This window comes from Dipteris shenzhenensis, chromosome 5 (assembly GCF_047967505.1).
Source record: "Dipteris shenzhenensis isolate YYH24624 ecotype China chromosome 5, Dip_SZ_1.0, whole genome shotgun sequence".
In the NCBI taxonomy this organism is placed as follows: Eukaryota; Viridiplantae; Streptophyta; class Polypodiopsida; order Gleicheniales; family Dipteridaceae; genus Dipteris; species Dipteris shenzhenensis.
Window position 1 is genome coordinate 56,119,880 of NC_141600.1, and position 144,179 is coordinate 56,264,058.

Genomic DNA, 144,179 nt, shown 5'->3' on the forward strand with positions numbered 1-144,179 from the left:
TCTTCATATTTTGTCATGGTATCAGAGCTCCCTTGTCTTCCGTTGAGACATTGAGTTTCTTGAGAGTGTGAGAGAGATTGTGAGATTGAGAGTTCTCTTGAGTGATTGTGAGATCTTTCCCTTCACTTCCGTTTGAGAGAAATTTCCGTCCATGAGAGGTATTCTCTTTGAGTTTCTAAATTTCCTTCTTCTGTGAGAGAGTGATCTTCTTTGAGAGATCTTCTTTGAGAGATCTTGTTCTTCATTTTGCGAGTGATTCTTACAACTTCTCAAGCCTTATCAACAAAGAGATACTTCAAAGAAAGGTCCATAGACCACGGGCAGCAAGCTAAGGCTCACAACGCCTTCAACGAAAGCACCAAACGGCTCTCCACAGCCTCCATCTTCAGTGATAGCAAAGCTCCAAGCCCCATCGCTGGCCTGCGCTCCATCAACAACGAACAACAGCTCCTACGCGCCTCCAAACGACCAGCTTCGAAAGTTCGCCTCCTTCAGCGACGCCAACGACTGCCACTAGCTCCAGCCCCGACTAGCTCCAGTGCCAACAACTGCCACTAGCTCAACGCCAACGCGGTCGGGAGGAGCTGAGCTCCTGCTCAACGCCAACAACTATTGCTGCTGTCCACAGTAGCTACGGCATCTAGACCTCCAAGCTCCTTGAGCAGCTCCTGTCGCGTCCAGCCTCGCTCCTCGCAATCAACACCTCCGAGAGCCGAGAGCCGACCCACAAGTCTAAGCCACGGGCTCACTCCACAACTACCTGGACCAACGGACTCCGAGCCGCCGCCAACAACAAGCACCGACGGCTCCATCGCCAACGCCATCTCCATAGTCCACCGACGGCTCCATCGCCAGTGCCATCTCCATAGTCCACCGACCGCTCCATCGCCAGCGCCATCTCCATAGTCCACCGACCCTTTCATGTTCTACAGTGCTGGTGAAAGGGCACTCTCTATATAAGAGGCCTATCATGTATGGTTGAATATAGCTCATTAGAATAGATTGAGTGTTTCATACTTCCTGTCTCTCTTCCCATGGCTTTCCGTATTTGGTTTGATCCTCCATGATCTTTATGCTCATTAAGTGATAGATTAGGCTAGTACGATCCACACTTTGTCATGGTATCAGAGCGTGTTCTCTTGAAACCCTTACCTTTCCACCTTTGTCCGGACTGATGCTTTCCGTATTTGGTTTGATCCTCCATGATCTTTATGCTCATTAAGTGATAGATTAGGCTAGTACGATCCACACTTTGTCATGGTATCAGAGCATAGGTTTAGCTCTCCTAGTTTAGCTCATTAGTAGTTTACTAGGATTGCTTCCATTCCTAGATTAGTTGTAGGCATATCTTAGGAGCTCATGTTTTTCTCCTAGGTTAGTTTTTTGTTCTAGATTGAGGGAGAGTTCCGTCCATCTGAGATTGAAAGGTTTCCGTTCATCTTCTTCTCCAAGAGAAAGAGAGGGAGATACTCTGAAGGCTACGAGTCATGAGCTGCCACACGTAGCACCTACAAGCTTCATCGCGCCACCCCTCGACTCGGATGGACACCTTGAGCAACGACTCAAATGAGAGCTCGACAATGCAAGTAGCACTCATCTCTAAAGGATGACTGAACAACAGGCTCCGCGCAGTGTGGCTTCTCTCCATTTTCTGAAGCTCTGGAAGTGAGAATTATCTACAAGGATGCAATGCGGAAAGCTGGCTCCGAGAAAGCATAGAAACTACAGTTCTTCTATAGGCCAAGACTTCATCTACGTCCACCCCCAACGAGCCGATGCCTCATCGTCCAGAAGCTCTTCTCCACCGTCCAACGGCGACCTTCAACCACTATTGACTATAGAAGCTAGAGTGAGTGGGGTAGCAGCTGCACGTCCGACCTGAGTATCCCGGGCGGCTCCAACGAGCAATCGGCTCCAGCCTCGACCTTATGCTCTAGAGAGCCATAGCCGCACGGCTTAGTGGCCTGCAGTCAGCCGACAACCAAAATGGCCTCTGCATCTCCATATTCGACTTGCTAGCAGCAAACAAGGCCAGCTCCATCACCAACGACTCATGGGAAAGTCCAGCAGAATTCCATGCAATCCAACGCGATGCTCCAGCGCAGCAGCCATCTCTTGCAACAATAGCCATCTCCGAACAGCCAACCAACCTTCACGTTTGCCTCTGCAAGGAGCTACAAACGAACAAGAGGAAGCGAGCTGATAGAAAAGCCTCAACGAATGGCCGACAGCCCTCCTGCTAGCCTCGAGCTCCTACATGACCTCGACACACAGCTGAAATCCTCCATACCACAACTCCACTTCTCCAAACGAGGCGACGGATCCGTGATCCTCCATCGCCGTCCGCGTCACCGGCAGCTAGAGATGCTTGAAAGCTATTCTCTGTTTTCTCCCTAAGGTTAGAGGTTAGAAAAATGACACGTGGCAGATAGCCTCTAACTAGGGTTAGGTGAAGTTAACCTGTGGTTCATAGGCTTGGTCAATTTCTTGCCATGTGGTAGATAGGTTCTAACCCTGGTTAGCATAGTGGTTAAGTTTATGGTTAGTTAAGTTTTCTTAGACCTGGGTTAACTGAATCTGGTTAGAAAATTGCCACATGGCATAGTGCCACCCATGCACAGTCCCTTTGTAAGCACAGTTTGAATTCTGCATGTAAATCCCTGTGCCACATCATCAAAGGCCTTCTTCTTCACAAAACTTTGACAAGCCGTAACTTCCAATCCAGGATGAATTTGTACACGCTCCAAAAAAGAAAAATGATCGTTTTTTCGAGCTCTACGCGCCTGTCATGTCAGAATCATTGTATGCAATTAGACACTGCCAATATTGAAAGAAATCAATTGGTAAGACCTTTGCAACCATTGGAAAAGCAAAGCATGAATGCAAACATCGATGTAAAAAGCAAGCCGAAAGCACAAGTGTATGAGATGACCATAGCCCGAAGCATGGCATCCACACAAAGCATCAAGGCACATGGAAGAACAAAGCATCATGCATCAAGCAAAGAAGCAAACGAGTCGTCATCAAGCCATGAGCCAAAAGGTGACATCAATGGAATGTATTGAAAAGCAAAAACCTTGCCAACCTTGCCTATTATGTTTTGTAATCAAACCTGACCACCTGAGAGTAGCTATGAAAGCACCCAGGGGAGGTATTGACATTTAAAAACCACACTTGACCACCTTAAGTAGCATGCATGCACTAAGGGGAGGTGATGGATTTGTAACTCACATCTGACCACCTTGCAGTAGCCAAAGGATTATGGCACCAAGGGGAGGTGTTGAGAGTTGTGGTGCCATGAGCACATAGATTAAAGGGCAAAGGTATGTGATAAGGAAAGAATTAAAGTAGCCACCCTAGGTTGTGGACTACATGATGTGGAGATGTGGATTGAGGATATCCACAAGGAGAGATGTGGATGAGAGGATCACAGATGTGTTGACTATTCAAAGGGCACTCTCTATATAAGAGGCCTATCATGTATGGTTGAATATAGCTCATTAGAATAGATTGAGTGTTTCATACTTCCTGTCTCTCTTCCCATGGCTTTCCGTATTTGGTTTGATCCTCCATGATCTTTATGCTCATTAAGTGATAGATTAGGCTAGTACGATCCACACTTTGTCATGGTATCAGAGCGTGTTCTCTTGAAACCCTTACCTTTCCACCTTTGTCCGGACTGATGCTTTCCTTTAACACCATAGACATGATCTGGAGTAAAGCTGCCACTTGATCTCGACAGATGTGCAGCCTCGCTCTTATCTTCTCCATCAACTAGTGTCTCCTGTGGTTGTTGACTGCCATGCTCATCAGGAGAATGTGCTGCAGGAGCTTTCCAGTTCTCGTCATCACTTTCTTTTAGACCTTTTGTATCTCCCTTGAAAACAAACTTTGCAGACTTTGCTTCCGGAGAAAGAAAGAGCCCTGAAACACATCTTTGCAACCAAGAAAGTCGGCTTGGAGTTCCCAAGGATTTTTCAGGAGTCGTGTTGCTATTGACTATGTTGCGACTTGAGAAGGAAGCTTTCACCAGCACTGTAGAACATGAAAGGGGTGAATGGTTTGCTTCAGTAGAAAAGGAGAGAGAGGACCTTTTGAGGGACCTAGATGTTAAGAGGCGAGATTTGGAGAGAACTATAGAGAAGCGAAAAGAGGAAATGGAAAAGCAGCTCAAGGAAATGGAATTGAGGATGAAAAAGGATGCAGAGAGGGAAAAGGAAAAATTAGGAACACTAAGAAACCAGGCTGAAAAGAAAGTAGAGGAAGCAAACCAAGAGAGGCTCAAGATTGAGAAAGAACGGCAAGAACTCATGAAACTCCGTGAAGAGTCTGAGAGAGAGTGGGTGGAAATTAGGAAAGATATTGAGGAATTGCAGGTACAGAGAGAGAAGCTGAAAGAGCAGAGGGAAGGCTTGATCAAAGAAAGGGAGGAGACCCTGCAGGAGGCTGATAAGTTGAGAAAATTGAGGCAAGATCTAAAGGTTGGAGATGATAGCACCAGATCGGAGCAGCAAATACTACAAAGGAACGATGTTGAAGGCTTGATATCAACTGCCGACCAGCAGCATTTGCCTCTCGTACAGGAATCAACTCTTGAGAAAGGCATTTGTAATGAAGGAACGAGATCGGGTTGAAGCTTTTGAGAGAGCATTGAAACTGAAAGAGGAAGCATTGCCGGAACAGCAAAGGGATCTGATTGAATTGCAAAGGGCAGTGGATCAGCAGAAAGCAGAGCTGGATGCTAAGAAGGCAGAGTGTGAAGTGGCCCTGGCAGAGCTGGAAAGGCAACGGAAATCCTTCTCAGAAGAAAGAGAGGAGCTTGATCGGAAAAGGGACACAGTTCAAGATTTAGAAAGTGAAATTCACCGCAAAGAGGAGAAATTGGCAAAAAGAGAGCAACAGCTGGAAAAGAAGTCTGAGAAGCAGAAAGAGAAGGATAAGGAAATAGATTTGAAATCAAAGGCACTTGTAGAGCAAAGGTATGAGCAAAGGGTAAGCTGCCACATGGCATGGAGGAGATATCCCACATGTGAGCAAGCAAAATGGATGTAAGTACCCTCACCTATAAAAGGGAGGTTCATTTGAAGGAATATCAATCAAGCACTTTGCACTATCTCAAGATTCTCTTTATGAGTCCAAGCTAATCTATCTTGGAACCTAATTGACTTGAGATACATGTCATGAGCACTCTCTTCATCATGTTTCCACACAGGTTCCATCCACCTTAGAGTGTTCCATAGATCCTGAGGCACGCACCCAGGTGCAGTTAGGAAAGGATGAGTTGATCCACGTGGCATCTTATCTTGCCACGTCAGCAGACCTTATCTGCCACGTCACCATCGGAGCCACGTCATCAGCACCACGTAAGCAGTCCACGTCAGCTGCCACGTCATCACCGACTGCCACGTCAGCACCGACTGCCACGTCATCACAGACTGCCACGTCATCACCGACTGCCACATCATCAGTGACACGTCATCTGGCCACATCATCTGCCACGTCATCTGGCCACGTCATTAGGCCACGTCATCTGCCACGTCATTTGGCCACGTCATCTGCCACGTCATCTGGCCACGTCATCAGGCCACGTCATCTGCCACGTCATCTGCCACATCACTTGAGCCACGTCATCTGTGCCACGTCATCATTGCCACGTCATCATTGCTGACATCATCAGTGCCACCTCAGCAGTCCAGTCAGCACTGAACCTTGCAGGCACAGTCCCTTGCCAGGCACACTGTGCACACACAGCATGTGCACACTCCTGCCACCTCAGCACAGAGCTTCACTAGCACACCTCTTGCTAAGCACAGTGCCACATCATCACTGCATGTGACTCACAGTGACACATCATCATTGAGCACCATTTGCACTCCTTTTGCCCCTCCACCTAGATCAAGTCATATCTCTTGATCCAGGAAGAATTTGAGGGTGCTCCAAAAAGGAAAGTCGCTCGATTTTTCGTGCTCTACGCGCTCGTTACATCACGCGCACATTTCGGCGCAAGTTACACTCACATTTGAGCTTCGCCGACAAAACCACTTCCTTCACGCACATTTGCCTCTACATCGACGCATCTGACCCAGCACTTAAAAAGAACAAAGGAAAAGGAATTATTTGCTGCTCTTTCATCGATCGACGGTTGGTTTAGATCTAGATCAGAGTAGACTAGATCGCCATAGAGGGGACGCTTTGAATTCCCCAAGTTGCCAATCTAAGCCATGCCCGAAATTCCCGACTAGTACCTACTCGGAGTCAGTCCATACGCTCACATCCGATTTCACATCATTACATTACCTGAAATCTTACGTTCATCAGTTCAGTGAGCAGACTTCAGAGTTCAGAGGCATTGCAGATTGATTCAGTGGGCAGATAGCACTTGATTTCACACACACATGCCACCATTGTAAAGCCTATTTGGCTATCTCACGGCATAGTGCACATCATTTTTCAGCCTTGTAAAGCCTCTTGGCTATTCCCGGCATCATTGCCACAAGCCTTGTAATACAGGTCAGATCTTATTTACTGCAGTTCTATCTTCACCGACGGTACAGAGATTTCACTTGGCATCTTCAGTGTATTTGCAGTTGATTCATACAGAGTTTTCCAGGACACTTTTTGAGTACATTGTTTGCACCATGTCGACTAGCAACCTCAATCTGGAGGCATCTGCTAAGTTAGACAACTCCAATTACGGTACATGGAAATACCGAATGGAGACCATTCTTGTGCTTCAGGACAAATGGGAGTATGTTGATGGATCCATACCTAGACCATTGGCCGATCCAGCCACCAGTAGCTCTACTCCATCTGATGTCACAGCACCAGCAACGGGATCTACATCGGGATCTACATCTACACAAACAGTTTCCGCACCAGTAGCAGATCCTGCCATTGCCCGAGCTCAAGCAGAATGGGATAAGAAAGACAAGTATGCCTATCACCTGATCAAGCAGAATGTGCAAGATGTCATGCTAGCACAACTCAACACAGTCAAGACATCAAAAGAAGCATGGGATATGTTCGCAGCTCTCTACGAGTCCAAGAACACATCCAGGATTCTCACCTTGAGAAACCAGATCAACCAGAGTTTCCGCAACAGCAATGAAACTGGTCATGCTTATGTACTCCGCATCAAAGACTACAACAATCAACTTGCAGCAGCAGGAGAGCCTATGAATCCTGCAGAAATGGTTCAAGTAATCCTGAATGGACTAGGAGAGGGATATGAGAATCTAGTCCAGAGTATTGCCATCCAACGGCAAATTCCAACACTGGAAGAACTTCAGTCAGTTCTACTTGGTGAAGAACTCAGGACTCAGGCCATTCAAGCACGTAAAGGTCATTCTAATGATCAGGCATTCACAGCTTCAGACAGAAGCAGAGGAAAAGGCAGAAACAGAGGTAGATCATATCAGAAAAGTGGTCAAAATCAAAGTCAGAATCAGCATCAGCATCAGCAGCATCCTCAGCAACATCAAAATCAGCAAAGAGGAAATCATTCCAACAGAGGAAAATTCCAAGGACGAGGGAATGCATCCACCAATGTGTCAAACATTCAATGCAACTATTGTCACAAGTTTGGACACTATGAAAGAGATTGCCGCAAGAAGCAGTATGACCAAGGCGGTCAATCCAGCAGTAATCGAGGGAATTCTCGAGGAAGAGGAAATCATCGTGGTGGACATTCTAGTCACAGTCATTTTGCAAATGAACATGGCAATATGTTTCTTGCAAGTGAGGAATTGCATCAGACTGATATAATGCACCAAGACACTGATTTCAATCCCAAAGAGGATTTCAGCTATCAAGTCGACCAAGTGGAACAGGATCCTTGGTACATCGACAGCGGTGCATCATCTCATATGACAAATCATCAGGAATGGTTCACAGAAATGAAGCCATTAGAAGGTCAAAAGAATGTCATCTACACAGCAGACAATACACCGAATCCGGTTCAAGGGACAGGTTTTATCCCTATGAACAATTTCACTGGTACAAAAGGATTAGTCAAAGATGTGCTCTATGTTCCGAAGCTCAGCAAGAACCTCTTGTCAGTAGGTCAAATGACGGAACACAACTACAAAGTCATCTTCGACGGTGATGAATGCACTATTAGAGACAAATCCAAAAGAGGTCAGCTAGTAGCAAAAGGTGTCAAGGAAGGACGCTTATATAGGATGCTAGCTACAGTACCAGATCAACATGCCATGTCAGCCCAAATGCAACAGATGCCACTATCTGCAAAATGGCACAAGAGATATGGTCATGTCAACTTCAAGTACTTGTTAGATCTAAGGAATCAAAATATGGCAATTGGGATTCCGAAGCTACAGTTTCTTGGAAAGGTTTGTGAAGCATGCTGCTTCGGCAAACAAAAGCGAACCAACTTTGTCAGAAGTACCTCTCGTGCACGAGGTATTCTTGATTTGATTCATACAGATGTATGGGGTTATGCCCAGACCCGCAGCATCAATGGTTCACTTTATTACTTGACCTTCATCGACGACTACAGCAGATATTGTTGGGTCTACTTTCTGAAAGAGAAATCTGAAGTGTTTGCCAGATTTCAAGAATTTAAAGCCATGGTAGAGAACCAAACAGGCAGAAAGATCAAGGTCATGAGATCAGACAGAGGAGGTGAATACATGTCTTCAGCCTTCATGAACTTTTGCAAAACTCACGGCATTCGAAGACAATTCACATGTGCAGATACTCCTCAGCAAAATGCAATAGCTGAAAGGAAGAATGGGACTTTAGCAGACAGTGCTAGAGCAATGCTTAGTGAAAAGCATCTTCCAAATCAGTATTGGGCAGAAGCAATAGCTACAGCTAACTACTTGCTTAATCGGCTTCCTACCGAACCGATACAAGGTATGACTCCTTATGAAGCATTCACTGGACACAAGCCACGCATTGGGCATCTCCGCATATTTGGTTGCATAGCATATGCCCACATACATGATGATCATCGCAGGAAATTGGATGCGAAGTCACGCAAATGCATCATGGTTGGCTACAGTGACGAGAGTAAAGCATACAAATTGTATGATCCCATCAACCGCAAAGTCATTATCTCCAGAGATGTAATCTTCGATGAGGAATCAGAATGGAAAACCTCCCCTACACAGGAGATAGAAACATCGACTTCACAGTCATCTACAGAACAGGTTGATGAAGAAGAGCAAGAATTGCCAGCAACACCCCAATCAGCGTCACAGCAGCTCAGACGGTCTACTAGGGAAAGCAGACCACCAGCCAGATTGACATATGCTCAGAAAGGCAAAGCAATTCAGGTGGAAACCACCAACTATGCTCTTATGACTACCATCATGGCTACAGAAGAGCCAGTGTACTTCGAAGACGCAGTAGAAAAGCCCGAATGGCAAACTGCAATGAATGAGGAAATGGATGCTTTGTATAAAAATAACACTTGGGTATTATGCGACCTTCCATCAGGAAAGAAGGCCATAGCCAACAAATGGGTATACAAAGTGAAGTACAATCCAGATGGCAGTATTCAGAGATACAAAGCCAGATTAGTTGCAAAAGGATTTGCACAACAATATGGCCAAGATTATGATGAGACTTATGCTCCAGTAGCAAACATGGATTCCATACGGTTCTTGATATCACTAGCAACACTCAGTAGATGGAATGTGTATCAGCTCGATGTCAAGAATGCATTTCTCAATGGTTATCTAGACGAGGAAGTCTACATGCAACAACCAGCCGGTTATGTTGAACCAGGACAGGAGAACAAGGTTTGCCATCTCAAGAAAAGTCTCTATGGCTTAAAGCAAGCCCCCAGAAGTTGGTACAGCAGAATTGACAAGTATTTTGCTGATTTGGGATACATGAAGTCCAATGCAGATCATACTCTCTACTACAAAGTTCAAGGGGAAGATATTACTATTGCCCTTTTGTACGTAGATGATCTGATTATGACAGGAAGCAAGGATAGCTTCATCAGACAACTAAAACAAGACTTATCTGCAGAGTTCGACATGAAAGATCTTGGACTTATGCACTATTGTCTTGGAATTGAGTTCTGGAGAGATTCAGATAGCACATTTATGAGTCAGCTCAAATATGTTGACAGTCTCCTGAAGAAGTTTCATATGGCAGATTGCAAGATTGCAGCCACTCCCATGGAACAGAGTTTGAAACTTACTAAAGATTCAGAAAAGCCTACAGTCAATGACAGATACTACAGGCAACTCATTGGATCTCTTATATATCTGACAATCACCCGGCCAGATATTTGTTATGCAGTAAGCTCACTAGCACAGTTTATGGCAAATCCAAAACAGTCTCACTGGAATGCAGCCAAAAGAGTCTTGAGATACATCAGAGGTACAAGACAATTTGGGATAGAATACAGAGGAAGTCATCCACGGTTGCATGGATACTGTGATAGTGACTATGCTGGAGATCATGAGACCAGGAGATCGACACAGGGATATGCATTTTTCCTTAGTCAAGGTGCTATATCATGGTTGTCAAACAAACAGCCAACTGTTTCTTTGTCTTCGACTGAAGCAGAATATAGAGCACTCACTACAGGTGCATGTGAAGCTATATGGCTCAGAAGACTATTGTCAGAAACAGATTACTTTGATGAGTCAAAGCCAACAACAATATACTGTGATAATCAATCGGCTCAAGCATTGGCCAAAAATCCAGTATATCACTCCAGAACAAAGCACATTGATGTCAGAGAGCACTTCATCAGAGAAAGAGTGTTACTTGGTGACATCACACTGCAGCATTGTGATAGCAAAGAAAATGTTGCAGACATCTTTACCAAACCACTCGGTAAAGAGCTATTCGAGAAACACCGACTAGCTCTTGGTTTGATGCAGAGGAAGGACATTCCCATTAAAGGGGTGTGATGGAATGTAATGCTCAGTCCTTCTTCGATTCCCCAGAATCATCATCTTGAGGGAAGGCCTACTTCATGATGTTGATCTTGAGGGAAGGTGTTGAGAGTTCACGCTCAACATCATGTGATCATGTGTGCATAGCACCATCACGTGATCATATGTGCATAGCACTAACCTTATAGAGTGCTATAAAGGAAAGGGTTAGCTTCCCTAACCCTAACCCTAAAAGGGTTTGTATATATTCTATTTTTTCAACTAAATCTAGTGTACAGTTAGTCATTTGTGGTGTGCTCTCTAGCTGTGCCCTCTCTCCTCATCTCCACTCTTCTCCTCTCCCCTCTTCATATTTTGTCAACATTGCCGCATTACTATGTCGATAGCATCTACTAATTTTCGAGCTGATCTGCATATCAAAACATATGACAACAGTGAATATGTGCATTGCATATCAATCTACATGTCAAGAAGTGACAACAAGTGTAGTCTATACTTACTCTAACACATTGCCATGGACGGATGTCATTGAGTTTGCAAAGAAGCACTTCTTCGCAAGGATGTCCACGACTACCAGACTCCAATGTGAGCTGCATTATCAATAAAGAATAATTACTGTGTTTGAGACAATTCTAGCAAATGCAATAGGAAAAACAAGTAGGGTTTGATGCTTACTTCTCATAATATGCTGTAAAAATAACTCGTGCGTCATTCATAGGAATGTGCTTCAACCACTTGCAAACATTCTCTATGGTTTCTTCTTTGTTGATAAGCACTTCCGAAATATGAGGATCGAGCATATATGAAACGCTTTGTATATTTTGCGGAAAATTTGCTATAACATTTCTATATTTAAAAAAAAAGTATTAGCTTCTTGGATTTAATCAAAATAAGCAAAGTATAAAGCCAAGGAAAAGGCTGCATCAAACCTGAGGATGGTTGTAATGACTTTGACATTAACCTCATTCTTAGGATTCAAGAGGATTGAAATCTCTTCTTCACCAAATTCAAAAAAATGAGGTTGTTGTCGAATTAACAACATAGCAGTGAATGAACTTCCAATCTGCTCCAATAGATTCATATTTTTATGACTCATCTTATTGAGGGAGTAGTCTACATCGTATTCTTCTTCACTTGCTATGTCCTCCACATCCTCCTTCTGCCATAAAAATATAAAAAAGTTATGCGATGTACACATCCCAAATAAAGGCTTAAACAAGCAGATAAGGTTTCATATATGCTTTCATTAGTGTAAGTCTCTCCTCTGCTTGGAGCAAAAATTAAAAAAGGTTTCATACACGCTTTCATTAGAGTGAGTCTCTCCTTCTCTTGGATGAAAAATTTAAAAAGTTATGAGATTTACACATCCCAAATAAAAATAATGGTTTAAATAATCATAGAAGTATAAAGATAGCATGCTTTCATTAGACAAGTTATGAGATTTATACATCCCAAATAAAATTAATGGTTTAAATAATTATAAAAGTATAAAGATAGTATGCTTTCATTAAACTCATTCTCTTCTCCTTTTGGAGGAAAATATAAAAAAGTTATGAGATTTATACATCCCACTTAAAGGCTGGAACAAGTATACAAGTATAAAGATAAGGTTTTATACATGCTGCAATGTAGTCATATTTTCATGTTGTTTCCCAATGGTAGTAATTAGATGCTGAATACTCTCAGCCCGAAATGCTAGCAGATCAGCTTCTGTATATGATTCCATTTTGACTGGTAACTCCAGATCAAAAATCTCTCTAAGAAACAACATGCAGTTGTAGGCGACTCTCCACCCACAACTGTGTCCATCTTTTTGCTCCACTGGCAGACGTCTTTTGAATTCTACTTGATCTTGTTGCTCCGTGGTTGTTCTGACAGCAGATACTAGCCGATATGCAGCACTGTCCAGCATGACATATGAAATATATTAATATGTCATGATCATAAGATACAAAATAAGAAAGTATCAAAAATATTAAGAGAATAATTACCTTGGCGAGTTGGCATGATAGCCTTCTATTGAATTCACAAACCATAAATGGTTGAGTTCAAGGTCCCAGAAGATCAGACTCCAATGTGAGCTACACGACCAGAATAAAAATGATTATTGTTTTACACAAACTTGCCAAAGAAATAGTAAAAATAAGGTTAGAGTTGATACTTACGCCTCATGATAAGGCATTAAGATGACTCGCACCCCATCTAAATTCAAAGGGCTTAACCAGGTACAGACATCTTCTATAGTCTTTTGAGGAGAGCTAAGAATAGAAGAAAGGAGAGCATCGAGCATGTAGACACGATGCTGCACTGTACTAGGAAGTTGAGAAATAACTACACTGCACCAAGAAATAAACAAACATTAGCTCATAGAATTGATTTGCATTCTGCACTAGGAAACTGATATATAACTGAACTGTGAATAAATAAACAAATGTTAGCTTATTGAAGTAGCAATAAATAAATAAACATTACCTGAGAATGGCCAAGATAACATTGTCATTAACCTCTTTTAAAGGATTGGAGAGGATTGAAACCTCCTCTCTACCAAAGCTTAAATACTGAGGTTCTCGTTTCAAAACGATCTTAACTTGAAATGAGCTCTCCATTTTATCTAATGCAGCTAAATTTGATTTTTCAATCAAATTTAGAGGTGGTTGCATTGTTGAAGTGGAAGGGAGTGCCTCCGTATTGACTTCATCCATTTCTTCTCCCTCTATTGCCTGTAAATAAATATGAGAGATTAGAGTCATTATCTTTAAATTTAAATCTTATTTAAAAAATTGTATTTAGTTGAGAAATAGAGAGTTCATCCCACTAAGTATTGTCGTAGTGGCCTTTTTTCATAACCCTGCGAGCCATAATTATCAAAGAGGGCATCATCATATTTGTCTTCATCCACCAACCTCTCTGTGAATGGGTCATGTAAGTCCATCTTTTCATCATTAACAACTGGGACATTATGATCTTCAAGGTAATCATCCATGTCATCGGTGTCCTTGTGGTCTATCTCTTTTTCATAGCCTGTGGTTAGATCTGCTTGAAGCTGGAAATAGGCCATGAAATGCTTATTTTCAATAATATTGGTGGAGTTGCCTTTTCTTAGGAGATCCTCAAATAAATATCCCATCCTGCACAAGGTGACCTCCCAACCTGCCGGCAGCAAATTCTCCATCATGGTAAGCAAGAGACTCCCACTTTTTGCAGGACTTCCGTAGTTGTTTTTTTGATAATGTATGGACCTGGGAATATCTTGCTCTTCTAGCATCAATCTCAAATTATTTGAATTCCCTCTTATGTTCTTTTGTAAAGAGTGATCAGGGTTGGGACTCCGCATACATAGAAAGAATGATTCAAGAGTTTGAATCGCTATGCCACATTCTCTCTTGCCTCTCTTTGCTACATAAACACCACTATAGATCTTCAAATCTGATGAATATGCTCGCTCTAGAGTAACCTGCATGGCTTCTTTGTCTTTTTTATCAACAAATATGACAATGTTACAAATCGCCACTTTGCTAATGGTGGTATATACTATTCTATCAATGAAGTTATGGATATCATTGCTAGAAACTTCATTGATAAAGAATAGTTGTGGCTTATCCCATGCTGACTCATTCTTAAAGAAGTCATCTTCTGAGACTCCCCTGAAGTTGACAAGCTTTCCAGACTCTGCCGTAACCTCTACATTGAATTGAAAGCTTTGGTGCATATCTGTTGGCATTCTTATCTTGCTGATTAATCTTTCCACATATGCAACCACCTGTTGTGGGATCTCTTTTCTCATATAAGAGGTTACTATTTCCGACCCATCTTCATCCTTTTTAATCCACCTGTTGGCCCATAGCTTTACCTTGGGTGTTGACAAAGAAGCTATATGCTTCACCACATTATAGTCAATGTTGCAATGAGTAAGTGGAATTTGTTTCTCTGACAGCAAATACTTGATGGCACTATGCACTGCATCACGCCTCACCTGTACATTGATGCATTCTTCCATGCAGTGGTCTTTGTCTTTTTTTCCAAAAAACCATTCTTTCTTTAAAATTCTTTGTGCTGCCATGGATGCATACTTATCAGGTAAGTACTTTACAGGCCTCCACATCCTTGCCGTCAACTCCTTCTTATCCATTACCTTTGACTTGCCGGAGATAAACAAAGGAGCTTCATAGGTCAGCTGTCCACGCTCACAAGCAATGCACGTTTCAAGCATCTCATTGAACACTTCAACAGGACGAAAGATGATAGAAGTATAGTCGGCATATCTGTCCCTCACCACCTTGAGGCTTGTCATACTTTCTTCCCGCTCTTGGGTTCCCCTAGGCACAACTGCACTCAAAGAAGTATAAAAGTTTGTGAGTGTGTCGGCGTCTGCTTTTGTGACCTTTCGCTTCAAATCAGGATTTGGGGAACCAAATGTTGTCCATATCACCCTTGCCTTCTGTAAGACCTCTGATGTTGAGGATATCTTACGCTTTCCATGGACATAATGATTAAGTCTTTCGGACTCAATCAAATACTTAATCTCATGCTTGAATATACAGATCGTTGCAGGATAATAATGGAATGAGCTTATCTTTACAAATTGTTCTGGAGTGAGTCTTTTGCCCTCCTTTGCTTCCCTTGCGATCTGATTACAAGCATAAGCCCAATGTTGACCATCAATGGGCTGGAATCTGCAATGAAGGAGAAATTCCTTCTTGACTTCCTTTAGCATATTCTCTCCTTGTGCCTCTTCGCCTTGTTCATGTGGAATATTTTTTAGAGTGTTTTTAAAGAATTGACTGAAGATCTCCTCGAAATGTGTAGGCCCTGTAAATGTTATTTGATCCATAAAACTATTTTTGGTTGGACAAAACATTATTGGGCGCAAGACCACATTACTTGCCACAGGTTTCTTGCCATCTCTCAAAGCCTCGTATATTTGCATTGCATAGGATATATCAAGGCTTCGGCTATTAGTAAACAGAGCTGCAGCTTCCACATCTTTGGCATTCACAAACCACGTCCTTTGACCCCAGATATATCCCACATCATCATCTGTAACTGCTTCATTAAGACGCAGATTAAGATTTTTAATTGATGTGAGTTCATCTTGATCATCTTCAGCCTCGGATTCTGAGTCTTCTTCATCTTTATCTTTTTTTGACCGTTTTTCATCCACATTATCTTTCTCTACAGTGGGACGATGTCTTTTCTTACTGCTTGGAACCGTGGCTCTTGCAGTACTAGCCTTTTGCATTTCACGTCGTGGCTTGCTAGCAAGAGCTTCTAGCATAACTGCAGTGGATCGACCTTGATCTTCTTCAATTTTTGCTAATTCCCATGCACTCAAGGCTTGTTTTTCATCATCCTTAGTTACATTCACCATTTCTGGCTCTACAAGTTTGCGCTCATGTTCTACAGGTTTGTGACAGTGTGCCTGTTCTTCTTGTCCCTGCATTGAAGTCTGAGCTTTTTGATCTCCTTCATGTGATGATTCTTGCATATGGAGAGCATATTCTGCATCCTGAAAGTATTCAAGCATTATCTTTGCATGCATCCTTTTTGCCACCACACTAGGAAATTGCTCCCAAGTATATGAAAGAGTCTCCAATGCCCTTTGCAACTCTGGAAACTTTGATGGTTGAGGAGGAGGCATCACAAAGGCCTTTGCGTCTCTCCTTGACACAATAAAATGCATACCGCCAACTTCAGGATCTGAACTCTTTGTTAAAATATCCACAAAGGTGTCTTTTCGCTGAATTATTATGCCTACTACAAGGCTTGAAGTCATATCTTTTTTGAAGAAAGTAGCATCCCATGGATCTTCAACACCATTGAACTCCCTTTTTGACATAAGTAGAAAGAGTCTCTTTTCCTTTTGATGAAGAAACCAGGCTCTTCTACCCATGTGATATCGAGTCCACCTACCAAAGCCATTGGGGCTATATTCCTTTCCTTTGAAATTCAAAGTGACATCAGAAACCCATTCTCTGATCTCAGAGTCATCTAGCATAGCCATCACATTAGCTGATTGCTCCATAATCCTACAAGAAAAGATAATGAAGAATTTAGATACATACAAGTAAAGTACAATATACAACCCTTGATACAATAAATGTGGAAAATAGCCCAAAAGGCTTTACAAGGCTTCATATGGCAATAAATGTGGGAAATAGCCTAAAAGGCTTTACAAGGCTTAAATATTTGTACAAATGTAAAAGAATTAGCCAATAAAGCTTTACAAGTAATATAAAATGTCGTCTAGTGATAAAGCTTCAATCTTCGTGAAGATTCATGTAATCTGTCCATCCATTGATATCTGAGCACTGATACCCAACTGTTGCAATCTATCCACTAAAAACTGTTCCACTGATATCCACTTATGCATCCCACATGATATCCACTTATGCATCCCACTGATACTCGTTAATTAGTGAATGGTCGGGATGGTCGGGTTTATTACAAGGCGCTTCATATGACAATAAATGTAAAAAATAGCATAAAAGGATTTACAAGGATTTTTATGACAATAAATGAGCTTAAATATTTATACAAATGCAATAAAAATAACCAATAATCATCAAGCTCCAATATGTCCCATGACATGTAATCTGTCCACTGATATATGCAATCTGTCCACTGATATCTGCTCATGCAATCTGTCCACTGATATCTGCTCATGCAATCTGCCCATTGATAAACTTCTTGGTAAATGGTAAAAGGTCTTATTTAATAGCATGTTATGAGTGTTAAACCGCATGTGAGCGAAGGGACTGACAACGAATAGGAACTAGTTAGAAAAATTTGAGCATGGCTTCAATTGGCAACTTGGAGAATTGTCTCTCCTCTAAGGCAATCTAATCTATGCTAAACTATGCTAAACCAACCGTCGAAGCGAAGAAAAGCAATAAATAATTTCTTTTTCTGTGTTCATTTTAATGTGCTGGGGTTTAAGAGGCTTAAATATGCAAAAGAAGGGGTTGTGATGTAGAGGCTAAACCTGCATGTGATATAAATAAAGAACAAGTATCTAAAGAAAAGTTAACATTTTTCAATTTAAAAGATGAATATATATAAAAACATTATCTCACTTTCAAAACAAACCATAAATTCACTCTTTTATAATTTTTTAAAATTATAATATAAAGTATGTAAATATATAAAACTCTCTTTACTTTCTCTCTCTCTCTCTCTCTCTCTCTCTCTCTACTCCTAAATCTCTTTGCAGCCATAGTCAAGACACCTCATTCTCTCTCTTAATCTCTCTCTCTCTCTCTATAACTCTTAAGTATTTTTCATTCCTCTCTCTCTCTCCCTCTCTCTCCCTCTCTCTCTTTCTCTCTCCCTCTCTCTCTTTCTCTCTCTCTCCCTCTCTCTCCCTACTCTCTCCCTCCCTCAAGGAGCCACGGTCCCCAAGAGAAGCCAAGGTCCCCAAGAGACCGGCTTCTCTCTCTTAATCTCTCTCCCTCTCTCTCCTCTCTCTTTCTTTCTCTCCCTACTCTTCTCTCTCATTTAAAAATATAATATAAAAGATGTAAATATGTAAAACTCTCTTTACTTTCTCTCTCTCTCTCTCTCTCCTCCTAAATCTCCTTGTAGTCATAGTCAAGACACCTCATTCTCTCTCTTAATCTCTCTCTCTCTCTCTTTGACAACTCTTAGGTATTTTTCTCTCTATCCTCATCCCACTTATTCTCTCTCTCCCTCTCTCTCCCTCTAGCACAGAAGTTTCATTCCTCTCTCCCTCTCTCTCTCTCTCTCTCTCTCTCTCTCCCTCTCTCTCCCTAAGTCTCCCTCTTCTCTTCTCTCTCTCTCTCTCTTTTCCTCTCTCCTCTCGCCACGTTTCATTCCCATAAACTTTCTCTCTCTCTCCCTCTCTCTCTTTCTCTCTCTCCCTCTCTCTCTTTCTCTCTCCCTCTCTCTCCCTACTCTCTCCCTCCCTCAAGTAGCCACGGCCCCCAAGAGACCCGCTTCTCTCTCTTAATCTCTCTCCCCCTCTCTCCTCTCTCTTTACCAGCTTCTCTCTCTTAATCTCTCTCCGCCTCTCTCCTCTCTCTTTCTTTCCCTCCCTACTCTTCTCTCTCTTAATCTCTCTCCACCTCTCTCCTCTCTCTTTCTTTCCCTCCCTACTCTTCTCTCTCATTTAAGGAGCCCCTCTTCTCTGTGTGAATCTCTCTCTCTCTCTCTCCCTCTCTTAAGGAGCCCCTCTTCTCTCTCTTAATTTCTCTCTTTCCCTCCCTCCCTATTCTCCCATTTCTCAAATTTACAAACTCGAATATAAATAAAAAACTAATTAAAATAGAAATCAAAAACTCAAATAAGAAACTAATTTAAAAAGAATTGTAATGCCTTCTAAAAGACCACCCTCCTCAAAAACTTTAAGAATAAACTAATTGAAAAAGAATTATAAGTAAAGAAAAAGAATTACAATACGAATTTTAAGAAATAGAACTCAAAAACCTTAACAAGAAACTAATTGAAAAGAATTGTAAGTAAAGAAATAGAATTACAAGACGAATAAAAAAGAATGCAAGTACCTGGAAAAAGTGAAAAAAGTAAGGCTCGGCTTATCCTTTCTCTTCCGCTCTTGGTTGCTTCAATGAAACGAGGAGAGAGTTAAAACTAGTCCACTCCTACACATAAATTTGAATTTTCAAAAAAGAGAGGGAAATTTGAATTCATTATAATTTTGAATTCAAATTTGTGTTCAACATTCTTCTTATACTTTCTTCTTATACGTTCCTTTTGAATTCAAATTTATGTTCAACATTCTTCTTGATACTTTCTTCAACATTCTTCTCGATTCTTGTAAGTCCTTTTCATTCTCGTAAGTCCTTTTCATGTAAGTCCTTTTCATTCTCGTATGTCCTTTTCATTCTTCTCGTAAGTCAAATCTTATTTTTCGTTCTTGCTCGTGATAGTAAGTCAAATCCTCCTCTCCCATCTCTCTCTCTCCTTCTCTCTCTCTCCTCTCTCTCCTCTCCTTCCCTCCATCCATCCCTCGACCCAATCCTCTCCTCCAACCTCCTTCCCTCCCCTCCCCTTCCTCCGCCGCCAAAACTCCTCCCTTCCCTCCGCTCTCCCTCCTTCCCCAAAATCCCTCTCCCCTCTTGCTACCCTTCCCCTCTCCCATCGCCTAACCTCTTCCTCCCCTACCCCTTTTTCCCCCTACCCCCTTTTAACCTTCCTCCCTTTTCCCCACCCCCCTTGGCGACCCCCCCAACCTTTCCACCCTCTTCCCCACTCTCCCTTTGGCCCCCCCTCCCTCCTTCCTTGGCGACCCCCCCCTCCTCTCACCCAGCTCCCCCTCCGCCCTCCCCTCTCCCTGGGGCTGGCCGCCAGCCCCCCCCTCTCCTCACTCCCTGGGCTGGCGGCCGCGGCCGCCAGCCCCCCCCCTCCTCTCACCCACCCCCCCCTTCGCAACCCACCCATCCCCCCCTTCACCCTCCCTGGCTGGCGGCTGTGGCCGCCAGCCCCCCCCGCCTCTCCTCTCTCCCCCCTCCTCTCACCCAGCCCCCCCCCCTCTCCTCTCTCCCTGGGCGCGGCCGCCAGCCCCCCCCCCTCCTCTGACCCAGCCCCTCCCCCTCTTCACCCTCCCCCCCCCTTCCCAACCCACCCATCCCGCTCCCTGGCTGGCGGCCGCGGCCGCCAACCCCCCCCTCCTCTCACCCAGTCCCCCCCCCCTTCTCCTTCCTCTCTCCCTAGGCTGGCGGCCGCGGCCGCCAGCCCCCCCCCCTCCTCTCACCCACCCCCCACCCCTCCACCCCCTTCACCCTCCCTGGCTGGCGGCCGCGGCCGCCAGCCCCCCCCCCTCTCCTCTCTCCCCCCTCCTCTCACCCAGCCCCCCCCCTCTCCTCTCTCCCTGGGCTGGCGGCCGCGACCGCCAGCCCCCCCCCTCTCACCCACCCCCCACCCCTCCCCCCCCTCCTCTTTCTTCACCCTCCCCCCCCCCTTCCCAACCCACCCCCCCCTTCATGCTCCCTGGCTGGCGGCCGCGGCCGCCAGCCCCCCCCCCCTCTCACCCAGCCCCCCCCCCTCTCCTTCCTCTCTCCCTAGGCTGGCGGCCGCGGCCGCCAGCCCCCCCCCTCCTCTCAAAAGCCCCCCCCCTCACACTCCCGCCTCCCCTTCGCAACCCACCCATCCCCCCCCGCGGCCGCCAGCCCCCCCCCCTCCTCTCAAAAACCCCCCCCCCTCACACTCCCGCCCCCCCTTCGCAACCCACCCATCCCCCCCTTGACCCTCCCTGGCTGGCGGCCGCGGCCGCCAGCCCCCTCCCCCCCTCTCACCCAGGGGGGGTCTTCACCCTCCCCCCCCCCTTCGCGACCCACCCGTCCCCCCTTCACCACCCTCCCTGGCTGGCGGCCGCGGCCGCCAGCCCCCCCCCTCCTCTCACCCAGCCCCCCCCCCTCTCCTCTCACCCAACCCCTTCGCAACCCCCTCTCCTCTCTCCCTGGGCTGGCGGCCGCGGCCGCCAGCCCCCCCCCTCCTCTCACCCAGTCCCCCTCTCTTCGCTCTCCCCCCCCTTTCGGAACCCACCCTGGCTGGCGGCCGCGGCCGCCAGCCCCCCCCCCTCCTCTCACCCAATCCCCCCCTCTTCACCCGCCCCCCCCCTTTCGCAACCCCTCCCCCACCCCCCCTTCCCCCCCTCAGCCGCTCCCCCACCCCCCCGGGCTGGCGGCCGCGGCCGCCAACCCCCCCTCTTCACCGCGCCCCCCCCCTCCCTCCCCCTCTCCCCCCTCTTCACCCGCCCCCCCCTTTCGCAACCCCTCCCCCACCCCCCCTTCCCCCCCTCAGCCGCTCCCCCACCCCCCGGGCTGGCGGCCGCGGCCGCCAGCCCCCCCTCTTCACCGCGCCCCCCCCCCTCCCTCCCCCTCTCCCCCCCTCTTCACCCGCCCCCCCCCTTTCGCAACCCCTCCCCCACCCCCCCTTCCCCCCCTCAGCCGCTCCCCCACCCCCCCGGGCTGGCGGCCGCGGCCGCCAGCCCCCCCTCTTCACCGCGCCCCCCCCCTCCCCCTCCTCCCCCCCTCCCCCCCTCCCTCCTCCCCCCCTTCAGCCGCTCCCTCACCCTCCTTGGCTGGCGGCCGCGGCCGCCAGCCCCCCCTCTTCACCCTCCCCCCCCTCCCCCCCTCAGCCGCGCCCCCCTCCCTCCCCCTCTCAGCCGCTCCCCCCTCCTCTCAGCTGCGCCCCCCCTCCCCCTCTCAGCCGCTCCCCCCTCCTCCTCTCAGCCTCCCCTCTGCACCCACCCGCTTCCCTCCCACCCGCAGCGCCAGCCTCCCCTCCCACCCTCACACCCACCTCCCTCTTCGCCCCTTCTTCCCCTCCCTTCCTCCTCCCTCCCGTCCCACCCTCTTCCTCCCCTCCCTTCCTCCTCCCTCCCCTCCCCTGAACCTTTCTCTCTCTAATTTCTCTCTCTTCAAATTTTAAAAAAGAAACTAGAAAAAAAAGTTTGCAAGTACCTGGAAACAGTTTGTAAGTTTGCTCTTTCTTGCTTTCTTGCTCTTCCTTCCTTGCTCTCTTGATCATCCTTGCTTTCTTGCTTGAATGAAATGAGGGGAGAAAGAATGAATGAAGGAAGACTATATATAAGAAAAATTAGGTTTTCCTCCTCCTCTCCTATTGGCTTTCCATTCCTCCCCTCTCTCCTATTGGCTTTTCATTTATCTCCTCTCCCATTGGCTCCCATTACTCCCCCTCTCCTATTGAACCCCCATCCCTCATCCATTAGCCCTCCTCCCATCCATCCATTTCTTCTTCCTCCCCATTGCCACCACTCCCATCCCACATTTCCACCACGTCCCATTTTCCAAAATCCCATATTTCCCCATCTCACCCTCCTCTTTTTCATCCCCTATTAACTTCCTCACTCATTTCACTCCCTTATTAGCCTACTCCCCTATTACCTTCCCCTCTCCCATTCCATTCTTCCCTCCCCACTCTCACTTCCACTTCCCATTACTCACTTGCCATTTAAAAACTATTAATATATTATTATACTATTTTTTATACTAATTATCATACACCCTTATTACTTCCCTATCCTATTCCACTCCTCCCTCCTCATTCCCACTTCCACTTCCCATTACTCACTTGCTATACACATTTGCAAACTATTAATATATTATTACATGATTTTTTATACTATTTGTAAACTTACATATGGGCAAAATCACAGGTGTCAAAGCGATCCTATTGTGGTCATACAACAACTGTGCTTTTATTCAAGGGTATATTTATCCTCATCAACAAGCTTATTTACTCAAGGTATGAAGTGCATAATTTGTGCACTAGGTGTTTACTTTGTGCCAAAATTGTTTGCCACACACACACACACATATACATATACCGAGAATTTTCTAATATTATCGCATCTACATTTCTCCAATGGGCATAAAACTTTGTACACTCCTCAACCTAGGTCTTATTGACTTGCATACAAAGTGGTGCACCCATCTCATAAGTACTTGTTCGGATAACACACCTCCTATGTATTTTATGACGATTGTGCATAACACTAGGAACAAAATGGTGTATCATGTGAGACAGACTATGCAAAGCATATCCAATGGACACAAGACTTTACACGTTCCTCAACCTAGGCAGTATTGACTTTTGTGCAAAGTGGCATCCCCATCCGATAAGTACTTGTTCGAAAAATACACCTACGATCGTGTTTTTTGACGATTATGCATGACACTAAGGCAATAATGGTGTTTTATGCTTGATCGACAATGCAAAGCATATCCGATGGGCACAATACTTTGCACACACCTTCAACTAGGTAGAATAGACTTACATGCAAAGTGGCATGCCCATCCCATAAGTGCTTGATCCTATAACATACCTAGAAACGTGTTTTTTGACGGATGTGCATGACACTAGAGTAAAAATAGTATTTAATGCTCGATAGACCATGCAAAGGATATCCGATGGGCACAAAACTTTTCGTACGCCTCAACCTAGGTGGTATTGAAATGTTCTCAATGAGGCACACCCATCCGATAAGTACTTGGTCAGATAACACACCTAATGGCGTGTTTTTTTGTGAATGTGCATGTCATTAGGAAAAAAATGATGTATAATGCGTGATCGACCATGCAAATCATATCTGATGGTGACAATACTTTGCACGCACCTCAACGTAGTTAAAACGGACTTGCGTGCAAAGTGGAGCCCCCATATGATAAATATTTATTTGAATAACACACCTATGGCCGTGTTTTTATATGGTTGTGCATGACACTAAGGCAAAAACGGTGTGTTATGCTTGATCGACAATGCAAAGCATATCCGATGGGCACGATACTTTGCACACACCTTCAACTAGGTGTAATTGACTTACATGCAAAGTGGCACGCCCATCGCATAAGTGCTTGATCAGATAACACACCTAGCAGTGTGTTTTTTTACGAATGTGCATGGCACTAAGGCAAAAATGGAATTTAATGCTCGATCGACCATGCAAAGCATATCCGATGGGCACGATACTTTGCACACACCTTCAACTAGGTGGAATTGACTTACATGCAAAGTGGCATTCCCATCGCATAAGTGCTTGATCGGATAACACACCTAGCAGCGTGTTTTTTTACGGATGTGCATGGCACTAAGGCAAAAATGGTATTTAATGCTCGATCGACCATGCAAAGCATATCCGATGGGCATAATACTTTTCCTATACCTCAACCTAATTGTTATTAAAATGTTGTCAAAGAGGCACATCCATCCGATAAGTACTTGGTCAGATAACATACCCAAGGGTGTGTTTTTTTGCGGATGTGCATACCACTAGGGAAAAAATGGTGTATAATGCGTGATCGACCATGCAAATCATATCCGATGGTGACAATACTTTGCACGCACCTCAATGTACTTAAAACGGACTTGCGTTCAAAGTGGAGCCCCCATCTGATAAGTACTTATTTGAATAACACACCTATGGCCGTGTTTTTATATGATTGTGCATGACACTAAGGCAAAAACGGTGTGTTATGCTTGATCAACCATGCAAATCATATCCGAAGGTGACAATACTTTGCACACAACTCAAACTAGTTGAAACGGACTTGCGTGCAAACTAGAGCCCCCATCCGATAAGTACTAGTTTGAATAACACATCTAGGACTGCGTTTTTTTACGAATGTGCATGACACTAAGATAAAAACGGTGTTTTATGCTTGATCGACAATGCAAATCATATCCGATGGGCACAATACTTTGCACACACCTTCAACTAGCTAGAATCAACTTACATGCAAAGTGGCATGCCCGTCCCATAAGTGCTTGATCCTATAACATACCTAGAAACGTGTTTTTTGACGGATGTGCATGACACTAGAGTAAAAATAGGATTTAATGCTCGATAGACCATGCAAAGGATATACGATGGGCACAAAACTTTTCGTACACCTCAACCTAGGTGGTATTGAAATGTTCTCAATGAGGCACACCCATCCGATAAGTACTTGGTCAGATAACACACCTAATGGCGTGTTTTTTTGTGAATGTGCATGTCATTAGGAAAAAAATGATGTATAATGCGTGATCGACCATGCAAATCATATCCGATGGTGACAATACTTTGCACGCACCTCAACGTAGTTAAAACAGACTTGCGTGCAAAGTGGAGGCCCCATCTGATAAGTATTTATTTGAATAACACACCTATGGCCGTGTTTTTATATGGTTGTGCATGACACTAAGGCAAAAACAGTGTGTTATGCTCGATCGACAATGCAAAGCATATCCGATGGGCACAATACTTTGCACATACCTTTAACTAGGTGGAATTGACTTACATGCAAAGTGGCACGCCCATCGCATAAGTGCTTGATCAGATAACACACCTAGCAGCGTGTTTTTTTACGGATATGCATGGCACTAAGGCAAAAATGGAATTTAATGCTCGATCGACCATGCAAAGCATATCCGATGGGCACGATAATTTGCACACACCTTCAACTAAGTGGAATTGACTTACATGCAAAGTGGCATTCCCATCGCATAAGTGCTTGATCAGATAACACACCTAGCAGCGTGTTTTTTTACGGATGTGCATGGCACTAAGGCAAAAATTGAATTTAATGCTCGATCGACCATGCAAAGCATATCCGATGGGCACGATACTTTGCACACACCTTCAACTAAGTGGAATTGACTTACATGCAACGTGGCATTCCCATCGCATAAGTGTTGATCGGATAACACACCTAGCAGCGTGTTTTTTTACGGATGTGCATGGCACTAAGGCAAAAATGGAATTTAATGCTCGATCGACCATGCAAAGCATATCCGATGGGCACGATACTTTGCACACACCTTCAGATAAGTGGAATTGACTTACATGCAAAGTGGCATTCCCATCGCATAAGTGCTTGATCGGATAACACACCTAGCAGCGTGTTTTTTTACGGATGTGCATGGCACTAAGGCAAAAATGGAATTTAATGCTCGATCGACCATGCAAGGCATATCCGATGGGCATAATACTTTACATATACCTCAACTTAGGTTGTATTAAAATGTTGTCAAAGAGGCACACCCATCCGATAAGTACTTGGTCAGATAACATACCTAAGGGCGTGTTTTTTTGCGAATGTGCATACCACTAGGGGAAAAACGGTGTATAATGCGTGATCGACCATGTAAATCATATCCGATGGTGACAATACTTTGCACGCACCTCAACATAGTTAAAACGGACTTGGGTGCAAAGTGGAGGCCCCATCTGATAAGTATTTATTTGAATAACACACCTATGGCCGTGTTTTTATATGGTTGTGCATGACACTAAGGCAAAAACAGTGTGTTATGCTTGATCGACAATGCAAAGCATATCCGATGGGCACAATACTTTGCACACACCTTCAACTAGGTGGAATTAACTTACATGAAAAGTGGCACGCCCATCGCATAAGTGCTTGATCAGATAACACACCTAGCAGCGTGTTTTTTTACGGATGTGCATGGCACTAAGGAAAAAATGGTATTTAATGCTTGATCCACCATGCAAAGCATATCCGATGGGCACAATACTTCGCACATACCTTTAACTAGGTGGAATTGACTTACATGCAAAGTGGCACGCCCATCGCATAAGTGCTTGATCAGATAACACACCTAGCAGCGTGTTTTTTTACGGATGTGCATGGCACTAAGGCAAAAATGGAATTTAATGCTCGATCGACCATGCAAAGCATATTCGATGGGCACGATACTTTGCACACACCTTCAACTAAGTGGAATTGACTTACATGCAAAGTGGCATTCCCATCGCATAAGTGCTTGATTGGATAACACACCTAGTAGCGTGTTTTTTTACGGATGTGCATGGCACTAAGGCAAAAATGGAATTTAATGCTCGATCGACCATGCAAAGCATATCTGATGGACATAATACTTTACCTATACCTCAACTTAGGTTGTATTAAAATGTTGTCAAAGAGGCACACCCATCTGATAAGTACTTGGTCAGATAACATACCTAAGGGCGTGTTTTTTTGCGAATGTGCATGCCACTAGGGAAAAAACGGTGTATAATGCGTGATCGACCATGTAAATCATATCCGATGGTGACAATACTTTGCACGCACCTCAACGTAGTTAAAACGGACTTGCATGCAAAGTGGAGGCCTCATCTGATAAGTATTTATTTGAATAACACACCTATGGCCGTGTTTTTATATGGTTGTGCATGACACTAAGGCAAAAACAGTGTGTTATGCTTGATCGACAATGCAAAGCATATCCGATGGGCACAATACTTTGCACACACCTTCAATAGGTGGAATTAACTTACATGCAAAGTGGCACGCCCATCGCATAAGTGCTTGATCAGATAACACACCTAGCAGCGTATTTTTTTACGGATGTGCATGGCACTAAGGCAAAAATGGTATTTAATGCTCGATCAACCATGCAAAGCATATCCGATGGGCACAATACTTTGCACATACCTTTAACTAGGTGGAATTGACTTACATGCAAAGTGGCACGCCCATCCCATAAGTGCTTGATTGGATAACATACCTATCAGCGTGTTTTTTTACGGATGTGCATGAAACTAGAGTAAAAATAGTATTTAATGGTCGATCGACCATGCAAAGCATATCCGATGGGCACAAGACTTTGCACACACCTTCAAATAGGTGGAATTGACTTACATGAAAAGTGGCACGCCCATCGCATAAGTGCTTGATCAGATAACAAACGTAGAAGTGTGTTTTTTAACGGATGTGCATGGCACTAAGGCAAAAATGGTATTTAATGCTCGATCGACCATGCAAAGCATATACGCGATTGGCACAATCCTTCAACTAGGTGGAATTGACTTACATGCAAAGTGGCATTCCCATCGCATAAGTGCTTGATCGGATAACACACCTAGCAGCGTGTTTTTTTACGGATGTGCATGGCACTAAGGCAAAAATGGTATTTAATGCTCGATCGACCATGCAAAGCATATCCAATGGGTAAAATACTTTTCCTATACTTCAACTTAGGTCGTATTAAAATGTTGTCAAAGAGGCACACCCATCCGATAAGCACTTGGTCAGATAACATACCTAAGGGCGTGTTTTTTTGCGGATGTGCATACCACTAGGGAAAAAACAGTGTATAATGCGTGATCAACCATGCAAATCATATCCGATGGTGACAATACTTTACACCTCAACCTAGTGGAAACGGACTTGCATGCAAATTGGAGCCCTTATCCGATAAGTACTAGTTTGAATAATACACCTAGGACCGTGTTTTTTCATGGTTGTGCATGACACCAAGGCAAAAACGGTGTCTTATGCTTGATCGACAATGCAAAGCATATCCGATGGGCACAATACTTTGCACACACCTTCAACTAGGTGGAATCGACTTACATGCAAAGTGGCACACCCATCCCATAAGTGCTTGATTGGATAACATACCTAGCAGCGTGTTTTTTGACGGAAGTGCATGACACTAGAGTAAAAATAGTATTTAATACTCGATTGACCATGCAAAGGATATCTGATGGGTGCAATACTTTTCACACACTTTCAACTAGGTGGAATTGACTTACATGCAAAGTGGCATTCCCATCGCATAAGTGCTTGATCGGATAACACACCTAGGAGCGTGTTTTTTTACGGATGTGCATGGCACTAAGGCAAAAATGGTATTTACTGCTCGATCGACCATGCAAAGCATATCCGATGGGCATAATACTTTTCTCATACCTCAACCTAGGTGGTATTAAAATGTTGTCAAAGAGGCACACCCATCCGATAAGTACTTGGTCAGATAACATACCTAAGGGCGTGTTTTTTTGCGGATGTGCATACCACTAGGAAAAAAACGGTGTATAATGCGTGATCAACCATGCAAATCATATCCGATGGTGACAATACTTTGCACACACCTCAACCTAGTGGAAACGGACTTGCATGCAAATTGGAGCCCTTATCCGATAAGTACTAGTTTGAATAACACATCTAGGACTACGTTTTTTTACGAATGTGCATGACACTAAGATAAAAACGGTGTTTTATGCTTGATCGACAATGCAAAGCATATCTGATGGGCACAATACTTTGCACACACCTTCAACTAGGTGGAATCGACTTACATACAAAGTGGCACGCCCATCCCATAAGTTCTTGATCGGATAACATACCTAGAAGCGTGTTTTTTGACGGATGTGCATGACACTAGAGCAAAAATAGTATTTAATGCTCGATCGACCATGCAAAGCATATCCGATGGGCACAAAACTTTTCGTATGCCTCAACCTAGGTGGTATTGAAATGTTAGCAATGAGGCACACCCATCCGATAAGTAATTGGTCAGATAACACACCTAGTAGCGTGTTTTTTTACGGATGTGCATGGCACTAAGGCAAAAATGGTATTTAATGCTCGATCCACCATGCAAAGCATATCCGATGGGCACGATACTTTGCACACACCTTCAACTAGGTGGAATAGACTTATATGCAAAGCGGCATGCGCATCCCATAAGTGCTTGATTGGATTACATACCTAGCAACGTGTTTTTTGACGGATGTGCATGACACTAGAGCAAAAATAGTATTTAATGCTCGATCGACCATGCAAAGCATATCCGATGGACACAAAACGTTTCTTACGCCTTAACCTAGGTGGTATTGAAATGTTCTCAATTAGGCACACCCATTCGATAAGTACTTGGTCAGATAACACACCTAATGGCGTGTATTTTTACGGATGTGCATATCATTAGGAAAAAAATGGTGTATAATGCGTGATCGACCATGCAAATCATATCCGATGGTGACAATACTTTGCACGCACCTCAATGTAGTTAAAACGGACTTGCGTGCAAAGTGGAGCCCCCATCTGATAAGTACTTATTTGAATAACACACCTATGGCCGTGTTTTTATATGGTTGTGCATGACACTAAGGCAAAAACGGTGTGTTATGCTTGATCGACAATGCAAAGCATATCCGATGAATACAATACTTTGCACACACCTTCAACTAGGTGTAATTGACTTACATGCAAAGTGGCACGCCCATCGCATAAGTGCTTGATCAGATAACACACCTAGCAGCGTGTTTTTTTACGGATGTGCATGGCACTAAGGCAAAAATGGTATTTAATGCTCGATCGACCATGCAAAGCATATCCGATGGGCACGATACTTTGCACACACCTTCAAATATCTAGAATCGACTTACATGCAAAGTGGCATGCCCATCCCATAAGTGCTTGATCCTATAACATACCTAGAAACGTGTTTTTTGACGGATGTGCATGACACTAGAGTAAAAATAGTATTTAATGCTCGATAGACCATGCAAAGGATATCCGATGGGCACAAAACTTTTCGTACGCCTCAACCTAGGTGGTATTGAAATGTTCTCAATGAGGCACACCCATCCGATAAGTACTTGGTCAAATAACACACCTAATGGCGTGTTTTTTTGCGGATGTGCATATCATTAGGAAAAAAATGGTGTATAATGCGTGATCGACCATGCAAATCATATTCGATGGTGACAATACGTTGCATGCACCTCAACGTAGTTGAAACGAACTTGCGTGCAAAGTGGATCCCCCATCTGATAAGTACTTATTTGAATATCACACCTATGGCCGTATTTTTATATGGTTGTGCATGACACTAAGGCAGAAACGGTGTGTTATGCTCGATCGACAATACAAAGCATATCCGATGAACACAATACTTTGCACACACCTTCAAATAGGTGTAATTGACTTACATGCAAAGTGGCACGCCCATCGCATAAGTGCTTGATCAGATAAACACCTAGCAGCGTGTTTTTTTACGGATGTGCATGGCACTAAGGCAAAAATGGTATTTAATGCTCAATCAACCATGCAAATCATATCGGATGGCCACGATAATTTGCACACATCTTCAACTAGGTGTAATTGACTCACATGCAAAGTGGCATTCCCATTGCATAAGTTCTTGATCGGATAACACACCTAGCAGCGTGTTTTTTTACGAATGTGCATGGCACTAAGGCAAAAATGGTATTTAATGCTCGATCTACCATGCAAAGCATATCCGATGGGCATAATACTTTTCTTATACCTCAACCTAGGTGGTATTAAAATGTTGTCAAAGAGGTACACCCATCCGATAAGTACTTGGTCAGATAACATACCTAAGGGCGTGTTTTTTTGCGGATGTGCATACCACTAGGGAAAAACGGTGTATAATGCGTGATCGACCATGCAAATCATATCTGATGGTGACAATACTTTGCACAAACCTCAACCTAGTTGAAACAGACTTGCGTGCAAACTGGAGCCCCCATCCGATAAGTACTAGTCTGAATAACACATCTAGGACTGCGTTTTTTGACGAATGTGCATGGCACTAAGGCAAAAATGGTATTTAATGCTCGATCGACCATGCAAAGGATATCCAATGGGCACAAAACTTTTTTTACGCCTCAACCTAGGTGGTATTGAAATGTTCTCAATGAGGCACACCCATCCGATAAGTACTTGGTCAGATAACACACCTAATGGCGTGTTTTTGTGCGAATGTGCATATCATTAGGGAAAAAATGGTGTATAATGCGTGATCGACCATGCAAATCATATCCGATGGTGACAATACTTTGTACGCACCTCAATGTAGTTAAAATGGACTTGCGTGCAAAGTGGAGCCCCCATCTGATAAGTACTTATTTGAATAACACACCTATGGCCGTGTTTTTATATGGTTGTGCATGACAGTAAGGCAGAAATAGTGTGTTATGCTTGATCGACAATGCAAAGCATATTGGATGGGCACAATACTTTGCACACACCTTCAACTACGTGGAATTGACTTACATGCAAAGTGGCATTCCCATCGCATAAGTACTTGATCGGATAACACACCTAGCAGCGTGTTTTTTTTATGGATGTGCATGATAGGAGCAAAAATAGTATTTAATGCTCGATGGACCATGCAAAGCATATCCGATGGGCACAACACTTTTTGTACACCTCAACTAGGTGGAATTGACTTACATGCAAAGTGGCACCCGCATCCCATTAGTGTGTTTGATTGGATAACGTACCTAGTAGGCTCATGTTTTTTTACGGATGTGCATGACACTAGAGCAAAAATAGTATTTAATGCTTGATTGACCATGCAAAGGATAACTTGGCATGTCCATCTGATGAGTACTTGATCGGATAACTTCTCCCACTAATACATTAAGTACTAATTAAAAATTATAATAAATAAGTAGATTATTAAAAAGAGACTAATATTTATGTAATTGTTGCCACTGCAGCTTGCTTGCGAAGGACTCTCACAAAGGAGATGGCTATAGATTTTGTTCCAGGGATGGATGTGATTTTATGTAGCAAAAGAGAAGTAGTTGCATTTGCTACAATCCATGATAGTGATCCCAATTCTCTTTGCCACTTTCGAAGACTTGGCGAAGATAAGGTAGCAATTACTGTATCAAAGATTCTTAGCGCACATGTTGAGCTAAAGTATAAATGTGGAGATATGGAAACACTTGGAGATGTTATGCCCTACAATACATCCAACAAATCATTTATAGCATGGGACAAAGATGAGACTTATGCAACAGACATTATCAAGAATACAAAGTGCACCACCTTGGATTTTACTATAGGGGACATTTTACAAATGAGATCATTTGCAAATAAGATTGTAGCAGAAGGTGAAGTATTGGGATTTGAACAAGTGGAGCAATGGTCATTTGCACAGATGAGGATTCTAAAAGTCACTGATGATGGTATGGTTGATAACATAACATCCTTATGTGATCCCTACTATGAGGTAGGCAAGAATATGAGATGGAGCATGCAATTTTTAAACATGAGAAAGAGGCACGTGGTTTTCAATGATAAAGACAACGCATACTACAATATCAAAGGACCTAAAAAGCGTGCCCATGTGCCAGGCTCTATCACTTCAAATGTGGATGATTTCAATATACTCAATTATAGAAGTGACATCTTATCTGGAGTGGATGAGTTCATTGGTTCCAAGAAACAAAATGATTTTAGAAGCGAAGCCTTATCTGGGGTGGATGAATTCTTGCACAGTGAGAAGGGCAAAGGTTTCAATAGCGATGTCTTGTCAAGTGTGGATGAGTTCATGCATATTAACAAACCTGGTGTCAATCAAGGTTGTGGATTTGTGAAAGCCATGCAAGATGTCCCAATGAGTGATGTTCTCTCAGGAGTGGAAGAGTTTCAAGGTTCTCAATACTCTCGTAGAATATTGAATTCATTGAATGGTCCTAAGAGTATGTTAAAAATGAGGATGAGATCAACAGAGGATTATTCAGTATTTAACTTTGATTGTGATATGAACAAGGATGCAACGACCAATCATGGATGCTTGGTTACAAACAAATGTGAGGAGAAGAAGTGCATAAATACAGATAACAATGTGTACGAGGAACGAAAACGGTCATACATATGCATGAAGAGAAAGAGAATCCAGGCAGATCCACAAAAGCAACCAAAGAGGAAGAGAGTAATGAAGGAGGAGAACATGTTAAATGCATTGGGATATCTATGTTGCAAGCGAAGATGTATGCGCTTCATTGATCTTGCAGACATCAGGGAATGTAGAGGACACGTGTGGCAAAGAAGGGGAAGCGAAAGAAATGAATACCTTCTCACAAGTCTCTCTTGCTTTCTTCAGAATGGCAATAAAAGGCTAAGTTCAAGACAAAAGGTAAAACCTCTCGTAAATGGAAAAAGGATTTGCAATAAGGCATATCGCAATATTACTGGATTATCCCATGGTACATATTGGGATTTAGTCACCAAGGCAAAGGGCGGCAACAAATTTAGCATTCACGGTAATAGAGGAAGGTCCAAATCAAGAATCTCAACTGTCAGAGCAGCAGCAATTTTACAAGACTTCATACATGAAAATGCTTTGCCTCAACCCCATATATCTACCAAACTCCCTAACGGTGACACGATCACTGAAATGCACCTTCCAATGGGCTTGACAAAGCTCGAAGTATTTGACTCTATTGCAGAAAAGCAAAGGCAAAGAGGGGATGCTGTAGCTTCTTCTCATACTTTGTATACTCTTTGGAAGAAGAACTTTGGATATGTTAAAATCCCAAGGAGGCAAAAAATGTCAAAGTGCAATGTCTGTGATGATTTAAAGCGAGCGATTGAGAGTGCAACATGTCCAAATCAAAGGGAATTATACAAAAAAAACCGAAAATCTCATCATGACCTTATTCGACATTCCAGACAAAAATATGCATTTTGGAAGGAGCAAGCTATTTCGCATCCTGATGACTACATGTGTCTTATTGTAGATGGCATGGATCAGAATACAACAACATTGCCTCGTTTTGTTGCCACTCCACCTAAATTACAAGGAAAGCACTTTCTAAAGACACATCTATGTGGAGTGTTAGTGCATGGAATTAAGTTCTTTGCAGATATATGGATTGATTCCTTGCATCTACATGATAGCAATCAAGTTGTAACATCTATTATGAAGGCAATTCGCAATGTACATGCAGAAAAAGGTCGCCTGCCACCGACTTTGAGAATACAAGCTGATAATTGCTGGCGAGAAAATAAGAATGTACTTATGTTTGCCTTCTGCTCCATGCTAGTTGCTCATCGAATCTTCAATGAGGTCGAATGTGGATTTTTGTATGTTGGGCATACACATGAGGATATCGATCAGGTTTTTAGCACAGTCTCAAGGGAGCTTAAATGCAAGGATGTGGAGACAATAGATGACTTGGTAAGAAGATGTGGCAGGCAAGTTGGTGGTCGTAAGGAAAGTACAGTATGTGAGAGGCTCGAAAGAATGTATGATTGGAAGAGCTTCATTCTACCTTTCATACAAACGGGTGGTGATGCATTGACAGGTCATACCAATCCACACTACTTTCGTTTTTTTTTAAAAGATGAAAAACCCGTAATGCAATGGCAACAGTATTCTCATGATACAAAATGGGAACCTGAAGAACCTTACAGTCTCTTAACTTCAATTCCCAGCAAGGAAAGGTATCCAACATGGGCTCCTATACAAGAATTTAATGAGAGGTCTAATTGTGAAATAGATGGATTAAAAGCATTTATTACATACAAAGAGGAAATGCTCCAGAGATATCCTGATTCGAAGCCTGCTTGGAGAGAACACACTACCACTGTAATTAACAAGACACGAAATTTAATAAAGGACCTTGAGAGAATGCGAGGCTCAAAGGATGTCAAGGAAGAATGCAATATGTTTTGGCCAAATGTTCAGAACGATTTGCGCCCAGCTCCAGTCTTTGAAAATGATTTTGTATCATTACTCCCACGTCCATATTGTGGACCGAAGAAGAGAGAGTTTATGCCACAAGTAGATATAGAGGTTGATTGTTTTGTTGTGGTTCGGCCATCGGATGATGAATATGAGAATGTGAAGTTTTGGGTTGCAAAAGTAGTTGATGTGCAAAGAGATGACCAAGGGAGAGCTACAACATTTACAGCGGTATGGTATGAGCCAAAGGGCAGGAAGGAGAATATGGATAACAACACATTATATACTAATTGTATAATGAAGGAGTGGGTCCCAAATGATGGAGCAGTCTCTCAAGTTTCGACAGAGACAATCATAGTGTCTTGGCATTCAAGGGCAAAGAAATCAAAGAAGCACATGGGATATGAGGTAGAAGGAAAAATAAAAATACCACAGCAAACTATTTTGCATATACACGAATTTTTAAGGATGCTCGCCATGGAGGAAGTAGAAGGAGATAGCGCAAATGAAGAATGTCCATGATTAAAGCTTTGTATTGAAGTCCATTGATTCAGAAGGATTTTATTTGGGTACTAGGCAAGGAGCCAATCCAAGACAATTATAATCAGAGTCATCACCTCGTATGTCAAATGAGAGTCAAAATATGCACTGGATGTCACCCAAGGGTCAAGGCTTGCCAAGACAATAGGGAGTTAATGCAGATGGCACCTGGCAAGGGACTATCACATTGAGCAATAAGACAATGGGGAGTCAATGCACCCAAGGGGCAAGGCTTGGCAAGATAACTTGTGGGAGTTAATGCAGATGGCACCTGTATTTTGCACTGGATGTCACCCAAGGGTCAAGGCTTGGCAAGACAACAGGGAGTTAATGCAGATGGCACCTGGCAAGGGACTATCGCATTGAGCAATAAGACAATGGGGAGTCAATGCACCCAAGGGGCAAGGCTTGGCAAGACAAGCCTAGGTCAAATTATGCAGATGGCAACTGGCAAGGGACTGTCGTGACATTGAGCAATAAGACAATGGGGTGTCAAATTATGCAGATGGCACGGATTGAGGCTCTTTAAGAGCAACAATTTAAATTGTAAACATATGTTCAATCTATATCATTTTGGATATAAAGACTGTAGCTAAGAGCAACGTCTCTCAATGTAATCATATACATAAAGCTACAATTGCTATGATCCCTCTTTGGTCTTATGGCATCATGTCTTCTTTCTATTTATTAAAAGTTTTGTTAAATTTTGTGCATATTGCCGAGTGACAATGTTATTTTCATGAAATATTTAAGTCTCCTTTCATGGATTTATAAATTTATCATGTCAATGAAAAACGTCAAGGAAAAATATTTAAAATAATTAAATTAACAAATAACTTAGATATAGCTAGAATTTCTAATATAGGATTATTTCAAATTCTTGCATGTTGGTGTAAAAGTATAGATTGAAAAAACAATATTTGTATGTGAATATGATAGAGCCACAAAGTGAACTTTTGATTTGGGAAGGAAAAACGTCAAGGAAAAATATTAAAAATAATTAAATTAACAAATAACTTAGATATAGCTAGAATTTCTAATATAGGATTATTTCAAATTCTTGCATGTTGGTGCAAAAGTATAGATTGAAAAAACAATATTTTTATGTGAATATGACAGTGCCACAAAGTGAACTTTTGATTTGGGAAGAAACTTTTTAGAAAGTAAAATTTTGATTTGGAAAGGATATTTTCATAAAGTAAAGTTTTCATTTGGGAAGGATTTTTGGGCTTCGTCCAAAAACAACACAAAAAGTCCAAAATTAATGAAATAGGTGTTAATGTGTTCTGTCTCATCCACTCCACTTCCTCTCTCATTTGTATTACCATGAACCAAATCTACATGGCATGTCTCATCACTTCCTTTCTCATGTGTGGATTCTTGCACCTTAGGTCCCTCCAATGAAGTTGAACCTTGTTGGATGACACCCTGAAAGTATTCAAGGATAATCTTTGACTGCATTTTTCTTGCTTCCTCAATGGGAAATTCCTCCCACACATGTTGAAGGATCTCCAATGCAGGAACCAATTCAGGAAATCTAGGTGCTTTTGGCGGCGGCATCACAAAGTGCATTGCATCTTTCTTAGAAAGAAGAAACGATCTGTTGCTCATTCTTGACTTTGTGTAAATCATCATTGTACTGCTGTCTTTTTTAATTTTTATTCCTACTAAGGTGCCCCCTTGAATCAAATTGCTCTTTGAGAAAGATACATTTGATGCGCACTCATCTTTCTCCAACTCTCTCTTTGTCATCACTAGAATGAGATTTCCTTTACTTAAGACCAAGGACCATGCTTTCTTTGTTGTGTCAACAACTGTCCAGTTTGTGAAGTCCTTTGGGGCATAAATTCTTCCATTGTATTTCAGTGTCATACCATTGACAAATGCTGTAGCCTCAAGATCCATCCTGTATTCAAGCACAACACAAATTTTAAGTACTTTGACAAACTACAATTACTTTGAAAAATCAAAAGTACAATGAGTCCCATTAATACACCTCAAGTTTTTATTCTTCCCAATCATATAAGTATCAATTTCATGCTTTGGGAATAGCCTAAAAGGCTTTACAAGGCTTAGAGCATAAATGCTTTGGGAATAGCCTAAAAGGCTTTACAAGGCTTAGAGCATAAATGCTTTGGGAATAGCCTAAAAGGCTTTACAAGGCTTAGAGCATAAATGTGAAAAAAAATAAGGATTTACAATGATCTCTGAATACAAATTTGAAGTCTGTCATATATAAGTACAAAATGCTCTGTCAACTCCCACAACTGATATAAGTGTAAAATGCTCTGTCAACTCCCACAACTGTAATCTGTCATGTCCACTGATACAACTTTCAATCATCTTGAAAGTTTAAAAACCTTAATCGTTGCTTAAATGGTAGGGTTGTTGTGACTGTGAAACCGAATGTGAACGAATGGACTGACTCCGATTAGGAACTAGTCGGGAAATTTTGAGCATGGCTTTGATTGGTTTTTTTGGAGTTCTCTCCTCTAAGGACAAACTAATCTATGCTAATCTAGACTACACCAACCGTCGAAGCGAAGAAAAGCAAGAAATAATTTCTTTTCCATTGTTCTTTTTAATATCCTTAGGTTGCGAATTAAAAGCAAAAAATAATCTATTTTCCATTATTCTTTTCAATACACTAAGGTTGTGAGTTTAAAAAAGATAAAATTTATATTTTATCTTTTTTAAACTCACACCCCTTTCTCTCTCTCTCTCCCCCCCTTCTCTCCCCCCCCTTCTCTCTCGCTGCCGCCCCCATCCTCCCACCCCACCTTCCCCATTCTCACTCCCACGCCCACGTCCATTCTTTCACCTTCCCCATTCCCACTCCCTCTCCCACTCCCATCCTCCCACCCCTTTCTCTCTCTCTCCCCCCCCATTCTCTCTCGCTGCCGTGGCAGCGGCCCCCCCTTCTCTCTCTCTGTCTTCTCCTTCTCATTTTAAAAAAGATAAAATTTATATTTTCAAAAACTAATTTACTTACAACTCATAAGAATTGAACATTCACATTAATAAGAAGTTAAAATCTTAATAAATTTGAATTTATATAATAAAAACTATAAAGTAGTTTAACTTAAAGTTTATGAAAAAATAACGTAAAATAAAGAAAACAAGACTTAAAATTAAAAATTTAATATTTACCTAGAAGAATATATTAATTCTCCCTAAAAAGAAATAAATTAAAGTAATAATAACGAATATTCTCCCTAAAAAGAAATAAATTAAAGTAATAATAACGAATGTAAGTTAAACTACTTTTAAAATTTTAATTTAAAATGTAATAAAATAAAAATTATACTCTTTATATTCCAAAACAAAATGCATTATAGTCTAAATTAAACTAGTAAATTAAAAATGAAAGTGAAACTCATTTTAAATTCAAAAACAAAGAAAAATTTAAAATTCAAGTTTCTACAAGTTTTGCTTTTAGCATACATTTGTCTTTTCACATCCACGCGTTTGTCTTTTGAAACACAAGGTTGTCTTTTATCACAATTTTCACATCCACGCGTTTGTCTTTTGAAACACAAGGTTGTCTTTTATCACAATTTTCAAGTTTTCACACGTTTGTCTTTTCAAACACAAGGATTCATAGTTTAAAAAAAGGCGGGAAATTTGAAATTCTAGTTTCCACACGTTTCTCTTTTCAAACACCAAGGTTTATAGTTTTGTTTGTTTAAGTTTCGACTAAATCACACACCAATCTCCTCTAATATGCCTCATTGATCGTAGCTCCCAAATTCTTCCATCAAAACATCTCTCCTTTATCTCTTCTTGATCGTCGCCCACTCATTTTTTCTCCTCATTGGTAAGATTTTTTATCTCGATCGTACTTTCTCTTGTGCCCTTCCTCTCTAAATTTTCATCAAACACCAAGGTTTATAGTTTTGTTTGTTTAAGTTTAGACTAAATCACATACCAATCTCCTCTCATATGCCTCATTGATCGTAGCTTCTTCATCTTGTCTCGATCGTCGCCCACTCATTTCTCCTCTTCATTGGTAAGATTTTCTATCTCGATCGTACTTTCTCGTGTCCTCCCTCTCTAAATTTTCATCTCTCTCACTCTTCTCTCTGTCTCTTTCCTCTCCGCTCTAGTCTACGTTTCCTCTCATCTTAGTCTACTCTCTCCACTCCTCTTCATTTCCCCTCTCTCTCTCTCTCTCCCTTTCTCCTCACCTTTTCCCTCTCTCTCACTTGCGCTCCCCACTCTCCTCCCCACTCTCTCTCTCACTTGCCGCGATCTCCCCCCCCTCCCCTCTATCTCTCTCTCTCCCCCCTCTCTCCCTCTCGCTGTCGCGGCAGCGGCCTCCCCCTCTCTCTCTCTCTCCTCCCCCCTCTCTCTCTCTCTCTCAACCCCTCCCTCTCTTTCGCTGCCGCAGCAGCGGCCCCTCCCCTCCTCTCTCTCTCTCTCCCTCCCCCTCTCTCTCGCTCTCGCATCTCCCCCCTACTCTCTCTCCCCCCCCTCCTCTCTCGCTGCCGCGGCAGTGGCCCCCCCTCTCTCTTCCCTCTCCCCACCCCTTCCCTCTCCCCCCCTCCCCCTCTCTCTCTCCCTCCCCTCTCTCTCGCTACCCCCCCTTCTCTCTCCCCCCCTCCCTCTCTCGCTGCCGCGGCAGCGGCCGCGGCCCCCCCCTTCTCTCTCTCTCCCCCTCCCCTCTCTCTCGCTGCCCCCGCCCCCTCCCCCCTTCCCTCTCCCCCCCTCCCTCTCTCTCGCTGCCGCGGCAGCGGCCGCGGCCCCCCCCCTTCTCTCTCTCCCCTGCCCTCCCCTCCCTCTCCCCCTTCTCTCTCGCCGCCCCCCCTTCTCTCTCTCCCCCCCCTCCCTCTCTCGCTGCCGCGGTAGCGGTCGCGGCCCCCCTTCTCTCTCTCTTCCCCTTCCCTCTCTCTCGCTGCCCCCGCCCCCTCCCCCCTTCCCTCTCTCCCCCCTCCCCCTCTCTCGCTGCCGTGGCAGCGGCCGCGGCCCCCCCCCTTCCCTCTCCCCCCTCTCTCGCTCCCCCCTCCCTCTCTCTCCCCCCTTCCCTCTCCCTCTCTCTCTCCCCCTTCCCTCTCCCCCCCCCTTCCCCTCTCTCGCTGCCGCGGCCCCCCCCCCTTCTCTCTCTCCCCCTCCCCTCCCCTCCCCTCCCTTTCCCCCCCCCTTCTCTCTCCCCTCCCCTCCCTCTCTCGCTGCCGTTGCCGCGGCAGCGGCCCCCCCCCTCTGTCTCTCTTCCCCCCCCCTTCCCTCTCGTTGCCCCCCCCTCCCCCCTTCCCTCTCCCCCCCTCCCCCTCTCTCGCTGCCGCTGCCGCGGCAGTGGCCCCCTCCCCTCCCTCTCCCCCCTCCCCTCCCCCTCCCCTCTCCCCCCTCCCCCTCTCTCGCTGCCGCTGCCGCGGCAGCGGCCCCCTCCCCTCCCTCTCCCCCCTCCCTCTCACCACCCCCCCTCCCTCTCTCGCCGCGGCCCCCTCCCCTCCCTCTCCCCCCTCCCTCTCACCGCCCCCCCTTCTCTCTCCCCCCCCTTGCCCCCGCCCCCCCCCCTTCCCTCTCCCCCCCTCCCCCTCTCTCGCTGCCGCGGCAGCGGTAGCGGCCCCCTCCCCTCCCTCTCCCCCCTCCCCTCCCCCCCCTCCCCCTCTCTCGCTGCCGCTGCCGCGGCAGCGGCCCCCTCCCCTCCCTCTCCCCCCTCCCTCTCACCGCCCCCCCTCCCTCTCTCGCCGCGGCCCCCACCCCTCCCTCTCCCCTCTCCCTCTCACTGCCCCCCTTCCCTCTCCCCCCCTCCCCCTCTCTCGCTGCCGTGGCAGCAGCAGCGGCCCCCTCCCCCCCCTCTCTCCCCTCGCCTCCCCCCCGCCCCCCCTCCCTCTCTCGCCGCCCCCCCTCCTTCTCCCCTCCCCTCTCCCTCCCCTCCCTCCCCCCCTCTGCGTTGCCGCGGCAGCGGCCTCCCCCTCCCCTCTCTCTCTCCCCCCCCTCGCGGCTTCCCCCCTCTCTCCCCTCTCTTCCCCCCCTCCCCCTTCTCTCCCCCCTCCCTTTCTCTCCCCTCTCTTCCCCCCCCCTTCTCTCGTCTCTCTCCCTCTCTCTTTCTCTCTCTCTTTTGTTGCCGAGGCAGCAAGACTCTCTCTCTTCTTTTCTCTCTCTAAAAATCTTTCCTTCACTTTTCTCTCTCTATAATAAAATTTCAAAGAATACAAATTTTAAAAAAAGTACCTGGAAAAAAGTTGAAATCGATGCTTGTGCTTGCTTTTGCTCTTCCTCCTCTTTTTGCTTCTCCTCTTGCTCTTCCTTGTTGAAATGAGAGAAACAATGAGAGAAGGAGAATATATATAAGAAAAACTAGGGTTTTAAGTGCTTCTCTCTCATTGGTCCTTCTATAACATTATCTCCTCTCCCATTGGCCTCTCTATTAGATTATCTTCTCTCTCTCTCCCACCCACTCCCATCCTCCCACCCCATTCCCACTCCCACCCCATTCCCACTCCCACTCCCACCCCCATCCTCCCACCCCACCTCCCCCATTCTCACTCCCACGCCCACGCCCATTCTTTCACCTTCCCCATTTCCACTCCCTCTCCCACTCCCATCCTCCCACCCCACCCCTCCCACTCCCACCCTCACTCCACCCCCACCTCCCCATTCCCACTCCCACTCCCATTCTCCCACCCACTCCCATCCTCCCACCTACACCTCTCACTCCCACTCCCATCCTCCCACCCCCACCCCTCCCCCCCCCATTCCCACTCCCACTCCCATTCTCCCACCCTTATCCTCCCACCTCACCCCTCCCACTCCCATCCTCCCACTCCCTCTCCCACTCCCACTCCCATTTTCCCACCCCCCCACCTCCCCCATTCCCACTCCCACTCCCCCCGCCTCCCCCACTCCCACTCCCTCCCCCATCCTCCCACCCCACCCCTCCCACTTCCACCCCCACCTCCCCCATTCCCACTCCCATCCTCCCACCTCACCCCTCCCACTTCCACCCCCACCTCCCCCATTCCCACTCCCTCTCCCACTCCCATCCTCCCACTCCCACTCCCCACCCCTCCCACTCCCACTCCCATCCTCCCATCCTCCCACCCTCACCCCACCCCCACCTCCCCCATTCCCACTCCCTCTCCCACCCCCACTCCCATTCTCCCACCCCTACCCCCACCTCCCCCATTCCCACTCCCTCTCCCACTCCCACTCCCATTCTCCCACCCCCACCCCCACCGCCCCCATTCCCACTCCCTCTCCCACTCTTCCTTTCTCCCACTACCACCCTCCCACACTCCCTTTCTCCACTTTCCCACTCTCCCTTTCTCCCACTACCACCCTCCCAACTATCAATTCCACTATTACTTATGAATTCTAATTAAAACTATTACTTAAATAAATGATATTACTTGAAAACACTCATAGGATTTAAGGTTTAGGATTTCGTGGTTTGGGTTTAGAATTTGGGGTTTGGTGAGTTAGGGTTTAGGGTTTAGGGTTTAGGGTTCAAGGTTTGAGGGTTAGGGTTCAGAGTTTGGTGGTTTAGGGTTTAGGGTTTGGGGGTTAGGGTTTAGGATTTAGGGTTTAGGGTTTGGGGGTTAGGGTTTAGGGTTTAGGGTTTGGGGGTAGGGTTTAGGGTCTGGGAGTTAGAGTTTAAGGTTTAGGGTTTAGGGTTTAGGGTTTGGGGTTTAGGGTTTAGGGTTTGGGAGTTAGGGTTTAGGGTTTAGGGTTTGGGAGTTAGGGTTTAGGGTTTAGGAGTTAGGGTTTAGGGTTTAGGGTTTGGGGGTTAGGGTTTAGGGTTTGGGAGTTAGAGTTTAAGGTTTAGGGATTAGTGTTTGGGATTTAGGGTTTAGGGTTTAGGGCTTGGGAGTTAGGGTTTAGGGTTTAGGATTTAGGGTTTAGGAGTTAGGGTTTAGGGTTTGGGGGTTAGGGTTTAGAGTTTAGGGTTTGGGGGTTAGGGTTAAGGGTTTAGGGTTTAGGATCTAGGGTTTAGGAGTTAGGGTTTAGAGTTTAGGGTTTGGGGGTTAGGGTTAAGGGTTTAGGGTTTAGGGTTTCGAGTTTGGGAGTTAGGGTTTAGGGTTTGGGGTTTGGGAGTTAGGGTTTAGAGTTTAGGGTTTAGGGGTTAGGGTTAAGGGTTTAGGGTTTAGGGTTTAGGATTTAGGGTTTGGGAGTTAGGGTTTAGGGTCTAGGAGTTAGGGTTTAGGGTTTGCGGTTTAGGGTTTAGGGTTTAGGAGTTAGGGTTTGGGGTTTGGGAGTTAGGGTTTAGGGTTTGGGGTTTGGGGGTTAGGGTTTAGGGTTTAGGGTTTAGGGTTTAGGGTTGTTATTTGTTAGGGTTTAGGGTTGTTTTGGTTTACGGTTTAGGGTTTAGGGTTTAGGGTTGTTATTGGTTTACGGTTGTTATTGGTTAGTGTCTAATTAAATTTTCAAACACGTTCTGGATTTTTAAATCATTAATAAAGTAGATTATTGAGAAGAGACTAATGTTCTTTATAATGGTTGTTATAGCTTGTTTGCAAAGGAAACTCACAAAGGAGATGGCTACAAAATTTATTCCGGGGATGGAGGTGATTTTATGTTGCAAAAGAGAAGTAGTTGCATTTGCTACAATCCATGAAAGTGATCCAAATTCTATTTGTCACTTTAGAAGACTTGGTGAAGATAAGGTAGCGGTTATCGTATCAAGGATTCTTAGTGCACATGTTGAGCTAAAGCATAAGTGTGGGGATATGGAAACCCTTGGAGATGTTATGCCCTATAATACTTCCAACAAAGCATTTATTGCATGGGACAGAGATGAGACTTATCCAACACATGTCATCAGGAATACAAAGTGCATATCTTTGGATTTTAGAGTGGGAGATATTTTACAAATGTTATCATTTACAAATAAGTATGTAGCAGAAGGTCAAGTCTTGGGATTTGAACAAGTTGAACACTGGACATTTGCGCAGATGAGAATTCAAAAAGTTACTGATGATGGTATAGATGATAACTCAATGTCATTGGATGGTCCCTACTATGAGGTAGGTAAGGATTTGAGATGGAGCATGCAATTTTTAAAGATTGGAAAGACTCGGCATGTGGTTTTTAATGATAAACATAATGTATACTACAACATCAAAGAATTGAAAGAATATGCCAATGTACCAAGCTCTATTCCTTCAGAGATGGATGATTCCAATGCACTCAACTATAGCACTGACGTCTTATCACAAATCGATGAGTTCATTGGTACCGAGAAAGAAAAATATTTCACAAGTGATGCCTTATCCGGGGTGGATGAGTTCATGCACATTGAGAACTTGGGCAAAGATGTGAAAAGTGTTATATCTTCAAGCATGGATGGCTTCATGGATACTGATAAAGTTCTTGGAGTCAAAGCAGGTAACTATGGAATTATGGAAATCATGCACGATAGTATAATGAGTGATGTTCTCTCTGGAGTAGAGGAGTTTCAAGACTATGGAGTTATGAAATCCATAGAAAGTGCATCAATGAGCGATGTTCTCTCAGGAATAGATGAGTTTGAAGATCATTCTAGACACTCTATCACCACTGACTATGGAGTTATGAAATCCATAGAAAGTGCATCAATGAGTGATGTTCTATCAGGAATAGATGAGTTTGAAGATCATTCGGGACACTCTAATGCCATTGTGACAAGTGGTTCTACGATTGTATCAAAAGTAGGGATGAGATCAACAAAGAACTATTCGGTGTTTGACTTTGATTGTGAACTTGTAAATGTTACAAATGGTTTGACGAATGTATCAAAAGCAAGGATGACATCAACAAAGGAATATTCAGTATTTGACTGTCAGAGTGATAAGATCAAGGATGCAACATCTCATGAAAACAACGTGACAAATAAATCTTACAAGGAGAACTACACAAATCCAAATAAGAATGAACAGAAGGTCCCAAAACGGACATACAGATGCATGAAAAGACAACGAGTGCAAGCAGATCCAGAAAAGCAACCAAAGAGAATAAGAGTAATGAATGAAGATGTTATGCTAAAAGCAATGCGATCTACATGCTGTAAGCATACATGTATGCGATCCATTAACTTACATGACATCAAGGGTTGTAGAGAACATGTCTGGCAAAGGAAAGGAAGCAGAGGAAATGAATACCTACTCACGAGATTGTCTTGCTTTCTTGTAAATGATAAGAGAAGGCAAAGTTCAGGACATCAAATAAGGCCTCTTATAAATGGAAAAAGTATATGCAATAATGCATATCGCATTATTACAGGATTATCACATGGCACATATTGGAATTTGGCTAATAAAGCAAAGTATGGAGTTAAATTTAACATTCATGGAAACATAGGAAGGCCCAAAACAAGAGCCTCAACGGTTGCGGCAACAGCAATTTTGAAAGATTACATTTATGAAAATGCTTTACCGCAACCCCACCTATCAGAAATGCATCTTCCGATAGGTTTGACCAAAAAAGAAGTATTTAACTCTATTGGAGAAACACAGAGGCAAAGAGGGCATGCACCGGCATCTTTTCATACTTTGTATACTCTTTGGAAAAAAAGCTTTGGACATGTTAAAATCCCAAAGAGGCAAAAAATGTCAAAGTGCAACGACTGTGATGATCTAAAGCGAGCACTTGAGAGTGCAACATCTCCAGAACAAAAAGAAGCTTACAAAAAAAAGAGAGAATTTCATCATGGACTGGTTCGACATTCTAGAATAAAATATGCATTTTGGAAGGAGCAAGCTATTTCTCACCCAAATGAGTACATGTGCATTATTGTAGATGGTATGGATCAAAATACAACAACATTACCTCAATTCGTTAACACTCCACCTAAGCTACAAGGCAAATACTTTTTAAAGACACATCTATGTGGAGTGTTAGTGCACGGATTTAAGTTTTTTGCAGACATATGGATTGATTCCTTGCATCTACACGATAGCAATCAAGTTGTAACATCCGTTATGAAGGCAATTCACAATGTACATGCAGAAAAAGGTCACCTACCAGCAACTTTTAGAATACAAGCAGACAATTGCGGACGAGAGAATAAGAATGTACTCTTCTTTGCATTTTGCTCAATGCTAATCGCTCATAGAATCTTCAATGAGATTGAAGTTGGGTTTTTGTTGGTTGGGCACACACATGAGGATATCGATCAGGTATTTAGCACAGTTTCAAGAGAACTAAAACACAAGGACATGGAGACAATGGATGACTTGATAAGAAAATGCGGGAGGCAAGTTGGTGGTCGTAAGGAAGGAACAATATGCTCAATGGTTGAGAGGATGTATGATTGGAAGAGCTTTATTCTACCTTTCATACAAAAAGGTGGTGATGCCCTGATTGGTCATAGCGCTCCACACTATTTTCGATTTTTCTTAAAGGATGAAAAACCAGTGATGCAATGGCAACACTATTCTCTTGATACAAAATGGGAACCTGAAGAACCTTACTCTCTCTTAACTTCAATCCCGAGCAAAGAAATGCATCCAACATGGGCTCCTATAAAAGAATTCAGCGAGAAATCCAAAGGTGAAATAGAAGGCTTAAAAGCTTTTATTGCATACAAAGAGGAAATGCTCCGGAGATTTCCTGATTGGAAGCCCTCTTGGAAGGAACACACTACTGTTGTAGTTAGCAAGACCTACCAATTGATAAAGGACCTTGCAAAAATGTGAGAAGATGATATTAAGGCAGAACGGCCTTTATTTTGGCCAAATGTTGGTAATGACTTGCGTCCAGCATGTGGTCTCTTTGAAAATGAGTTTGAATCGTTGCTCCCACGTCCATATTGTGGACCCAAGAAGAGAGAGTTTATGCCACAAATAGACATAGATGTCCATTGTTTTGTTGCAGTTCGACCATCGGATGATGAACATGAGAACGTGAAGTTTTGAGTTGCAAAAGTAGTTGACGTGAGCATGGATGACCGGGGGAGAGCTACAACATTTACAGCGGTATGGTATGAGCCAAGGGGCAGGAAGGAGAACCAAGATAACAGTACATTGTATAGTAGTTGTTTGAAAAAGGAATGGGTCCCAAACCATGAAGCAATTTCAAGACTTTCCACAGAGACAGTCATAGTATCCTGGAAATCAAGGTCAAAGAAAACAAAGAAGCACATGGGGTATGATGTAGAAGACAAAATAAAATTACCGCAACCAATTATTACGCACATTACAGAGTTCACAAAGATGCTCGCCCAGGAGGAAGTAGAAGGAGATAGCGCAAATGAAGAATGCCCATGATAACACCATTCAAATATCGAGAAAGAGTGAAGGTGGTGGTGGTTGTCAGATGAGAGTGAATGAAGATGGCACCCAAGCGACAAGTGACGACAGAAAGGACATTCTGAACAAGCAAATGTTTGGATCGCTCATTTCTGTGATCATGATAGAAAAGGACATTCAAACAAGCAAATGTTTGGATCGCCCATTTGTACTAAACTCATTGTAAAGGAAAAATTAAATTATTGAAAAGGCCACAGGAGATCCTCTGTACAAAGACTCATCCAGAGCAATATTTGTTGTAAAACTTATGACACGATAATGTAAAATTGCAAGCATAGCTATTGCTATTTTTTGGAGTACAAAAGAGGCTTCCATCATGTCTCATGTGTATATAAACCTTTTAATTTCTTGAATATTCAAGAGTGTTATAGTTTTCTGCATTGAAAGTAAAAAGAGTCTTACAGGTCTCTTATGTATACATTTTTAAAATGTTGTGAATCCTCAATAGCATGGTTTTTCATGGATTTAAACTAATAACTCGGATTTTTTATTTTAAGAATATGATTCTTATAAACAAGAAATACAAATTTAGGATTTAATAGTAGTTTTTGCATTATTTGTACAACATTGTAGAGAGATATTTTGAAATGTCTTATGTGAAAATGATAGTGCCAGAAAGTAAACTTTTGATTCTCGAATGACAGTTTCATAAAGTAAACTTTTTAGTTGGGAAGGATTTTAAGGAATAGTCCAAAAGTAGACATATGAGTCCAAAATTAATGAAATAAGTGTTAGCAGTGGAGTTACTCATGGATCGCATGGGCATTGATCATCACACTTCTAGCATCTATTACCCAGCATCCATGGGTCAAACAGAGCGGACCAATGGCCTCCTTTGTAAAACCATGGGAAAACTGGCCGCAGGGAATAGCAGCCAATGGGATCAGAAGGTCACTGAAGCCGTGTGGGCTTACAACATCACTCATAAAACTTCTACAGGTCACACCCCTTTTGAGTTGGTGTATGGTACTAAGGCAGTTTTACCACTAGAGATAGAGATTCCGGCCTTGAGATTGGCACAGGAACAGAGGATGACAGAAGATGAACATGTAGAGGCCAGATTGGTACAACTTGAGAAGTTAGATGAGACCCGACGCCTTGCACTACATCAAACAGAGATCCAAAAGAATCGACAAAAGGCCCGATTGGATGCTAATATTCGCAAGGGATGGGAAAGACACTTTGCTGAGGGGGATGTTGTGCTATGCTTTGATAATAGATTGGACCATCAAATGGATAAGAAGTTTCTGCCACTGTGGGCTGGTCCATACAAAGTCATCAAAGAACGTAGCAATGGGTCTGTACAAGTTCAGGAGCTGCATGAACCATATGGCAAGAAAGTGATCAACAAGTGTTACCTCAAGCCTTTCTTTGTGCGTGATGGTCCCAGGCATGGAAATGCTGTGCATTCCCTGCCTGGGGGGGGGGAACTGTTATGGATAAAATTGTCTAAGGAAAAAAGCATTAATATGTATGTGTGTTTGTATATGTGGCGATAGTATAATAAAATATGGTGTGCATAGGGCCCAAGGTTGAGGTGGCAGGGCATGACCATGTGCCACCCTTCCATGTAAGAGGACCCATAAGGTGTGTTGTACATAATCCATGATAGTAATATTATAAAATGCAAGGTGGCATGGCTCCTCCATGTGCCACCCCTCGACCTAGGATGCATTAAGTGAGATATGGCTCAAAGTCCATGGGAGAAGCAATATAAAATGGGTGGAGATGGCTATTATATTGAGTTATTCCCTCCATATGAGATAGGCTCATGTGGGGGAGGTATAGAAGGACAAAGAGAGCTAGTTAAATAATGGGGAAAGTAGGATGAGGTGGCAAGATTCCTTGTGCCAACCCTCCACTTGTCCTCCTAGAGGTTTGAACCTATTATAAAATTGGAAAGAGACCAAGGGAGTATCATAGACTTGAGATATGGGGCTTGATTTATGTGGAAAATTGAGGCAAAGGGTTGTCGCACACAATTGAGAATGCGTACCCACCTGGCCCACATGGGAGACTTTTCCACACACACCATGCATGTGGGAGGACACATTAATGTGGAGAGACCCCCTCTTTTGGCTATAAAAGGAAGGGGCTATTCCTTGATGAGACACGCTCATTCTTGTAAAGCCACCTAGCTAGTATTTTGATATTTTCCTCTCATCCCTTCTTTCCAATAAAGTATGGATCACTTCCCTTGATGTCTACATCTCAACATTCCTCCTCCTATCATGTTCATGCTTCTCTTCCCCCTCTCCCTTCCCCCTTGTGTCATAGTCTCCCTTTTCCTTCCCTCCCCTTCTAATTCCTTTTTCACCCCTATGTCATCCCTTCGCCCTCATGCTCTCCTCTTCTCTATGGCCTTTGAGCGTCGCCATACTTAGTCTATAGCCTCTGGTCTCGATTACATTTCCAGCTAAAAACAACCACTATTCTGGCATTTTGATTTACCATCCTCCCTTTCAATAAAGTATGCCCCTCTTTCTTTGATGTCTCTAGCTCCTTATTCCCTCTTACCATGTACATTCCTCTCATCCCCCTCCCCCTTCCCTCTTGTTCCAAATCCTCCTTCTTCATCTCCACCCCTCTTCTCTCCTTTTTTTTCCCCACTCATGCTATCATTTTCTCCCTCTGTCTCCCTATTCCCCATGGCTCTAGATCTCACCATGGTTTGCACTTGATGGCATGTGGTGATTTCTTTTTTGTCAAAAAAAAGTTGGTGTGGTCTACTGGGATCCAAATCTTTGTGGCTTTGTCCCTAGAGGATCCCCTCTCCATCAAAAACCCCTCTTTGACATGTGCAAATCTCATACAAGCCTCCTTGCTCCCCCTTATCACCCTCTTCCAATCCCTTTTTTCTCTCTCTTCTCTCTCCTCACTCTCTCTTCCCACCCCCTGTTGACTCTTTCACTCCTCACTCTACCCCCCTCTTCTCTCTCCATACTCTCTCTCTACCTCCCCTCTCCCCTCTTTCTTTTCTCTCTCTTCCACTCTCTCTCCATAGGATACTCTTTCTCTCTTCCTCCTCACTTCTCTCTCTACCCCTCTATCTCCCATTTCCCTCATACCTCCTCTCACTATCCTCTTCTCACTCTATCACCTTTTGGTCTCTCACTTTCCACTCTCTCCTCACATTCCTCCCTCTACCTCCCTCTGCCCATTCCTACCTACTTTCTTTCCATTCACATCTCTCTCTACCCACTCACCCCTCTCTCTCCTCTTTCTCCACCCCTCTCTCTTTCCTCTCCCTCCACCCATTTAGATCTTTCTCCTCCTTTGGATATTTCTTATGATAAAGAGTTTAAAGGTCTTGATGGATTGTTTGATAATGGAAGCATCGATGAGCTTGAAGTCCTGGTCGTGGGTGCCGATGACAGAGAGATGCGTGCACCTTATTCTCCCCTTGATGGAGCCTTGATGTTGTGAACCTCTTGGAACCTACTGAGATGATATGTGATGAAAGAGATCCTAAGGAGGATGTTATGATGGACATGGAAGAACAATGCAACCTCCTATGGGCTGAACTTGTTAATGAAGAAATCATGGTCCCAGATGAAGTGTCCAGAATTAAGGATGGTGTGAAGGCTGAGACACTGATTGATGCGATTCCTGTTGAGGAGGTTGTGATTGCATTTTGTGATTATTCCACAAGGTGTAATCCCTTGGTGGATGTAGAAAGGAGATTGGACCAGTTCTTACAGGATTCAATGTGGGATGATGATTTCAAAGAAATGATAGATTCTCCTCCATATGGGGGGAGGAGGTGTTGGACGTTTTTCCTTCCCAAACCATGGGGAGTGACCAACTTCTGTGTGTTTTGATGTAGCATATGGGTTTTGTGGCCCTCTTGAGCAGTGAACATTTTGTATTTATCCAGAACATGTGAATATGGCACTAGCACCATGGACTGCTTTTTATCGAGGGGTTGGATCTGTTAAATTCTAGGAGCAACAATGACCACCTCAAAGGAAGATGATCAACAATAGATATATCAAGATTTTCTTTGTTTGTGGTTGCCCCAGGCATGAGGATGCTATGCACCCTATGCCTGGGGGGGAAACTATTATAGGCAAAAAACTTTCCAATGCGAATGGTATAAATACATGTACTTGGACTTTCTCATTAATGTGGGCTAGTCTCATGTGGGGTGGTGATGTATAGTCTAAGATACATTAGTATATTACATATATAAAAATGAACATGTTCATTCTCAAATGTGTGTGTGCTTTCAACTTATGCTATCTTTCCTATGCTTAGAAGCACAAAAATCGTAGCATGCAGTTAACATGCTTCCATGGTCAATCAAATGTGTCACTTTATATCAATTTTATCTAATTAATAGTGACTATACCATATGCCCACATTGCACTAAACAAAGAATATGGCAAAGGTAGTGGATTTTCCTTGGCATATACATAAAGGTTATAAATGAATACGAATAAGAGAAATAAAGGTAGTGGATTTTCCTTGGCATACATAAAGGTTATAAATGAATATGAATAAGATAAATTGGATTATATACCTATAGATCACAACCCATGCAAATTCATCCTCCCTATCTTTCATAGTCTCCCCTCTTCAATTGGCATCTTTGAGAGCATTTCCTAACCAATAAATGCTGCATTTATTAAGTATTTATGATGATTTCAAGGGATAACTCTTATCTTTATTAGTCCTTCACCACACTTTTCTATCCTCCTCTCTTCTAGCTCTATCTTCTTCATATTGTTTCATCCATTTCTCCACGATTGTAAAGACAAAAGGTGTCCACTTTGAGTTCCTTCCCTTGTCCGATGTCTCCTACAACCCATGGATCATTTCTAGAATCCCAAATTCGAGGCATATATTTCATGAGTTGTACAAGAAACTCTGTAATGTAAAACATTGAATCGCTCTTAGCTATTTTATTGATTTCTTACCAAACAGGAAGCACAAATTCACATACATCATTAACCACAAAATCTGGTGATCTTGCACCAACCATCCTTCTACCATGCTACTACCCTCTAGTCTTGCTTTTGTTTTACATACCCTTTCAACACCTTCATAAGTTTTTCAAATCGGGGAAAAACATCCTGCATATGCCGCTTCATCTGCTACCAATTGTGCGAGTAGATGCAATTGGATGTCCATAAAACTTGTTGAAAATTCCTTTTCAAGCAAACATACGACTTTAGTCATCCATCAGTAAGTGATGGAACTAACAATGAGAAGGGAAATTACACATGCACAACAACCCCCTAACATACCTTGCAAATACATGGAGTTTGTTCATGGCATCTGATGCACTTTTAGTATTGCATCCCCACAAAGCAAGTCAAAGTACATACTTTAGTAACAATAATTGTAAGAAAATTTGAAACAAGAGATAAATTTTTTTTTGAAATTGAGTGGAAATAATATTACATGTATTGCCTATGGGTCTTTCTGCCCTCGAGGGGAATATGTCCTCATCCCTAAACTATTGCAACCTAATAGGAGTGGCTTTAGAGAGACTTAATGGGTTGATATGTGATATTATTTTTCACCCCCTTAGGCAACCTTATCGTTGAGTTTGTCTCTAGATAGGCTTAATTGACTGGAGTGTAGTTTGAGTGTACTCAGACCCCCTAATATTGCAATGAGTGTAGTGTGAGTGTACTACTCCTAATACTACGATGGGTTGGTAGCTAAAGTTCAAACTCTCATTAATGATATCGTAGGTGAGGTGGCTTAGATCCCTCTCTATGATACTGAACTCGAGGGCTATTTCTTAGCTTTAAGTGCCCATATCTCACCAAAATGGGTATCCTAATGACTACTCCTCCCCCTCCAATGGGTTTTCTCTATACTCCCTCCCCTCATTTGCTTGAGTATCCCAACCCCTGCTACCAAAAAGTTCTCATCCAGTTGCTTTCTTCTTTCCCATAACCTCTCCTCTCCCCATGGGACCCTCTCTAAACTTCCCAACCCCTCCCACCAAAAAGCTCTCATCCAGTTGCTTTCTTCTTTTCCATAACCTGTCTTCTCCTCTCCCCATAGGCTCCTCTCTGAACTTCCTCAATTTTCTCACTCCTCCATCATTCTTCTTCCCCCATCCCCCCTACTTTCTCTTATTTGATCTTGTTCCCTACTTCTTTCTTTTCCATGTCCCTCCCTTCACACCAACTTCCCTTTTTTTTTTCCCCTCCCATGTCACTCTCATGTCACTACTCATGTATGATGGCATCCACATCGGGCATCCTATGGTAAATAGCATCACCTCCTCCTCATGTCCAATTTGTGTTGTGCGCCCTTCCACTCAAGTGATATCACTTGTGTTCTAACCCCACCATGATGTTTCCAGCTGCATTCTTGATCCATGGTTTCCATTATATGGTTCAAAAGCTTGTGTTTCCTTGTGTCTCCATTAGCACCTTTCTGTAAGGCTAGCTGCATACGTATGAGTAGATATTGGGTTGGTGATTTGGGAAGCTCTTTGCGCATCCATGGTATCTATAATTATTGGTCATTCTTGATACTTAGAATCACTCATAAAAGTCATAGGTATCAATTTGCATGTTTCTATCTAGTTCCTTAACTCTATGTTTGGTATATGATCTGTTACAAAGCTAACAACAAATGCAATCATGTATATATTGATTTTTTCTTAAATTTGGTGCAGTGTTGTATAATATAATTGAATTTTGTACCCCATATTTGTGGGCCCCTTAAGTCTAACTTGTATCTGCCAATGTAGATCCATGTTGTTTGAAAGGATTTGTGCATGATACTCTCTGGCATCATGATCTATTTGTTAATATTGGTATGATTTCTTGCTCCTAAGTTTTTTTAAATGCATTTGGGTATGAACCATGTAATATTTTCACTATCATGGTGTGGTAAAATATTCCTGTCACTCATCTTGTTGAAAGGGGTTGGTCCCATGACAATGTAGTGATCTAGGCATACCATTCTTCTAAGTCCATTAGTATAATATTTCTTGCAACCAATTGAACTCACATAAACCATATTAGCATTTGAACAAAAACATAATTGTATCTTCAAATTACCACAAAGTGGTCCCACTTTCATTTGATCCATCTCATGTGTGATGACCCCTAATTTGTGCAATCACATACCAAGTCCTAACGATAACTCTATGCTAGTGTATGTCATTGTAATGTGTCTTGCAAAAATCAATGGGCTCTTAGATATAGCATAGGATCTCTTTGCTCAACATGCTTGTCTATTTAAGTATGTCTTCTGAAATGTGAGGGATGGTTAGAGGTATGCTTAAGGTAACTTGCAAATGGTTTTCTCCTACCTTTCTTGGAATAGCCCTCAAATACAACATCTATTATATCCTAATCCTAACTGCTCTATGTGCTTCTTTTAAGTGTAGCAATATTATAGTTGGTCTCGTTGGCATAAATTTGAGTGAGGTCTCTCTTTTTGAGGCATTACCATGGATGTATGGTATGTTCCTTAATCCTACTTGCAATTTGGTATACTTAACTTCAAGAGAAAGAAGAGAGCTTGTATTCCAATGTGAACATACAAGTCAATGATGTTTTTATCAAAGGTATACTTATATATTAATATGAAATCTTGGCAAAATTTTGCTAGAATATTTTTTTTAGTTTCACAATATTGATAAAATATAGTACATTTTTGTATATTTTCTTTTGAATTTTGAAGTAAAAGATGTAAATCTTGGGGAATGTTTCAAACATTTATTTTTATTAGGGCATACAAACTTTCGAGATCAATATAAAAGTTTCACCTTTTAACGAAACTGACATGTAAAAATCATCCATGATACAAGTGAAGAGTAAAGTCAACCATTTGGCCTTTTATACATGCCACCTTTTGGAAGGAGGGCAAAACATATTATCTCTCTACCATTCTCTTTCTTAATTCTTTACTATCATCTTTGGCCCATCAGGCTCCAAGGCACAATACTAGATCTACACACTTTCCACTATCCATCAAATGACATTGTCAATCAATGTGGCTAACATGCCCCTTCCTATTCTTGAGATCCAATCCCATGTATCATGCAAAGGTCATGGCAGTTGGGGTGTTGTCGCGATGACATTCCATGTTGCACTTTTTTGAACTTTTCCTATATGCATTACTTCATAGGTCTTAATTGAATCCTAGGTTGTGAACTTGTTGCTAGTAGGATTGATACTTTGGCTAGTGATGTGTTGCTTCCAATAATGGATTTTTTATGGCATGAGCGATTGCAATTGCAAGACTTGGGTGGATGGATTCGAACTAAGTACTTATGACCTTTTAGAGAAAGAAACAAACAAAGAAGATTTTAAGGCATAAGTTAGTAGGAAGAATAGTTGTTAGGGGTTGCTATAATATCTGAATGGTCTAGTGTTAGCAGAGTAAGTACTAGTGTATTATCATGATCCTCTTTAAGTCCCATATATGATTTGAGTGGGGCTCATATTGGATTCTCATCACACTATGTATTGACATGCGATGTTTAGATATTCATAGTTGTGCATGACATGTTATCTTGCTTTTTTGCATAGGGTTTTCTTTCATTGAGTCTTTTGCCTTGAAGTTCACAAGAACATTGTCTAGACCCATTTTGATGTCATCAATTTGACCATGACATCATCTCATCCTTGGGAGCTATTGGTATAGAACTCATTGTTGTTTGGTTGATGGATAAGGTCCTTGCAACACTGGTTGTTCATATACCTTGACTTGCCCTAGATCTTGATGATGTAATTAGGGCTACATACCTTGTTGATAGCTAGGAGGAGTATATGTTGACTCTGTTATTTGGATACTCATCATAGTTTAGCAATTGTTGGAAAGAGGTGTCATCTAGACATTGATGGGGACCTTTAGTTTTTGCTAAGGAGTTTTCTTTTGATGGTAGAAGCAACATTTTTTTAAAGGTCTCTAGTGTCTTCTATCATAGCTGGTTCTTGTTAGCTCTATCCAAGAGTACTACCTACCTCCTTAGTACCAATGGACTTATCAATTATAGGCTCAAGTTCATTAGGTAGTACCACTCTTATGGTGTAAAAAGGTGTTGGCAATAGGTAAATCATTTTCAAGGTGCATAATCCGAGTTCCTTCAGCATTTGGAAAATTTATTGTGGCTAGTGCGGTAAATGTGTTCAAGGCTTACAAGGAAGAGGAGAATGGGAAGAGTATCAAAGATTCTTGGTGTGCTCCTTTACCCAAATTAGAAGACTCACTAAATTGGATACATGATCTTGACCTATTGGTGGTGTCAAATTTAGCTACGAATAGATTTCTAGACATAGGGTCAGCCTTCCAAGTTTGGAGATCAACCCTCATGACTTGCGAGCATCATTTTGTAGGTAAATAGTATTAGAGTACTACTCATGGACCAATCTTTCCATATGCAAGAAAGGTCTCCTATGGGGCTGGTATAAGAAAGGTATGATTTTATATGAAATTGGGTTGGTTGTGGATGTCCATAAAAACAAAGCATACCGAAAATATGAGGCCAAAAGTTTTGTTGGTTGTGGAGGTCCATAACAACAAAACATACCCAAAATATGAGGCCAAAGGTTTTGATTTTAGTGTCCTTTAGTGCCCCCACTGCTTGAGGCTCCATAAGCCAATTTTACTATGAAAGAGGTACTTGTAAGAAAACAATATAACGTCTATGCTCAACAGATAACATGATCTCATATGAAAGAGAGAAAAGGTGGATTTTACATCCATCTGAAACACAGGCCAACTTCCCTTGGCAGCTAAAGCCAAAACATTGTGAATTCGCCTCTTCACTGTAGCCCAAGAAAATACACTTCTGGCTCTTTGGTTCCCATTTGGTCCTGTTAGCATAAGGGACATGCACAAAACAGTCACATCCAAAAACTCTGAAATGTGCAGCTAATGGTTTCTTACCAGAAAAGGCCTACAGTGGAGCCATCCCATTCACAGCTTTTGTGTAGCTACGATTCAGGATGTAAATTGCCGTGTTACATGCTTCAGCCCAAAAAGTCTTTGGCAAATCTTTCCCTTTCATCATACTTCGACCCATTTTGCAGATGACGCGCATCTTGCGCTTTGCTACGCCATTTTTCTATGATGTATGTGGCATGGGTTTCTACCTCTTGATTCTGTGACTTTTGCAGTAACTTTTGAATTCAATTGATGTGAACTCTCCACCTCTGTCTGATCTCAACTTCTTCACATTCTTCCCCGTTTCTTTCTCGACCATTACATGCCATTCCTTGAACTTACTAAAAGCCTCGTCTTTAGTCTTCAGGAAGTATATCCATATCCTTCTATTGTAGTCATCAATCAGCATTATGAAGTAGTAGCTGGAACCACCCAAAGCTTCCATCTCCATCTTTTTGCAGAGGTCCATGTGAACGAGCTCTAGAGGAGCCTTTGCCCTACTGGCCTCTTTAGGAAAGGGATTCCAATGCTGCTTGCCCATCATGCAAGCTTCACATACATCGGGCAGATCTGCAATTTCTGGTAGGTCTGCAATCATTCCACTTTTATGCATCTCCTTCAAAGAACTAAGGTTATGATGACCAAACCTCTCATGCCACAGCTTAGTGTTCTTCACATCTGCTCGAGCACTGAAAGCTGAGAGTTCGTAGATGTTGTTGCGTTGTGTACCTTTACCAATGACCTTCCCTTGAAGATCCAAAATGTGTGCACCATTCTTATCGAAGTGAACTTTGAGGTCTCGATTCGTGATCGCAGAAATGGACAACAAGTTCCTCTTATTATCTGGCACATAAAGAACATCGGACAACTGTTTTACAACTCCATCTGACTTGAGATCAATCGTACCTTTTGCATTTCGCATCATTGCTGACTGCTACCAGGATGTCATTCCCTACCAGCTGTAGAGAGGTATACCAATCCTTTCGACTAGTCATGTGGCACAATGCACCATTGTCAATGATCCACGGTTCATCCGCAGGTACATGAACTACCTCCATGCAAATCTTCTCAATTGCTACGAACAATTCTACTAGTATTGCCTGCGCGCAATTGCTAGACTCTTTCTTTACTTTGTTCTTCTCATCTGCAATCTTCTTTCAGCACTCATTCTACTTGTGCCCTGCCTTGTTGCAATAGAAGCACTTGATCTTCTTCTTTCTCTTTTTATCATCAAAAGAAGATGGGTTACCAGAGTCCTTACCCTTACCTTTCTTTGATCCAGCATAGAAAGCCGAATCTTCTCCAGTCCTCATCTTTTGACGCATCTCCTCCTCTAGCATTACGCTGAAATCCTCAAAATTGAGGGGTGGATTTCTGTTGTACATATTCAACGCTGTAACAAGACCATGGTACTTTGGTGGGAGAATCCATATGCACCTCCGTGCTAGATTCTCGCTGGTGATGGTGATACCAATCGCAGTCATCTGATCACACAGATTCTTCACTCTGGTGATGAACTTCTCTGTCGCTTCAGAATCAGACAGTTTCTCATTCACGAGTTCAGTCTCTAGATTCTGAATCCGCGTTTGATTCATGGTCTCGTATTGATTCTTCAAGACCATCCATGCCTCCTCCGTTGTGGTGACATGTTGAATTAACGCCATGACAGAATCACTTACACTGTAGATAATAGAACACAGCGCATCTGCACTTCTTCTTGTCCATGCGAGAATCTCATCCATAGTTGGTACTATCTGTTCTGCTTTATTGCCCAGATTCAGTCTCGGAACTGGCTTCAGGCCCACCCCAGTAGTAGTATCCCAAAGCTCATATGCGCTTAGGATGGTCATCTTGAACTTCCAGAGTGGATAGTTAGAGCCGTCCAACTTTCCACTTTCGTCGAATGGTGGGATTCGCAGTCTTGCGGGCTGGGCCATCTCTCACAATGTGCTCGTAAACAGAAACACACTACCAAATCTTCTTGCTAGAGTCCAGAGAGTTATTGCATGTAAGAAAACAATACGTTTGTGCTCAACAGATAACAGGATCTTGTACGCAAGAGAGAAAAGCAGATAGCTTGGAGAATAAAAAAATTGATTACTGTAAAACTTATACAATAGATGGCACTGCCTCCAAACCATGCGCTCCTGTGAAAGAAGCTTTGATGGCGAGCTGGAAATAGTAGAAGATGGAGGCTAGATGCTAAGCAATCAGGGTTGTTGTAGCCAGTGATGAAATGGACTTCACGAGCTTTCTCTTATATAGCCACCAGTCGTAGTCAGTTAGACCCAATTGGGTGACTGACCCAGTCCGCCCAAAACGGTCAACTAAGGGTCGGTCCCGAAATAGGCCACCAACCACAGGATAGAACCGGTGTGCAAAATAGAGCAACAACCAACGGTCTCCGTTCGGCCCAGAGCCATCTAGGACCATCTAAGGCTCCAAACGGGCCCTGCAACTCGAGAGTGGGCTACCTCGGGAAATGCTCTGCCTACCCTGAGTGCGGTCAGTCATGGGATGCCTTCCCGCACTTACATGTAGCCTAGTTGGTGGTGTGCCAACTCTATCTGAAGCCGTCTAGCCATCAGGCCACACATGGCCCCCATTTGGTGTCCAAACTAGGACCTACTGGATAACTGAGCTACTCAAATGCCTTCTCCTCATATGGGGGGCTTACAAGTAGAGTTAGCTAGTTCCCACATAATTACACGAGTGGAGCATTGATATCTAACAGTACTATCCATGTGGTATTTTCTCCACTTTGCCCAATAGTTTTTGGTGATGATGGTAACAACAGCTCCTCCATCCAAGATTTTTGTTACTTGTTTATCATGGTAGGATATGTTGTATGTGGAGTTTGATCCTTTTTTAGACATGCTTTGGACCCAAGTGTGTTCATACCACTCTAATAAAGGGGGGTGTAGGGGGGGTAATCGCCCCCCTACTACAATTGTCAAGGGGTTTCAAGGGAGGCTGGTGATTGTTATTCAGGCCCCCCTTGGTTAGGGTTCAAGAGTAACGCCCTCAAATACAAAAATACGTAAAAATTGGCACATGAGCTCTGTGGTTGAAATTGTAAAGTAAGGGTGTGGCTCAGATATCATGAGAGTAACATATTTACTACTTGAATCTTATATCTTCTTGCGGGTTGGATAAGAAAAACAAACGAGTGATGGTTTCTCCATGGACGTAGCTGACACTGGGTACGTATCTCAATTTTTCTCTTTCTCTTCCATTCTATGCACTTTTTGTATTGTGTATTTTATGCATTATTCTTCTCGCATTGTTGCTCCATTATCATGTTTCTCATAGCAGGATATGGGTAGCACTATAATTGTACATAACTGTCTAAGTACTCACCCAATTTGTTGGTCGGTACCTTTGGAAAGTAGAAGGGGTAGTTTTGGGATTCGACCATCTTAGGATCATGGGCCCAAGAGCTGTACTATCTACTTATTCATCCAATTCGTGAGGTCTCTCCATAGAGTAGGATTACCCTGTAATAGTGAAACAATGAGGCATCTTTACTTGGGCAAGGATTTATAGGCTTGGTTGACTGTCTGGCACCTTGGATAGATTGGTTGAAGAGCATGAGTTAATTTCCTCTTCCACTCTTTCAGGAACTTATTGTGCAAGGATTTAGAGGCTTGGTTGATTGCATGGGGCCTTGGTTAGATTGTATCAACCACCTTGCTTGCCTTGAGCCTTTGCTTAAACTTTTCTGGGCAGTCGTGCACCAAGTTTTGCACCTTGATGAGGCGTTGTTCATCTACAAGTATTCGTCATGATCCCTGGGCATTGTGGCTCTATCCTAATAGGGGTTTTAGCAATTCCTCGAGTCATTTGGTAGGAGGATGGATTAGGCCTCCATTTGAAGGAGTACCACTCAAAGAAGGTGTTGTGGCTATTGTGGCAGTGTCTTCATTAGACCCATCCTGGATGATTACCTTATCATGGCACTTTCCAATCTTAGTGCCCATCATTCGCCGCTCTCCCTTTCAGCTGTTGGCTCAGCTAAATTAGTAGGTTGGTAGCCAACTCATCTATGTTCATGCCTTTAGTGGTCATGGCTACCTCTTTGGCTTCACTTGAACTTGTGGCCTTCACATTTTATAACATCTCAAATGAGGTGGATAAATACTTCTCCCCTTTATACTTTTTCATCATATTATCATCTAAACGTATTGAAGTCTTATTGCACAACTCAAATAACATGGGATTCACTTTGCTAATAGGTAATCGTGAAGCTTAGACTCCCATAACCCTATCATGAAGCATGGTAGCAGTTGTGCATCAGTCATTCTCTCATGAGGTTCACATTTGGAGTTCAAGTGCTTTATCTTGGTGGTAATATAATCATGGAGCGATTTTGTCTCCTTCTGCTTAAACTCATACAATTGGTTAATCGAGCTCTGCTTGGGTCCACTCTAAGAAAATCCCACTATAAACACTTTACAAAGTGTATCCCAATTGATTTTCTCTTCTGGATTTAGAGCTTTAAACCACTCTCCAGCCTTACCATCTAGGCCCAACCTAAAGGCATTAACTTTATTTAGTTCAAAGTTCCTCATCAATATCCCCAAATTTTTGACAAATCTATTCAAACCTTTCCACATGATACTTCATCAAGGAATTAAGCGATTAGTTTGGAGGTCATGACTGGTTTAGTCCTTAAGGGATTAGTCTCCCTTCCTGTAAATGTTGGTGGCATGTCCACCCTTCCTAGTGCTTGCACTAGGATGGTCATTGCCTCATTGGTAAAGTATAATTTATGGAATAAGTGGAACTTGAGGATATGGTGACCCTGATTGATATTTTGGTGGCCTCAGTGGAGGGTTCCATGTATTTGGTGGGGCTGTACAAATGTAGTATTGGAGGACTCTGACCCACTAGGAATTTGCATTGTGACTTGGGGTGGGTTGGGCCTAATAGGTTGGGCTAGAGGTCCTCTAAGAGGTGGCAACCTATAAGGGGTGGTCATTGGGTATGGCATACGTCCCATGTACTACGGCCAAGTAGGAAATAATGAAACTTTGGATGTGGGGGGTTTTATTTGTGGACCTTCTGGATTACTCCATGTCCACTTTGCTCTAGCATTTGAAACTCTTAAGGTAATGGGAGAAATTCACCCCAATCTGATTTTCATCAAAGAATGGATATGGTGGCCATTAATTTCTAGTAGATAGAGTGGGATTTGGTTTCCTAATTATTTCTTCAAAGACCCATGGTTGGGTTGATACCTAAAGTTCTACCAACATCCTATTCTACCTAGAAAATGGATTTAACATGTATGACAATTGAGTTAGCCCATCATGTTGGAAAAGGTGTCCCTTTAACATTGGATGGTTCTCCCATGTCTCCATCCAAGCTCATGGATTCTTCTAAGCTGGACAAGTAACCTTGCAACGTTTCATGCAAGGCATAAGAATTGATTTTTTAACTTGCTAAACTTCAGGATGCAAAGCGAGGTGTGTAGGTTGACAAGAGAGTATTTGAGGTACTATCCTCATAATACTCCTAGGAATCTTCTTGATATCAAGTGCATGTGTTTCCCAACATAAGGCTCTAATTCTAGGTTGATTCTACCTCAACAAGGGGTCAAGGGGGGCGAGCCCCTTGTGGCTTGAAGGGTCAAGGATCTGGATCAACTAGCCAACTTCCAATTCAAGGGATAATTCAACATGGTAATAAATTAAGGCTAATTGAGTATTGTGGCTAATTTAGTGTTGAATTTTACTTTAGTTATTTCAATGCGCACTGAATTAAGGCTATTTTGGTGGGCATTGGATTAGGTTATGCATGCCACTAACTAATGGTGCACATGCACATAATCCCTAGCCCCACATCCCATCTGTAAACTTTGTCCTCTATTTCACCCTTTATTCTCCCAACTTGTTTCAATAATCTGCTACCTTTAATTTCAATGCACAATCTAACCTTTGGCTTAGCATAGTCTTGTTTGGTAGCATAAATCAAAATGGGAAGTATAGCTATTCCTAGTTAAAGTTACAGATAATTTCTTCAATTGGAGTCATTACACATGTAAAATTTGTTAAAAGATAGAGGCAGCCTATAAATATTGTCAATCCTATCTCCATTGGCTCTTCATAATGTACTTGAAAAAGTTCATTGTCCCTTCTTCATTTACATGGAGCTAGGGCACGATAAGCTTTATTTGTAATTTGTGTTTGCAGATCATGCTGCATGGTAGTTGGAAAATAATAAAACAAAACAATTTGACTTTGTCAACATGTCTTTTCATAGGGTGTGGGTGTGGTTGAGTTGATGATTGTATTTTTTCCATGAAAAGTGGCATCATCCTCATTTCCCTATTTATATATGCTCTTTCATCCAGTACAAACTTATTGTCTCCAATCCTTTTGGTCTCAGCTTTTTTAAATGAATGTTTTCTATGTCATATTAATTCGACTCTCATGGCCTGAATGTTTCTAGAATGCAAATTATGCAACAATGGTTGCAGATCCGATAAACATTATAGGCTAACATTCAATTAAAAGACTACAATGGACCTTAATAAGGGCCAATCAAGATCAAATTCTCTCCAATACTTAGGGTACAAAAGCAATGCTTGAATGCTTAAGAATCACAACATTCCGAAGCGATACATTAACACTCCAAAAATAGCAACCCGCAATGTTAGAATCAAACTATGGTCCAAGGGAATTGATAACAAAACAAACATGTACTTCATGAATCAATGAATTAGGAGTCAAAACCACCACTCGGGATAAAGAAAGCCCAATGTGTTATAGTCAAGTTGAGGTTCAAGAATGCTATAATCCTTCAAAGGAAACTCTACACACACACACACACACACATATACACATGATGCATATCAATTGTTTTGTCAGCCTACTCCGTGCCACATGTTGGAAGTTTGCTCTTTGCAACAACGACGGTTTCTTGTAGTTTGCTCCTCTATTATAGGCTTGCTTTGTCAAACCTTCTTTGATTACCTATGTTGTTAAATAGTTTTAAATTAAAGCTATCATCTATCAAAGGTTTAATTTTATCAATTCATAATAACTCTCCTTCTTATGGACATAATCCAAAGTCTCATGTGATTGTTTTGTTCCTTCCCATAAACTCTCCTCTCCCCATTGCCACCTCTCTAAGATTTGTTAGTCTGCTCACTCATCACTCATCATTATTGCCCACATCACCCTAGCTTCTCTTACTAGCTCTCATTCCTTTCTTCCCTCTTTCCAATATCCCTCCCCTCACCCATACTTCCCTTCCTTTTTCCCTGCCAACATCACTACTTGTCTATGATGGCATCCCTATGGCAAATGACATCTACTCCTCCTCATGACCGGTCACAACCATACAAGCCCTTCCACTCAAGTGAGACCATTTGTATTCTCCCCCCATGAATATGTTGTAGGTTCATTTTTGACCCATGTTTTCCATTATATAGGTTCTTGGTTGTGTTTCCTTGCTTCTTCATTAGTACCTTTTCATAAGAATAGGTTCATAGAGTAGGTACTAGGTTGGTGATTTGGAAAGCTCTCTGTATATCCATGGTATCCGTAATGGTTTGATCATGCTTGATCCATGGCATCACTCATATAGATCATAGTTATTGATCCTCCTATTTCTATCCGATTGGCTAACTATGTGTTTGGTCTACGATTTCATACCAAGCTAACAACGAATGTCATTGCTTGCATGTTAATTTTCTTTGAAATTTGATTTGGTGTTATATAATTTTCTTGAAGGTCATAGCCCATCCTTCTAGGCCCCCATGAATTTAAGTTGTATTTTGTCAGTGTGGATCCATTCCTCTAAAAGGATTTGTGCATGATACTCTCTAGAATCATGATTTGTTACTTATTTTGGATCCGATTACCTTGCCTTAGGTTGGTCAAAATGCATTTGGGTATGACCCATGTTAAATATCTATGCTATCAAGGTGCAATACAAGATCTTTCTTATATTAGTGCCCTTATTAAATATCTATTCTATTGAGATGTGATACAAGATCTTATATTAATACACTCATCGTGTCGAAATGGGTTGATACCATGATGACCACACTGATCTGGGCATACTATTCCAAGGAAATTACTTAATCCTCCTTGCAACCAATCAAACTAATATTGGGCATACTAACATTTGGAGGAAACCCTAACTATGTCTTTGCATTACCACAAAATTCCACTTTCATTATATTAGTTTCATGTGTGTGAACGCCTTATCTCTATTGTCACCTATTAGGTTCTAGCAAAACCTCCACCAAAATGGTGAAGTCAAATACACAAATTGTATTTTTTGCCTTCAAGAATGAAATGTTCTTTAAGATGTACATAACCGCACCCTCGTCATTGAATTCTTGCACAACCTGAGTCAATGTGGGTTTTCTCTCATTGACGAATGACAGCTACAAAAAAAAATTCAATAAGAGAAAAAGTATACTTGATTGTAAAGAAAAGGAAAAACTATTGAGATTAACTCACATCAGCTCGGTCTTCATCTCTTGGTCCATCAGCAACAATAATCTGGTCGGCTATCCCCTCTTCATTTTCTCCCTTGATTTTCACAATTGCAATTGTGCCCATCACATTTGAAATACCCAACTTGCCAAATTTTATATTCTCTACTTCCCAGGAGACATATGTGCATAGAGTACATAAAGGTTTCCTTCAAATGGTTCACCCCTAATGATGCATGTGGTTGCATCAACAAGCAATGAGATCTAGAAGTTCCACCTTCAGTTGGTCCTTTTACTACAACACTTGCCCCTTCTATTCTATAGGATTCTCCAACTTGCAATAAATCTACAAATTGATGAATGTAAGTGGAGGGAATGAGCAAATTGATAGTCTAAGAACAACACCTATCCGCGGTAAGGTCACCTTTCAAGAATGTGGGTTACTTTGATTTGCTACTTTGTAAGTACCATATTTGCAGAGTAACTTTCCCTCAAACACAAATCTATGAGGAGTGCAATCTGAGAGTTGAGTGATGCTAAGTTGCACTAAAGAGTTGCCCCCACCTACAAAGTTTTCCTTTGATGGCACTATGGCTTTGGCAATAGAAGGAAAATTGTGAGATGGTGGTTGCAAATTTTGGGAATGATTAGGTCCATTGTAGGAGTTAACCTCATCCTTTTTCTCTTTGCATATCAATTGTTTGATTGCTGCAAGTACAAATGTGGAGCAAAGTAAGCTAATACACTATTTAGAACAATTTTATTTAACGATCATATTAATTTATGTTGCAATGTGATTGCAAATAGCTTATTGTTTTGAATGAAAATCACAATATCATGTTGAAATTAAATCCCATAGATGTAATAATTTAAAAGAACAATGGAAGTATTCACTATTTCATATGAATTAAATTTGAAATGGTTCAAAAGATAACATATTCCAAAAGTCAATTAATACAATGAAAGAAAAAGCATCTACATTTTTGGGCCAATGTGTTTCTCACAAATATCCAAATTGCCATGTCAATATAATAAAGTACCAATCAATAATAATCACATCCTTTTTGCTTCTTTTGGAAGGCACTAGTTTTTGTTCCTCACTTTTATTTTTTAAAGGCATCTTCATATGTTCCACATGGGTTTTTATGGTTGATTTAAAGTTAACATACTCCAGATATTAGTGAACAAGCTTCTTCATCACTGATACAAAAAAAAAATCACAAATGAAAGAATATTCATTAAGAAGAAAAATGCAATTTTAGTTTTGAGATCACCTTAAGCATATGCCTCTTGTGCCACTTCGAGGAAAGAATGCTTCAAGGAACGGCGTGGATTCTTGTTGATTGGTGAGTTTTTCATCAAATTCTCTTTTGGGGGTCTACTTGGGCTACCAAGGACAAAGGGTGTTGACCTTGGACTAGGCGGGGATGTTAATTTTTCAGCATAAGAGCAAACAGACGCAGTAGAGTGCCCATACAAATATAGATTATTAAGTCAAGCTTGGAAATTAACAAGAGACATCAAAGACATACAATAGAAAACATAACGTAGGAAAACTTAATGTATGTCCCTATTCCCCACCAAAACAAACAACATATTAATAAAAACAATGTACTTATACTCATGATTCACACAATAGGAAAATAAATACTAGTACAAAACATACCGATCAATTGCATTCTATTTGTCGCCAATGGAGAAACCTATTAAAAACAGACGAACTCTTTGCATTGCATTGTCACCCAAATCTAGAATGTTAGTTAACGAGGCTGTGTGTGCACACGCGAGAGAGAGAGAGAGAGAGAGAGAGAATGGGAGAAGAATCGAGTGAGAGGGTAAGACAAGGAAAATGAGGAGGAAAGGAGGGCGATGGTACTTCGCTAATTTCCAACAAATGATGAATGCCATTTTTTGTTCGTATCTGGAAAGTTTATCATCATGTTGTCATCATGGTACCAATCTTATTTTTTGAAAGATTAAAAAAAATAAGCTTCGTAAAAGAAAGTTTAATTACAAGACCACGGTCTGGAAAAATGATCTAGATCCATGCTTTGAGGATCTGCAGTAACCATTGTGCCAATGTTGCTTATTTGTAGATCCGAGCAAGAGTAGAGGAGGGACTGGAAAGCTTGTTGGGTGGCTAGAACTGTGTGCAGTTCAATATTCTCGTTAGAGATATACACAAGATGGGGCTTATTCCAACCTATTTCATCAAGTAAAAAGTCCTCATCTAAAAAGCCCCTCTACGCTACAACCTTTCTAGATTCTGAAGTGATGTTCACATTGAATTGAAAGCTGTGATTGACATCCCTTAATATTCTCAGTTTATGCTCATCACAAGCCTCTTATCATATGCAATCACTTGTGGTGGGATTTGGGCTTTCATGAATGAGGTGATTACTTCAGACCGATCTTCTTGATTCTTCATCCACTTATGTGCCCATGCCTTTTCCTTAGCTATGGATAAAGCGGCGATATGCTTTAGAATATTAGGGTCTATTGAGAGATCATGCTCAACATCATGTGATCATATGTGCATAGCACTAACACATATAGAGTGCTATAAAGGAAAGGGTTAGATGCGCTAACCCTAACTGTAAATGGGTTTGTATATATTCTACATTTTTAACTAAATATAGTGTATAATTAGTCATTTGTGGTGTGCTCTCTAGTTGTGCCCTCTCTCCTCATCTCCACTCTTCTCCTCTTGCCTCTTCATATTTTGTGATGGTATCAGAGCATGGTTCTGCCTTTCGCTGAGGCACCATCCTTGTGAGAGAGATAGAGAGATCGAGAGATTGGAAGCTTGAGTGTTTTCTTCCATTGAGAGAACTTCATTCATTTCATGTGTGAGATTTCCGTGCATTTCTTAAGATTTCCTTGTGAGGATTTCAATTCATTCTTTGAGACATTCTTAATTGTGAGGGATCAGATATTCTTCCATTGCAAAAGGAATTCCGTCCATTGAAAGATTCTGAGGGAGAGAAAGATTTGCATTGAGAGAAAGAGCTAGTTCTCAGGGAGAAAGAGATCTAAGGCTCCCTTTTCTTGAAACCGCTTGACTAAAGCTCCCGAAAGCTTCCTACAGCCTACATCCAACACGAAGCTCTAGGCCGCTCCATTAGCTATACGTCTCCATCTAAGGCCCTTGGTGGCCCAACATCTACAGTGCTTTAGCTTCCTATATAGCCTCAATGATGAGCTTTCGCTGCCTCCAAAGCCTCATAAGCTTTAGCATATTGCGACACCTCTATCTACTACAAACATCAACCAATTGCAGCAGCTGACCTACATGCAAAGTCGAGCCTAAGGCTTTTCCAACAACAACACACGGGCCTTATATACCACCTACAACACAGGCACCTCGAGCTCCAGCTCTGCCATCATCCATCGAGCCGCTTCTCCAGAACCTCCATAGACGAACGGGTCACCAATGAAGCCCAGCAGCAATGACTCTCAGCAGCTTGTCACACGACAATGCCAACGCCAAGCTTCAACGTCCATCGATGCCATAGCATTGCTTGCAAGACGACTTGCACGCTTGCCACTACATAGACACTCCAACACAACAAGCCGCCACACACAACAAGCTACCTTCGTAGTGCTCATGACCACAACCTTGTAGCTCTACAACGAGTTACCCATCTATTGGCAGACAACACCATCTCACGGCTCAGCACATGGAGCAGCCTAAGTCCAGCAAGCAGCCCTTCATTTCAGTAACCTATAGCAAACAGCACCTGCTCTACAACAGACACACGTGCTCCATTCAACCATCGATGCTCGTGGGACCAACATGCTTAGGCAACTAAACAATAGCTTCTCCAAGGCCTAGCAACGAGCAGCTCCTAAAACGACCATCCAACACATTGAGAGCTCCACCAAGGAGGTTCTCCAAAGCCTCAGTAATGAGCACGTTCACTAACTTGACGACCACGACCCAGAAGATGGAGATTCTGGTAGAAGGAGATAGAATCTTCAAAAGATTTTGGTAATTCCTAAGCCAACATGTGGCAGATAAGGAATTTCACTAACTCGAGTACTGTCAACCCTAGGCTTGGTCACTGAAGTGCCACATGGCACCATATCGTGCCACATCAACAACCACCACTGATTGAGACATGGCATTTGATCTGCCACATCAGCACCCCATGTCAGCTACCACATCAATCTGCCATGTCAGTTGCCCCATCAGCTACTACCATGTCAAGCTACCACATCAGCTACCTTGTCAGTTGCCACGTCATCTACCACATCATCTACCAAGTCATCAACCTGACTACATCATCACACGGCAGATAAGGAATTTCACTAACTCGAGTACTCTCAACCCTAGGCTTGGTCACTGAAGTGCCACGTGGCACCATATCGTGCCACATCAACAACTACCACCGACTGACACATGGCATTTGATTTGCCACATCAGCTGCACCCCATGTCAGCTACCACATCAATCTGCCATGTCAGTTGCCACATCAGCTACTACCACGTCAAGCTACCACATCAGCTGCCTTGTCAGCTGCCACGTCATCTACCACATCATCTGCCAAGTGATCATCAATGATCATCAATGATGTCACATCAGCTACTACATCAATAATTGATGGATATCATCATCTTCCACATCATCAACCTGACCCTCGATTAGTCCACCATACCTTGGGTTAGTCAACTTGAACATGGTTAAGTCAGCATGACTGTGGGTTAGGTCAACCTGTGCCACCTGTGGGTTAAGTCATCAAGTTTGAGGAGTGGTTGGAGGGACGAGGACAATTCGGTCCAGTCTAACGTCCAAACATTTTTCCCAATCCAAAATCTTAGCCGGGATTGGACCATAAAAACCGTATAAATGCCGGTATTTACAAATAAAACCCCAAAAATTGACCCTTAAAATTAAAGGCAGCCTGAAATCTGAACCGGGATTTCTCAATTTCAGCCGGCATTTTTACACTACAAGCCGTTTTTTGTGAGCACTGGAACCCTCGTGAATGTACTCGCCTTACATTTTCTTCAAACAAATCATCATCCGAAGAAGACGTTTCAGCTTACGGGCTACGGCGCAGATGCGGCCTCGTCAATGTTTCCAACCGACGTCTACGTACTCGCCTTACATTCTCTTCAAACAAATCATCATCCGAAGAAGACGTTTCAGCTTACGGGCTACGGCGGTGCAAACAATATATATGTGTATATCACCAACATACAAATTGATACAATACACACACCCATAGCCTGGTACTACACTCAGAGCACGTCGAGCTAGCTATCGAGACTATCATATATATATGGATACCGCGGCTCCAGCGCCGATGATCGCCCTTGTGCTTGTGTTATCCACGTCTCTGCTGCTGCTGCCGGGCGCGTCGGCCACATCGTTCACCGTTGTGAACAACTGCAGCAGCTCGCAGGCCGTGCAGGTGGCAGAGAACGCTGGTGGCCCGTCCATCGGGACGTCGGGCTTCAGCCTGGCGCCAGGGCAGTCGAAAGGGCTGAACCCGCCCGATGGCTGGGCGGGCAACATCGGCACGGGTACACCGGGCCTGCTGGCGGAGTTCTCCATCAACGTGCAAGCGGGAACGGATCACTACGACGTGAGCGCGGTGAACGGCTTCTTTCTGGGCGTGGGCATGAGCATCACGGGCGATGGCCAGAGCTTGTCTTGCAGCGCCGCTGCCTCCATTTGCCCCGCGGGGGACGTGAGCGGCAACGCCTGCGTCAGCCCCAACAGAGACGACTGCTGCTCTACCTACGCCCAGAGCGTGCAGGCCAGTAGTACTAGCAATAGTAGCAAACTATGTTCATCTTTGCAACTCTTAACATTTTCTCATATTGTTGCTTAACTTTGTTAAAACCTTGGAAACTTTTGACATTAATTTCCATATTTGACTCAGATTTTGACTTTGGCACAAGCGTTGAACTGAATCTCCGTGAACACTTCTGCAGGCCTCTTGCCCCGACGCCTTCAGCTGGTCCGGCGACAACACCAAGGACCACGGCATCACCACCGGAGGCACCTTCACCATCACCTTATGCCCATGATGATCATTCGGCATCCTGCAGTATTGGGTGTATGCCCCCTAGAAATAACTGCCCATGATGATCGATCCGACCAATGCGGATTTCCCACCGAATAAATAAAAAAGGGCTACACCATGCATAATTGCCCTATCGCACATGTCCTTTGCATTCTTCTAAAATAATTGTGCTATCATATACATCCTTTGCATTTTGAGCACAAATTCTATGTGCCCCCCCCACCCCATGCACACAAACGCATATACACACAAAATGTGTACATACATCCTCTTTATTGGCATGCTTCTTTGGTGTTACTCCAATCAAATCACATGGCTAGCATATATGACCAACTTTCCACTCTCAACCCTGGGCCAGGATCACATAAACATACGTGACATAGAACATGTGAGCAAGAGCTGATTATTTATTCTGCTTTATGCAGCTTAGAAATATTTTTAAAAAGGGTACGGCGTTCAATTCATTATGTGCTTACATACACATATAAATGGTTCAATTGAAGCAAACTATATAAACTTATCTTTAAAACTCGACCCTTCAATGAAAGAATGATATTCAAAAAATACCTCAAATTCAACATTTTGAATTCCCTTTTGATCATTATCAACAACGAATGCAAATGTTATCTCAAGAATATTTGTAATCAATCCCAGGATATGATCATATCAGAGAGTCGTGTTTACCTCTAGTTAAAACCTTTCGTTAAAGAGAACCAATGACTGATCATTTAAGGCATTCTCAAATATTAGCCATCGATCCTCTAAGGTAAGCATAGTAATAAAGCAAAGTGCTTGACTTCCCTAATTATAAATCAACTGCACTTTGCTTTCATTGGATATACATGAATGCCAACACGATTATACCAATTGTCACAAATCCAATACAATTACTTGAAATAGGTAAAGTTTGATATCAATTCACTTAAAGTTTACTAGATTGCCAATTTTCCCTTAACAAAGATCTCTTCCTAGCTAGTGATACACATTTTTAGTTTGGACATTTTGACAAATTGTTGAAAATTATGGTTTCCATCTCTTCTTCTCGAGTGCTATTAATAAAAGACATACACTTCAAAGCGATTCGACCCTATGCAAATAGGTTGCAACTGTAATAGTAAAGAAACCAACTCAGCATAAATATCATTTGCGAGAATAACATCAATCTCCCTCAATGCAGCGTACAAGGAAAGGAATCTAAACTCAAAAAAGAAACAAATGATCATACTTCAAGAGTTTGAAAATAGAAAGAGTATATGTATCACATTTAGGTATACAACTAATACTCATGATGAGAACAACCTCAATCTCCCACCTAAAGTTGCTATCTACGATGCCAATTTGACCTCAAAATCTTTTACTTTGATTTCATATTGAACTATGCGATTTTGGAATAGTTTTAGAAAGGCATAACCTCAAGGATAATTCCAAAATTATCTTTTGCATTTGCTTGTCTTCATGACTTATTTTGCCCCCTAAAAACTACACACTTTGATTCAAGCAACTACAAATGGAAAATCCTCATTGGGTTGTTTTTGATAGGAGATTCAACACTCTCATAAGAAAACTTAGTGTGACACAAATGATATCTAACTTAATTCATTCTCGTCATCTAAGTACATATTACCTAGACATAAATCTTACTATGACACAAATCATTCAACACCTTAGACAAAAAACCTACTATGTCACAAATGATATTTAACTTAATTCATGCTCCTCATCAAAGTACATCTCACCTAATTTCCATCATTCTAGATGGTACATTTCAACTACTACTATAGAGACACACACATCACTAATAGTCGGACACTTTCGCTCCATATATACTTTTGTGAGGTTTTTGCTTTGGAAATGTCTTGTATCCCCATCCAAATATAGTGCAATTATGCCAAAACATTCCAACTCTGTCTTGGCTTCTTCCATGCTACTTGGTTCATTTGTATTGCCTTGACCTTCTTTTTCTCTCGCATGTGAGAATCTATGTAATGTATTCCTAATTTGTCAGAAAACTAGTATACAATGTATTGTTATCTTCGTTCTCCTTCCTACCATGGATGTTTTTATTGGAGCAATGCTTATATATTAATATACAATCTTCACAAAATTTTTCAAGATCATTTTTTTAGTTTCACACTATTACTAGAATGTAGTACTTTTTTATATATTTTCTTTCGAATTTTGAAAAAAAAATGTAAATCGTGGCGAAACTTTAAATTTCTTGCATCGCCGCTCAACAAACTATATGTACGTTCAACAAACCAAAGAGTTGATTGAGAAAATCACTTGGACAAAAGGTTATCTACCATATGAAAGCAATTTTTTATTTCTATTAGGTCATCATTGAAAACAAGAGTTTAGCGCTTCAGCACTTGTGGTTTCATGTTACTTTTGCAAAAGTAAAAGCCAATGATGCTTCAAATATATTAAGCCATTAGGGGAGAATTGGGGTCTCAAAAGGGCCTCATAAGGAATGGATTAGAAAATGCTTAGTGGGCTAATGTAAGGGGCTTGGAGGGTCCCAAAGAGGCCTAACCAGCCCAACCTAGGTGGGTTAAGCCCACATTTGAGCCCACCTCTCCCCCCATCAATGAGGGGAGGGGGCCACTTTTTGAAGTTTGAATTTCAAATTTTGAATCTCCCACCCTCCCTCTCTCTCTCTCTCCCTCCCTCCCTCTCTCTCCCTCCCCCTCCTCCCTCCCTTCTCCCTACCTCCCTCCCTCCTCCTCCCTCTCCCTCTCCCTCCCTCCCCCTCCCTCCTCCTCTCCCCTCCTCCGTCTTGTAGCTCCTCCTCCTCCCTCCTCCCTCTCCCCTCCTCCTCCTCCTTCTGGCTCCTCCTCCCTCCTTCATCTCCCCTCCTTCTCTAGCCGCCCAAGCTCCCTCTCCTCTGCTCCTCCCTCTTGTAGAATCTCTCCCCTCCTCCTCCCTCCTGTAGCATCTCCCCCTCCTCCTCCCTTCTACAGCATCTCCTTCCCTCCCTTCTACACCTGTTGCTCTACTCTCCTCCTCCTCTTCTACTTGCCCTCATCTGCTTCTCCTCCTCCCTCTTCCTTGCTATTTTCTCCCTCTCACTATTCCATCTTTGCTAGCTCTCCCCTATATTTTAGCTTGCATCACTGATACCTCTCTTTGAGTACTCATGGCACCATTTGAGGACATATCCAACAAGTACCATGTGAACCTACAACTGGAGGTAGAATATGGAAGCACACACTGTTTGGGATATGGTGGAACTCCTCAAAGTGTGCTCCACAGTCTTTGATTGCAAGGGAAGAAGCATTTTGACCTTTGGCTGGATGGAAACTTGTATCCTTTAGACCCTGCCACCCAAAAGAGTCCTCCTTTTCATACAGTGCATGATGTTGTTTGGTTTGTTGGCAAGGGACATGTTGGATTGCTTGGTTATTGCAATCAATTGAACCATTCTCAAACATTGGCTATGCAAGCAAGTGAGGTGCAGAGAGCCCAAGCAGAAGAACTTGCACATTTGGGAAATATTACTATTCTGGCAATGCATAATAGTATGCAAGATCTCCAACTCAAAACAAAGAACTCAGTGACAAAGCACATGCATTGGACTTGGAGCGACATGAATTGGAAGAATCAATCCAGAAGCTCATTGAAAGAAAACAAGATTTGGAAAGGTCTATCTATGGCCAAGCTCAACGTGTTGTGGAGAAGGAATGAGAGAAGTCAATAGAATGAGTACAAAAGTTGAAGGGAACACCTTTGGGACTGAAGGAGAGGAAAAGACACTTGCAATCGATGGATGCATTGTCAACCAATAGTGGTGGCCAAAAGAGGAGAATATGGGCTGCAAGGTTAGTTCCCCAAATTTTCAATGAAATTTCTTACTCCAAAATATTCGTGGTGTTGCATTGTTTCCACTAAGACTCATTTGTACTCTACTTTAGGAATTTCATAGAGGATGTGATGGGAACAATGGAAATGGATGATAGTGATCTTTCATATGTTCCAAGAATTTTATTAAAGCCAAGTGATGTTATGGAAGTGTTGAAGGACCCTAGACAAAAAGGGCTATGTGAACAAGTTTCTAGAGAGGCAGTGAAGGATTTGAAAGGCGTGATGCAAGCAAAGGAGGTTCTTGGAGCTTGTGATGCTACTGGTGTAAGTCGTGAAGCTTACAACTCTATTTTTAAAATTTTCAAGTCTGCTATGGAGGAAAAGTATAAGATATCTACAATGCCATTGCCAACACCGTGGTCTGTAAGGCTTGCATGTCAAGAAACAAACCAATGTGCTAGAGAAAATCTTGGAGGATACCATTGTGTAAGTGGCACTATGGATGTAGAGAATATAAAGAGAGCCATGGTCAAATTCAATGGGATGAGAGAAGAAGGTAACAGAAATTCCATGTTCGCATTCAACTTTATTTCTTCTCATTTCTATATCCTTACTGTATTTCTCTTTCATTGTACAGACGCAAGCTAGTACATGTTATAAAAATAGATGAAGCTCAATTGGTAAACGAGCACAAGCTAGAGAGGGTGAGCATTTGTATTATGAACGATGCCTTGCATTTTGTTCATGGGGATGAGGAAGTTGAGCAGGGTTTCTCAGTACAATCTGAGAAGGACATATGGTGGCTTGCAGCCTTTGAGACCCCAAAGGAGTGCCATGAGACATTGAAGTGGGTTTTGGAGAGAACCGGCATCCCGTCGATTATTTGAAGACAAGAGGTAGGGAAAACATTAATAGTGGATGGGCATGGAATTTTTCAAGTTGAATGGCATCTAGATGGTGATTTGAAGACCCTCAAGTGCTTGTATGGTTGTGATACAGGTACAGATGCAAAATGTACATGCTTGTATTGCACCCACTCTCAGAAGATGCAAAAGGAAAGCCTATAGTGGGAATGAAAGCCCCTGATCGTCTCACAAAAAGGATCCTAAGTGGGACCCCATTCTACCAATTCCATTGGAGCGGGTACACATGTGTACTTTGCATGCTGAACTACGTATACTTGATGAGTTACTCTATCTCCATCTAGTTTATGCTTAGAATTTGAGGCCACAGCAAGAATCTGCACAATGCATTGCAAAAGCTGAAGAACTACTCTCACTAATGGGACTTCACGGAGCCAATGTGAAGCTTAAGCGAGACAAGAAACAATCAGGAAAGACACAAAATCTTCCTACTAAAGTGTCCATGGGTGGAGGAAAGGCAAGGAGGTTCTTGTCCAACCATAATGCTGATAAAGAAAAACCTACATTGGCTCAAAGCACCCTAGGTTGGGAGTACTGGAAAGCTTTGTATGAGTGCACTATAAATCAAGCCTCACATCCGTGAATTGCTACTTTGAGAGTAAAAGTATGGACAAAACTTGATGCATTTATAAAGTTGCTTAGACAAGGTCAAACAGATGACCTGTATTATGAGAGATTCAGGACAGCATTGGGAGAATGCATATCATTGATGGTAGAAGCATGGGGGAAGTCACATATTACACATTACATGGTAATCCTCCTTAGGTTGAAATTTTGTGCTTTAAACTTGAGTCAGTTTATGTTTCTAATACAATGTTTTTCTTTACAGCATATTCTTTATGCACATGCACCATGGTTTGTGGAGCAATGGGGCCCTCTATCCATTAGGAATACTCAAGGAATGGAGAAATCACACTATAGAGCACTGTCTCACACCTCATGAAAAGGAAAATAGACCAAGGACAAAGAAGACCCTAGGCGCGACGAGCCACCTTGAAGGACCCACCAAACACAGGAAGAGGAGTCTGAAGAGGCGGTTGCAAGGGAGGAGAGGTGAAAGAAGTTCAAAGTGGACAAGCGGCCATGGGGCCATGTCCAGAGGCCAGTGCAGGGTTCCCCAAAGATTAAGAGGCACAAAAAATTAGGCATGAATGCACTTCAAGAGATCCGCAAGTTCCAAACCACTGTGGACAATCTCATTCCCTGTGCACCCTTCCAGCGTGTTGTACGTTAAATAGCACAGCATTACAAGGATGATGTGCATTTCACTTCAGGCACTATGGGAGCAATTCAAGAGGCAACAGAGTAGATGACAGTAGGTATTTTTGAAGACACGAACTAATGTGCTATCCATGCCAAAAGAGAAACAGTGATGTCCAGACAAGGACGTTGCACTCCAAGCACATCCACTCTGATCTCTCCCTTAGGCCCTAGATGTTGTTTAGGTTCATTTGGTGTAACTTGAATCATTTTGTAAATCTCTACCCTTTGAGGCCAATGAATAAAAGATATTTTTATGTTACTATTACTATTCCCATGTTATTATACATGCTATGTGATGCTTTCCATCAGTTTATGCAAGTTTAGTGTGAATTTGAGTGGTCAAATGATGTTTTTTCACTGTTGCACAAACGGAAAACGTGTTCGGCATCGTGTAGGGAGCTCAGAAATGCCAAAACCCACTATGGCGCATATGAGGCCTGTTTGACCCAGTGATATTCTTACTGGATTGCTCAGAAATGACCATTATAGCACAAAAATTTATCTAATAGCATGCTTTTGAATAGAATAGTGAATGAAAATATTAATGCCAACAACAATTAAAGTTACAAAATACAATGACAGTATAAAATAAATTTTGTAAAAGAACACAAAATGGGGCACTGTATAAAAAGTATATATGTATTCATATAAAATAAAATTTCTATACAATAAGGCTTCAGAGCCTTTCTCTCTTCTCTAAAACACTGAGAACATCGGGCTTTGAATTCCCAAATAAACTCCTAGCTCTAAACCTAGTTGATAGAGAGTCAACGCTATTGTCGTTTGCTGGCCAGGGACATGGCTGCTGCCGTCAATGCCATACCTTGAAAATTGGTTCCAAAGGTATTGAGGGCAATCATGCGGTTCACCAAAATGACCTTGTCAGCATTGCGATTTATGCTAGCATGACCAATCACTCATGACAAGGCCTTGCACTTCAGGAGGTCATCAGTGCTATGTGGAGAAAACTTTTTGTGGATACCACAAAGTGCCCTACATTACATTAGAATTCCGTTAAAGCAAAAGTATACCAAGAGAGAAGAAATTCAAAGCTCATAGTTTCTTACCACTATGGAATCGTCATGCTCAATCCCTTCCATTTTGTCAATGAGGATGGATCCAGAGGACGACTGCTATTATCTGGAGTAAGATGTGGAGGCTTCTTCTGGAACATTAGGTCGGTCGGAGTAGATTGATGTCTCTGCATCTTTGATTGAGCTAGTGTTAAAGCAAGAACCTCTTCTATTGAATCATCTGCTCCCAAAAACCCAGGTTCTTGTATAGTCGTGTCCACCTCGTATCCACACAAGACACCATGAGCTTCATCCTCCCAGAGATCAAACATAACCTCTATGTCATGGAGAAAGAGGTATTGTTCTCCATCAACAAGAAGGGTAGCAAGAAACCATATCACTGTTGTGGGGTCAACAGAGGTGGTGCCGGAGGTGGATAGAATTTAAGAAGTAGAATGGGGTTCAAGGGGTCGTTGGAGCATTTCCAAGGCCAATGCAGATTCCCGTTCCTAAGCTTCTTCATCTATGGGCTCTTCATTAAGATGTTGGGCTCATCTACAAAAATAAGAGGATCAGAAAGGGTAGGGGCAGGGTGAGGGCTTGAGGTCAAGGCCTCCTCTTCCATTTGTCCCTCCTAGAGAAGGAAAATAAAGGTCATTTCCTAGGATAGGAACCTATTTCCTATGTTTCCGATGACTCCGCATGCTAGGAGGTCATCAGTGTCCACCTCCCTAAACCCTAGGGGTGTGAGTTGGGCTCGAAAGTGATCTAAATGCTTCACAAACCCGGGTTCTTGATTGAACAAGTACTTTAAATAATCAATTGGGACCCATCTTTTTGTAGACTGATCAAGTTGATATGCAAAACTCGCGATGTGGTCTTGCATGTACTTGATGAGGTCTTCAGAATCGTTATCTCAGGCTCCCAAGTAGGTGCCTAAGACATCTATGCTCTTATCAAAGACTGGAAAACTCCTCCTCTCTATCAATTAATGGAGTATAGGAGATGAAATCATGGCTATCAAGGAGAAGCTCATAAAGATGGAAACCACTGGACTCATAGTCCCAATTGAGCATTCCGAATGGTTTTCACCAATAGTCATTGTGCCGAAGAAAAAGACTAAGAAAATTTGAGTTTCCATGGACTATCAAGCCTTGAATGAAGCAGCCATCAAGGATGTATTTCCACTCCCTTTCATAGACAAGGTGCTCGAAGATGTAGCGGGACATTCATTGTACTCCTTCATGGATGGGTTTAGTGGATACAATCAACTATCCATTGCTGAGGAAGATCAAGAAAAAAAAAAAAAGGTGACTCCATGGGGTACATACAAGTTTAATAAAATGGCATTCCAGCTCAGCAATGCACCACCAACATTCCAGAGAGTCATCACCAAAGTATTCCACGAACATCTCATCGATTTTATGCGAGTATTTTTGGATGACTTTGCCTGCACAAATGGAAAGAGGTATGAAACAAACAAAATTTCCCTAAAAGAGCACCTTCGTCTTTTGTTTCTATGTTTCAAAAAATGTAGAATGGCCGGCAACCCAATGAAGTGTGAATTTCTATTTACAAGATAACATTGTTGGGTCATGTGATATCCTGTATGGGAATGTCCCTCGACCCAGGGCACTCTGGCTATCACCGAAAATTTATTAGGCACTTTGCAGATATAGCTTGCCCTGTCACAGAGCTACTTCACCATGTTGTTCCCTTTCATTGGGGCCTTAAACAACAACAAGCATTTGTCACCCTCAAGAGGGCATTGGTGTGTGCCCCGATACTTGTAAACCCAGATTGGAATAAGTTATTTCATGTCCATACTAATGCAAGCAACAAAGCTGTCGAGCTAGTACTCACATAACTTGAAGATGAAGGACCACTAGACCTCCCTATATATTTTTCCAGTCGACAACTCAACTCTACAGAGAAAACTATTGCACCACAGAGAGGGAGGGGTTGGAAATGGTGTTTGCTTTGCAAAAATTTTGGCATTATCTTTTGGCAAACAAATTCATCATGATCACCGATCACATCAAGCACTCAAGTATCTCTTTAACAAGACTGTGGTTTTTAGAAATGTACAAAGGTGGTTGTTGTTGTTTCAAGAGTTTGTCTTTGAAGTGGTGATTTGACTCGGAAAGCAACACTTTGCAACAGACCACCTCTCTAGGCTAGAGTTTGGGGAACCTAGCACATAAGATGGAATTTCTAATGACCTATAGATGCTTTCCTATTCCAAGCAGAAACCATAATTCCATATTAGTACGAGCATGTAGCCACCCTTCTTTCCATGGGCACTTTTCCAAAAGGCATGACACCAAGGCAAAAGCGCACCCTTCTTCTCAAATGTGGATGGTATCAAACGATAAATGGAGAATTGTACCAAATGGGAAGAGATGGTATTCTTAGAAGATGTGTCAACCCACATGAAACCCCACACATACTAGAAGATGCACATGCTGGACTGTCTAGTGGACATTGTTTAGCACTTGTTACTGCAAGGAAGATACTACAATTTGGGCTATGGTGGCCTTACCTCTTTCAAGATGCAAAGAACTTTGTCCAAAAATGTGATGCTTGCCAAAGGGCAGCTCCAAGACCAAACCATCTCAACCACAATCCGCTATCTGTTGGTGAACCCTAGGATGCTTTTGAGCGTTGGGGGTTAGATTTCATGGGACCTATCACTCCAGCCTTTAATGGTTGGAAATACATATTAGTTGCCATAGCTTATGCCTACAAATGGGAAGAGGCCAAGGCAACCACTAACAACATTGCAAACATAGTTGCCACATTCCTCTATGACCACGTGTTCACAAGGTATGGTTGCCCCCTCAAACTCATGAGTGATTAGGGTACACATTTTATCAATGAGGTCATTTCATGTCTTCTCCAAAGGTATAAAATCTTTCATCGATGATCTTGTGCATATTACCCTCGAGCTAATGTCCAAGCAGAAGGCACAAATAAGGTGTTAAGCAAGATGATCTTAAAAATCTGCAATGAGATGTCCCAACAATGGCATGAGGCTCTTTTGGGTGCCTTATGGGCATATCGCACTACATACAAAGCAACCACGAAGCACACTCCATTCCGATTGGCATATGGGCAAGAAGCTGTCATGCACTTTAAATTCAATTTTGGGCTCTTACAAATTGATAACACCCCACACAGACAACTTTCATGAAACATACCTTGCCTGACTAGAGGTTTTGATGCAACTTGATGAGGAGCGTAGGTTGGCAAAAATTTCAACTGAGATTGAGGGACGACGACAAAAGGCTTGGCATGACAGACATTTGAGGAAACCCAAGTGTGGAAAAGGTTATTTTGTTTGAATGTATGAAGCAAAATTTTTTAAGAAACAAAGGAAATCTGTCTATGCTTGGACAGGACCATTTGGTGTTACATACATCCTTCCTCAAGGAGCAGTGTTGCTAAGCATCATTGATGGGGATTCTAAAGGTCTTATTAATGGATCATGACTCAAGTTGTACCGTAAATCATGGGCACATGGGAGCATGCACTTTAATTTTAAGGGCATGCCTCCCCTTATTCATCCTCTCATATCCCAACAAAAACTCCTTGCTCCTCTCTCTTACCTCTACCGACTTCTCGCCTTCACCTAGCATCTCCATTGCACCGTCTCCCCCCACTCCCATGCCCTCTTCCCCAAATCCTACCCATAACTTATGTGCATCCTATTCCCCCACTCTTGCACCCTCTCCCCCCACCTCTTCCATTACCACCACTCCTGCACCCTCTTCCCCCACTTCTTCCCTTGCCCATTGGAAGAACTCGACCATTACTTCACACACACCTCTACCTTTTATACTTATCCACTCCTACAATTAGTGGATGTTTCACCACTTGTTCCCACCATGTTGTCACCAAATTCTCACCTTGTCACCACTTGTCACCACTAATCACAACTTCTCACCACTTGTCAACTGTCACCATTCCCATCGTTTTGTCACCAAACTCCCACCTTGTCACCACTTGTTGATCACCACTTGTCACCACCTTGTCACCACTTGTCACCACTTGTTGATCATCACTTCTTCCCACCTTGTTGTCACCAAATTCCCACATTTTTTGTCACCAAACTTCCCTCCCTTGTCACCGACATTATCACCACCTGTGTCATCGTCACACCTCCTGCTATACTACCTCCCACCTCCTTGCTTGTCACCAAAATTCCCTCCCTTGTCACCAATAAACTCTTACTTTTGCATCCCCTCTCACTCGGGGGGGTCACTCATCATACGTAACCCTATCACGTGAGTTCAATAGAAGGATATTTTTTATTTCTAAAATTTACAGAAATAAATATACATAAGGGACTATTTAAAATAGTTTTGAGAAAAAATTACAGATTTGTATAGAAAAGGGGTACATTTTATTAATGAAAAATTTATAGATAAGGGATTTTAGAAATAGGCCTTGAACGCACGTGGTATAGAGGGTTTATACATAGTGACCCCCCCGAGCCCTCTCATCACACCTCCCCCTTGCTTTTGCCTCCTACCTCTCACCTTGTCACACCTCCCACCTCGCCCCCTCACCTCATCACACCTCCCACCTCACCCCCTCACCTCGTCACACCTCTCACCTTGTCACACCTCCCACATCACCCCATCACCACCTCGTACCCATCACTACCTTCGTTACATCTCCCATACCTCCATCCTACCTCATCACATCTCCCACCTCATCACACCCTCATCATAGTCACCCATCCACATCTCACAACTCCAAAAATGCCCATCACCACCTCATCACAGTCCAACCTCACGTCGTCAAAACTCCAAAAATCACCACCAGCCTCATCATAGCTCCAACAAAAATTGTGTCACACCTAGTTCCCATCACCACCTTCCTCCATGCCCATCCCAAAATCAACCTACTCACGGTCATAAATCTAGTGCCCATCACCAAAGTCAAGTGATCGTCACACCTATCGTTGCTCTTTCTCCAACTTGCCATTACTTTTGATGTCACACCTCTCCTGTCACACCTAGGTGCTCTTGCCTTTCCACCCATCCTCTATTCTGAGTGTCACACCTCTATTGCCTCTTTTGAGTGTCACACCTCTCTTGCCTATTCTGAGCGTCGCACCTCCTCCACCCAAAATTCATGTATCATCGTGAAGATTACCAATGCTCTTCTCAAGCCTCTCGTCCTCACAGTTCGAGTCCAACTTGCTATTGCTTTTTCCCCATCTTGTCACTTCTTTTACTGTCCCTTTGCCGTTACACCTACACTCTTGCCTCTTTGAGTGCCCCACCTATTATCTTGCCTATTTTAAGAGTTCTTGCCTATTATGAGTGTCCTCACACTTCGAATCAGCTTGCCTTGCTTTTTGTCCAACCCCTCCTCCACACCAATCTTCTCAATGTCCCATCTCTTCTCAACGCCCCTCTTCCCAGCTGGTCCAGATTGCCTTGCATCCACATTGCCTTGCTTTTTCTCCAATGCCTCCTCCACGCCAATCTTCTCAATGCCACATCTGTTCTTAACGCCTCTCTTATAGAGCTGGTCATGTTTGCCTTGTGCCCACATTGCCTTGCTTTTTCTCCAATGCCGTCACCACATCTTTAGAAGTTGTGTGATCCATCACACCTCAACTGTCTTTGTGGAGCAGTTGTCTTTGTGGAGAAAGGGCTCTCCACTTGTGGATTCTTATGGATTCTTCCCATCACAGCTCATGAACACATGGAGATTAGTTACATTATGGATTCATGGATCAGCTTATGGATTCGTTACATTGTGGGAGATTCTTATGGATACTTTGTCACAGTCCTTTATCACAGCTCTTATAGCTTTGTGCGGATTAGCTAACACACCTCTTACAGCTTTGTGCAGATTACCTCTCTTTGTCTCACAGCTTCAAATCTCGAATTGTGGATTTGCTTCGCCATAGCTGCTCTCATCGTCACACTGATTTGTCACAAAAAGGAACTTGATTTGTGTCAACAACAACATCTTCACACAGAGATTGAGAGCTTGATTCATCTCAACAACATGTCACATAGAGATTGATTCATCACAACAAGAACTTGATTTGTCACACAACAGCCACTACTACACACGGATCCTATTGCGATGTTTACGTACCGACGTTTAGCGCTCGCTTAGCATTAATCGTCGGTATGAAAAGTGGGTTCCATAAAGCGTCGCTATATAGCGATGCTTGCAAAAAGTCGCTATATAGCGACCTTTATAAAAGTCGCTATATAGCGACCTTTATAAAAGTCGCTATATAGTGACACTGATATACTATTTTATAGCGACGTTTTCCAGAGAGGTTTTTTTTTCCATATAGGCCTTAAAAGTTAGTTTTTCCAATGATAAATTTTTTTAAATTTTCATACATGTTTGGTCTCATAAAGAATAAAAAAATGAGAGCATGTACATCAAGCCTTTGAAGCTCATATATTCATGTCCAAGTTTGAGATGAGAAAAATCAATTAAGAGCATTTACATCAACTGTTTCATCTTGAGCCAAGTCTAAGGCGCCAAACAAGTCTATCTCCAACTCTATACCGAGTTGATCTCCTATATCATCATCGTACTCTAGCATTGTACGTTCACCTAAAAGTATTTGATCATCTTCTTCAATAAAGTGTGGTGATTCTTGATGATCGTTGTCTTCTTCCTCAATATCGTGATCTCCATCTTCCTCCCGTGCGATGTCATTATGCGCATCTTCCTCTTGGCTCATATGGTGATCTACATCTTCTCGCTAGATTCATCAATTGGATCCGGCATTGGTAGTGGCATCTCCATATCCACATCTCTATCTTCAAAAATTTGCTTACTTTGTGGTGCAACTTGGATCACGTACCACCATCTTGGATCAGAATGATCCGGATGAAAAACCACCTATATTGAAGATGGGTGCCAAATGTCATCAATTATATATATGAAATTATGCTCAAGTACATGTATCAATGGATCTTTAAAAATGAAAGCTTCGATTAATTAAATTATTAGTATGCACCTGCTCACAGTGCTCAGGAAGAACAAAAGTATCACTTTCATCGGTCCAATGTTTGGTGGAGTCTATTGCAAAGAGACCGCTACTATCTTTTCTCACAGTCACATGGGGACCGTTGTAAATAGTTCTAAACCATTTTACATCAAGAATGAAAATACTAAATCGTCTGAAATCAACTTCATAGATGTCACGTATGGTTCCACAATAATCCACTGTGAGGAGAGAAGATTGGTATCCAAAGCACTTGCTTGGCTATCTTGTGTGAAGTTAGCCATGACTCCACAATCATACGTGACTCTCTTTGAATCGATGCATTCCATGTGAAAATGTCGTCCATATGACCATAATGCACTGTACTTTTTGTACTGTAAAAGAGCATCATTAAAACAATGAAGATGCATCTATTTTATAGCATATATTGCCACAAATAATTACTTAATTACGTCAAGAGGTAAGAAACTTACATGCACCATACATCCAGATGATAGCTCTCGCTCACGCTCGTTTATTGTCTCTCCATCACATTCGGCTTTACGTAGAGCCATTTGTAGCCAATCAAGTGACATGTGAGTAGGGAGAAGAGCCAGATCCCATGGATATGGTTGTGATCACCTATACATTACTCTGAATCTCGTCCTTGCATTTATTCTTTCTGCTTTGGCCACTTCATATCTCTCAATCCACTTTTGCATCTCGGGGCTATTGAGGATACAAAACTTATTGAATTTCTCCATTTGCTCTTCGCTCATCTTTCTTTCAATCCCTTTTCCTTGGGGAACCTCGCCAACGATGCGATCATCATCCTTGTTATGCCAAGCTTGTGACATATCGGGATCCGTGGATGCAAGAAACTCTGTGATATATACTAATGACTCTTGCACAAGCCATCCCTCTGCCATGCTTGCTTCTGGTCTTACTCTTTGTCTTACAAATCCCTTTAAAGTTTTTATAAACCGCTCGAGAAAAAACATCCATCGACTATGAACGGTACCTGCTATAGCCACCTCATCAACTATGTGCACAAGCAAGTGGACTTGAGTTGTCATAATGCTTGAGGGAAAGTGCTTCTCAAGCAAGCATATGGTTTCGATGGATTCCACCCTAGCCTTCTCGATGCTCGATATGGAGATCTCTTTTTAAGATATCTACCTATTTCACATGTCCATGTAATATATTTTCATAATCAGTCTATAGATTAATCACCTTAAATTGAAGAAAATACATTCAATGCGATTTGATAGTAAGCATACCTCACAATACCACAGATTTTGAATATAGCATTTTTAACATCTTCTTGTAAGCACCCTTTTATTGTAATTGGGAGGATGAACTATCAAAGCAACAATGAAGTCATGTCAACAATATAACATAATAATAATTACACTAACGCATCATGATTATCGGTACACTAATTCTACTTAGAATACCTATAAGACCTTGTGCCAATCATGGGACTTGAGCCCACTAAGCTTATTGTCCTTTGAAAATGCTCCTTTCAAGCAATGCATGTACCTTGTCGGTGTTTGAAAAGAGGCAATGTCTGCCTTGACCATTGCCTCCTCCTTTTAGAGAGGATCCACGTTGCTTTCGGGAGGACAACTTTTCCCGAAGCATGCAGTTGGGGCCACAAACGAGACATCTTATTCATAGCACGCAAGTCTTCTCGCACTCCTCTCGAGTCTTTGGAACCAACCAAGTGTGCCCAAATAGTAGCCCCCACATTCTTGAAGATGTGCATGGGATCCAAGAGATGATTCATTTGTAACTGACCCCAATAAGGAAGCTCGTGAAAGATCGATAGCCTCTTCATACCAGGAGGAGGTTCCTCTCCATTCGCCCTCCAAGCTTGAATCCAGTCACTTGCCTTCAAATATGATGGTGGATGATCAAGCTGACCTCCACGTGCAACATGGTCGAGCGAAAGGTATTGAGCATGACCTTCATAAACATTTTTCCTCATATGTTTGGAGTAGCATGCAAGTGATTTCAGAGCCGATCCACAAACAGGACAAGCATGGTACCCACTTGTAACAAGTCCTACACGCATGCATGAATGTGTTAGTACAAGAGATGCATGCGAAAGAGAGTCATAAAAGCATAATCCCTCATTGTACATGTAAAGACAACCACGTACCTATGCACTCTCCATATCCTGGGTAGTCATGCATGGTCCGCATCAAGATACCCCTGACCGTGGATGATTTTTTCAAGCTAGTTTCGTTAAGAAGCTAAACTTTTATATTGGCATCAAAAGTTTTTATGCTCCTCTCCATAATATCTGTAACTCCTCTATCAAAGGTGCCATGTACACATCCATATTTTTTGCCTTGTACTTTCCCGGCACAAGTAGTGCAAGCATGAGGTGTCCCTTTTTTATTGTTAGCCATGGTGGGATATTGTAATTCACCATGAATATGGGCCATGTCGACCAAGATGTCGAGCGTAACCCGAAAGGATTCATGCCGTCCATGGCTAGCCCAAGATGTAAGTTGCATGGCTCCCTCGCAAAGTCTGGCCACTGATTATCTATGTGCTTCCAAGCTGCACAATCTGCAGGAATCCTCAATGTGTCATCAGTGGACCGATGAGATGCATGCCATGTCATCAACTCTGCTATGGACTTGCATCGGAACATGTGTTGTATTCTTGCAATGATGGGAAAGTGTCTCAAGACCTTTACTAGTATCTGCTCACCCTGCAAGTCATCTCTATATCATTGTTCCCCACACTTTAGACAACTAGCCAAATCTCCATGCTCACGACGAAAGAGAATACAATCATTACGGCAAGCATGGATGGTATCATAATCCATACCCACCGTTGTTAGTAACTTTTTCATCTCTTGATGCAGGCATGCTTTTGGTGCAGGCAACATCTTCTAGAGCAACCTATGACAATTCAAAACATACATAGGCTTCGAACAATGATGATTTGGTATACACTATCCAAATGATGATTCTCAAAACAAACAATATCCAAATAATGAGCCAAATTAATGTAAGAGCTAACCTCATTAAGGCCGAGACACTTGTATTCGACCACCCATACTTTACTTGTATATTCAAGATTGAGACAAGCACGTAGTTTAGACATCCTAGCACCCTCGTACAATTGCGTTGATTGCAACATCTTCTGACGTCACATGTATATGGGATGTAGTGCCCCTAAAAATGGAATCCATCAAGTCGACCATACCCTCGTCATCATCCGAGAGACTATAGTCTTGCTAAAAGTGAGAAGGTATATGTGTACCCTCGTCACCCTCCTCATCCTGTTTTAAGATTTCGTGTAAATATAAGATCTTGTATTTCCTGGTATACAATAAGACTATGAACTTAAATAGCTTTGACTTACCGATGGTCCATCAACATGTGCAACACCAACGGTGGGTACTGGTTTTTGGGCTCCTCCCCATACATCCGCAAGTGGCGCATGATAATACGACATTGATGTCATACTTCTCGCTTGCAATGAGTGCAATGACAGTATAACCTCTCCATAAGCCACTTCGTGCTCCCGGGCGTTGGCGCATCATCGGATGAGCTTCCACTCATCCCTTCCATCTACACTTATAAAATCACAACATAAGCATGAAGAAGAGATATTAACAGCTATAAAATAGCATCTATGAGCTTCCTTTCATGCTATAACAAAAAGTGACTTAAAGCATCGCTATATAGCGACTTTTTCCTCTGTTCCGTCACTATATAGCGATGTTTTTAATTAAAAACATCACTATATAGCGACAGAAGAGCGTCGCTATATAACGACGCTGTGGGTTAAAACCCGAGACTCCCATCGTGTGGCGCTTTCTTTATCCCCTTCTCTAATCTCTCAAGTAAGCAAGGCAATCTCTCCTCCCACCTATTTTCGATGACCTCCCACCTATTTCTGACAACCTCCCACTCTATTCTCCACCCCTCACCCTTCTCCTAGCTCTTGTACTCCCTCTCTACCCTTTTCCTTCTTTGGTTTCTTGAAAGGAAGTTCTTCAAGAGGTGAGTTTGTTTCAACAATGTAGGTTATTTGTTTTTTAGCTTTCGTTTTGTGAGTGCTTCTCCTTGTATTGCTAAACCTGTAAACTAGTTTTCATGCTTGTTTTCAAAGGATTGAAACAAAAAATGAGATTTCAAGAAAGAAAGAAGACTCACCTCTTTTTTGTATTTCTCTTCCTTCTCTTTCTCCTTGTCTCCTCAATCTCCTCCTTTCCTTGTCTCCTCAATCTCCTCCTTTCAAGAAGTTACTTTTGTAATCTCCTCCTTCCTCTAACATCTTATTTGAAAAATGGTATGTTTCCTCTCTTTTGTAGGGCCAGTCTACAACACTGACTGGGACGTACTATTTCAAGTAAGTGCTTCCTCTTTTTTTCATTTATTATTTTTGTTATTTGCATTGGCCTACAGCTAGCTCCTTAAGCGCTAGCTATAGTGATGGGTGTAGGAACCCTCTCTTCCCCTCAATCTCTTTCCTTCTTCCCTCCTTCAATCTATTTCCTCCTCTTTTTCCCTCTTTCCTTTTTCTCTTCTTCTCTCTTTCTTTCCCTCTTTCCTTTCCCTAGATTCTTCTCTCTTTCCTCCTTCTCTTAAGCATAAACATAAGCATGAGCATAAGAATGCTTATGCTTATGCATGAGCATAAGAGAAGTAGACATATGCTCATGCATAAGCATGAGCATATGTCTCTTTTTTCCTCTTTTCTCTTTCCCTCTTCTTCTCTCTTTCCTTTCCCTCTTATTCCCTCTTTCCCCCTTCTTTTAGGCTCATGCATAAGCATAAGCATGAGCATAAAAAAAGGAGACATATGCTCATGCTTATGCTTATGCATGAGCATAAGAGAAGTAGACATATGCTCATGCATTTGCATGAGCATATGTCTCTTTTCCCCCCCTTCTCTTATTCTCTCTTTCCCCCTTCTCTCTTTCCTTTCCCTCTTTCCTTTCCCTCTTATTCTCTCTTTCCCCGTTCTCTTATGCTCATGCATAAGCATAAGCATGAGCTTATGCTTATGCTTATGCTTAAGCATAAGCATGAGCATAAGAAAATGAAACATATGCTCACGCTTATGCTTATGCATGAGCATTAGAGAAGTATACATATGCTCATGCATAAGCATGAGCATATGTCTCTTTTTTCCCCCTTCTCTTATTCTCTCTTTTCCCCTTCTCTCTTTCCCCCTTCTCTCTTTCCTTTCCCTCTTTCCTTTCCCTCTTATTCTCTCTTTCCCTGGGGGGAGTCACTATGTATAAACCCTCTATATCACATGCGTTCAAGGCCTATTTTTAAAGTCCCTTATCTGTAAAAAATTTCATTAGTAAAATGTACCCCTTTTCTATACAAATCTGTAAATTTTTTCCAAAACTATTTTAAATAGTCCCTTATGTATATTTATTTCTGTAAATTTTAGAAATAAAAAAAATCCTTCTGTTGAACTCACGTGATAGGGTTACATATGATGAGTGACCCCCCCGAGCTCTTTCCCCCTTCTCATATGCTCATGCATAAGCATAAGCATGAGCTTATGCTTATGCTTATGCTTAAGCATAAGCATGAGCATAAGAAAATGAGACATATGCTCATGCTTATGCTTATGCATGAGCATAAGAGAAGTAGACATATGCTCATGCATAAGCATGAGCATGTCTCTTTTTCCCCCTTCTCTTATTCTCTCTTTCCCCCTTCTCTCTTTCTCTCCCTCTTTCCTCTTTTCCAATCTCTCCTTCCTTTCCCTCTTCTTCTCTCTTTCTTTCCCTCTTTTTCCCTCTTTCCTTTCCCTCTTCTTCTCTCTTTCCCCCTTCTCTTATGCTCATGCATAAACATAAGCATGAGCATAAGAATGCTTATGCTTATGCATGAGCATAAGAGAAGTAGACATATGCTCATGCATAAGCATGAGCATATGTCTCTTTTTTCCCCCTTCTCTTATTCTCTCTTTCCCCCTTCTCTCTTTCTCTCCCTCTTTCCTCTTTTCCAATCTCTCCTTCTCTTTCCCTCTTCTTCTCTCTTTCCCCCTTCTCTTATGCTCATGCATAAACATAAGCATGAGCATAAGAATGCTTATGCTTATGCATGAGCATAAGAGAAGTAGACATATGCTCATGCATAGGCATGAGCATATGTCTCTTTTTTCCTCTTTTCTCTTTCCCTCTTCTTCTCTCTTTCCTTTCCCTCTTTCCTTCCCCTCTTATTCTCTCTTTCCCCCTTCTCTTATGCTCATGCATAAGCATAAGCATGAGCATAAGAAAAGGAGACATATGCTCATGCTTATGCTTATGCATGAGCATAAGAGAAGTAGACATATGCTCATGCATAAGCATGAACATATGTCTCTGTTTTCCCCCTTCTCTTATTCTCTCTTTCCCCCTTCTCTCTTTCTCTCCTCTTTTCCAATCTCTCCTTCCTTTCCCTCTTCTTCTCTCTTTCTTTCCCTCTTTTTCCCTCTTTCCTTTCCCTCTTTTTCCCTCTTTCCTTTCCCTCTTCTTCTCTTTTTCCCCCTTCCTCTTCTCTCCCTCTTCTTCCTCTTCTTCCTCTTCTTCCTCTTCCTTTCCCTCTTCTCTCCTCTTCTTTCCCTCTTTCCTTTCCCTCTTCTTCCTCTTCTCCTCCCCCTTCTCTTTTCCCTCTTCTTCAGATTCCTCTTCCTCCTCTTCCTCTTCCTCTTCTCTCCCTCTTTGCCTATGCCTATGCCTATGCCTATGCTTATGTTTGTTTTTTTGTTTTTTGTTTTCGTGTTTGTGTCTATGTTAGACATGGGATCACCTCGCTCATCCAACGAGTACGGACAGCCTCGCAGGAGGAGAGCTCACGATTTATATGCTCCAGAGGACTTTGATTCCTCTCAGGCGACTACCCCGAGGACTACCCCTGGTCCCGGACCTAGCACTACGACTACCCCTGGTCCAACTCCTCTTCCATGTAGCACTGCGACTACCCCTTGGGGAACTCCTTTGCTAGCCACGCATGGCTTTATCGAGAGTCTCGACGAGTTTGTAGCGCAGATGAGCGATGAGGAGGCAACGAGATTCTTCTCTCTGCTATCTCACAGGACCTCAGCAATTCCCTCCCCTACACCGACGGCTGGACGTACTGCCGAGCCGTCCCCTCGTGCCCCTTCGACCGGGGGGTCATCACCTGCGCATGCCTCTTGTAAGGGAAGGAAGAGTAGGAAGGGTAGCTTATGTTGTGCTGACTCGCGAGATGTAGACGAGTCAGCACACTCACGTGCCTACACGTCTCCACTTGGTCCGGAGACACAATATCAGTCAGATCCCTTTCTCTCTCCTACTCCCACTGCTACTCCTCGCTCTGGAAGCACTTGCACAGCTTCCACTCCTTCTGAATCTACTACCATCAGTCCTCCTTACTCATCAAGGGATCTCTCCTATCAAATCACAGCTGTCGGAGAGATAATAGAAGATAGAAAGGGCAAAGCAGTGATGGCCACCATGAGGCGGTTGATGAGCCATCACTTCAAGAGCGGCATTGCTACTGATTGGCGGTATCAAGATGGCCAAAAGAAGCAGGCGGTCATCGATGAATTAAAACAAAAATACCCTAGCCCGCCAAATTGGGAGTTTAATGAGGATTATATGTGAGAGTGCATGGGTTTGGTCTTGAAGCATCGTAGATCAATCTTGCATACTTCCATCACAAAGGGGTTGGCTAAACCCAACTGGGCAGACAAAGCTGATTGGAAGTTCTTCAAGAAGCAGAATAGGGACCATCCCGAATTGTTCGAGGGTCAGAGGAGGGCTGCGAAGAGACGGCTAGACATCGTAGGTACTTCGCACTTTGGTGCACGTGGATGGTTGGCATTCAAGGCAACCGTGGTAAGTCTACTTCTTCTCATTTAATGTATTGTTCTATTTGTTTGACTACATATTACATGCACTTTAGCTAACTCTAACTCTCGTGAATTGGATCCACAGCAAGCTGTGATGGGTCATCTTCCTAGAGATGCAGAGACACGACGCACATTTCGGATAGGAACAAAGCCGTGGTTTATTGAGCAAGAGGCAATGGGAGCAACGGTCGATTGGGCTGAGGTGGCTGCTCGCACGGTATAAGTTTACTCCCACTTGTAATCTCACTTTTTAACTTGTTTTATTCTTTAAGTTCCAATCTAATTTTCGATTTATATGGTTCACTCTTAGGGTCAAAGCTCAAGCGTCCCATCATCGAAGGCGAGCAATCACCAGGGCCAAGGATCAGATGCACATGATGAGGATCAGGGAGAAGGCATAGCTCACGAGGACTAAGGAATAGGCCAATAAGACGAGGATGACTCGGATTCTGATGAATAGTAGTATTAGTAGTGGTAGTAGCATTTTCTTCACCCTGTATGTCATTTTGTATATCCGCTCGTTTGAGAAATTTTGTATCAGCCCTTTCGCAAGGGAAATTTTGTTATAAAAAAACTTTGTTTTGTAATTACCAAAAAAAAAAGGATTAGTGGGGCTAAACAGCCCTGTTTAGCCCCACTAATCCTTTTTTTTAGTTCTGTTAATCGTCACTATATAGCGATGTTTACCAGTGTCGCTATATAGGGACGATTAACAGTGTCGCTATATAGCGATGTTTACCATCGTCGCTATATAGCGACAGTTCTTTTCTGATGCTTTTAGCGACTTTTATAGCGACGTTTGCGCCCGTGAAAAAAAAAATTAATGTAAAAAGCGTCGGTATTTTTGTCAAAAAATGGCCTATGCCTTGTAGTGAGCTCTCATACAACATCAACAGCTCTCACAGTCACATCTAGTCACACTTGATTCATCGAGTCACATACACTTCATTCGTCATAGCTGGCAGCTCAGAGTCTTCATCACAACTCTTGACTCCTCGGATTCTTCATCATAGCTCTTGACTCTTGGATTAACTCTTGGATTCGTCACATTCGATTTATCTCATCACATCTTGTGGATTTGGAGTCTCATCACACGGTGGGTTTACGAATCATGGACCTACCAGTTTCAACACTCTCTGCACCAAAAAATAACAAAAGCATTCTTTCTTTCTTTCGTCCCATGAGTTGTTCCTATTCACCAGCTCCCCATCCTTCCATCACACCCACGTCCTCTTCACCGACTCCCCCTCCTTCTAGCATACCCTCGTCGGATGATAATAGAGTCGCACGGTTACTTCAACTCTTGGATACTCATCCTGAGTGCAATCCTTGTTGAATGCACTGATAGGCCCAGATTGCCTTGTGGGATGCTTTATTGATTAACGTTTAGCACACAGATGCTATTTTATGTTGAGGGACATCTTTGACATATTGCAATGGTGGATGCACAGGTTGTGCTATGATCTTTTGGATGAGACATTATTAATGCTTATGCCCATGGACGATGTTTATGCTTTAGGCATTTGGCTCTTACTGGCATTATATTTGCCATTGTTTTGTCATTGTGTGTTGACATTTTCTTTTAGTCCAGATTTGCTCATATGGATGCATAGGATATGCACATGAGTCAGATGCATTTTGATCCTTTGAGCCTTGAGTTTTGGTGACACTATTCCTAATTAAAGAAAACATTTAGATGCACCTAGTATTTGGTGTGATTTCTCTTTTGCAGGTACTAGCATTTGGGATTTTGTTTCATTTGCACCATGGCATCCTCTTCCATGTCTGAAAAGGAGTTTTTCAGCATTAAAAGTTTGATGGGACAAACTTTTCTTTATGGAAAGAACAGATAAGGGATGTGCTTATTTAAAAGAAGTAGATTAAACCCCTGGTAGGGATTGAATCTAAGCCTGCAGATATGTCTAAGAATGATTGGAATGAGTTGGATGCATTAGCAAAGTCTATTATTAGACTTCATCTTGCAGAGTTAGTTTATTTCACAGTAATAAATGAGCAGACTACGAAAGATTTGTGGAAGAAATTGTGTGCCACCAATGAGAAGGAAACTACCTCTAATAAAGTTTACCTCATGAAGAGGTTGTTTGAGCTACGGATGGATTGGGTTTCCATTGCTTCTCACTTGAATGAATTCAATATTATTTTCAGCCAGCTTCAGGCTCAGAAGATGAATTTTGATGCGGAGTCTAAGGCAATATTTCTCTTCTATTCATTGCCATCCTCATGGGATACCTTTCGTACAGCTGTCAATGACTCTACACCTGGAGTATTGAAGTTTGATGATGTTGTGGGTAGCTTGTTAGCCGAGGAGATTAGATAGAAGTCTATGGATGGCAACAAGCAGGATGCAGCCTTAAATGTGCAAAGGGGCAGATCACAATTTAGGGGGAGGTCCCAAGAAAGAGGGAAGTCTCGTAGCAAATCCAGGGCACAGAACATTATGTGTTACCAATGTGGCAAGAAGGGCCATATGAAAAAGGATAAGCTGAAAAGAGAGCAAAAGGATAAGAAAAAGAATGCAAATTGGGGTGCAAATAAGAAGGAAGAGAGTCCAAGGGAGGACAAAGGAAAAATGAAGATCAAGGAGATTAATGTAGTCATTGATGATAGTGACAATGACATTCTCTTTATGTCTAGACTACCTGCAGACTTGCTCATCACTTTAGATTATGCATATTCCCAGGATTGGATTTTGGATTCTGGTGCTTCATTCCATGTTACTCCCCACAGGGAATGGCTCTCCACATGTGACAATGGAAAGAGAGGTTGTGTGCATCTTGGAAATAACTACGCATGTGACATAGTGGGAGCAGGTGACATAAAGTTTTCTTTTGCAAATGGGTCTGCATTTGTTTTGAAAAATGTGAGACATGTGCCTAAGTTGACCAAGAGTATTATTTCAGTAGCAGGTCAACTAGATGATGCTGGTTTTCATATCACTTTTGGCTTTCAAAGTTGGAAAATTCAGAAGGGCTCTATGGTTTTGGCCAGGGGTACAAAGTGTGGTACTTTGTGTCCCTTACATGTATTAGGGGTATCTGATCATGTTGTTGCAATAACCGAGTAGCCAAGTACTTCTTTGTGGCACTGTAGGTTGGGGCACATGAGCCAGAATGGAATGAAACTCTTATGTCATTTGGGTTATGTACCACATTTGCGGTTTTCTGCTTTTGAATTTTGTGATCACTGTCTCTATGGGAAGCAGACTAAATCAGCCCATAAAATAAGGGGAAAGAAAGAGCTTGAAAGGCTTGATTTGGTGCATTAAAACATATGTGGTCCCATGCCTACACGGTCATTAGGCAGCATTGAATACTATGTGACATTCATTAATGATGCAACTAGGAAAGTGTGGGCTTATGCTATAGCTCAGAAGAGTGATCTGTTCGAGGTATTTCAAAAATGGTTGGCTTCGGTTGAAAATCACTCAGGTAGAAACTTAAATGCCTATGGATTGATAATGGTGGAGAGTATATATCTCATGACTTTCAGCATTTCTGTGATACATGTGGGATTAAGAGGGAGCCCACGTCCGCTCGTACTCCAGAGCAAAATCCAGTTGCAGAATAGATGAACTACACCATTCAGAAAGGTTGCAATGTATGCTTTTCAATGCAAGTCTTTTTGGTGGTTTTTGGGCTGATCAGGGTAATGAAGACTACAGTGCTGCGATTAATAGATCACCTAGTAGGAGTTTGGATGGTGGTATTCCTAAAGAGGCATGGACTGGCAAGAAGAGCTCTTACTCTCATTTGCATATATTTGGGTGTGAGGCATATGCACATGTGCCAAAAGAGCTTCAAAAGAAGCTAGATTCAAAGTCTAGGAAATGCATCTCTCTGGGTTGTGGTGAAAGTGGAGAGATGGGCTATCATCTCTGGGATCGAGAAGCAAAGAAAATCATACGAAGCCATGATGTGGTCTTCAATGAGAAGAAGATGCATAAGAAACCCATGAGGGATGTGGAAATGAGGAGAATCACTTTCCAAGATGTGAATCCACCCAGATATGTTGATAGACAGCAAGCTGTCCATGCATTGAATGTGCAGGAAATGGTGCCACCACCACAGGTACATAATCAATGGCAGATGATGGATCATCTATTAGTGGCAATGATGAGCCAATGTGGCTGATATACAAGTGGGACAACAAGCTGAAATGCCCTTGAGAAGAACATCTAGAGTGTCTAGACCGCCTAAGAGATTTGTTGCAGGGGTAGACTATGTGATGCTTATTGATTGCAGGGAGCCTTCTTCTACAGAGAGTTATGATGCACGAGGATCAGTGCAAGTGGAAGTATGCTATACAATTAGAGATGAGTTCACTCATAAAGAATAAGACTTGGGACTTGGTTTCTTTGTCAAATGGAAAGAAAGCATTGCCATGTAAATGGGTCTCCAAGATGAAGGTCACAAGTGATGATGTGCCTAAGTACAAGGCCTGTTTGGTTGCTAAAGGGTTCAAGCAAGAGAAGGGTGTGAACTTTGATGAGATGCTCTCTCCAGTTGTGAACATGACCACACTTAGATGTGTACTTGGACTTGTGGCAATAGAGGATATAGAGCTTATGCAGATGGATGTCAGCTTTCTTGCATGGGGATTTGCATGAGGAAATTTACTTGATACAACCAGAAGGCTTTGAAAAAAAGGGCAAACAAGCATTTGGTTTGCAAGCTGAAAAAGATTATCTATGGCCTTAAGCAAGCGCCAAGAGAATGGTATCACAAGTTTGATGCTTTCATTCGGTCCCGGGGTTTTAGAAGAAGTGAGATTGATCACTACCTCTACACTAAAAGGGCTAAGGATATTAGCCTGATAGTCTTGACACTGTATGTGGATGATATGTTATTGGCTAGCAAGAACACTTATGAGCTTGATGCATTGAAGGCCAGGTTGCATGGAGCCTTTGACATGAAGGATTTGGGACTTGCAAATCATTTTCTTGGTATGCACATCACGCGTGACTAGAGTAGGAAACTCCTTTGGATTTCACAAAAGAAGTATGTTACAAAAGTGATGCAGCGTTTCAATATGAAAGGGGGGAAGGTAGTAAGTACTCCATTGCCTCCATATGTGAAACTGAGTTGGGCAAATAGTCCCAAATCAGATGAGGAGAGGGCCATGATGGCCAAGGTTCCTTATGCATCAGCGGTTGGGAGTCTTATGTATGCTATGATAGCTACTAGACCAGACATTGCATTTGTAGTGGGAGTTGTTAGCCGGTATATGGCTTATCCAGGAAAGAGGCATTGGGAGGCAGTTAAGTGCATCATGAGGTACATGAAGGGTACTAAGGAAGTGTGTATCTGCTTTGGAATAAGAGAGATGCGTGTATTGGGTACACAAATTTCGGCTATATAGGGCATGTGGATAGCAGGAGATCCACTTCTGGTTATGTGTTCACCTTTGTAGGTAGTGCAGTGTCATGGATGTCTCATGCAGAGAAGTGCATTGCTTTGTCTACCACAGAGGCCGAGTATGTTGCAGTCACAGAGGATTGCAAGGAGGCTATATGGCTTGATCGGCTAGCGAGAGATCCGAGGATTCATACATGTGTACCGACATTGCATAGTGATTCCATGAGTGCTATTCAGCTAGCATGAAATCCAGTCTTTCATGCAAAGACCAAACACATTGAGGTCAAGTACCATTTTATTAGGAAGGTACTTGAGGACAAGCGCATAGAGCTTATCGAGGTCCATACTGACGATAACCCTGTAGATATGCTAAGAAAGAGTCTACTTAGTCAGCAATTTGAGTATTGTCATGTATTGATGATGAGAATAGTATGCTCATTGGTTGTTCTCCCTTAAAAGCACATTGGCCTTTAAGTGGGAGGTTGTGGGGGTTTAAATCACTGTACCTTAACCTTGGTTATGTTCAATACTCAAACACATATATATATGGATGAAATAAAAGATTAGGGTGTTCTGCACCCACCAAAACTTGTCTCTCAATCGCCCCGCCTCCTTCAGTCGCTCGCCCTGCCTCCTTCAGCCACCACCTCTGCCTCCCTGCAACCACCTGCCTCGCCAATGATGCCTCTTCGCCACTCTCCCTCCTATACTCCTCCCTCTTATCCTCCATCTCCTCCTTCCCCTCCAGTCCAAACTCCCCTCCCCCCGTTTGCGAAAAAAAACCCACTCCCTCCTCACACATCGCCGCCCCCCGTGCGACACCCCCCCATCCCTCCTAATTTTTTGTAATTTTTTTATTTAAAAAATAATTATATTTTATATTTAGAAAAGAAAGAAGAAGAAACCCTAACCTAACGTAACCATCTACCTAACTCTAGTTAGATTATTGCTAACCTCGATTAGTTTTAACTCAGGTTAGGCTAGCTTTAGCCAGGGTTAGTTAGGTTAACTCTAGGTTAGTTAGTTACAGCTACGTTAGTTTAGTTGTGAGTTATTTAGACTAACTGTATAGTTAGGTTAGTTTGATTGTACTAAAGTTAGTTCAACTAACTGTGGTTAGCTTAGTTGACTGTAGTAAATATAAACCATAGTTAGGCTAGGTTAGACTAACTGTTAGACATCTAACTGGACAATTAGATTGATTGGGCCACTAGGTCAACTGAGAGGGTTAGTTACTACCCCTCAGTTGGACTTAAAGTCCATTCACACTAACCTTAAGACCAAGGACCGCCCCCCCCCAAAAGGCAAATTTTACCCCTACTTCAACCCTTCATATCTCGCCCGTTTGGGACCCGAATTGGACACAGTTTGAACCAATATTTCTAACACAAAAACACCATGCTATGGGGAATTTTTCCAGCCCATTGCACAAATTTTTGGCATCCCTAGCACTCATGCATTCGCGCCCCCATGTGGGCCTCATTTCACACTAATTCGCTCATATCTTTACACCGTGACCTCCGATTAACGATCTGTCTACACCAACACATTTCCCTCCACGTGAGAAAATATGAGGCACATGATTAACATGACAGTCCCTACAACACTAACACAAATCTAACACTCTAAACACAACTACATCAACACCCGCACTTGCAACAGAGACACCCTTTGCAACTCTTACCCAGTCTACATGCAGCTACGCTCCGGCCAATGCCTCCGACTCCAACGCTCACCAAATATGCATACAACTCCACTGCAAAACCACTGCCTCTGACAATCCTCTACCCCAATTTTGACGCTGAGATTCAAGAAATCCCCTTGACTCCTCCATGCCACAATATGGCTGGATGATGTTGCAACGACGATGATGTGGGGATACCACATTCTATTCTCACAAGCCAACTACATCTTCTAGTGCATTTGGTGGATGAGATTGCTATATGCAGTACTATACATGCACGATGGTTGTTCTTCCTCGAGTGCTTCATGAAGACCTTGAAGGGCTTCATGAGACAAAATGCAAGACCCGAAGGTAGCATGGCCGAGGGTTGGTTGGTACAAGAGTCACTTGTATATATTTCTGAGTTTCTTGTTGATGTGGATAGCTCTCTCCCACGACTATGGAGAGATGATGAAGACCTAAGGATGACCTCTATTGTGCCTCAAGGGAGAGGACGCAACAAAGTCATAGACACGAAGTTGCATAATAGTATCAACCTCTATTGCATGCTTAATAGTGATGTGATGAAAAGATGGGTGACAAGATACGAGGATGCAAAGGCAAGAAGACACCTCAATGCAGAGGTTGACAATTTCTTTAATTGCAAAAATAATAACAATTAAGGTAGGTGACCCCTAGGAAAACTAGAACTTCCCAAATATAATGGTAGGGGAGATCCAGCCCGATTCCTCCAGCATTTTGATGTTGCATGCCGAGCAGGTGGAGATCAACAATCCAATGAAACCAAGGTGTCTTGGTTTCCCATGGCCTGAACCAATGAAGCACTTGAATGGTACCTAGACCTCCTAGTGGAAGAGCAAGCCACATGGGACATGCTTCAAATAGAATTCAAAAGGCACTTTCAAACGAAGCGACTACAAGATGATCCCGCTCTCCAACTAAGCAAGATCGAACAAGGTTGTCGAGAAGATGTATGCATGTATTTGGGCAAGATGAAAAGATTAATTGCCAAATGTTACCCATGCCTCGATGTAAAGTACCTCATGGCTTGGTTTATTACAGGACTAAGGAAGAAAATCCGCAAGGATATGAAAAAGATTAGCAGCTATGAAACGTTCAGTGTTGCTCATGCAGCAGCCATTAACATCAAGGATGGCATAATTGACTCTCACACTAGTAGTGAGGATGGAAGATCTAGTGCATGGGATAAGTGCTCTAAAAAGGGCAAATCTGAGTCCACTGCCAAAACATCAAATGAGGATCTCCTAGAGGCCATGACCATGAAGTTGGAAGAAGACATGTTGCAGGCCATGGAACAAAAGCTTCACTTGTCTCAGCTGCCACCTCAAACTTATCCACAGCGAGAAAATGTCTAGTGCCCATACTACATGGCCAATCATATAGCAACTGAGTGCCCAGTATTAAGAGCTAGGATCATTGCACAAGCAAATCCACCACCATGGTTATGGTGCCATATCTGTGTTGTCGGTGGCCATGATGAAAATAGTTGCATTTTCATTATGCGCAACAACCAACCTCGACCTCAACAATACCAATCGGCTCCCATGCCAATGTATAGGCAACCATGTATAGGCAACCAGCACTTGCACAAGCACCCCCAGCTTTGAGGCTAGATCCTGATCCTGTTCAAACACAAGTCCCACAATTACTCAGAAACTCAAATCCATGACCATATCCAAGAGCACCAAGTCCAACTCCTCGGGCACTCCTCGGGCAGTTCCAATACATCAACTGCTAGCCAAGGAAGTAGACTCGCCATTTGAGTATGAAGCGGAGTACCCAGTGTACTATGTAGAAGGTGAAGGTGTTTTAATACTAGTCTATGCAAATCATTGGATCACAGAGTGCCCTCATCGTGATAGCCCCGCTACTTTCCAACCACTCTGCAGAGATTGTGACATAGGACATGCTTGTATGGAGTGTCCCATAAAAAATAAGGTCCCTCAACAAACAGAGGTTAAGCCTGACATCCCAATGGACATCATTGGGGTGGACCATCAAAGTCTGGGGTCGGAAAGTGTAATATCACAACCTATGAATGTAATTACATGCTAGCAGAAACAAGCCACCAAGGACCCTAACATTCCAATTCAACTAAAGAGATTTCTTAAAAGGAAAGCACAAGTGCTTCCACCTCTGCTAAGCAATGAGCAACCAAGCTCATCCACATCAGCTCTTGAGCCTCAAATAAAAGAAACTCCATACCCAAATGCAAAAGTGGAGAAGGCTCATTTTCAGGCACTTTAACAATGGGTACAAAAGGAACATGCTCAATTTGAAGCTGAGAAACAAGCTCAATTTGAGGCTGAGAAACAAGCTCACAATCCAATTCATGACTTGGCCCCATAAAGTATTGATACTATACTCAAGCCTCTACTCCAACAACAATCTCTACAACATAATGTACCACCATGTCAACTTGAAGGAGTCGCACTCTCTAGCATCTTGAGTTGCCTTGTGTCAAGTCCCATCAGAATCCTCCTATGGAATTGTTGACTCTGTGCCAACATGGACTTAGGTAGAACAAAATGTGTGTGTAGAGTAGCAACAAAGCTCCGCTTGTACTTGCATAAGGCTAGAAATAATCCCTCTTAGAAATCCAACTTGCATGTTCTACATGCAAGTCCTACATGCAACTCCTACATGCAAGTTGTACATGTGAGTTCTGCATGCAAGTTCTACATACAACTCCTACATGCAACTCCTACATGTGAGTTGTACATGTGAGTTCTACATGCAAGTTCTACATATAACTCCTACATGCAACTCCTACTGCGAGTTGTACATGCGAGTTCTACATGTGAGTTGTACGTGCGAGTTCTACATGCAAGTTCTACATGCGAGTTGTACACGCGAGTTGTACATGCAAGTTCTACATACGAGTTGTACATGCAAGTTGTACATGCAAGTTCTACATATGACTTCTACATACAACTCCTACATGCAACTCCTACATGCAAGTTGTACATGCGAGTTTTACATGCAAGTTCTACATACGACTTCTACATGCAACTTCTATGTGCAAGTTCTACATGTAGAGAGAGAATGTGTTGCAATTCCTACATGTAGAGAGAGAAGCTCTCCAACTTGTATAAATACCTCATAATGGAATGAAGCCCACACTCTTTGGGGCATTGTGTTGAGTTCTACTTTGGTATTCCAAGTAATTGTCTCAAGTGTCCATGCTTTCTTGCACTCCACATCCAAAAGCATGTCCTAACCTTGCAACTCCTCCTCCCCTCTCCTCCAACCTTGCAACCCATCTTCTCCCTCTCCTCCTTCCTCCTCCTCCCCCTCCTCCTTCCCCTCCTCTCTCCTCCTCCCTTCTCCTCCTACTCCTCCCTCCTCCTCCTCCTCCTCCTCCTCCTCCTCCTCCTCTCCCTCCTCTCTCCTCTCTCCTCTTTCCCCCATGCTCTTACACCTTCTTCCCCACCCACTCCTATACTCCCCCTAAACCCTTAGTTCCTCAACCCTTAAACTCCATGATCTACGAGGGAGACGAGTTCTCCACCATGTACTCTACCCTGAACCTTGGATCCTCCTTATAACCCTGGACTCCTTCTAAACCTTGGAACCTCCTTCTAACCTTGGAACCTCCTTCTAAACCTTGGAACCTCCTTCTAACCTAAAACCTCTCCTAAACTCTGGAACCTCTATCTAAACCTTGGAACTCCTTCTAACCCTGGAACCTCCTTCTAACCCTTAAACTCCTCCTAAACCCTGCAACCCCCAATGAAGGAAAAAGCCTTCATTGCCTTAATCATGATGATACACATTGCTTTTACACATGCATGCACTTTATTTGCTTACGACACTTAAGCCTACGTCTCTCATCGGAACACGACTCGAGGTCCTAAGCTACACATATACTACAACTGACAACCCCGATATATCTGTAGGTGACAAAAAGCCTCAGAACCCTGCATACTGAGAATACCTTGCTCTTCCTATGAAAGGCATAGGAAAGAGCCAACATTTGGTGCCACTGCCGGGGAGACTAGCGTCTCAAGTAATGAGTAAACATACGCAGGTATGTGTAAATTAAAAAAAAAACAAACTACTTCGAACTTTCATGAACATATCAACCCCAAGCATCAACCTTAGGTTACTATCTTAAGAAAATTTCTTTATTTCTTAAATAAGAAGCCACTTGATAAACAATTAGGCTAGATAGTGGACACGAATGTGTAGAGCTTGCAATTTCGACCATTTCACCTTTTTGCAGAAGAGCAAACCGAGCTATCGATAAAAAGTTACGGCTCAGGAAGAGTTTAGGGTTTAACCGTAAACCTAAACCCATTTCCTATAAAAACCCACTCCACCCCCTCATTCTTCATCTTTCACATTTTTCCTCCATCCTCTTCCCCATTTCAAGCCCTATGCAAGACACTCCTCCCTCTCCATCGACCACCACCTTACTCCCATCCTTACATGGCAAGTGACTTCGAGCCCATCTTGTAGCCTTCACCTAGCCATCCACCCACCATCCATTGGTCCTCGACAATCCCGTTACATCGAGAAAGACTGTGAGGGCATTCAAGTGACCACATTTTCCTCTGGCAAAGTGGATTTCCGTCTATCAGTTTTTTTTCTTCTCTTTTTTTCCCCCCTCCTATTTCCACCACCCCCTCCCCCCCCCTCCATCTCCACAACACCCTCCCCCCTCCATCTTCACCACCCCTTCCCCCTCCCCCCTCCATCTCCACCACCCCCTTCCCCCTCCCCCCTCCCCCTTTTTCCCCCCTCCATCTCCACCACCCCTTCCCCCCTCCCTTGGGCCCTCCATCTCCACCACCCCTCCCCCCTCCATCTTCACCACCCCCTTCCCCCTCCCCCCTCTCCCCTCCCCCCTCCATTTCCACCCCCCCTTCCCCTCCCCCCCTCCCACTTTTCCTCCCTCCATCTCCACCACCCCTTCCCCTCCGAGGCCCCTCCCCCCCTCCATCTCCACACCACCCCCTCCCCTCTTCCCCCCTCCATCTCACCACCTCCTCCCCTTTCCCCCTCCATCTCCATCACCCCTCCCCCCCCACTTCCCCCTCCATCTCCACCACCCCTCCCCCTTTCCCCCCTCCATCTCCACACCACCCCCTCCCCCCTCCATCTCCACCACCCCCTCCCCCACTCCCCCTCTCTCCATCTCCACCACCCCCCTCCCCCCTTCCCCCCTCCATCTCCACCACCCGTCCCCCTTCCCCCTCCATCTCCACCACCCCTCCCCCCCTCCCCTTTTTTCCCTCCACCTCCACCACCCCCTTCCCCTCCCCCCTCCTTCCCCCCCTCTCTCTCTCTTTCCCTCCCCTCTCTCTTTCTTTCTCTCTCTCTCTCTTTCCATCCCCCTCTCTCTTTCTTTCTCTCTCTCTCTCTTTCCCTCCCCCCTGCCTCTTCTCTCCCATGCCTCTCTCTCTCTCTCTCTCTCTCTCTCTCTCTCTCTCTCTCTCTCTCTCTCTCGCTCTCTCTCTCAACCTCCCCCTCTCTCTTTATTTCTCTCTCTTTCCCTCCCTCCCTCTCTCTCTCTCTCTCTCTCTCTCTCTCTCTCTCTCTCTTCCTCCCCCTCCCTCTTCTCTCTCTCTCTCTCTCTCTCCCCCTTCCCCCTCTCTTTTTCTCACCTTTCCTCCCCCTCTCTCTTTCTTTCTCTCTCTCCCTCTTTCTTTTCCTCCCCCTCCCTCTCTCTCTCTCTCTCTCTCTCCCCCTTTCCCCCCCCCCCTCTCTCTCTCTCTCTCTTTGCCTCCCCCTCCCTCTTCTCTCTCTCTCTCTCTCTCCTCTTTCCCCCCCCTCGAGCCCCCCTCTCTCTCTCTTTCCCTCCCCTACTCTCTTTCTTTCTCTTTCCCTCCCCCTCCTCTTCTCTCTCTCTCTCTCTCTCTCTCTCTCTCTCTCTCTCCCTCTCTCTCTCTCTCTCTCTCTCTCTCTCTCTCTCTCTCTCTCTCTCTCTCTCTCTCTCTCTCTCTCTCTCTCTCTCTCTCTCTCTCTCCCCCTTTCCCCTCTCTCTCTATTTCCCTCCACCTCTCTCTTTCTTTCTCTCTATCTCTCTCTTCCCCTCTCCATATCCTGGTGCGAAAGAGAGTCATAAAAGCATAATCCCTCATTATACACGTAAAGACACAACCACATACCTACGCACTCTCCATATCTTGGGTAGTCATGCATGGTCCACATCAAGATACCCCTGATATCATTGATATGTCTAGGAGCTCTAGAAATATCAAAGACCTGCACTGCTCTCCATAATATCTGTAACTCCTCTATCAAAGGTGCCATGTACATGTCCATATTTTTTGCCTTGTACTTTCCTAGCACAAGTACTGCAAGCATGACGTGTCCCTTTTTTATTGTTAGCCATGGTGGGATATTGTAATTCACCACGACTATGGGCCATGCCGACCAAGATGTCGAGTGTACCCGAAAGGATTCACACCATCCATGGCAAGCCCAAGATGTAAGTTGCGTGGCTCCCTCGCAAAGTCCGGCCACTGATTATCTATGTGCTTTCAAGCTGCACAATCTGGGGGAATCCTCAATGTGTCATCAGTGGACCGATGAGATGCATGCCATGTCATCAACTCCACTATGGATTTGCATCGGAACATGTGTTGTATTCTTGCAATGATGGGAAAGTGTCTCAAGACCTTTACCGGTATCTGCTCACCCTACAAGTCATCTCTATATCATTGTTCCCCACACTTTGGACAACTAGCCAAATCTCCATGCTCATGACGAAAGAGAATACAATCATTACAGCAAGCATGGATGGTATCATAATCCATACCCACCATTGTTAGCATCTTTTTCGCTTCATCTCTTGATGCGGGCATGGTATTTGTTGCAGGCAACATCTTCTGGAGCAACCTATGATAATTCAAACATACATAGGCTTCAAACAATGATGATTCGGTATACACTTTCCAAATGATGATTCTCAAAATAAACATGATGATTCTCAAAACAAATAATATCCAAATAATGAGTCAAATTAATGCAAGATCTCACCTCATTAAGGCCGAGACACTTGTATCCGACCACCCATACTTTACTTCCAGATTCAAGATTGAGAAACAAGCACGTAGTGCAAGCATGAGGTGTCCCTTTTTTATTGTTAGCCATGGTGGGATATTGTAATTCACCATGACTATGGGCCATGTCGATCAAGATGTCGAGCGTAACCCGAAAGGATTCACACCATCCATGGCGAGCCCAAGATGTAAGTTGCGTGGCTCCCTCGCAAAGTCCGACCACTGATTACCTACGTGCTTCCAAGCTGCACAATCTACGGGAATCCTCAATGTGTCATCAGTGGACCTATGAGATGCATGCCATGTCATCAACTCCGCTATGTATTTGCATTGGAACATGTGTTGTATTCTTGCAATAATGGGAAAGTGTCTCAAGACCTTTATCGGTATCCGCTCACCCTAAAGTCATCTCTATATCATTGTTCCCCACACTTTGGACAACTAGCCAAATCTCCATGCTCATGACAAAAGAGAATACAATCATTACGGCAAGCATGGATGGCAAGCATGGATGGTATCATAATCCATACTCACCATTGTTAGCATCTTTTTCGCTTCATCTCTTGATGCGGGCATGGTATTTGGTGCAGGCGACATCTTCTGGAGTAACCTATGATAATTCAAACATACATAGGCTTCGAACAATGATGATTCAGTATACACTATCCAAATGATGATTCTCAAAACAAACATGATGATTCTCAAAACAAAAAATATCCAAATAATGAGTCAAATTAATGCAAGAGCTCACCTCATTAAGGCCGAGACACTTGTATCCGACCACCCATACTTTACTTGCAGATTCAAGATTGAAAGACAAGCACGTAGTTTAGACATCCTAGCACCCTCGTACAATTGTGTTGATTGCAACTCTCACATTTTGACCTCAGACTCTGACATCACGTGTACATGGGATGTAGTGCCCCTAAAAATGAAATCCATCATGTCGACCATACCCTCGTCATCATCCGGGAGACTATAGTCTTGCTCAAAGTGAGAAGGTATATGTGTACCCTCATCACCCTCCTCATCCTGTTTTAAGATTTTGTGTAAATATAAGATCTTGTATTTCTTGGTATCCAATAAGACTGCAAACTTAAATAGCTTTGACTTACCGATGGTCCATCAACACGTGCAACACCAACGGTGGGTACTAGTTCGGGCTCCTCCCCATACATCCGCAAGTGGCACATGATAATACGACATTGATGTCATACTTCTCGCTTGCAATGAGTGCAATGATAGTATAACCTCTCCGTAAGTCACTTCGTGCTCCTGAGCATTGGTGCATCATCGGACAAGCTTCCACTCATCCCTTCCATCTACACTTATAAAATCACAACATATTAAGTTGTAAGAAAATATATTAACAGTTATAAAATAGCATCTATGAGCATCCCTTCATGTTAGAACAAAAAGTGACTTAAAGCGTCGCTATATAGTGACTTTTTGCTCTGTTTTGTCACTATATAGCAATGTTTTTAATTAAAAACGTCGCTATATAGCGACGAAAAAGTGTCGCTATATAGCGACGCTGTGGGTTAAAACCCGAAACTCTCGTCGCGTGGTGCTTTCTTTAGCAATCTCTCTAATCTCTCAAGTAACTAAGGCAATCTCTCCTACCACCTATTTTCGATGACCTCCCACCTATTTCTGACAACCTCCCACTCTATTCTCCACTCCTCACCCTTCTCCTAGCTCTTGTACTCCCTCTCTACCCTTTTCCCTCTTTGGTTTCTTGAAAGCAAGTTCTTCAAGAGGTGAGTTTGTTTCAACAATGTAGGTTATTTGTTTGTTAGCTTTAGTTTTGTGAGTGCTTCTCCTTGTATTGCTAAACCTGTAAACTAGTTTTCATGCTTGTTTTCAAAGGATTGAAACAAAAAACGAGATTTCAAGAAAGAAAGAAGACTCACCTCTTCTAGTCTTTTTTGTATTTCTCTTTCTTCTCTTTCTCCTTGTCTCCTCAGTCTCCTCCTTTCAAGAAGTTACTTTTGTAATCTCCTCCTTTCTCTAACATCTTATTTGAAAAATTGTATGTTTCCTCTCTTTTGTAGGGCCAGTCCACAACACCGAGCGGGACGTACTATTTCAGGTAAGTGCTTCCTCTTTTTTCCATTTATTATTTTTGTTATTTGCATTGGCTTGCAGCTAGCACCTTAAGCGCTAGCTGCAGTGATGTGTGTAGGAACCCTCTCTTCCCCTCTCTTTTCTCTTCTTTCACTCTTCTCTCCTCTTCTTTCCCTCCTTTCCTTCTTCTCTCCTTCAATCTCTTTCCTCCTCTTTTTCCCTCTTTCCTTTTCTTCTTCTCTCTTTCTTTTCCTCTTTTTCCCTCCTTCCTTTCCCTCTTCTTCTCTCTTTCCCCCTTCTCTTATGCTCATGCATAAACATAAGCATGAGCATAAGAGAAGGAGACATATGCTCATGCTTATGCTTATGCATGAGCATAAGAGAAGTAGACATATGCTCATGCATAAGCATGAGCATATATCTCTTTTTTCCTCTTTTCTCTTTCCCTCTTCTTCTCTTTCTCTCCCTCTTTCCTCTTTTCCAATCTCTCCTTCCTTTCCCTCTTCTTCTCTTTTTCTCTCCCTCTTTCCTCTTTTCCAATCTCTCCTTCCTTTCCCTCTTCTTCTCTCTTCTCTGCTTTTCCCCCTCTTTTCCCTCTTTCCTTTCACTCTTATTCTCTCTTTCCCCCTTCTCTTATGCTCATACATAAGCATAAGCATGAGCATATGCTTATGCTTATGCTTAAGCATAAGCATGAGCATAAGAGAAGGAGACATATGCTCATGCTTATGCTTATGCATGAGCATAAGAGAAGTAGACATATGCTCATACATAAGCATGAGCATATGTCTCTTTTTTCCTCTTTTCTCTTTCCCTCTTCTTCTCTCTTTCTCTCCCTCTTTCCTCTTATGCTCATGCTTATGCTTATGCATAAGAGGAGTCTTATGCATAAGCATAAGCATAAGAGATGGAGACATATGCTCATGCTTATGCTTATGCATGAGCATAAGAGAAGTAGACATATGCTCATGCATAAGCATGAGCATATGTCTCTTTTTTCCTCTTTTCTCTTTCCCTCTTCTTCTCTCTTTCTCTCCCTCTTTCCTCTTTTCCAATCTCTCCTTCCTTTCCCTCTTCTTCTCTCTTCTCCTCTTTTCCCCCTCTTTTCCCTCTTTCCTTTCCCTCTTATTCTCTCTTTCCCCCTTCTCTTATGCTCATGCATAAGCATAAGCATGAGCATATGCTTAAGCATAAGCATGAGCATAAGAGAAGGAGACATATGCTCATGCTTATGCTTATGCATGAGCATAAGAGAAGTAGACATATGCTCATGCATAAGCTCTCTTCCAATCTCTCTTTTCCAATTTCTCTTTCCTCTTTCCTTTTCCTCTTCTTCTCTCTTTTTTCCTCTTCTTCTCTCTTTTTTTCCACTTTCTCCTTTCCCTCTTCTTCTCTCTTCTCCTCTTTTCCCCCTCTTTTCCCTCTTCCATGCTCATGTTCTTATGCTCATGCATAAGCATAAGCATGAGCATATGTCTCCGTCTCTTATGCTTATGCTTATGCTTATGCATCATGCTTAAGTATAAGCATGAGCATATATCTCCTTCTCTTATGTTCATGCTTATGCTTATGCATAAGAGGAGTCTTATGCATAAGCATAAGCATGAGCATAAGAGAAGGAGATATATGCTCATGCTTATGCTTATGCATGAGCATAAGAGAAGTAGACATATGCTCTCTTTCCAATCTCTCTTTTCCAATCTCTCTTTCCTCTTTCCTTTTCCTCTTCTTCTCTCTTTTTCCCTCTTCTTCCCTCTTTTTTTCCTCTTTCTCCTTTCCCTCTTCTTCTCTCTTCTCCTCTTTTCCCCCTCTTTTTCCCTCTTTCATGCTCATGTTCTTATGCTCATGCATAAGCATAAGAATGAGCATAAGATAAGAAGATATATGCTCATGCTTATGCTTAAGCATGAGCATAAGAGAAGTAGACATATGCTCCTCTTTTCCCTCCTCTTCTCCTCTTTTCCCTCTTTTCTTCTTCCTCTTCTTTCTCTCTTCTTCCTCTCTTCCTCTTCTCTCCCTCTTCTTCCTCTTCTTTCCCTCTTTCCTTTCCCTCTTCTTCGACCTCTTCTCGTCCACTTCCTCTTTTCCCTCTTCTTCCTCTTCTTCCCCTCTTTCCTTTCCCTCTTCTTCCTCTTCTCCTCCACTTTCTCTTTTCCCTCTTCTCTCCCTCTTCTTCAAATTCCTCTTCCTCTTCTTCCTCTTCCTCTTCCTCTTCTTCCTCTTCTCTCCTCTTTGCCTATGCCTATGCCTATGCCTATGCTTATGTTTGTTTTTTTGTTTTTTGTTTTTGTGTTTGTGTCTATGTGAACATGGGATCACGTCGCTCATCAGATGAGTACAAATAGCCTCGCAGGAGGAGAGCTCATGATCTATATGCTCCAGAGGACTTTGATTCCTCTCAGACGACTACCCCGAGGACTATCCCTGGTCCGACTCCTCTCGGACCTAGCACTACGACTACCCCTAGTCCTACTCCTCTTCCACGTAGCACTACGACTACCTCTCGGGGAACTCCTTTGCTAGTTGTGCATGGCTTTGTCGGGAGTCCTGATGAGTTTGTAGCGCAGATGAGCGATGAGGAGGCAGCGAGATTCTTCTCTCTGCTATCTCAAAGGACCTCAACAATTCGCTCCCCTACACCGACAGCTAGATGTATTGCCCAGCCGTCCCCTCGTGCCCCTTCGACCGAGGGGTCATCACCTGCGCATGCCTCTCGTAAGGGAAGGAAGAGTAGGAAGGGTAGCTTATGTTGTGTTGACTCGGGAGATGTAGACGAGTCAGCACACTCACATTCCTACAGGTCTCCACTTGGTCTGAAGACATAGTATCAATCAGGTCCCTTGCCCTCTCCTACTCCCACTGCAACTCCTCGCTCCGGAAGCACTCGCACAGCTTTCACTCCTTCTGACTCTGCTACCATCTGTCCTCGTTACTCATGAGGGGATCTCTCCTATCAAATCACAGCTGCCGGAGAGATAATAGAAGATAGAAAGGGCAAAGGAGTGATGGCCACCATGAGGCAGTTGATGAGCCATCACTTCAAGAGTGGCATTGCTACCGATTGGCGGTATCAAGATGACCAAAAGAAGCAGGCGGTCATCGATGAATTAAAACAAAAATACCCTAACCCGCCAAATTGGGAGTTTAATGAGGATTATATGCGAGAGCGCATGGGTTTGGTCTTAAAGCATCGTAGATCAACCTTGCGTACTTCCATCACAAAGGGGTTGGCTAAACCTAGCTGGGCAGACAAAGCTGATTGGAAGTTCTTCAAGAAGTAGAATAGGGACAATCCCAAATTGCTCCAGGGTCAGAGGAGGGCTACAAAGAGACGGCTGGATATCGTAGGTACTTCGCACTTTGGTGCAAGCGGACGGTTGGCGTTCGAGGCAACCATGGTAAGTCTACTTCTTCTCATTTAATGTATTGTTCTATTTGTTTTACTACATATTACATGCACTTTAGCTAACTCTAACTCTCATAAATTGGATCCATAGCAAGCTGCGATGGGTCGTCTTCCTACAGATGCAGAGGCACGATGTGCATTTCGCATAAGAACAAAGCCGTGGTTTATTGAGCAAGAGGCAATGGGAGTGACGGTCGATTGGGCTGAGGTGGGTACTCGCACGGTATAAGTCTACTCCAACTTTGTAATCTCACTTTTTAAATTGTTTTATTTTTTAAGTTCCAATATAATTTTCGATTTATATGGTTCACTCTTAGGGTCAAAGCTCAAGCGTCCCATCATCGGAGGCGAGCGATCACCAGGCCAGGGATCAGACACACATGACGAGGATGAGGGAGAAGGCGCAGCTCACGAGGACTAAGGAACAGGCCAACAAGATGAGGATGATTCAGATTCGGATGAGTAGTAGTAGTAGTAGTGGTAGTAGCAGTTTGCATTTTCTTCGCCCTGTATGTCATTTTGTATATCCGCTCGTTTGAGAAATTTTGTATCATCCTTTCGAAAGGGTAAATTTTGTAACAAACAATGTTGTATATGTTCGACATGTATATGCTTTTGTTGCTCGATCATTTCATTTGAGTGATTTTGTATCACCCTTTTCGCAAGGGAAATTTTGTTATAAAAAAACTTTGTTTTGTAATTACCAAAAAAAAAAAGAATTAGTGGGGCTAAACAGGGCCATAGCAAGCCGTGTTTAGCCCCATTAATCATTTTTTTTAGTTCTGTTAATCATCGCTATATAGCGACGTTTATCAGTGTCGCTATATAGCGATGATTAATAGTGTCGCTATATAGCAACGTTTCTCATCGTCGCTATATAGCGACGGTTCTTTTTTGACGCTTTTGGTGACTTTTACAGCGATGTTTGCGCCCGTGAAAAAAAAAATTAATGTAAAAAGCATCGATATTTTCGTCGAAAAAGAGCCTATGCCTTGTAGTGTATGTTGTATAATTTTTCAAAGTAAAACTTTCCCAAAGAAATGACTCAGGAGGGATTTTGCTTTTGCCTCTAATCATTCAATGACACGTATGGCTTGGTACCTGATCCCACTGTCATGGCAGCGGTCCACTTCAACTACCTCCTCCTCTTACTCCCCCGCGACCTTCCTATCCACAATCGTCCCATCAACGACCACCTCCATAATTTGACCAATCAGGTTGTCTTCAATCTCGACATCAGTCCTACCCAATTTTAAGACCTCCGCCTCTACCTCTGCGTCCGCAATATCCACCAATTTTCAAAGTATCTCTTGTATCTCACTCGGATAACTCCACGCCAGTTGGACCGCTATAAAGTCCTACAAACAGTCCTCACCACACACCTCCTCTAGCACGGCTGTGACCCGAGGGCAGATCAACAACAAGAAGGGGGGCATGTTAACATCCACAAAGTACAGTTGCCGAATGCAACGTAATCAATGGATTAGAGGTGATTAGGCTTCATGATTTACTTCAACGGTTGTAGCCATGGAAGAAATACAATACAAGCTTAGGGAGTTTGAGCCCCAAATACCCCACAAACAAAGATTGCGTAAAATAGGCTCACTAGTAGGTGCTCCCAAAACATCCCTTATCTTCCTTACTCTAGGTGTAACAACAGAAGGAATACCGAACTCATCATCAAGGCTCTGTTTAGAGCCACTGGATTCACCATCCACATAAGAGTGACCTACATTCACATCAAACATGGGCTGATCTACTTTCTCTCTTCCTTTTTGTGATACTTGCATACCACTATCTGCATTGCTTTGAGGAGATCCTCCTGATCTCAATAGGCCTGTCCATGGTGAAGTATGTGAACCACTACTAAAGGACACTACAGGTCCACTAATGTTTTGTGATTGCTGCTGTGAATTCTATGCAGCATTATCATTTTGTGCATCTACATCATTAATCACATTTATTGGTTTATATTAGCTGCTCATCTTACTATAAACTTACGAGTAGAAGGGTTATAGCATCTATACCCTTTCTACTATAGAGAATAACCAATAAAGATGCACTTCTCAGCTTTTGGATCCAACTTGGATCTCAACTCATCTAGCACATGAACATAGGCAATGCAACCAAAAACTTTCAAATGAGAAATATCTGGTTTCTTACCAGTATACATTTCCTTTGGCGTCATGCCATGTATTGCTACAGTGGGAGTCTTGTTCATTATGTAGACTGTTGTAGCAACTGCTTTAGCCCAATAATAATCTGGCAGGTCTTTTTCATTGAGCATGGCACGAGATACCTCTCCAATATGCCTGTTTTTCCTTTTTGCAAGTCCATTTTGCTTTGGGATATGACTGCATGAATATTGTTGCTTTATGCCATGCTCCTGCAGGAACCTTGCAAACTCATTTGAGAGGTACTATCCCCCTCCATCTGACCTTAAGCATTTTATTTGCAGGCCTGTTTCTTTCTCAATCATAGCTTTAAAAGCTTTAAAATGCCCAAACACTTCACTTTTCTTTTTCATAAAATACATCCAAATTTTTCTACTGTAGTCATCAATAAAAGTGACAAAATAATGACAGCCTCTAATAGATGTAGCTTTAGTAGTCCACACATCAGAGTGGATTAATTCCAATGGCCTCTTACTCTCTTGAACATGTCTAGGATGCACATTATGCAAAACTCCTGCTTGAGCTGCATTTTCCTGGCTTGCATATTTGTACTATACATTTATGTCAAAGCATCCCACGCCTCCTTCTGCGTGCTTGCATCCTGAATATGCACAAGACACCGCAAACTTGGTTTGCTTTCTTGAGCTCCTTACCACAAACCGAGCTCTAATATCATGTGAAGAGAGTGGGAGAGAAGTAAGGAGTCTCACTTGCAGCTTTCTCACATACACAATGGGGGAATACATACAAAAGTGGAGGCTGAAAATAGTTTTCCTCTTCTTAGTTGTGAAAGCAAAAAGAACTCTCTCTAAGTACAAAAGGAATAGATGAACGCTATATGTGGGTCTCAAACCAAACTCAACTAACCTAGGTGGCATACTAACTGAGCCACTAACTAGAGTACATAAAGATAGCTGTCATCTAGCTATTATTCATGGGCGGTGTACCAACCGCATCTGCAGCTAATAAGTCGGTGACATAAATGCACAACGGTCACCCTGGCATATCACAAGTGGAGCTTGATATCTCAACAAACGATAGGTGTAAATTGGAAGGAAAGGAAAAGAGGAAAAGCAAGTGAAGTTGAAAGAATATTGAGAAAGGTAGATGAGTGAAAGAGAGGAGAGAAAAGAGGTGAGAAGGTGTATGTGTGTGTGTATGTGTGTGCAGTGGATGGGCCATTAAATAAAAGTGGGGATGTGCCTATTTTGGCAAGAGTAATATAAATGTGGTGTCATACAAGAGACAAAGAGAGCCTCCATCTTTAGAGAGAAATACCTAACAAAATACAAAAGCTTTAGGATAAAAGACAAAAGCATTTAGGATCTCCACAAGCAAACAAAAACCTTAAACCCTAAACACAGTAGAAGCCCTTAAACTTCTACTAACCCACATTTAAGCCTAATACTAACCATACTTTGCAAGGTCAAATTGACCAAAATGAACTAACTTCAAAACTATGGTCCTGATTAGCAACTCACTATGCAAATCATCCCTTAGGACCCTTGTAGGGCCAAAAATTTTGTGGTCAACATGTATATGTAACCATTTTGCAATGTCTATCATATGCCAATTTTTTGACATGGCATTTCTATGTAATTTTGTTCGTAATGGCTCTTGATCATGTACCATTATGCCCAAAAAAAACTTTAATAGAACTTTTAATGTGAATTTGACATTTTCATTTATGGGTATGACAACAAAATGACATAATGATCTTATGTCATAGCATTTTTTTTAGACAAAAATAGAAAAATGTTGGGCTTGGTTTCACGCTGATTGGAATTTTGTGAAGAAAGTTGTTGATTTTTGAATTGGTTGGACCCATTATGTCACTCTCGATCACTCCCTACTGGTCTTGAGTGTCCTCTTTTCCTACCTTCAACTTTGTATCAGACCTCTTTTTCTCATGTGCAAGAGGTTCCCAGTTACTCCTTGTTTTTGGCCTGGGGTAGCCTAAGCAATGGCTACAGTTTGCCAAAGCTAAAATTCAGAATTTCCGAATTTAAATAATGAAATGGTTAAAATAAAAGGATGATTGGTTGACTTGGCGGCGCATCTAGATGTCGTAATTGCACTTGACGGTGCCTTTTGTGCATGTGGATTTTGCATGCCTCCATTTGTATCTCCGTTTCCGACGCCTGCCCCCCTCCATTCGCTTTCTTCTGCTTCATCTCCATTTCCAATGCCCCCTCTCCAATTGCTCTGCTAGAGTCGACCCACCTTCTCAGTCTGCCATGCATTGAAAGCTCCAGGATTGATTTTCGATGTGCTTGTCTCCAACATGGAAAATCTACATCCCCGTTTCCCTGCATGCACCTTTCTTTCCCTTGATCTCCGTTTCTAACGCCCCCCTCTCCAATCCCTCTGCCAGCATCAATGAAGCCTCGTCGGTCTGCCATGCATTGAAACCTCTAGGGATTCTGTGTTTCTGATGCCCGCCTCTCCAACCTCTCTGCTAGCGTCGACCAAGCTTCGTTAGTCTGCCAGACATTGAAAGCTCCAGACATCGTATTGCGAGTTTGAGTGAAAGGCTTATGCCTCAGTTGAATCGTCGAGTTTATCTTTGTTGTTTCATTCCCAATTACTTCTCTTACAATAACTTCTCGTGCAATTTTTGGACCCTACATTGAATTCGTGCGTAGCATGGCGGCTTTGTACGCATGGAATGGAGGATAACTATATTCTTCTGTTTGATGGGGAATGACGGCAAAGGAAGTTGTTAGAGGAGTTCGGCACCCGTTTGTCCATATGGAAGTGATTAGTCTTTTGCGTGCTTTCATCTTTGTGCAAAACGTTTTCCTTATCATCTCTGTCACGCGTTTCATGCTCTCGCAGAATTTATTAATACCTGTCTATATATTTCGCACATTGATCTCGTAGACATGCACTACTCCTCTTTCTTCCTCGTACCAAAAGTTGGTGATATGGACTCCACAGATTACAAAATACTGATAGTGGAGCCTTTGTAAAAGGTTTGAAGTAGATATGCTTGCCCCTTCATTGCTTCCCTTCATATTCAAGCGTACTTCCTTGCTTCTACATTTTGACTACTAACTTTGATTTTTGTTTGGGTGCAAGGCTTGCGAAAGTCTACCCGGATGCATTACAATCACCTGCGACTCCATCCCTCAGTGAAAGCAGGCATTGTTGAACCTTTGCAAACGATTGGCAAGCCAAGTGAGATGCTCTATGGTACATGTTGGGATGCAAATAGTCTCGGTTGTCTGTCTCTTAATAAATTAATTAAGTTTTTGAACGATTGACTGTTCGGTAGGTAGTGAAGCAATAGAGTCCCTCCCTATGTTTCTTTCCACTCCTATTGATAAAATCCTGCTATCTCATCCTCCGAGAGACTATTGTATTGAATACAACGTGCAAAAAATAGTAAGGATCCGTGATGTTTTGATATGCTGCAGATGAACAATAACCCGAACATAAGTATTCTTTATTGATGAGGTTTCTTTCAATGATATTCACCAATTCATCGATAGAATACTATATACCACCATTAGTTGAGCTGGAATTTGCAATATCATCATTTTTGTCAATAAAGAAAACAAGAAAGAGATGCATAACGCTTTGGAGAAAGTTTATGCATGTGATTTTAAGATCTATAATGGTGTGTATGCTGCAACTAAGACAAGCAAGAGAGAATGTGGATTAAAGATCCAATTCCTCAAATCATTCCTCTTATGCACGCAGAGTCCATATCCTCACCACTCCCAACAACATAACATAAGAGGGACTTCCAAGAGTTTGCATCTCATGCTATAGAAGAAAGAAATCCATAGTCCTCTCATCATCAAGTGCAGTCCAAAATTTATGCATGTCCAACAAAAAGTGGAATTCTTTGGATTACTATGTTGGAATACTTGCAACAACCTAATTTCGAGGTCACCTTATTACAGATGAGATATATTTTCAAATATCTTCTCAGAAAAGGATATTCCACTAAAATTATAAAAAGAAAGGCTTGCATGGTACACTTTCACTTGCAAGCTGATCTAACTATCGGATACTATGAGAAAGAGGTGGAACATAAGAGGATTGGAGATGATGACATGGATAAAGACTAAGGTGATGCATAGATGATTGCAGACAATGACATGGATGATCTTCATGGCTCACAAGATTATGCAAAGAAATCACAGACATATATCGTGGTATGATCCTTTACTTTTCTTTTACAAGCATTTGATTTAACTATAACCTATCAATCTCAGAGGCTTTTGTATTTTTTATAGACGGCAAAGGAGAAGGAAGAAGAAATGACACTACTATACACGGATCCTATTGCGATGTTTAAGTACCGATGTTTAGTACGTGCAGGACGCTAATCATCGGTATAGAAAGCGCGTTCATAAAGTGTCGCTATATAGCGACTTTAAGCAAATGTCTCTATATAGTGAAGATTTTTAAAGTCTCTATATAGCGACGTTTATCAAAAATATAAGTGTCACTATATAGCGACACTGAGATACTATTTTATAGCGATGTTTTTTTAGAACTTTTTTACTCATATAGGCCTTAAAAGCTAGTTTTTTTCAATGACAAAATTTTTAAAATTTTCATACATGTTTGATCTTTTGAGAGAATAAAAGTATGAGAGCATGTACATCAAGCCTTTGAAGCTCATATATTCATGTCCAAGTTTGAGATGAAAAAAATCAATAAAGAGCATTTATATTAACTATTTCATCTTGAGCCAAGTCTAACGTGCCAAACAAGTCTATCTCTAACTCTATACCGAGTTGATCTCCTATATCATCATCGTACTCTAGCATCATACATTCACCTAAAAGTACTTGATCATCTTCTTCAATAAACTATGGTGATTCTTAATGATCGTTGTCTTCTTCCTCAATATCGTGCAGATCTTCATCTTCCTCCCATGCGATGTCATTATGCGCACCTTCCTCTTGGCTCATATTGTGATCTTCATCTTTTTCGCTAGATTCATCAGGATCAATTGGATCCGGCATTGGTAGTGGCATCTCCATATCCACATCTCTATCTTCAAAAATTTGCTTACTTTATGGTGCAACTTGGATCACGTACCACCATCTTGGATCAGAACGATCCGGTTGAAAAAACACTAATATGAGATGGGTGCCAAATGTCGTCAATTATATATATGAAATTATGCTCAAGTACATGTATCAATGGATCTTTAAAAATGAAAGCTTCAATTAATTAAATCATTAGTATGCACCTGCTCACAGTGCTCGGGAAGAACAAAAGTATCACTTTCATCGATCAAATGTTTGGTGGAGTCTATTGCAAAGAAACCACTACTATCTTTTCTCACTGTCACATGGGGACCATTGTAAATAGTTCTAAACCATTTTACATCGATGTTCAGGTTCATTGGATAGTAACCTCAATATCTATCATTTGGTAAAGAGGAGATTCAAATCCTAAGATATCGAGGGAAAGAGGTTAATGATAAAGTTATAATGTCCACTCTCAAATTTGATAGAAACTTTATCTTGGCTTAGTATTTATATATTGATTAAAATCTAATGAGCTAATGTTTGTTTATTTTTTTATGGAGTATAATTGTATCTTGGTTTTCTACAAATTTTGGAAAGTGTGTATATGTCATAGATTCCCTACTTTCTACATGGGTCAATAATAATAAAAAGTCAATAGAAGATATGTGCACCTGGCTGCAATCTCTCAATATGGATGACGTACGAGTTATTATTTTTCCATATTATGAGGAGTAAGTTACACCCTAACCTCCTATTTACTTTTGTCAGAAGTAAGATGTAGTCAAATAATAAAGATTCTTAATTGGCCATGCAGTCTACACTAGAGTTTGGTGGTTTTGGACCTACAAGCCAAGAAATGCTATTTTGCTGATTCAATGGCAAGATATCATGGCAATGTGTTAGCGTAAGTGTACTCTTAATGCATTGTAACTTTCGTGGTATGTATCTTTTGTGATGCATTTATTCATTTCCTTGTATGTTATGATGGATAGATCTACATCAAGGTTAATAAGTGCAATCAAATAAGTCACAAAGTATGATGGTGACTTGCAAGATGCACTCGACTTACAAAGATGCAAGGTTGTAGAGCAAAATGATGCATGTGGAGAGTGTGCTACAAATGCAAGTTTCTCCTCGATAAAATATTTGATGTGAAGGGCTCACAATCCTCAATGTCTACATATTTTGATGCACAATTATAACTTTGTGGCTCGTACCATTTGATATGTAATTGCTCAATCTCCAATTGAAGTAAATGAGGCACCCAAGTCTGCATCAAAGGCTCTCAAGGAAGTAGAAACTCAATATACTCCCAATTCATCTCAGCCTTTAAAGGAGTCTACTCTCGAAGGAGTCCAACCGCCATAAAAGTAGGGATTCAACATATGCCCAAGGAGTATAAGCCCAAAGCATCCACTTTCAGAAGTAGAGACTCAATCTATGGCCAAAGCATCACACCATTTTGAGGATTCTATGCCCAAAGCATCCTAGCAGAGTCCACGAGTGGAGTAGAGACTCATTCTACAACGTATGCATCACAACCTCTCAAGGAGTCTATGCCCAAGGAATCACAATCTACCTATACTCAAAAGCAGAGATTCAATATATGCCCGAAGAATCACAAACTCTAATGGATTCTATGCTTTAACCATCACAACCAAGTCCACGTTCGAAAGTAGAGTAATTATATGCCAAAAGGAAGAGTCCATATACTAAAGCATCAAAGCCTTGAGAGAAAGAGTCTACTTCCAAAGCATCACAATGGAGTCCAAAGAAAGCATCAAAATCCACTTTATTTTGTTAAGATTTATGATGGGGTTTAGCATGTATATGAGTTTATTTTGAAGTAGGAAAAACTTTATTGGCAAGTGATGCATGTACAAGTGCAAAGTCGCAAAACTTTGTATTTGTGATTTTGTTGCTCATAATGTTATTTTGGTTGATTTTATTAAATGTGTGAATACATAATGGGCATTTATCATGGATACATATTAAATGTGTGACTTATTGTCCTTGGCTCACAATGTTATTTTGGTTGATTTTATTAAATATGTGAATACATAAGAGGCATTTACTCATAGATACATAAGGGACATTTATCATGGAGGCTTTCAAAAGCAGAGCTCAAGCATTCCAGGAGAGAGGATGCCTTATGAACTAGGTAAAAGCATTCTTGCTCAAGTTGATGAAGATCTTCTTGACAAATTGGTCAAATGGCTTGAATCAGATGCACTTGTCAGAGATCTACATGGTCCTCGTCCCCCAGCTGCTTTCCTTGAAAATACCCGAGGGCCAAATAGGAGAAGAAAAAGAATGGTAAGTAAACCCATTTCTTTTCTGCCCACTTGGTTGAGAGATAACTCTATCTCTTCAACTTTTTTGGCACTACAAGAAATTAAATCAACATATGAAGCTCTTGATGCTCGACTCGGGAGCATTGACAAGAGGAGAACTTCGTTTTCCATAGCGCATGAGGTAGGTAGATAGGGGTGTGCAATCAGAATTCTGTCCCACTACTCTTAGAGTGTTCTAGATGTGATTGTTGACACTGAGAACTAATGGATTCTTTTAAAATTCCTACTCAAGGTCATTTCCTTCTTAGTAGTCTCAGTTTATGCACCTACTAGTTGTCATGAGAGGTGCACTACTCGGCAGTCCCTTTTCAACCTTGGAGATGACATTGTGCTCTTACGAAATTTCAACATGGTTGAATCAAGTGATGACAGGAAAAAGGGAACACTTTAAGAGGATTTGAAAGTGGAAAGGATTTCAATCCACCTTGATAGGAAGAAGGATGGTACTCAATGATTGCCTCTACCCCATAACCATCTTCTACTTGTCTTGCTAGCATGCTAGTCAAATGAAACTTGATAAACTCGAGATAAACTCATCGCTAAATGCAGGTCCTTTCTGTGGGGAGGCTACAACATAATATCCAAGGTAAGATGGGATTTTTGCACTCGTCCAAAGAGCGAAGGGGGGATGGGTGTAATTAACATAAAGCTGGCGACGACAAAATTGGTAGTGACCTGGATTTTCAAGGCCCTTTTGAACCCGAAGCTAGATTGGGCCATGCTCCTCGCCCAAAACTTCAAGCTTTTTTGACCAATTAAGGCAAAACGATGAAAGAACTACCCAGTTTTGTCTATTGTTTTTTGCCCAGAACCCTGCTCCACTAAGGGCAATGATCGATGGAAATCCTTATGGAGAGCACTTGAATCTATCAAAATGCAACTGTGATTCTCTGACAAAGGTTCTTTCATGAAGCTTGACTATTTAGGCATCAATGATACACAAAAAAGCTTCACTCATCAGCAACTCCGATTTCACTAGAGCTTGCTTCTTGTTCAATAAGGGCATTCAATCTTGGGGTCAGCTGTGGCATAGAGATTAGATCAGATGGAAGACCTTGCTTGAAATTCGAAGAGAATTCAGAATGACGAATCAAGATGCTTTGTTTGTCACCAAAAGTATAATAGCACTTTGGGAAGGAGACACTCAGTGGAAGGGGGGCTCAGTGCTGAACTATGCATTCAAATTTAGCTAGATTCTCTCCCCACATTTGCTCCCTATTCCTACACCGTTTGACTCTATTAAAGAGATGTTTCAGGTATTAAATTCCCATTGGAACACCTCCGACTCTATGCTATGCTGGAAATGGAGATTCCACTATATTTGGGCCAAAGTAATTCGGTAGAAGATGTCGACGTTGCTTAGGTTGGTGTTGATGAAAGCTGTTTGGACAAATGCAAGAGGCCTTAGGATTGGAAAAGGGGACGAAAAATGATGATGATGTTAGGACTCATGGGAAGACGTATTCCACATTTTTGTAGCATGCCCGTCATCTAAAGTCTAAAAGAGTGTAAATACAACTAGGCGAGTCAGCCAACTGGAAAGCAATTCTGATTGGACATGCATCTAAAGTCAAACACTTACGTTGGGCATTAGTGCGAGCACATGCATTATGGTTTCTATGGATTTCCAAAAACTAATTTCAATTTAATGATAAGCGTACTGACGTAGAATCGAATCGATCATCATGGGTAGTTATTTCTAGGGGTATAGTTGGATGATGAATGATTATCATGGGTAGAAGGTGATGGTGAAAGTGCCTCGGTGGTGATGCCATGGTCCTTGTGATTGTCTCCTGAGTAGCTGTAGGCATTGGGGCAGGAGGCCTCCATAAGTGTTCATGGAGATTCAGCTCAATGTTTGTGCCAAAGCACAAATGTGAGTCAAAATATGGAAATTAATTTTAAATGTTTCCAAGGTTTTAACAAATGTAAGCAACAATATGAGAAAATGTTAAGAGTTCCAACGATCATCATAGTTTCATAGTTTGGTAGTAGTACTCGCCTCCACGCAATAGTTTGAAAGTGTCTGATTATTAGTGGTGTGTGTCTCTATAGTAGCAGTTGAAATGTACCATCGAGAATGATGGAAAGTAGGTGAGATGAACTTTGATGAGGAGGATGAATTAAGTTAGATATCATTTTTGTCATAGTAGGTTTTTTGTCTAAGGTATTGAATCATTTTTCATAGTAAGTTTTATGTCTAGGTGACATGTACTTAGATGAGGAGGATGAATTAAGCTAGATATCATTTGTGTCATAGTAAGTTTTCAGACTAGAGTGCTGAATCTCCTATTAGAAACAACCTGATAAGGATTTTCGATTTGTAGTTGCTTGGATCAAAGTGTGCAATTTTAAGGGGGCAAAACAAGTTTTGAAGAGAAGCAAATGCGAAAGATACTTTGGGAATTATCCTTGAGGTTATGCCTTACTAGAACTATTCCAAAATCATGGAGCTCAATATGAAATTGAAGTAAAAGCTCTTGAGTTGAAGGTGATAGTTGTATACTTAATTGTGATACATATAACTTTCTATTTTCAAACTCTTGAAGTATGATAATTTGTTTCTTTTTTGAGTTTATATTCCTTTTCTTGTACACTGGATTGAGAAAGATTAATGTTCTTCTCGTAATGATAGTCATGCTGAGTTGGTTTCTTTACTTTTTTAGTTGCAACCTATTTGCGCAAGGTTGAACTGCTTTGGAGTGCATGTCTTTTATTAATAGTACTCAAGAAGAAGAGGTGCAAAACATAATTTTGTACAATTTGTCAAAATGTCCAAACTAAAAATGTGTATCACTAGGGGGAGAGATCTTTGTTGAGAGGAAATGTTACGTCAGTCATAATCTCGGTATTATCTAGTGTGGTTACGGTGAATCGGGAAACCAAGGGGCTTGACAGTGCTTGCATCAATATGGAGTGCGATATTAAGGTCTAAAGGGAGCTAGAGTTCTAAGGTCCTTTATGGTGGACATGTGGCACCCAATTGGACTCCAAGTGGCAAGCATTGGGTTCAGGGGAGATTTCTAGAGATAGGCTCCAAAAAGAAAGAAAAAGGAGGGAACTCGAAGAGGAGTTCATGTACGAGGGCACTCTAGGAATCGTGGTTAGGTGGAAGAGACTTTTGATGAGCCCTTTTTGTGGGAATGTAAGCCCTTTTTGTGGGAATATAAGACTGGTATCAGGGCCTATGTCAAAGCTTCCGCTGGAGGGATGATAGTTTGTGCTGATAGGATGAAGAACTTACCAAGTAATAAGTCACGGAGCAGCTGACGAAAAGGATTTGGCACCTAATGTCATTATCATCTAGGACACATACTCTGCCCTTGTAGAGTAGGTAGCCATCTTCAATAGTATATTTTCTCCACTTGAGTCCTTTATCACCAACCTGTGGTGTGTCGCCATTTCCATGCAACTCCTCAGTGAAAGCCTCTCAATTAGTTGAATCCATGTTTTTAATTGCTTTCCATATTTCAAAGAAATGAGGATCAAATTCACATTTCCCTTTTAAGGACTCTAGGAAATCATTCTGAAATTGAGTAAAACTCAATTCATTAACAATTGGCATTCGGCTAAGAGAGTCTGTTACCACATTAAACTTCCCTTTCCTATATGTCAATTGTATATCAAACTCTTGCATTAACTCAGCCCATCTAGCTTTTCTACCTTTAAGCTCTAGCTGATTACAAATCCATTTAATGCTTTCTTGATCAAAGATGATCTCAAATTTTGCACCATATAAATAGTGCCTCCACTTCTTTAAAGCATAGACTATAGCATATAGTTCCTTCTCATATGCCGAGTAATCCCATTGGGCACGATCTAGTTTTTTGCTTTCAAAAGCCACTGGTTGACCTTTTTGTATAAGTACTGCCCCAATAGCAAAATCACTGGCATCTATCTCAACCATGAATGGTTCATTGGGATCCACTACTTGTAAGACAGGAGCTGCTACTATAGCTACCTTTAATTTTTCAAAACTTCTCTTTTGAGGTTCATCCCATATGAAGGTGCTTCCCTTCCCCTTAAGCTGGTCCATCATCGGAATAGCAATTTCAGCATATGAATCTCCTATAGAATCCTGACAAACCTAAGAATATCTGTAATTCTTCTAGATTTGTAGGATGTGGCCATTCCAATATGGCCCTTACTTTGTCAGGGTCCATACGAACCCCTTCTTGGGATATTATATGTCCCAAGTATTTCACGTCTTTTGCAAAGAATTCACATTTGGATTAGCAATTAAAAATAGGGATTCAACTAATCGAGAGGCTTTCACTGAGGAGTCACATGGAAATGGCGACACACCACAGGTTGGTGCTAAAGGACTCAAGTGTAGAAAATATACTATTGAAGATGGCTACCTACTCTACAAGGGCAGAGTATCTGTCCCGGATGATAATGACATTAGGCACTAAATCCTTTTTGAATGTCATGATAGTCCGAGTGTTGGACACCCGGGAACTCAGAAGACATATGTACTTTTGAAAAGATAATTATTTTGGCCTGGAATAGGTAAGGATATCCAAGATTATGTATTGAAGTGCCAAAAATTCCAGGTCAATAAGGATCAACGCCTTAAGGTAGGAGGTATCCTACAGCCATTGGAGATTCCATCTGGCAAATGGGAAAGCATCTCCATGGATTTCATTATGGGACTACCTAGGACACAGAGGGGGCACAACTCTATGTGGGTAATTGTGGATCGGTTAACCAAGATGGCTCATTTTATTCCTATCAGTGAAGATGTTAAAACACTATAATTAGCTAGGCTATTTGTGGAGCATATCTATAGACTGTATGGGCTACCCATCGGTATTGTTAGTGACCGGGATAGCAAATTTAACAACCATTTTTGGAGGATTGTGTTTAAGAGGTTGGAAACTTCATTGAATATGAGCACCGCGGATCATCCACAGAGTGATGGTCAAATTGAAAGTGTCAATCAAATCATTGAGGATATGCTTCGAGCATATGTAAGTAAACGGAAAACTAATTGGGAACAGTATTTTCCCATATTAGAATTTGCATATAACAGTGCCAAACATTCAACTACAGGTTTCAGTCCATTCATGATGATGTATGGATTTCAACCTAGAGCCCCAATGACAGTGGGATTTGAAAAAGAGAAGGCTCAAGCGGCTAAAGACTTTCTTGAGGATATGAATCAAATGCTTAAGTTAGCTAAAGATAGCGCATAAGAAGAGCTCAAGATAGAGCATGAAGTTATGCAAACCCCCACCGTAGAAAGTTGGAGTTTGAAGTTAATGAGAAAGTCTATCTTAAAGTACCTGAATCTTCAGAATCTCTAAAAATAGGTAAATGTCCGAAATTATCTCCTAGGTATTGTGGACCATTCACAATATTTAAGAGGATTGGAGAACTTGCTTACAAATTAGTCTTACCTAAAGGATGTAGAGTACATCCAGTTTTTCATGTTAGTAGGCTAAAAAGAAAATTAGGAGATGATAATAATCTCATTGGAAATGAAGTCCTAGTTGAACTTATTGAACCTGTATCTTTACCACATGAACCAGAAAAAATTTTAGATACACAAGCAAAGAGAATGCGACATACTATATGGAAAAGATAGATCTGAAGAGAGTTCAACATGGGAAAGGGTAAATAGTCTCCAAACGAGGTTTCCCAATTTTGTTTATGAGGATGTAAACCATTCTTAAGGGGAAGGTTATGTTATATCAGATGTATTCCTGATATTATCTAGTGTGGTTATGGTGAAGCAGGAAACCAAGGGGCTCGACAGTGCTTGCATCAATATGGAGTGTGATATTAAGGTCTAAAGGGAACTAGGGTTCTAAGGTCCTTTATGGTGGACATGAGGCACCCAATTGGACTCCAAGTGGTAAGCACTGGGTTCAGGGGAGATTTCTAGATATAGGCTCCAAAAATAAAGAAAAAGGAGGGAACTCGAAGAGGAGTTCATGTACCAGGGCACTCTGGGAATCGTGGTTGGGTGGAAGAGACTTTTGATGAGCCCTTTTTGTGGGAATGTAAGAGGAGATTAGAAATCTTGTCAACTTTAAGTAAATTGATCTCAAACTTTACCTATTTAAAGTAATTGTAGTGGATTTGTAATAATTGATAGCAATCGTATTGGCATTCACATAAATCCAATGAAAGCAAAGTGCAGTTGATTTGTATTTAGGGAAGTCAATCACTTTGCTTTATTACTATGCTTACCTTAGGGGATCAATGGCTAATATTGGAGAATTCCTTAAATGATCAGTCATTGGTTCTCTTTAACGAAAGGTTTTAACTAGAGGTAAACACAACTCTCTCATATGATCATATCCTAGCATTGAACACAAATATTTTTGAGATTACATTTGCATTTGTTGTTGATAATGATCAAAAGGGAATTCAAAATGTTGAGCTTCATATTTTTTTTGAATATCGTTCTTTCATTGAAGGGTCAAGTTTTAAAGATCCGTTTATATAGTTTGCTTCAATTGAACCATTTATATGTGTATGTAAGCACATAATGAATTGAAGATCGCACCTTTTTTAGAAATATTTCTAAGATGCAAAAGTAGAATGAATAATTAGCTCGTGCTTGCATGTGCTATGTCACATATGCTTATGTGATCTGGCCCTAGGGTTGAGAGTGAAGAGTCACTGATATATGCTAGCCATGTGATTTGATTGGAGTAACACAAAAGAAGCATGCCAATAAAGAGGATTTAAGTACTCATTTTGCATGTATATGTGCTTGTGTGCATGTGTGGTGGGGGGGCACAAAGAATTTGTGCTCAAAATGCAAATTAAGGATGTATACGATAGCATAATCATGTGCTATTTGTATATTTTATAAGAATGCAAAGGACGTGTGATAGGACAAATAATGCACGGTAGCCATTTTTTATTTATTCGGTGGGAAATCCCCATTGGTCGGATATGACAAAATATGAAGAGGGGAGAGGAGAAGAGTGGAGATGAGGAGAGAGGGCATAGCTAGAGAGCACACCACAAATGACTAACTGTACACTAGAATTAGTTGAAAAAATAGAATATATACAAACCCTTTTAGGGTTAGGGTTAGGGGATCTAACCCTTTCCTTTATAGCACTCTATAAGGTTAGTGCTATGCACATATGATCACGTGATGGTGCTATGCACACATGATCACATGATGTTGAGCGTGAACTCTCAACACCTTCCCTCAAGATCAACATCATGACGTAGGCCTTCCCTCAAGATGATGATTCTGGGGAATCGAAGAAGGACTGAGCATTACATTCCATCACACCCCTTTAATGGGAATGTCCTTCCTCTGCATCAAACCAAGAGCTAGTCGGTGTTTCTCGAATAGCTCTTTACCGAATGGTTTGGTAAAGATGTCTGCAACATTTTCTTTGCTATCACAATGCTGCAGTGTGATGTCACCAAGTAACACTCTTTCTCTGATGAAGTGCTCTCTGACATCAATGTGCTTTGTTCTGGAGTGATATACTGGATTTTTGGCTAATGCTTGAGCCGATTGATTATCACAGTATATTGTTGTTGGCTTTGACTCATCAAAGTAATCTGTTTCTGACAATAGTCTTCTGAGCCATATAGCCTCACATGCACCTGTAGTGAGTGCTCTATATTCTGCTTCAGTCGAAGACAAAGAAACAGTTGGCTGTTTGTTTGACAACCATGATATAGCACCTTGACCAAGGAAAAATGCATATCCCTGTGTCGATCTCCTGGTCTCATGATCTCCAGCATAGTCACTGTCATAGTATCCATGCAACCGTGGATGACTCCCTCTGTATTCTATCCCAAATTGTCTTGTACCTCTGATGTATCTCAAGACTCTTTTGGCTACATTCCAGTGAGACTGTTTTGGATTTGCCATAAACTGTGCTAGTAAGCTTACTGCATAACAAATATCTGGCCGTGTGATTGTCAGATATATAAGAGATCCAATGAGTTGCCTGTAGTATCTGTCATTGATTGTAGGCTTTTCTGAATCTTTAGTAAGTTTCAAACTCTGTTCCATGAGAGTGGCTGCAATCTTGCAATCTGCCATATGAAACTTCTTCAGGAGATTGTCAACATATTTGAGCTGACTCATGAATGTGCTATCTGAATCTCTCCAGAACTCAATTCCAAGACAATAGTGCATAAGTCCAAGATCTTTCATGTCGAACTCTGCAGATAAGTCTTGTTTTAGCTTTCTGATGAAGCTATCCTTGCTTCCTGTCACAATGAGATCATCTACGTACAAAAGTGCAATAGTAATATCTTCCCCTTGAACTTTGTAGTAGAGAGTATGATCTGCATTGGACTTCATGTATCCCAGATCAGCAAAATACTTGTCAATTCTGCTGTACCAACTTCTGGGTGCTTGCTTTAAGCCGTAGAGACTTTTCTTGAGATGGCAAACCTTGTTCTCTTTTCCTGGTTCAACATAACCGGCTGGTTGTTGCATGTAGACTTCCTCGTCTAGATAACCATTGAGAAATGCATTCTTGACATCGAGCTGATACACATTCCATTTACTGAGTGTTGCTAGTGATATCAAGAACCGTATGGAATCCATCTTTGCTACTGGAGCATAAGTCTCATCATAATCTTGGCCATATTGTTGTGCAAATCCTTTTGCAACTAATCTGGCTTTGTATCTCTGAATACTGCCATCTGGATTGTACTTCACTTTGTATACCCATTTGTTGGCTATGGCCTTCTTTCCTGGTGGAAGGTCGCATAATTCCCAAGTGTTATTTTTATACAAAGCATCCATTTCTTCATTCATAGCAGTTTGCCATTCTGGCTTATCTACTGCGTCTTCGAAGTACACTGACTCTTCTGTAGCCATGATGGTAGTCATAAGAGCATAGTTGGTGGTTTCCACCTGAATTGCTTTGCCTTTCTGAGCATATGTCAATCTGGCTGGTGGTTGTGGAGGCTGGAGCGTGTCGCTGGCGATGGAGCTCGTCGTAGAGCTACTTTGATAAAGCTAGGAGCTCGATGAGAGCTGAGCGTTGATGGCGTAAAGTCGCTCAGGAGATCGACAGAGTCTGTGGAGGGGAGGCTGAGCCAGAGCGCTGCTCTTTGGTCTATAGGTTAAGGTCGTTCAGGAGTCACCCGCCTAGTAGTTGCTTGTGCATGGGCTCTGTTGGACTTGTCGAAGGTGCAATCGTTGGTCATTTGATGCATGCGAGAGTCGTTTGAAGACATAGGTCGTTGAAGTCCACCGCGCTACTTTGATGTTGTAGCGTTACTTTGATGGAGGTGATTGCCTATTGCGCTAGAGCTCGCGGAGGCACTGGAGTCTGTAGAGTAGCTCGTTGAGCCAGTGGTCATCCAGCCGCGTTGAAGCACCTAAGCACTGGAGCATGGTTGGATCCTGTAGTATGTCGATGGAGTAGATGCGTCGCCAAGAGTAAATAGGAGAGCTTTGAGCCTTATAGTCGGTGGAGAGGCTTTGGAGTCTCAACGCACTGTTGCAGCTCTGCTTTGCTTTGCATGAGAGCTCTCTCTTCCCAGTTCTCGAGGAACAGAAGTGTCTCTCAAAAAGAAAACAAATCTCTCCCTATATCTTAGAAATTTCTCCTTGTATGCTGTCACAAATCTCTCAAGACAAATACCTATCTTTCTCTCTCTCTCTCGGAGAATGAATGGGCAGAAATCTCTCTCACATGGATGGAAATTCTATCACTCAACGGAAGTGAAAGAATGAACACAAACTCTCAATCTCTCAATCTCTCTCACACTCTCAAGAAACTCAATGTCTCAGCAGAAGACAAGGAAGCTCTGATACCATGACAAAATATGAAGAGGGGAGAGGAGAAGAGTGGAGATGAGGAGAGAGGGCACAGCTAGAGAGCACACCACAAATGACTAACTGTACACTAGAATTAGTTGAAAAAATAGAATATATACAAACCCTTTTAGGGTTAGGGTTAGGGGATCTAACCCTTTCCTTTATAGCACTCTATAAGGTTAGTGCTATGCACATATGATCACGTGATGGTGCTATGCACACATGATCACATGATGTTGAGCGTGAACTCTCAACAGGATAGACCATCATGGGAAGTTATTTTTAGGGGGCATACACGATGCAATATAGAAGGATGATGAATGATCATAATGGGTAGAAGGTGATGATGAAGGTGACTCTAGTGGTCATGCCATGGTCCTTGTAGGCACTGGCAATCTCTTTCATAGTGTCCAAACTTAAGACAATACTTGCAGTGAATGTTTGACATGTTGGTCGATGCATTCCCTCCTCCTTGGAATCTTGCTCGGTTGGAATTATTTTCTCTTTGCTCATGCTGATGTTGCTGAGGATAATGAGATGCTGATTCTGACTTTGATAATGAGGAATCTACCTCTGCCTCTACCTCTGGCTCTCCTTCTATTCGAAGTTGTGAATGCTTGATCATTGGAATGACCTTTGCATGCATGAATGGATGCTCACAATGCTCGAGAAGAACAAAAGTATCACTTTCATCGGTCCAGAGTTTCTTGGAGTCTATCACAAAGAAATCACTACTCTCTTTCCTCATTGTAGCATGGCGACCCTTGTAAATAGTTCTAAACCATTTTACATCAAGAATGAAAATACTACATCGTCTAAAATCAATTTCATAGATTTCACGTATGGTCCCACAATAATCCAACTGCGAGGAGAGAAGATTGGTATGCGAAGCACTTGATCGGCTATCTTGTGTGAGGCTAGCCCTGACTCCACAATCATATGTGACTCTCTTTAAATCGACGCGTTCCACTTAAAAATGTCATCCATATGACCATAATGCACTGTACCTTTTTTACTACAAAAGAGCATCATTAAAACAATGAGGATGCATCTATTTTATAGCGTATATTGCCACAAATACCTTAATTATGTCAAGAGGTAAGAAACTTACATGCATCATACACCTAAATGATAACTCTCACCCGTGCTCATTTATTGTCTCTCCATCATGTTTGGCTTTATGTAGAGCCAGTTGTAGCCAATCAAGTGACATGTGAGTGGGGAGAAGGGTGAGATCCCATGGATATCATTGTGCTCTCCTATGCATGAATATAAATCTCATCCTTTCATTTATTCTTTCTTCTTTGGCCGCTTCATATCTCTCAATCCACTTTTGCATATCCTTGCTATTGAGGATACAAAACTTATTGAATTTCTCAATTTGCTCTTCGCTCATCTTTCTTTCAATCCCTTTTTCTTGGGGAACCTTGCGAACGATGCGATCATCTCACTCATCATTGTTATGCCAAGCCTATGGCATATCGGGATCCATGGATGCAAGAAACTCCGTGACATATACTAATTTCAGTCTTTCTCTCTCCCTTACAAATCCCTTCAAAGTTTTCATAAACTGCTTGAGAAAAAAAATCCACTGACTATGAACGGTACCTGCAATTGCCACCTCATCAACTATGTGCACAAGCAAGTCCACTTGAAATGTCATAATGCTCGAGGGAAAGTGCCTCTCAAGCAAGCATACAGCTTTGATGGAGTCCACCCTAGCCTTCTGGATGCTTGATATGGAGATATCTTTTTGAGATATCCACCTATTTCTCATGCCCATGTAAGATTCATAATCAGTCTATAGATTATTCAACTTAAATTGAAGAAAATGTAATCAATATGAATTGATAGTAAGCATACTTCACAAAACCACCAATATTGAATATAGAATTTCTAACATCCTCTTGTAAACACCCTTTTACTGTAATTGGGAGGTTGAACTATCCAAGCAACAAAGAATTCATGTCAATAATATAACATAATCATAATTACACTAACACATCATGATTATCGGTACACTAATCCTACAACTTAGAATACCTGTAAGACCTTGTGCCAATCATGGGACTTGAGCCCACTAAGATTATTGTCCTTTGAAAATGATCCTTTCAAGCAAAGCATGTACCCTATCGGTGTTCAAAAAGAGGCAATGTCTGCCTTGACCGCTGCCTCCTCTCTCTTGGAGAGGATCCATGTTGCTTTTGGGAGGACAACTTTATGACCACGCAGTTGGGACCACAAATGAGGCATCCTAGTCATAGCACGCAAGTCTTCTTGCACTCCTCTTGAGTCTTTGTCACCAAGTTGAACCAAGTGTGCCCAAATAGTAGCCCCCACATTCTTGAAGATATGCATAAGATCTAAGAGATGATTGATTTGTAACTAACCCCAATAAGGAAGCTCATGAAATATGCATAGTCTCTTCATACCAAGAGGAGGCTTTTCTCCATTTACCCTCCAAGCCTAAATCCAGTCACATCTACAGCTATAATCTCTTGAAAATGATGGGTGATTGATGCATCTGCAACGACGAGGACCTCAACAGAGAAGAGCTTCAGTTATGGCAAGTTGTGTCGAGTGTTTTCCTCACTTCATGTTTTCAAGGAATCTTGATAGGAGCTTGAGGGTGGTTGGTTATAGCAAACCCGATGTCCATTGTTGATTATAGAAGAAGCCTTGCTTGTGATGACGAGACTATGGGCAACAAGGTAGTAGTTTGAGCATATGCTATTTGAAGTCAAAGAAATCCGGGTCTGTTCTCGATAGATTTTGTCAAGGGAGATATGAGCATGGTTGTTTATACCTTGAGCTGTCCGGAAGTGGTCATGGTAGTTATGCAGTTCTGAAGTTGTCATTTTCTTGGGATTTATGTTTCATGGGTCTACTATGTACTTTGTGAGCTTGATCTTGGTCAGTAGGAGCGCTTGTCTTGAGTTGTATTATCTATTGGGTTTTGAGGTTGTTTGGCTTCTAGAGGAAATGTGGCCAGAGTATGAGTTTGTATATAGAGGTGTGTAAAGACAAAGATTTTCAATGAAAGCATTTTATCTTCTGATGGTGTTGTTCACTTGCTTTAAATGTGGATGAGGGTGGCTATGAAGGCAGATTAGGTTCTACTGCTTTTGTCCATCCACATTTTGGTGCCTCCATGGAGGAGTTCACTTGAGTTACAAGACTGAAAGAGCAGATGACTGTGTTGCAAGCAATGAGTAGAAATCCACATTTGAGAGTGATACAGTATGAGTGCTGTGGAGAGTGTGGTCACAGAAAGGACAGATACAATGAAGTCTAGCTACATGTGATCCGACTCCGTGCCAGAGTGTAAAGAGCTCTGAAAGTGCTTGCCCATAGAAAAAAGAATGCTCTTCAGATGGAGAGTGAGCTTCTTCAGTAGTGTGTCTACTTGTTGCTTTCCAGTTTTGTTGTGGTTGAGATAGGCCAAGGTGTGGCAATTGAAGGATTGTGAGGATGGCACAGGACTTTCGAGATTACTGGGGGATGTCGTATGAGAATGTAGTAAGGTTCTCGGAAAAGATGGAATTTATAGCACTTATGAAAGACAGGGCAACCCCTGAGATTTTGTTTCAGATCATGAATTATTGCTTGCAAGGAGATGCGAAAGCATGGCTGCAGACTCAAGTTGCTACCTTCATGACTCCTCATCCTTAGCAAAAAAATCTGGAGTATACAGTGGTGAGAGGAGCTTTCCTTGCACGGTTTGCACAAGCTAGGAGCCCTAATGAAGTTTGGAAAGAGCTGTGCAAAGTGAGGTAGGAGGAACAACAAGATCTGAGTCAGTATCTAATCTAGTTTGGGAGGCTATGGAGTTTATGGTGTGAAGCTCTTATTCCAGAGATACCACCTCAAATGATCAAGTGTGATCGTTTCATAGCTGGCCTAAAGCCTACACTCAGATTGAAAGTGGAGCTGAAGAATCTGGATAGTTTTGAGGATGCTGTCAAAGTGGCCAAGGAGAAGGAATAGAAAGTCCAGATACTGAGGCAACTTGTCATGCAAGAAGAGCCTAAGATTCTGATTGGAAGTCCAGAAGTAATAAATGCTTATGCAAAGAGAGAGCCGGTGTTTGTTCCTATGCAAGATGACTCCCTGAAGAAGGACTTGCATGATGCTATAGAGCTTATGAAGTCACTCAGCCTGAATTGGATGGAGACTGTAGGAAGAGGAAACAAAATAACAAGAGAGATGTATAGGCTAGGAGTGAAGGAAATTTAGTTGGAATAGGTAGAGGACAAGGATACATGAGCAATGTGAAGTGCTGGAACTATGGAGAGTGGGGACATATCAGCCCTCACTATGAAAACCAACAAGACTAGGTGGAGAAGTTTATCCTGTAATGCAAAAAACAAATGATAGGTCAGGAGACTTTAATGTGGAAGTGAAGGATTTGAATCAGCCCTCTACTAGTGGAGTCAAATGGGAAGATAAGGGAAAAGGGAAGGCAATCAACCTGCTTAGGGTGGAGACTATTCCGGAGATCATGCCATTGGCAAAGAGAACAAGGAGTGCAATAGGAGAAAATGGACCTCTGCAAAAAAAGGGAATCATATGAAGTTTGATCTCATCCCTCAGTCTCCTAAAAAGAAGAGTCGGAGGCCTAGGAAACATTACAAAACTTCAAATTTGCACATTGGTCAAGGTCATGAGGAATACACACTAATGAAGGATTTGAAGGGGAGGATAGTCAATATAACTTTTGCACAGTTACTTGATTTTTGCCTGAAGCTCAAGAGAGAATGGAAAAAGTTGGCTAATCCCAGAAAAAGTTATGAGCGGGAGCCTACGAGAGGAGAAATGGAGATGATGCCTATGGAAGATCTTCCAGATTTATGCCCTGTAGTGGATGCATGGTGTGGAGGTATGAGTGTTGGAGAGGCATATGTTGATGGTGGTGCACAGATAAGTGTCATGACTCAGACATGTATGGAGAGGTTGGGGCTATAATTGAATGCACATTCAGATTTTAGGCTCCACTTGGCAAATCATGCGAAGGTGAAGTGTCTGGGTATATGCATGGGAGTAGTAGTGGATGCTTTTAGAGTATCATGTTGCATTGATTGCCACATTATGCTTGCTGGTTTGGGAGCATACCCAACCATTGATTTTGGGCAGCAGACCTTGGCTCAGATAGGTAGGAGTAATACAAAACTAGAAGATGGGTACACTTATAGTGCATAATAAGAAGGGAAAGGCCAAGAAATTTGATATGAGTAGTAGGGAGGAAATAGAAGAAGAACCAAAAGAAACAAGCATGGAAGAGGAGTCCGACAGTGAGACAGAAGAAGAAAGTACTACATCTGAGGAGGAGGGGCAAGTATCATTTCTGTTGAAAGAGTCTAATGCATATGAATTGCAGGTAGTAGAGATACAAGACGCTAAGGAGGAGAGTAAGCTTAAAGACATGGATAACTTGATGCAACCCCCACCTTCCCAAACAAAGAGAGAAGAGATATTGTTGTCCATGCTGAATTCCATTCTAGAGGAAGTGGAGAAGGAGCAGTACTTGTGTGAAAGCTCCAGATTTCTCTCAGACTTTTTATGTGAACCCTTCATTTGGACCAGATGCTTTGGGAGCCATCTTATTGCAGAAAGGGGAGGAGTCCCATTATATGAGGCCTGTGTATTATGCTAGGAGAGTTAAGACAGAAGCAAAGAGGAGATATACAGAGGCAGAGCTGATTCTGTCAAGCTTGGTGTATGCTTGCAAGAAGTTCAGGGCATATCTTATCTCGAAGACATTTGTGGTTTTGACTTGCTACCCTTTATTGCCTCAGCTTATTAATAATTCAACACTTTCTCAAAGCATGATGAAGTGTTTGGTTGAGCTACAATAATATACTTTCTTATTTCTGGTGGGGAGAGCATTCCAGAGCCACACTGGTAGATCTATTAACATACAAAGAGGGTCCCATTTTGGTGAAGGAACTGGAGAAGAAGATAGATAAAGAGGAGCATGCTATCATTCCAGGATCATCTATCTTGCATTTTGATGGCTCATACAGGAAGAGTTTACATCAAGCTAAAGGAGGCTATGTGATTACTGATTTAGAGAGCAAGCTGATACAGGAGGAGGGAGTTCATCTGGAAGTCGGAAGCAATAATGAGGTGGAGTATGCAGCATTATATGAGGGGTTGCTGGCTGCACTGAGGCTGCACTTAAACTAAAAATTCAGAAGATAATAATCAAGGGAGATTCTCTACTAGTTGTAAAGCAGGTCCTGGGAAGTTGGTAAGCAAGAAACCCAAGGTTGAGAGGGCATCTAGCCAAAGTAAGAACGCTACTTCAACAATTTACAGGATGGAATATCTAGCATGTGCGAAGGGAGGATAATCAAATGGCACATGAATTGGATCAGGAGATGAATGATCAAGATCTAGTAGTAGCAAAGCTTGAAGATCCACTGTATAGAGGGAGAGAATTCTTGGCTCAGATAGTGGATTTCTTACTTACTAGGACATCTACCACAAGTGCTTAAGAAGAGTCAGAAATATCACTTCATACAGAAGAGCATATAGTATATGATGATTGATGATGAGCTTTACATGAGAGGGGCTGATCAGATTTTGAGGAGAGTGCCCTGGAGAGAAGAGATATATTATATATTGTTATCCAGTCATGAAGGAGCTTGTGGAGGACACTATGCTTTTAAGATTACACTGCATAAAATACTTCTGGAGGGTTATGTGTGGCCTTTAATACAGAAGGATGTGCAGCATTGGTGTAGATCCTACCATGAATGTCAGAGGATGGGAAAAAGAATTTTTAAAATTGAGCTGAGAAATATTATGCTAATTTATCATATTATGGGGGATAGATGCAGTTGGTCCTCTACCCATAATTGCCAGAGGGAAATGTTATATGTTGACTGCAGTGGAGTACTTATCAAAATGGGTAGAGGTGAAGGCAGTAAAGTGAGTGGATAGCAAAGGGATTGCTGATTTTTTATATGAACACATATGCTACAGATTTGGGATTCCCCTAGAGTTACTTTTAGATAATGGTCTTGGATTCAGAGAAGAAGTGACAGATTACTTGTGCCATAAGTTGAATATAAATCATAAATACATCACCCCATATTATCCTCAGTGCAATGGGTCAAATTAGAATTTTAATGGAGATTTCAAATTGATGATGACTAAGATGATGGGAAGCCACACCAAAAACTGGGATTTAGAGATGAATCGAGTTTTGTGTGCATACAAGGTAGCGGTGAAGCACAACACTCAATTTTCTCCATTTCATATACTGCCTACACTAGATGTGGAAATACCAGCTTTGAAATTTTTGGTTGAAGAAGGATACGAGCCTGTAGACAATCACAAGGAGAGATTACTGGCACTGCAGGTGATACAATTAGATAGGGATTTGGCTTTTAAGCACTATACCCAAGTGCAAATGCAGAGGCAAGAGTTGGAAAATGTAAAAATTAAGAAAAAGGAAATCAAAGATGGAGACTTGGTTCTCACATACAATAGCAAACTGGATAGTACTTTTCATACTACTTTTCAGACCAAGTGGGAACGTCCATACAGAGTGGAGAAAATTTGAAAATGGAACTTATCAATTGACTGATCTAGATGGTAAGAAACATAAGAAGAGAGTTAGTGGTGTCCAGTTGAAGAAATACTTTGCACAGTTGAAGGTAGCACTGAAAGAGGAAGATCATGAAGATAATGAGCTGTGGCAGAATCGATGGAAGTTAGTGCAAAGTGAAGAAGAATAAAATTTGTATCTTTCATCTCTTTTCGGCTCACTACTGGACGTGAATGTCACAATAGAAGAAACAGGTTGCTAGAGATGTGTGGATAAAAATGTAAATATGTTTTTCACTTGTTGCATGGTGATGGGTAGATGCATAGGTATGTACATAGCTAGTTGGTGGTGGCTTTGAGTTATGGACACTCTCATAAAGACTCTACACTAATGTAGATATTTTCTTGAGATTGTAGATACTTTTGCAGGGACTCTCAGGATATGATGCTAGAGCAGTGTGGGTGCATCATGCACTCTAAAGCATTTGGTGTGGGATGGCATGTCTTTCATTGTTGTCCTGTGTTATGTTTATCTTGCCATGAGTGGTTCCCGATTTGTAAGTCCTGTGAGCATTCATATCATGAGTTGTGGGCTTCATGAAAGTGTGGTCATATGCGGCAATCAAACACCCAAGTTTTTGCTTGAAGGTTGTGAATAAGGATGTGCTTAAAGCCTAAGGTTTGGGATTAATGGACCTAAGTTTTAAGAAAACCTTTGAGAGTGGTAAAAGTATGGGCTGACGTGGCTTTTTTTTTTTAAGAAGATAAGCCATGCATGCAAACTGGCTACGTGATGATCTAGATTGAAAAAGTGGAAGGAGGAGGGAATCTCTACATCACATGGACAGGGAGCTTCTGATAGGGGGCGGCTATTCTTTGAAGAGGGAAAAACCAAGAGCTGGAGGGGGATGTGTGAGGAGGGATGAGCTCTGTGAGCAATAGAGAGACCGTGGGAGCACCTTGGTAGCATCCCGCAGCAAGAGTTCCATGTTGAGAGCTGAAGGAGTATGGAAGAGGAGCCGTTGCCTCACGGGAGTCTGGGGATCTAGTGTTTGCTGTGCTGAAGGAGAGGACGACTATGGAGTATGGGAGAACGGCAGACGAGGAGAGCTCTGGAGGGTGACCGATCACGTGAAGAGGAACGGAGAGTTTTCTAAAGGAAGGAGGATGCACGTAACTATGGGGAGGGGATCTCAGAAGAGGCGATGGGAGCTTGGTTGGAGAGGCACAACCGTGAGCTGCTTGGAAGGGGATGCAAGCTGATAGCAGGAGAGACTCTTGAACGAAAACGTTAAGCTTGATCACAGGAGGCGCGCGAGCATGTAGAAGGTGGCGTGAGTTTTGGCCATGGCTCTCTACTCTGAGCTTCTTGATTGGGGGTCGACTGTTGCCTCCACTAGAAGCTGCTGGGTTTGTAAAACCTGTGATCTCTACTATGAGGACCTAGAGTACCTTGGATGACAGAGGGTGTGTGCTCCTTGAGCAGGAGAGAAGCTGCGAGGTAGCCTTCATCAAGAGAAGAGAGACAGAGCTCTTGGGAGAGACTGAGGAAGCAAAGGGAGAACCACAAAGGAATAAAGCATGCCATAACACTGCTGAAGGGTCGGGGAAAGGATGCTGGGTATCATCACGTGAAGACATAGTCAGACGATGGGGTGAAGCAAGAGTACGTGCAGTGGCTAGTTTCATGTAAAGGATGGCCAGGAGCTGCATAACGGCAGCTATCTTTGCATATAGTAGAAGTCGATGGGTACATCTATAGGGACCTCGATAGTTGAAGATCTCCACTTATGATGAGCTGTGTTTCGGTTGGAAGGACGTTCATTGCATGGCTGGGAGCTTTATGGATTGAAGGAGCTTGACGACTATGCAGGTCTAGAGGTTCATGGAGGATAGCAAAGGTCATGTATGAGCAGGAGGGCTTTGTGAGCAAGAGCATGACTGTGTGTGGGCTGTGAAGCCTTGGACGAAGGAATACATGTGCGCCAAGTCCTTAGGAGAAATATCGACGTTGTGATATGGAAGCGCAACTCACCTTAGACTTCCATGAATCCATGGGGAGCTTGTGGGTGGTAGATGGTATTGCCAATGGGTTGCGGGCAGTTCGGTGGCTAAATGGGAAGGCAGATAGGTCATTCATGACTTGTGTGAAGCCAATTGTTCAAAGAACAGATCGGGCTGTTTGCTCTTGCTGGAACTTTGAAGAGGCTTGGGTATGGTGTAGCTAAGAAGCAGGTCAGGAGTGCCTAAAATTGATGGCATGTGTGCTCTCTAAGCTCAGAAGTTGACTGGCAACTATAATCTCTTGAAAGTGATGGGTGACTGATGCATCTACGAGGACCTCAACAGAGAAGAGCTCTAGTTAGCCATAAGTGCGTCGGGCATTTTCCTCACTTCATGTTTTCAAGGAATCTTGAGAAGTGCTTGAGGGTGGTTGGTTATAGCAAACCCGATGTCCATTGTTAATTATAGAAGAAGCCTTGCTTGTGATGATGAGACTATGGGCAGCAAGGTAGTAGTTTGAGCATATGCTATTTGAAGTCAAAGAAATCCGGGTCTGTTCTCGATAGATTTTGTCAAGGGAGATATGAGCAAGTGAGTGGAGGTCATGAGGGCTACGGATCAAGTGGAGGTCACGAGGGCCAAGGCAACCATGACAATGATGACGATGACTCTGACGAGTTGGATGAGCAATAGTAGTAGTAGTATAAGTAGTAGTTTGTATATACTTTGGCATGTATATGATTTTGTTTGTCTACTCGTTTGTGCAATTTTGTATCACCCTTTTTGAGCCCTTTTTGAAAGGGAAATTCTGTAACAAACAAGGTTGAATATATATATTTTGGCATGTATATGCTTTTGTCTATCAGCTCGTTTGAGCAATTTTTTATCACCCTTTTCACAAGGGAAATTGTAGCAAACAAGGTTTATCCTACTCCAGATCAAATACAATGGATGGCCTATGGGCATGCTTGATTAACAAAAGATGAAAGAGAACCTGCCTTGAAAATCATCAGATAATCGAAAGTAACTCTCACCTTCAAAATAACATAAAACATTTAGGAAATCAAAAGTAAATGATAAGATAATAGAAGAAAATCAAGCCTTCAAAACAATACAAAATATTTTGGAAGCTCCTTTGAATCAATCAGCTCATGCTAAAAGTAAATCTTGATATAGAGTATTT

General features: G+C 42.3%; 1 protein-coding gene and 1 pseudogene across 1 annotated transcript; both read left to right on the top strand.

Annotated features, from left to right (window-relative positions):
* Positions 1-4,001: 4,001 nt before the first annotated feature.
* On the top strand, positions 4,002-51,811 carry LOC147902226 (uncharacterized; annotated as a pseudogene).
* Positions 51,812-71,922: 20,111 nt separating this feature from the next.
* On the top strand, positions 71,923-73,098 carry LOC147902227 (pathogenesis-related protein 5-like). Its single transcript, XM_087375314.1, has 2 exons — positions 71,923-72,469; positions 72,648-73,098. The coding sequence occupies exons 1-2, from the start codon at positions 71,990-71,992 to the stop codon at positions 72,741-72,743; spliced, it is 576 nt and encodes a 191-aa protein (XP_087231440.1). The 5' UTR covers positions 71,923-71,989; the 3' UTR covers positions 72,744-73,098.
* Positions 73,099-144,179: the final 71,081 nt, after the last annotated feature.

Bases quoted from the DNA above. Each gene is read 5' to 3' on its own strand.
- LOC147902227 (XM_087375314.1), top strand. From the start codon at position 71,990: ATGGATACCGCGGCTCCAGCGCCGATGATCGCCCTTGTGCTTGTGTTA. The intron at 72,470-72,647 runs GCCAGTAGTACT...ACACTTCTGCAG, and splicing joins CCTACGCCCAGAGCGTGCAG to GCCTCTTGCCCCGACGCCTT.